Source organism: Cyprinus carpio, chromosome B10, assembly GCF_018340385.1.
Source record: "Cyprinus carpio isolate SPL01 chromosome B10, ASM1834038v1, whole genome shotgun sequence".
Lineage (NCBI taxonomy): Eukaryota > Metazoa > Chordata > Actinopteri > Cypriniformes > Cyprinidae > Cyprinus > Cyprinus carpio.
This window is the reverse complement of record NC_056606.1, coordinates 2,306,536-2,429,533: the sequence shown is the minus strand read 5'-3', so window position 1 is coordinate 2,429,533 and position 122,998 is coordinate 2,306,536. Positions and strand designations below refer to the sequence as shown.

At 36.7% G+C, this 122,998-nt stretch overlaps 6 protein-coding genes across 10 annotated transcripts; 4 read left to right on the top strand and 2 right to left on the bottom strand.

Moving 5' to 3' along the window:
• The first annotated feature begins 3,573 nt into the window (after positions 1-3,573).
• On the top strand, positions 3,574-8,747 carry LOC109094397. Its single transcript, XM_042731962.1, has 7 exons — positions 3,574-4,074; positions 4,926-5,073; positions 5,233-5,398; positions 5,706-5,940; positions 6,047-6,190; positions 6,281-6,443; positions 7,225-8,747. Exons 2-7 carry the CDS (start codon positions 4,950-4,952, stop codon positions 8,745-8,747), a joined length of 2,355 nt encoding a protein of 784 aa, XP_042587896.1. The 5' UTR covers positions 3,574-4,074; positions 4,926-4,949.
• Positions 8,748-9,541: 794 nt separating this feature from the next.
• Positions 9,542-17,203, top strand: LOC109064344. 2 transcript variants are annotated; one of them, XM_042732091.1, is made up of 3 exons: positions 9,542-12,287; positions 16,088-16,134; positions 16,257-17,203. In XM_042732091.1, exons 1-3 carry the CDS (start codon positions 11,448-11,450, stop codon positions 16,906-16,908), a joined length of 1,539 nt encoding a protein of 512 aa, XP_042588025.1. In that variant the 5' UTR covers positions 9,542-11,447; the 3' UTR covers positions 16,909-17,203. Both variants share the same exon structure in this region; 1 of them encodes a protein (XP_042588025.1).
• Positions 17,204-17,655: 452 nt separating this feature from the next.
• On the top strand, positions 17,656-36,105 carry ppp2cb (protein phosphatase 2, catalytic subunit, beta isozyme). Of its 4 annotated transcripts, none has more exons than XM_042732090.1 (8): positions 17,657-18,038; positions 28,746-28,955; positions 29,034-29,144; positions 29,863-29,925; positions 30,087-30,176; positions 32,623-32,784; positions 32,888-33,006; positions 35,342-36,105. In XM_042732090.1, exons 1-8 carry the CDS (start codon positions 17,937-17,939, stop codon positions 35,412-35,414), a joined length of 930 nt encoding a protein of 309 aa, XP_042588024.1. In that variant the 5' UTR covers positions 17,657-17,936; the 3' UTR covers positions 35,415-36,105. The 4 variants fall into 4 exon arrangements, with proteins under 4 accessions (XP_042588022.1, XP_042588024.1, XP_042588023.1 ...); XM_042732089.1 differs by lacking the exon at positions 17,657-18,038 and adding an exon at positions 18,589-18,732; XM_042732088.1 differs by lacking the exon at positions 29,034-29,144 and having other exon boundaries at positions 17,656-18,038; positions 29,752-29,925.
• A 4,800-nt stretch (positions 36,106-40,905) lies between these two features.
• Positions 40,906-44,445, bottom strand: ubxn8 (UBX domain protein 8). Its single transcript, XM_019071895.2, has 8 exons — positions 44,286-44,445; positions 43,824-43,949; positions 43,657-43,730; positions 43,420-43,542; positions 42,763-42,894; positions 41,638-41,679; positions 41,404-41,478; positions 40,906-41,326 (listed from the first exon to the last, which is right to left on the bottom strand). The coding sequence occupies exons 1-8, from the start codon at positions 44,359-44,361 to the stop codon at positions 41,156-41,158; spliced, it is 819 nt and encodes a 272-aa protein (XP_018927440.1). The 5' UTR covers positions 44,362-44,445; the 3' UTR covers positions 40,906-41,155.
• Positions 44,446-44,785: 340 nt separating this feature from the next.
• Positions 44,786-46,873, top strand: hint1 (histidine triad nucleotide binding protein 1). The gene is made up of 3 exons (XM_042732086.1): positions 44,786-44,911; positions 45,355-45,477; positions 46,572-46,873. The coding sequence occupies exons 1-3, from the start codon at positions 44,801-44,803 to the stop codon at positions 46,734-46,736; spliced, it is 399 nt and encodes a 132-aa protein (XP_042588020.1). The 5' UTR covers positions 44,786-44,800; the 3' UTR covers positions 46,737-46,873.
• Positions 46,874-62,680: 15,807 nt separating this feature from the next.
• On the bottom strand, positions 62,681-110,703 carry LOC109069485 (chondroitin sulfate synthase 3-like). The gene is made up of 3 exons (XM_042732085.1): positions 109,407-110,703; positions 108,257-108,540; positions 62,681-64,967 (listed from the first exon to the last, which is right to left on the bottom strand). Exons 1-3 carry the CDS (start codon positions 110,002-110,004, stop codon positions 63,396-63,398), a joined length of 2,454 nt encoding a protein of 817 aa, XP_042588019.1. The 5' UTR covers positions 110,005-110,703; the 3' UTR covers positions 62,681-63,395.
• Between the last annotated feature and the right edge of the window lie 12,295 nt (positions 110,704-122,998).

The following is a 122,998-nucleotide window of genomic DNA, read 5'->3' as shown; positions in this document are numbered from 1 at the left end:
TGCATACTGGATTTCATTCAAATAAAATATAAGCAGTAGTGTACTACTATGAAAACACAACATTTGTTAACTAGCTGCCTTCACTAAAACTTTTTTCCTGGGGTTGTAGCATTTAGAGGCATGGACATACATGAATCTAGGTAGTTGTTTTCTCATTAAAGCACAACTAATGAGTATTTTCATTGGTTTTAGGTCTGGCTCGAGTTGGTTTCCTCTAATCTGCACCTTTATAATTGTAATGCAAACATTAAAAACATTTACATTAAAAACAACTCATTTCTCCACCTCTCTTAAACCCCTGTGTGTGTGTGAGATAGAGTATTTATATTTTAGAAGACTATAACTGAATTATGGGTAAATTCTGTGGGTTAGTGTTAAGATGCTGATCTATAACAGACACCTCCTACAGGAAGCACTTTATTCAAACAACACTTTGAGCATCTCCGTCCAATTTAACACTATAAACAATACTCCATACATTTCAATCACATTCCAAATGAACACCTCAGCCTTTCAGAAATGCATTCATCTGTTTGCTCTGTGTGCTTCTTGGTTCTTTTCGATCACATTTGGTTGCAGTGTGTCATTTCAAGGGTCTGATCAGCATATCACTGACACTGAGTATTCAGTCTGTGATTGTATTGTATTGTCTGCACACAGATTTCTTACAATAAGGGCTGCTAGAGGAGGACACAGTATATACTAACATGGGTCATAATACCTAGTATTCAGATTTCCTGTATTTAGATGGTAGGAAGGTTGAGACAGTTATTTTCGCCTCAAATTTCGAAATTTTTTTCTACTAAGGGCATCAAAATATTTAGAAAGTTACCTTTGAATGGCAGCATCTGGTTGTCCTCTTTTACCTATAAAGCAGTAAGCGTGTATAGCTGGCGCAAAATTAATGAACCATGTGCACTTTAAAAATCTGAGTACAGGTTTGTTCCCAACAAAGAAATGAGTAGAAGTATGCTTGTTATATGTGTATGTGCAATGCATGACCAGAAGAGAGCAGTGTTCGTATGATGTTTTTCTCGCTTTATGTATAGTCGGTATACAAATATTACTAGTGTACACAATTTACCGCCCTGATGAAACAACATATTTAATTCTAAAGGAATTATTTGGGAAGATTGATGTCTATTTCCTGTAGTGTTAGAGGAAACAGCTATGTCAATTCATAAGGCCATCTCAAAATGCAATTATATTGCAGCTATATCTGAGTTATTCTAAACACTTGAATTAATGAAATTGGACTGTTATGCATAACATGTACTGAAGTAACAGTTTTCAACCCATAGGCCTTAAAATCATTACACTGTGGTTGTAATGATTGACTTTAGGGTTACGAATCAATGTACCAATGTACCTTCACCTCAAAAATAAAACATAACATACTCAACACATTATAAAACAAAACAAAAGAAAAAAGAAAAAAGTGTTTCGAATGCGGCAAATAATAAAACTAACAATAACACAACGCAAAATAGAAAAATATTTCAGTTCGGGGAATATCAAAATATAACAGCAGAGATGCATACACTTCTGTATATGTTCTTGATAGTGGTGTTGGTAATGTGACGTTCTCAAAAAAGAAAAAAAGAAAGGTTGTTCACAAACTTTCTTGAGTTGTCCCTTTTTATCTTTGTGTTGATCATCTGCGGTTGGAATTAAGACGTGTCAGTGTTTGGTAAATGGTTTTAAAAGATGGCAAAATTTAACAAATGTTTTGGTGTATCTTTAGATAATGTAATGTAGTGTGTCCTCCTGTAGAGCCTTCAAATATTATACGATTCAAAAACAAGAAAGAAATGGTTCTGTCTAGTAGCACTTTCTCATTATGTGAGTACTGTATTAGTTTCTGTTTAACATGTATGGTACAGTATAAATATTCCTGATTTGCCTTGTAATGTTTTAAAAGGTTGAAATATGTAGGATACATATCTGACAAAATATGAAGTTTTAAATCTGACGTTCGTGCATGCCAACAGTAGGGTCCTGACAAACTTCAAATATATATGAAAAAAATGCTAAAATATAACAAAACATAAAGCTTCTAAAATGAAAACTAAAACAATACATGCAAAACCAAAACTTAAAAAGTAGAGAAAACACGACAAAATTCACTCTCGAGATTTATGACGACAAGATGCCCTTTGCCCACGAGCAGTTTTGTGTAACTGTAAATCATGCATACTTCCAGATGCTCGTCTATGTCTGTGCAGTCGTGAGCCTGCATTCCAGTCGCGTGTGGAGGCTTCCTGCACACAAGTCTGGCTTTATTCTCCAATTAAGGTTGTTTTGAGCAGGATGACAAAAAAGGTGCATTTGCTAAGGTTGAAGCTACACAAATATAAGTCAGACATGCAACCAGGGAGCAGCCCATCCGACATGGCTGATACTCAGTCTTTACGGTGAATAACACAGCACATTCTAAAACTGGTGGGTGAGAGCTTGAATCGGTAGACGTCTCATGAAGGAAATCAAGAGTACATGCTGAAATGTGTGATGCTTATTTACAGTTACCCAATATTTGTGTGTAAAAGCTCCACAGACAATCTAATAAAATACAACTTTTTATGTTTAGAAATGTGTCTTTTGATCAACTCTTCAGATACCATTGACTAATACTATATTATTGACACTTTTTATCTTTTTCCACATTTAAGTGAGTTCATAACTTATTGGAAGTCATTTGTACTGTATTTTGGTATGACGTGGTATGCAAATTTTCAATAGTTTTTTACATTTGTGCTTCAGTCAATGCAATAACCACGCTCTCCCAGGTTATTTAGGCTTCAAGACCTTAGCATCTATTGCTTTTTGAGACATTATATGCTTTTGTTTGGCTAAATATGTGCATACTGAATCTCCACATGTGTCAGGAAGAAATATCTCTCTGACTCATGGTCATTTGAGCTCAAGCGCTGAGCCATGATTTCTGATAGCCACCCGATCTTAACCTCTCTGGTCTTTTCTTTCAAAAATACTGGTTATTTCTGAAGGATTTAATCACACACACTCTTAAAAGTAAAGGTGCTTCACGATGCCATAGAAGAACTTTTTTGTCTAAATGGTTCCATTAAGAACCTTTAACATCCGAAGAACCTTTCTGTTTCACAAAAAGTTTTTTTGTGGCAAAATAAGTTTATTCAGATTATAAAAAGGTAAGAAAGATGGTTCTTTAAAGAAACTTTTACTAAGTGGTTCTATATGTGTGGAACCAAAAATGGTTATTCTATGGCTGTGAAGAACCTTTTAAGCACCTTTATTTTTAAGAGTGTAGTTGCAGCAAGTAATCATTTTCAGCTGTTTTACAGTAAAAACCAAAAATATAATCATCTCTTTCAAAAAGCTTTTGTCAGACATCAGAATCATTAGAAAAAAAAAAAAAAAAAAGCATCATATTCATATGCTGTTATGAAGGAAGGGAAATAAACACTGAAAATAGAAGCTTCTCTTTCTGAGAATGACAGTCAGTTCACCCACCCAATTCAAAAAAAAAATCATAAAATAAACCAAAGACCATCAAAATAAAACACAGTCTGAAACAATACAATACACATGTTATTAATTGGAAATAATGAAATTAAATAGTTTTAAAAAAAATTTAATTAACAACCATTTTATTCAGATTTAAGTGTAATCTAGAATGTTTATACATTGTAAAGAAATGTATTGGCTACGCTTTTAATTAAGCAGTGTTTTCTCCTATAAAGCCCTATGGCAAACCCTTAACCCATATATCAAGTAGAAATTCTCAAATAGTATAATACTAACATTTAAAGATATATACATTTTAAAACAAAAAGATCCAAATGTTCTCATCTCTTTTCTATGTGGGTGGTATTTTTCAAGGCTCATTGGTGGTTGGAGTAAAGAAGAACCCGTGGTGTTAGTAACAGTACTAGGTAATTTCCTGTGCCTTTGCTGTTCAGCGTTTGAGGTCAAGCGATTTCCTTTTTGGTATGTCTCACTTGATGTTCCTCAAACTGAAGTGACAAACTTTGCACAGTTCCCTGCTAAGACATCTTAGATCATGTCATACATGCTCAACTGCCATTTTACATGATGGTAAGTACCCAAAAATTTGATCTTACAAGTTGAAATGATTATTTCTTTTAGTGTGTTGATGCTTGTTTGTTTGCTCAGTTGTGCTGTAGACGTGATTTAACTTGTATATAAACATTTCACATGTATACATACACACTTTCACACTGTCATGCTAAAAATAAAAACATAACCAGCATGTATTTTAATACTACTAATAATACAGCTTTAGCCAAATCTTTCAATAGAAGTCATGTGATTTTCAATGTTGAATTATAGCAACATTCCCTAAACCATAAGTTTAGTAACACTGAACTGACCACTTCGGAAGGATATTTTTTTATAAGCACGTGAAAGCCTAAATACCTGTTTCGACGTTTGCTTTGACAATGTGATTATTTTCCAAGATGCATTTCTCTTTTTTTTTCTCAGTAAAGATTTCTATAGCAGCCCTTGTACCAAATAGCATCTTATTAGTTTGTTTAAAAAGCTGCTGAAAAAAAATTCAGTGATGTTGTATGGTCATACAGTCACATGGTAAATTGTACAAACATAGAGCTGACCAGGTTTAACAATATTTCAGCATAAGATAATAATTGTGAGCACTACAGCAGAAATATATACACAAAAACAAAAAAAACCACACTTACTTAACAAAAGATAAAAATTAGTTTTACCATATATTCATCATAAAGGCCATATATTCATCAAAGTTTTTTGTTTTTTGTTTTTTTTACGGTTTCTGTGTTTTACCTGTTTGCCTGGCACTGGTAAAGCGTGTGGCAGTTTATAATAGTTTTGGGAATATCTGATGAGCAGAAATGTACACATTCTTTAACATGTAAGATTAATGTATGTTTTTTTTCTTTTTTCAGAGTGAATATCAGTTGTAAACGAGTATGGAGAAAAGACAGCGTGAGGAGACATTAGAGGGCTCCAGATCACACCAGTCAACATTATTAACAGGAACCCTGACACTGAAGAACTTCACCATACCCAGGAAGAAACGGACCTCTGGAGAAGGTTTTACTAGATTTTCTCAAAATCCAAATCAACAAAATAATGTTTATGATGGCATACTAAACCTCCAAACTGTTTTATGATAGTGCTGTCGTAATCCAGGGCTACTGCTAAATTCATCAGCTGTTTTTAAAAAGTGCTTTTTGACTTCTTTTTGGTCAGTCCTTTTTGAGCGTTGTTCAGAGGAAAGCCGCGACTACAATCTCATTCAGACAAAATTGAGAGATGCCAAGCTGGACACTAGAGAGGACCGAGCAAATGCATGGGTCTGGAAAGATGTTTGTTTAGTGCACAATGAGGAGCTCCTTAAAAAGTTCTCAGAAAAAAGGTAACATGCTGGCCTGTTGTTACATTTTCCAGTGCAGTTGCAGGCTTTGCTTTTGTGGCACCTCAGAAATTCAGAAATTAAATTAAATTTTCCACAATAAATGAATGTTGCTTTTCAATGCATACAGCATTTTATTACACATAACTTAATTTCTGAACTTATTTGTTTTGTTTGTATGGGTTACTTGGGTTGTTACCAACCTCTGGTGAAAATTTCAACAGCACCTTTAGAAATATATTTACTGAGAAAAAGGGTGACGTGTTCAATACTTATTTTACCCGCTGTATCTGTTACCGCTCATCTTCAGGGCAGAGATGCGAGCCAAAGGAAGACATGGGAGAGAGATGGAAGAAAGATTCTGTTTTTTAGCTGCATCGGATCAAATGGCAGCCCAGATTTATCAGCATGGTCTACGGGTTGGCAGCACAGTCCAGTATGCCTTGGGAAAGCCATCACATGGAGTATATCTCTTTAGACATGTCGATGTGGCTCTGAAATCTAATACCAGCGCATTAAGTTTGACAAAAGTTGTAATTTTCAAGGTTTGTTGAATGTTTCCTGTGTCCTATACAGTTTAAGCATTCTGGAATGACATTTATTAATGGAATGACAGTAAGTAGTGAACATTGTTGTGTTTTGGGGTTTCAGGTTCTTTATGGAAAGGTGAAAAAATCCACTCCAAGCTTGGACTGGAACAAAACGCAGGATCCCACTGTGGGCTTTGACTGTCACATGTGTAAAGATGCAGTGTCCCATCGAGACACTCTTCACCAGCAAGTTCTGGGCTCCTCTGTGAGTTGATTTAATCTCAGAATAGCAAATTATCCAATCAAATAGACTGGATAATCAACAGGAGTCTTCTTAAAAACTTTGTCCTTCTAGGTTTTTCTGTTTGACTTTAACGAGAAGCAGGAACTCACTGAAAGACCCAGGCAGTGTTTGCCGTACGCTGTAGTTTCATTTGTTCCTTCCAGCAATGCCATTCTGACTGTACCTACAAACCTACCACCCTCAGCTTCAGCGCTACCTATTGGCCAAGTGCATGGTGAGATAAAACACAAACCTTTTTATTAAGACTCAAGCATGCCCATCATTATCAAATCAAGTTTATTTTGTATAGCACTTTTCACAATTCATATGCAGAAATGTATGTCTCAGTGTTTATAATGCGTCAAGTCTTTTAACTTTCCCCGCCAGTGATTTTGATGATTTTCACAAAAATTTGATGGCCTCCAGTATATTTTGCAATACACCAAAATAAAGATCAGAGCCTCTACTTAAAAAAAAAAAAAAAAAAAAAACCCTTTTGTTCTAGCTTAAAGCATTCTTTTTTTATCAACACCTGAATATAGATAGGTTTCATAAAAATGTATAGTTTTGAGCAAAAAGATGACAATATCTGGATAATGTTCAGTATGATTATCAAAGCATAAATCCAGCAAATTGCTTCCATCAACACCTCCAAAGCTTGCACAGACATATACCACTTCCTTGATCATCATTTTACTCCATAAAATTATGCAGTTTTCATTTATATGCTGTCTATTGCTGATGATTGCATTATTTTTAATATGCATCTGTTTACGTAAGAGATCGCTCATTTCTCCGTCCTGTTTATGTGTGTTTTTGTTCGGGAGGTTTTGTACTCATTCAGAAGATGTGTAATAGCACCCCCGAGTGTATAACTGTGAAAACACGAAAAGCCGTAAAAACTCATCTTTGGCGGGGAAGCGTTGTCTTCTAAAAGACGAGATAACTCATCAATGGCAGGGAAAGAGTTTTAATCAATAATGTGTTTGTTTATTTTATCCCTAAATGTACAACAGACCATTTTAAGGCATGTACTGTGGCAGAGAGAAAAGGAAAAGGAGGCACTGCCACCGTTACATTCAAACATTTTGGCACGCCGGGCTGCTTTGAGATGGATTATACACCTCAGAAACCAGAAGTAAAAGCTCCACCTCAAAAGACCGATATGCAAAACACTCAGTCATTCAACCCAAAACAGCACTGGATTGCTGCCAGTGAGGACGCAGATTCCAGCAGTTCAGGGCTTGCTATGGATCACACTGCTCTCTGCCAAAGCTTGCTAGGAAAGAAAGCATGCCTGAGTAATTACAAAAAAAATACTGGAAGCACACATGGAAGAAATGACAATACATGGGACACAGTACCTCAAAGTCCACTGGACAAAATATCTACCATAGTGTATTCTTCACGCTTGGTTAGGGATCCTCGTCTATCTAGACAAGAAACAAATCAACAGACCAGCTGCTCAGAGCCCAGGGTAACATACACTGGATCTGGGTGTGATAGAAAATGCCAACCACCCGATAAAAACCAAGAAGACAATTATGGATTTGCTGGAAATACTTTTAACTCAAAAGAGCCATCATACACGGACAAGAAAGACACTCAAAGAGAATCCTCAAGGACTGATCAATGTGCGCATACAACAACATTGCCCTCAATGAAGTTATTCAAAATGAAATTCCAAAAATACGCTGCCTACTTTAGAATGAGTCAGGAAGAAAGGCATCATAAAATTTGGTCACAAGAAAACATGTCACCAGAGCAAAAGCAAGAATTAGCTGACCGTATACATTTTTATGAAGTTTATTATCAGAAGTATAAAAAGGGATTGATCTTTCAAAATGTTAATGAGACAAAGAAGTCCAGCCTTTCTCAAAGAGAGCCCAAAGAAAATCACATGTTACAGACAAAAGACAATACATACAAGCACAATCAGTCCAATGTGTGCCAACAAAAAAGTCATAATGCTGCAAGTTTGTCAGATAACAATGATATTGTTAACAGGGATAAATGTAGCACAACACACATTCATAAAACCAGTCATCCATATCATACAGAATCTAGTGCAGTAATGTTGACAGAAAAGGGACAGGGTCAAGCACCAGAGACTCACCAAGACCATCCCGATAGATGTCTAATTCAGTCTCCAGATAAACTTTCAGTGGAATCCTTGGTGCTGAGATCATTGAACCTCAACCTCACATATGAGAAAACTGATACACAAAATGTACATCTTGAACTCAAACACCCAAGCCCTTTAACTTGTCCCTCTAATGAAGCTAAGCTTAATCACAGCTTAGAATGTGAAAGTGAGCTTGCAGTACAGGACTTGCAAGAGAATGAATCTACTCCAGGTATTAACTTGTTTGAAAAGCCCAGCACTGAATCATGCCTTACGTATACAAACAATATCATGGATAACATGGATAACACAGTCATGGAAATCGCAAGCTGTGTTGAAGTCTCTAGTTGTGGGACATCAGACAACTGTGATCTCAGTAAAACCATCACAGAAAATCAAAACCAGATTATTTAGATGGATAAACAAAAGAATTCTACTATACAAACTTTTCTGAAAGATCTCCAGAGCTCGATATGGAAAGAGTAAAGCAGGACAACAGTACACACTGGGAATTGTACAAAAGAATTCAACTTGATCAACTTTTGCCATGCATGTTTCAAAAGCATGTTTTCTCCTCAAGTACAAACAGAGATATGGGCAGACCTTCAGACAACATTTCCAAGCTAAAAAATGAAAGCAAAGATCACAGCAAAGCTGAAACGAACCTAAACATGGGATTCTGGGAAGATATCCATCTCAAAGTTACTCTAAAAGCCAGCAAAACATCTGCTCATACTACAGAATCACACTACATAACTGATCTATCTCCAAAAACCAAATTCAAAAACAAAAAATCTACAAAAAAAAACAACAAAAGAAACAATGAAATGATTCAAAGTCCAATGATCCAAATGTGCAGTAGCAAAGGATACAAAGAAACTGCAACTAGTAATGCTGAACTAATACAACTACTAGCTCAGAGGTACAGTAAATCTAAAATGTATGTGAAACGGAAGAGCTTGAGGAGACCAGGCAGCAAGAAGGCATGTCTCAAAAAACTGCACACCGTTCTATCACTAGGTCACTCTCTAAAGAGGAGCAAATATGTCAAGAAGACACACTTCTGGAAAGCAAAGAGGAATTTCAGCAGAGCAACTGTGTCAGCTGATGAAACAGTAAACAGCAAAGCAACACCAGACTCTTCAAACACACACACTCAAAAATACCCTACACAAAATGAAGAACAACAACAACAATACACAAATTTAAGAATAATGTCTCACACATCTGATGACGGACAATCATTACATGTTCAGGGTTCTCAGGAGGCTACTGCCACTCTTCCTGAGACCAAACCGAAAGAGGAGCCAGTAAAACCTACAGAACCACTTTCAGAAGATATCTGTAAAAGTGATTCAGTCTGCATTGAGAAGGCAACAACAGATTTGACTTCAAATCTAATCCCAGTAATGGTGGATAAAGGAAAACAAGTGAAAACAACTGAAAACATCTCCAATCAAAGCCAAACATCCTTGATCACATGCACTAGCAAAGAACATGGGAGTAACACAGAGTGCAAAGAGGAGAACATGTTGCTGAATTTGACATCAGAGACTGGACTGAATCCATTAAGCAAGGAGCATTTCACAATGAAAAGCACAGTAGATGACGATGTAGATGGTTTGAGTATACATGATTGTGAGGCATCAGAAACACACAGTGATGTGCTTGCAAGAAACACAACCAACAGTCATAAAACTGAGCTCAGGTCAAATGTGACTCCAGAAGCCAAGTTGATGGATACTATCAATGATACAGCTGAGACAGACACTAAAAAATGTAGTGAGCAAAATGCAATTATGAAAAATACTCTAAATGTGCAGTGTTTTGAAGGAACAGAATATATGTCAGTAAATATCCCACACATGAACCAATCATGTCTCAAAATGTTTACCAGCACATCTAATGTCAGCAGTGTTTGGAGTACTGATTCTGAGGCATTTGAAAACACAACATCAGCTTCAAAGCCATGTGGTCCAAAGGCTTTGAAATATACATCAAATAATGTTGTAGATCTTACTGTTGATGATCCAGCTTTGAGTGTCCAGTGTGAGATTTCCTCAAAACGCACAAAAAAGAGCCGCAACACTGGTTTGCTCGGCTCTACCAAATCACAGAGTACTCTGACAATCAGAGAAAACTGTAATTTATCAAGGCCAGACCAAAATAAAACCGATGAGGCAAACACACCAGAAACCCAGCTCATTTCTAAACTAAGAAATTATTTGACCAAATTTGAGTCCACTGTCAAGAAACAAGAAGCAGAAAATGAAGATCTTAAAGAAAGACCAGTGATGTGGATAACGCTTGACAGCACAGCACATAAACAGCAGTTGTTTGAAAAAAGCCAGTACTGTATGGTAAATGTTCCCTGCCTGATGCCTCACGGGGGTGAAGCTGTTAAAAAAGACAATTCAGGTGAATACACCGAAGCCCCTGTTCAAGCTAGGAAGGCTCTTCAAAGTAAACATGCTCAAAATGGAACCGATGTTTGCCTACTAGTGCCTGTTGAATCTAAGAGAGGCCGACGATCTTCTCAAACCAAACGAACCAGTAATCAAAAATCAAGAAGGAGCTCAGTCACTAGTGTCAGTCCTGACAGTACCAGTGCTATAGACACCATCAAAGGTAACAGTCCTCACCCTTTGCCCCAGGTGAACGACCAGAATGCTGTTTTTCCAGAAATCTCCATCAATAATACCCTTAATAACCAGTTGCAGATGCAAAGAAAAAACACAACAGGCCAACAAAATCCCTCAATGACTTTGAATAGTTTATGTAAGCAAAAGAATCAAAAGAAACAATCTTTGCATACCATAAAAATCATTGATGATGGCAATGTGAGCAGTACATTCGCTGACAATAAATACAGCATCTGTGACATTTCAAACACTCTTAAGATAGCTGACCAAACAGTCTCATTAACCGAACTTGGATCTTTGCAGTCTAAATGCAAAAACATGTTGCAGCATTTTATATTTTGAACAAGATCAGAAAGAGCCATTCAACCGATATTTAGTTTCAAGGTGTATCATTCTAGAGCAATATTTGGACCATCCACCTGCACAAGCAGACTTGAAGTATGAAGCGGTGAATTCTTACTTGGAGTTGCAGATGATGATGGAGGCTTGGCAGTTTGTTGAAAACAAAATCAACTTTCTGAGTGGTAAACCCACGTTTAGGAGTTTGCTATGGTATGACCCTTCTCTTTATGGAGAACTCTACAAAGGGGAGGTTGGCTTTCAGCAGCAGTCGTCGTTGTTTGCTTCTTTTCAAAAGACCTTGGCACAAGAGGGCTACAGTAAACTGCAGGAATACTACAGTGCAGTATCCTCCTTGCACCAACAGCTCCATGCGGCCACTGATGCATCTTACTACATGTATCTGAAGAGTAAGCGTGAGCTCCTTGAGGCTGAGGCTGCACTCAGAAATCCCCACAACATTAAAAGCTTCTTTTTATCTGTACCAATGTCTGCAATGATTAATTTTGGAGACAGATTGGAAAGATTAGAAAAGATACACAAAGTGATAATGACTTTTGTGGAAACACCTTCGGATCAGTTGCCAGGGACATTTGATGTGGGCAAAGCAGAGCATCTGTCCATCACATGCAGATATCTCCAAGAAAAAGCTCTTTTCATAAAGTCATGTAAAGAAATAATTAGCAAAGTATCATGGTTTGGAATCGAGCACCTTCTTTATGATGCCTCTAAGGTTCTTGTATGGCAAGACATGAGTCACGGTGCACCAAATGAAGTTCTCAAGACATATAAGAATTCAAACCCACAGATTATTTTTGGGGTGACAGAGTCAGGTGTTACTCTCGTAAACAAAGTGGAACAGCCCCCTCCGTCCATGGATGGAGCAGAGACCCCAACAAAACAAAAGAGTGATGCTGCTCAGAAACGCAAAAGCTTTCAGTTATGGACATCCTCTCAACCCAGTGTTGCACAGGTAAGATTTTGGTATGTATATACATACCTGTCAACCCTCCTGTTTTTCCCGGTATTCTCCCTTATTTTATCATTTTTATCCAACTATCATTCCCTTTAAATATTTGATAGCACGAGCAAGAGTTTTCCCTGAACAAACAGACATTCTAGTAAGAAACTTTGCAACTACATGTCAACTAGCAGTCATTAGAGTATTAGTAGATTGTCTGCTTAATATCTTCAACACTTTATTTTGATGGGTCCACAACATACAACATACTGACTACGAGAAACTTTGCAAGTATATGTCAACTTATTCTACTAACCCTACACCCAACCTAACAGTCTATTCTGAGAGTTAGTAGACATATAGTTACATTTACATTTAGTCATTTAGCGGACACTTTTATCCAAAGCGACTTACAAATGGATAATGGAAGTAATAAAAAAAAAAAAAAAAAAAAAAGATATGGAGGTGTTATAACAAGTCTCAGTTATCTTAACGCAGTACACGTAGCAAGGTTTTTATTATATAATATATAAAAAGAAAAAGAATAGAGCAAGCTAGTGTTAGAGGCCTTTTTAGCTTTTGTTAATTGTATAATAAATAAAGAATACAAATAGATAGAAGACAAAAAGATTGGAAAAGCTAGTGTTTGTCACGATACGGTGTGTGGGAAGAGGCAGGATGATGAAGATGAATAAGTTCAAACACACTTTAATAATTCCACAACAGGTAATCTCCAGAGATAGAACACGTGCCAATGCACAAACACGAGGTAACATTCACAATACCAGATTAAGACAGAATGAACAGACTTGACTATAAGTAGGGGTGCTAATGAGGGACAGACAGGTGAGGATGATCAACTAATAATGACACAACAAGAACAAGAACGACCAAATATGAGCCTATGAGGGGGAAACACCACAAACAGTTCATAACTGTGACAGTGATAGTTTTTTTTTTTTTTTTTTTTTTTTTTTTTTTACGAAAACATGCAGTAAATTAATAGAGTGCAAGTCTTAAAGGAACAAGTATTTTTTTAAAGAATAGAATTAGAGTAGAGAGTGCTAGAGTTAGAGGGTCAAACAAAGATTGAAGAGATTGTTTTTAAGAGATTGGAGGATGGAAGAGAGTCTTTTTAGCTGATTCTTGTAGATGGCTTAGGACTCAGCTGCTCGGATTGAGTTGAGCAGGTTGTTCCACCAGGAAGGAACATTTAATTTAAAAGCCTCTTTGGGATGGCACAATAAAGCAATGTTCACTTGCAGAACGCAAGATTTTAGAGGGCATATAAGTCTGAAGTAATGAATTTTAGTAAAGGGGTGCAGAGCCAGTGGTGGATTTTTAGGCAAACATTAATGCCTTGAATTTTATGTGAGCAGCTATTGGTAGCCAGTGCAAACTGATAAACAGAGGTGTGATGTGCATTCTTTTTGGCTTATTTAAAATTAATCTTGCTGCCCCGTTCTGGATTAATTGTAAAGGTTTAATAGAACTGGCTGGAAGACCTGCCAGGAGAGCACTGCAATAGTCCAGTCTGGACAGAACAAGAGCTTGAACAAGTAGTTGTGAAGCATGTTCTGAAAGAAAGGGCCTGATCTTCTTAATGTTGAATAAAGCAAATCTGCAGGACCGGGCAGCTTTAGCAATGTGGTCTGAGAAAGTTAGCTGATCATCAATCATATCTCCAAGGTTTCTGGCTGTTTTGGAAGGAGATATGGTTGATGGGCCTAACTGGATGGTGAAATTGTGATGAAATGATGGGTTTGATGGAACCACGAGCAGTTCTGTCTTGGCAAGGTTGAGTTGAAGGTGATGGTCCTTGTGAAAGTGAATTGGTGGGTTTTTGTTAAATGTGAGCCAAAATTATCACAATTAAAAAAACCAAAGACTTAAACTACTTCAGTCTGTGTGCATTGAATTTATTTAATACACGAGTTTCACAATTTCAGTTGAATTACTGAAATAAATTAATTTTTACACGACATTCTAATTTATTGAGATACACCTGTATATCCATTTAGCAGTGGAGACATAAGCAGAGAAGGAAGAGAGGAGTGATTGATACATATTAAGGTCAGTAGGATATTTTTATTTGCACCACACCCTTTCAGCAGCCCTGAGCTTAGAGCAATGTTTGTGGAGAACATCAGACAGCCAAGGTGCAGAAGGGTTTGTACGGCCTGGCCTGGAAGACAAGGGGCAGACAGTGTCTAAACAAGATGAAAGAGTGGAGCAGAATGTATCAGCAGCACTGTTAGAATCAAGAGATGATAACTGTTTAGGGAGAGGAAGCGAAGATGAAACCATAGCAGATAGTCGGGAGGGTGAGAGTGAGCATTGTTTACATCGAATGATGAAATGTGGAGGGTATGTGTTGTGTCAGGAACCATGCTGAGGTGAAGACTGAGGAGGAAGTGATCAGAGGTGTGCAGTGGAGTAACCAGCACATGATCAGTGGAGCAGTGTTGTGTGTAAATAAGGTCCACTTGGTTGCCTGATTTGTGAGTAGCAGTAGTTAACACTCTCTTGAGATCAAAAGAGGCAAGCAGAGTGTGAAAGAATTAATGAGAAAAATGTCAAAATTACTGATAATTAGTTGACATATAGTTGCATAGTTACTTATAGTTAGTAGAATGTCTAAAGTGGACTATCAAAATAAAGTGTAACTCAAACTCCTCTTTTCTGCTTATTAATAGTTAGTAAGTTAGTAAGTTGTTAAGTTTAGATATAGGGTGGGATTACGGGATCTAAAATATGGTCATGCAGATCAAGGCAATATTATGTGCTTTACATGTACTAATAAAAATGGAATATGCTAGTAATATGCATGCTAATAAGCAACTAGTTAATAGTTAGAATTGGTCCTTATTTAAAGTGTTACCAAATATATACCCGTATTTCTCCCATATTTTTAATCTTTTTATAAAAAAAATCCCACTGGGTGTATTTTATTATCATACTCGAAGCTGGAGGGCGTGCTTGTGCAGAAAGTCAAAAACAAACTCATAGATGTAATAACTTATGACGTGCCAGGAAATCACTATATGGACAAAGGCGTCCAGCGATCGCTATAGCTAAGCTTAATAAAATATGTGAAGGCAATACATGCACGATTGCAACAATATATGGAATATGTGTGTTATTCAAGTCATCACCATAATAAATCAAGTATCTGGATAATGCAGTGCTAACTGTCAAAGCGGTTATTAAAGTAGCCTATAGAAACTATAAAACATGTTTTCTGCCTTATTCTGTGATAAATATGTTTAATAAAATTTGTAGTATATTAACAAATCATAAAATTGTCATTAGGGAAATATAGGAAAAAATAGTACAGAATACGAATTGTTGTCATTTGATTTCTTAGCCAATTAAAAGTAAGAGAAAAGAAAAATATCCCAGTTCAGTCTCCCGGATTTTGTTACCCAAATGTTGACAGGTATTTGTATTTCATGTGAAGATTGAAAGTCAACATGAAATCATGAAAATGTTAACTTTAGTGCTAACTTTTAAATAAAACTTGCTCTGAAATCACTTTTTTTCTTTTCTTTATGCATTATTAAAGCAAACTCTCATTTGGTCTGGCTACTAACATTAACTATAACACTCACTTTTTATAATCCAATAATCAGTTACTAATAAATAAAGTACAGTTTTCCTCACTGGAAATTCTCTTTCACATGAAAAGTCACATTTCACATCTGACTTTAATAGTGTTAGAACTGGATGAGAGAGATGTTTAATTCCATTTGGTTGCAAAGAAAAACATTGTGTATATTTCTAAATGTATGTTTGTTTGTTTTATAATCTAGAGTGTAAAGGCTGACAAGGATGTGGCTTATAAAATGGCTAAAAGGAGGTAGGAGACACTTTTACAATTTAATTTAAGAATAAAAGCATCAGCCTCTAATGCATTAGTTTTGAGTGCATTTTTAGTAATCCTGAAATTTGTGGGTAATAAACGTTTTCCAACATCTTCAGGCCATCTCTTTCACCCCTAACGCAATGTAATGGTGTGAACCCCCTTTTCCAATCAACTTCTGCAACCCATGATGAGAACCCGACCCCTTACGCTCTTCCTCACAGAGTGGATCCAGGGCATTGGGGAATGGTTGGAAGCACTGCTGCAGACTGGAACGCCTCGAACTTCCCACCCAACCTCCCACCTTCACCTTCCACATCTCATGCAAATTCTCTTCATTTGTCTAATAGACGGGCGACTTCATCACATTCTGATGAGAGGAGATCTATAGCAGACATACAAAGACCTCAACAGCCTTCAGTCTCAGCTCCCCAAGCAACTTTACGAGGAGATTCTTGTGTTACACATCTAGCATTTGACAATGTTAAATATCAACAAACTAACACTGCACCACATTGTCCTGTGCTGTCACAAGAACAAGTAAACCAGTTCAGTTTAGCAATGACACAACCTTATAGTTTACCAAATTGCCATTTGGATGAAAATTTGATGCCTCCGCCTTTCTCAGTTCAGGCTTTGACACATGTCCCTATGCCCAGCACGATTACAGCAATTCATTACCCCTACTTCCTTCTGAATGGACAAACATACACCACAGGCTCCACTGCAACCATTCACCCTGATACTAGATATTACTCTAACACCATTTAGGGCTAATGTACTATGAGCTATGAAATCGAATCACATGTGAGTCAGTTTTATTTAGTGAAGTGATGTGTGGCCAAGTATGGTGACCCATACTCGGAATCTGTGCTCTGCATTTAACCCAACCCAAGTGCACACAGACATTATAAACACACACACACACACTGTGACCACACACCCAGAGCAGTGGGCAGCTAATACAGCTGAATTATAACATTTATAACTAGTTTAACATCATAAAACTGATTCACAAATTGTTGGTGCTTTTAAGTAAATGTACTTTATATATATAAAAAAAAACATATATAAAAACATACAAATAAATGTACATAACAATGTTTTATACAAAAAGATAAAACACACATTTTCTTCCATGTACTGTAAATAACAATGTTTTATACAAAGAGTTGATGTTCAGTTACTTTATTGTAGTATTTATTGCAATTAAACATTTGTTTTCTACAAGTTAACATCAATAAAGAAATGATCTGGCGTAAAACGTGCCAAATCAGTTGTGCGCATGTAATGTCTTGTGTTTCTGACTGACTGGTTGTACACTGCATGCACAGAATAACTGATTTAAGTGTACAGCTTATAGAATGATCTTCATTTATTAACAATGAAAAGATACGAGCCATTTGAACACGTCTACTGAAATCATTGGCGAGTTGTTAGTGGTCTACCTGGCCGCAGGGGGCAGCACCTCGCGCAGAGCGCTCAGGAGCGTGCCGTTCCGATGACGTCACGGGCGGCGAGCGCAGCGGCCATTACACAGCGCGTTTATGAGGAAGGTCGGAAGCGCGACGAGTCAACGGAAATTTCATCAACGAAAGACTGCGGATACCGTCAAAGGACATCTATCAGTCTCCGCCAAGTGTAGATGAAAAACACACTTGACACGGCGTTTCGTGTTTAATGAGCTGATATCCCGGTTTAACGGAGGTGTTTAGTGGCTGTGTGTTCGCGTCGGCCCTGCGCAGCGCTCGTTTAATTACCGAAGAATCGGCGAGAATTACCGCAGGATCGCGCCGGTGATGGATGATAAAGCGTTCACCAAAGAATTAGACCAGTGGGTCGAACAGCTGAATGAGTGCAAACAGCTGACCGAGAACCAAGTGAGAACGCTCTGCGAGAAGGTAAAGAAACTGTCAGGTTTATAAGACATCATTATGTCACTTTTTATCAACTCATAAACATAAACGGTAACGTTACTGTCGTTACACTTGACGTCATTGCAATTTCGTGAACGCGTTGAGAGAAAATATGTATAAATCATTAGGATGTTTAAAATCCATGACGGTTTCTCTGGACAAGATACGAGCCATTTGAACACGTCTACTGAAATCATTGGCGAGTTGTTAGTGGTCTACCTGGCCCGCAGGGGGCAGCACCCACTCGCGCAGAGCGCTCAGGAGCGTGCCGTTCCGATGACGTCACGGGCGGCGAGCGCAGCGGCCATTACACAGCAACGCGTTTATGAGGAAGGTCGGAAGCGCGACGAGCCAACGGAAAATTCACCACCGACAGACCGCGGATACCCTCAAAAGACATCTATCAGTCTCCGCCAAGTGTAGATGAAAAACACACTTGACACGGCGTTTCGTGTTTAATGAGCTGATATCCCGGTTTAACGGAGGCTCGTTTAATCAACGCATAATCTTCGACCAATAACATCACTCGTTTAATTACCGAAGAATCGGCGAGAATTACCGCGGGATCGCGCCGGCGATGGATGAAAAAGCGTTCACGAAAGAATTAGACCAATGGATCGAACAGCTGAATGAGTGCAAACAGCTGACCGAGAACCAAGTGAGAACACTCTGCGAGAAGGTAAAGAAACTGTCAGGTTTATAAGACATCATTAGGTCACTTTTATCAACTCATAAACATAAACGGTAACGTTACTGTCGTTACACTTGACGTCATTGCAAGTGAACGCGTTGAGAGAAAATATGTATAAATCATTAGGATGTTTAAAATCCATGACGGTTCTCTGGACAACATGAATGAGATGTGCATAAAAACGTACACCGATATAAAAAAACGAGTAATAATAATATATATATATATATAGTTTTTAGAAATGTGTTGTATTATTCTATATTGTGGCTAAATATAAGTGCAAACTGTTTTATTATTATATTTAAGCAAAGCAGAAAATTACCAATGTCTGTCCATTTCCATGCGTTATAGTAATTATAGCATAATTTGACTGAATTAACACCACAGCCAACACACGCCAGAGTGCTAGTGTTCACTGTTTGTTGTCAATCTATATAGTATCTATATACTTCATCAGTATCTGTAATTTGTTGCATAGATTTGTTATTTACAGTCTGGAGACTTGACATCGACTGGCTGTGTGGTTAGATAGTAACCTCCAGCAACTTCTCTGTTTACTTTAAAACAGTCACTAGCTGTTTACAAATGACACTGGCCTTACCTCACTAGATGACATCACAGCTGTCTGATGTCATCGTGACTCCGTAGATATAGACTCGGATATCAAACAGAGCTCTTGGGAAGATCCAAAAATAAATTTACAAGAAAGTACAATCTTTCAGTCAACAAAGATTAGTGTTGTCACGGTACCATAATTTAAGTATTCGGTACCAATACCAGTGAAAATCAGTGGTTCTCGGCACCAATTTTGGTAAGGATACATTCCTGTAGCTCAGACAGCAGAGCGTGTCAGGTAAAATGCATGCAATCAATATAGCATAGTCCTTTGTGGATGAAATTAAATGTTTGAAGGCTTTATCAGAGGTGTTTCATTGTCTCTAAAGTGAAGATGTTTTTTGTTTAAGCATTGAGAAAGACATGAGAGGCAGAACTGCTGTGAATTAGCAGGGCACAGCAAGTAACTGCAGTCTATTTGTGGTATCGAAAGCCTTTTATTAAAAGTTATTTGTATATTAAAATCTGAGGTCACGGTCATTAAAATGCAAATTCATCATGTCCCATTATTCTGCTAGATCTAATCCTGGCATAACAGAATGTTACCATTTAACAAAAAGAAAAAAAATGTGTAGGGATGCAACAATACAGTTAGCCCACGGTTCAATACATGCCTCATCTTTTTAACCACAGGTTCCAGTTCGGTTCTGATGGCTTGACAACAGAGTGTTTTTGCAGCAAATTAACAACAAAAAACTACTGTAACCTCTGTCCACTGAAAAAAGCTTGAATTATTATGTGTCTACTTAAAAATTCTTTTGAGAGAGGTATTATTTTTCAGATTTTTCCCCCACCCCAAATAGGAAGTATTGGCTATTATTAAATGCTATAAACACCTGTAATGTGTGTTTCATTCATGCAGAGAATCCACATATGCATCACATAAGTAATGGAACTGATTAGGGCGAATATTCGTCAAATTTAAAATAAAAAAACAAAAATCAACATTAAAATGCCAAATTAACAAACCAACCAACACACTGCTAAATTAAACATAAAAAGAGAACATCAATGCGGAGAAGATGTTGTTTATGGCAAAGCTGAAACCAAGCCATTCACACACAATGCATATTTTGCACCTTTTCTAGACGCGTTTCGCACGAGAGGCGCATTAGGGCTGGGCGATATATCAAAGGATATAATCATGAGCATCTAGTCAGTAAAGCTCGATAATGAATGCGATATAAATCGCCATCACCTGTTTTCAAATGGAGCGGCATTTAATAGACAGAGCCGTAGATCACTGACAAGCTATGCAATATCGGGTTCATTATCGCAGATGTATCGCCTTCGATAATGAATGCGATATTGCGTAGCTTGTCAGTGATCTACGGCTCTGTCTATTAAATGCCGCTCCATTTGAAAGCAGGTGATGGCGATTTAGCGCTAATCAGGGGAACCGGCTTTACTGACTAGATACTCATGATTATATCCTTTGATATATCTGTTTTTAAATGTTACACTCGCGTTTCGCACGAGAGGCGCATGTTTAGAAAGCCATGTGAAATTAATGCAAGTTCAACTTTTTAAAAAACATATCTCGAGACTTTATGGCGGTTTTTCTGCATCCCGCTGCATCTCATGTTTTTAAATGGAAAAAAGTACTCTGTGATTGGTTTTCGGTCCTTTGTTTTAAACTATACATATATACATGATGTGTTTTATTTCTAATTGTTTAAGCAACATAATTATATATGGTTTATAAACATTATTTTAAACATTATGGACTTTTTTTCAAAGATAGTCATGTTATTTTATTGCTCTGTATAAACGTGCATTAGTAATATTTTGCTTGATGCGCCCTCTTGTTTCCTCAGGAGATAAGACAAAATCTCTTTTCCCACCAAACTGAAATTATGCCTTTTTAAATTTGAATATAATTTGAAAATTGATATTTTAAAAATAAATACCAATAAACAATTATAACCATTACTTACAACCAAATCCCTAACATGCTAACATATAACGTTAAACATTTTGAAATTTGAACGATGAGACGTTAGGACAATAAACACTTGCCTGCAACAGTATATGGTTTATTTGTGTTCAAGCAAATATAAAAAAAGCCTCATTAAGTAAAATATAAATCCAATCCAAATCTGAAACAACATATACTACATTACATCAATACAACAAAACAAAATACCGCCTCATTCTGTGATAAGAAGTCACATCAGATCACAAAAGGAAGTTATTTCAAACACTCGACTGATAAGTGAAAACAAGTTATTTTCTCTTTTGTAGGACAAAAGGTTTAAAAACACTTCTCATAGCAAATCAACAAAATAAGAAAGGATCCACACACACAGCAGGGAGGCACACACACAGTCAATTCTGAGAGAAATAAAACACAGGCAATTATTTAAATGCAAAACCACAATTCACAAGCATGTATTGAACCGTGGATGTCGTACCGAACGGTTCAATATTATACTGAGAATTGTGACATCCCTAATTTGTTGTATGATGAACCAAAACTGCTTACAGCTCATCACTCTGCATTGTGTGACTTACTCAACATTGTGTGATATTGCTTAATCTAAAGGTGTTTCTCATAACTGTCACAACTTGCCATGCTGACGTTTGAAACTCTACCCATATAGCACTTCAGAAAGAGCAGAGAGACATGTTTTTTCTTTGAGTCGGCCAGTAAGACTTTTGTTTTGAGTTTGCTGTTTTTTTGTTGTTGTTGTTTTTATTTTGTTTGTACTTGTTATTCAGTGGTCTTTTTTTTGACAAGTATAAACATGGAGCAAAAATTTAAAAATAGCCCCCCACCCCTAAATATTAAGTACTTGAGTAGACCGCGTGAACGCAATGCCCATCCCTAATATGTACTTGATCTGTTCTGGCCTAAATCTGTGTATTCCTGCACACAACCAAAAAGGGGTAAAAGTTAAGCAGTTTACTACTGTGCTAAATAGAAATGGAATCAGATGTCTCCATGGAAACACACTCATACTGTCTCCATACTGGTGTGGGTTGTTCTCTCAGCAGATATTGATTTGATTTCACAGTGATACAGAGTGCACAGACATGCATGTCTGGTTTCTTTTAATATTTCGTTTAAAGACTGTTCTGTTATCGTGAGCTTTTTTAGTGTGTTCTAGTTTTAGTGGCACATATTATTCAGCCTTTTCTGATGTTAGTTTGAGTGGTGCTTGCCTGGTTTCTTAGTAAAGCACACCTCTCTTCACACTAGGGCTGTGCAAAAAATCGATTGCGATTTTCATGCGCATCTCATCAGTAAAGACGCTCCTGTAATTAGTAGTATATCTCCAGCACGTGCGTTTGGATCAGGGTTGCCAGGTTTTCACAACAAATCCTGCCCAGTTGCTTCACAAAACTAGTCCAAAACTAGGCCAATCGCGTTTCCAGGAGGTTCCCCGATAAAAATTGCATCCCGGTGTTAAAATGTCACCGACAGTCTACACAAAATCGATTTTAAAATCGCAGGCGATTCTTTCTCGATTTTGAAAGTGATTTTGTGTTGTCGCTTGTCGGTGGGACTACGGCTCTGTGTAGTAAATGCCGCTCCACCTGAACCAGTGTTGCCAAGTCTGCGGTTGTTTTTCATGTCCGCGGGGTTGAAGCGACCCCAATACCAATAACGTGATATTTAGCCCCCAAAATGCGAATTTTACCAAGGGAACCCTGCCAAAAAACGTATATTTTAACCCCAGGATGCAATTTTTTATCGGGGAACCTCCTGCAAACGCGATTGGGCTAGTTTTGGACTAGTTTTGAGAAGCAACTGGGCAGGATTTGTTGTGAAAACCTGGCAACCCTGATCTGAACGCACGTGCTGGAGATACTACACAAAACACAAGAGCCTCTACACATAAGATACGCACAAAAAAAGTATTATACTATTTTTCTGCACAGCCCTACTTCACACAAAAAAGCACACAAGAACCATAAGTTGAGGAATAGTTGTTCAGACATTGGGTGTACTTGCCTGATCAGACGTTACTAATAAAGTGTGAAAATAGTCTAAAGCAAACTTGGTGCTTTAGTTGTGTGGATCAAGGCTGGATGTGTAAGCGCATTTTTACAAAAAAAACTTGGGTGTACAATGCATTGCTGTAGAAACTAACTAGTTAGTTTTCTGAACATGGTCGTACCTTTGTTGTTTGAACCACATTGGTTCAGCAATATAGGACTGTTGTTATTTTATTATACTTAATATCCAGCGATATCGTTGACTTTATTGCACAGATACTGTTTAAACTGAACTGAGCTGGATGATGACATCACTGAATTTAATGATGAACTGCCTTTAACTGAAAGTTGAGTTTACTATTGTCCTTTTTCATTATTGAAACACTATTTTTCTGTTTAATACTGTAAAGCTGCTTTGACACAATCTGTATTGTTAAAAGCGCTATATAAATAAAGGTGACTTTATGGCGTTATTTTACTGACATATGTCGAGAGCGCATTATTGTAGCGCGAAAGCACATTCATAAAATGCACGATTTTCCTTTGCTCTCACACAAAACCGTACGCGCTTGCTCAGATACACGCTGCTGTCACCCGGAGAGAGTGCGCACACTTAAAACTCTGTCTCTCCTCTCACTCAAACTTTGTCATGTGCACTTTCAAATCTCTCTGTGCTCATGTGCTAAAGATATCAATTCTTTTCACACCTGAATAAAACGTTATCAACCAATCATATTTCAAAGATGGATCTGTAATTTATTTACAATTTAATACTACTTAGTCATAATATTAGAAATGAATCGGGTGTTTGGATGATTTGTAAATAACCTAGTTTAACATTTTGGTCAAACCCTTCTGAACGATTTATCTAAACAAACAAAAAAGCATATAATTCTTAAAATTCATTTGGTCATATAGGCCTATATTAACCTGGGTGCCAGCCCGAACCTCGCCCACAACATTTTTTGGACGGGAAGTTCGGTCTGGACTCGATCCATTGAGGAGTAATTATGCTCGGCTCCCAGAAGGCCGAGCCAATCAAATTGCCAGGGCGGGCTTTAATCGATGATGGACAGGCTATCTGCGGTTACGTAAGATAGGGCGTCTTGGAAGGTAGGCTCACGATCTCTTTTCTCTGAAGCCTCAGATGAACACGCTTCTTCAGCCTTGTCTCTTTCGTCGTCTTTCCATTTTTTAAAGTTAGTCAAGTCGCGTTGCAACCGTGTAATAAAGTTGAGACAGGGCCGACAAATGCGATAAGATTTATTTTCATTATTGTCGAGATCTAATCCTAAACAGAGAACTTGTTCGTATATACATGCACCTTTTGTGTTTCTCTCAAAAATGTTATTCGTGCTTGTAAGTACTCCGCGAATTCTTAAATTCTTTTTACAACAGCCGCAAAGATCATTTACACTCATTACTTTCCTACTTCTTCCAGTTCCAGCGTGGGTGCGTGCAGTTGAACTCTGTTGACAACTTACTGCGTTGTTCTGATTGGTTGTAGGTCTATCCAATTGAGTGCAGAGTTTTTTTTTTTTTACTGGTTCGGTTAAGACACGCCCCATAATTCAAGTGCAATGGAGCAGTATCAGACTCACATTCTGCCTAGAATATGAGTATGACGAAGTCAGGCTAGGCCTATATATATTGTGTACTTGGATTAGATAGATAGATAGATAGATAGATAGATAGATAGATATCTTCTGATTTAAGACAGAACTATTTAAATATGGGTCAGATGCACTATTCCCTAAACCTATATTTAAGATTTGGAAACCAAATATAAGACTATAATGAATTTTTCATATTTGGCATAACATTACTACATTATATTCTATGGGTTTAATGCATTTGCAGACAATGAAATTAAATGTAACTGTCATATAATTGTATATTCACTGTTTTAGAGAAGAGTGCCATTGAATGTGTAGCTAATATTGAGTGGATTTTCATGAAAAAAATAAATAAAAAATCAGACCTGAAACCAACCACTGGATTTAACACTGGACCTATTTTTGCATGATGTTGATTTGAGGAGTTGTTACTTATTATTGTCATCATACCAACTGAGAATTTATTGCAATAATTTTAAATTCAGTTGAGGTATCTGTCTGACATATTAGGACATAACATTGATGTCATAATATGTCAGACAGAACATTGAACCAGTTGGACAGAGGTTATGTACAATTCATCCTCGCACCCAATTCCTTGCTTATTTATATAGGCTACATTTCATTAACATTGTTAAATATTATTATTATACTGGAAAGAAATTAGAGATCCATCTTTTATTGTCAAAAGAGTTCCAGGTTCAGTTCACTCAGCCAATTATATTTCACGTAGTATTTTCATTGGTCAATTGTATAGGTCTGGTTGGTTAAAGCTTTCTTTATATAGTACCTTTTAAAACAGTAAAAAAAAAACATAAAAGAGATATAGTAAAAGAAAGTAGCTACAATAATGAGTTTGGCGAAAAATATATCTATAGCGCGTGAGCACAGAGAGATTTGAGAATGCACAGGACACAGTTTGAGTGAGAGGAGAGATACGTTTTAAGTGCGCGCACTCTCTCTGGGCGAGAGCAGCGTGTATCTGAGCGCGCGCATCCGTTTTTGTGCGAGAGCGAAGGTAATCCGCGCACGAGCGGAGAGATTTGCGTTTGTGCATTGTATGCATGTGCTTTCACGCTACAATAATGCGCTTGCGACCTTTGTCAGTAAAATAATGCCATAGACTTGACTTATTGAAGTCACATGCCAGTTGTGGAGTAAAAATGCTAGCGTGCGGCAAAAATGATGCAAATATTGAGGAAATTATAACAGAAGGAAGATTTGGTTTTCAAGTTAAAGTAAAACACTGTTTCTTAAACCAGAAAAGTTTTCATTTTGAAAAGCTTGTTATCTTTGCTGTTTACCTCAGGTCACGCTATGGAGGCTTGCTTTCTTTATTTTTTTTTAAATTTGATTCCTCCGTGTTTGCTAAACATTCTGTCATTTCCTATTAGTCTGTATATAATTAGTGGTTGAGGGATATTGGTTTTTTCACAGCCGATATCTTGGAAAGCAGGGTGGCCGGTAGTCGATGTAAAGCTGATATAATTTTTTTTTTTTTATTATTAATATTTATGAAATTTTAAATCATTTGACAATGGATTAAAAAATAAATGTGTAAAATAAACATACTTTACATGACAAAGTATTTTTCACAAATAGATAAATATTTAATAAAAAAATTATTAAAAAGGAAGTAAACAATGTAACCAACAGGGCACTCAGTATTCTTGGAAGTTTGTGTGGATAGGGAATCATATTTTTCAAATAAAGCCAGGGTAACACTCATTTTACATACAGCACACAGAGAAAATGACATGAATATGACAGTGGACAAATGCATAAAGCGCAGCATAATTTGAAATCATGAGTTTAAAGTTTTAACAAATGAGAAAGTATTATAATGTTTACCTTTCTATTACTATAAGAGCAATAGTTATTAGGGATGCGCCAATCCGATATTTATATCGGGTATCGGCTCCGATACTGCCATTTTTCTCAGATTGGGTATCGGTCAGAGAGGGCCGATCCAAATCTGATATTTTATTTTTATTTTTTTTTCGGTTGTGCTAATTATTCTGTGTTACTTCTGAAGCCATATGATAGCTTAATGCAGCAGTTCTCAATTCCAGTCCTCACATTTTTCTCTTAATGCTTCAGACGTTTGTTCTTTTCGAACGTAAGAGCCCTGCGAAGTGGATATCACAGGATATACCACCATGATTCCAGATCAAAGCGAACGTATATGTTCCGTGCAAAGTGCATTGAAGTGTGCGAGACTTGAATTTAAATTGTATTTATTTACTGAGGTATGTGATGTCACACTTGTTGTGTGTGAAGACGTTGTGCAGCGCAAATCCATGCATAAAAGTTCCGAAGTGAGGTAAACAAAATGTTGTTTTTTCACTAAATGTTTCTAAAATTATTGTGCACTGATTTTTCTAGAATAACTTTTGCTGCCAAATTATCCACTAACCTAGTTTGATAAATTTGTCATAGATTATTAATATGCATAGGCCTATATTTTTTCATATTTATTATGAATATCTTATTCATTTTTGTTTATAAACGTCATGTAAGTTTGTTATTGTAGCCTACTGTTTTATTGTTGTTGTGCTTTTTAATTAAGAATAACAATGAATCCATCTTTTGTTTTAGTCTTAAAAAGTGAAAGATTTATCGATATAAGCAAAACAGACAATTATCTTTTCTTGTAAAAAGTGACGCCAAGATCGCAAATTCGAAAGTGAAAGTGCATGAACGCTTATAACACAACAGAAGAAGAATTCCCATTCACAAAATTTGAATAACAAATAATATTGATGAAAAAGAAAGTTGAACACTTTGGTTACCGTGTAACTATGAACTATGATAAAAGTTTGTCAGCATGCATTGATTAATCCCATGTTGTAGCAAAAAATAAATAATAACGGTGACCTAATTATGTGTTTGTGCGACCAACTGAGAAAGTCACAAAAGAGCGACAAGTGGGAAGAATGAGTCTAGAGCCCTGTTTGTGCATTTATACTAAATGTATTAGACATTAAACTATTTTTATACAAATATCTAGAAACCATATAGTTATATATTAGCATGCTATTGAGGTGCTATATGTGTGATTTAACTGTGGTTATAATCTAAATGCATGCTATTATGGAAGATCAATAATATTAATAAAAACACAGAATAATGAAATTTCACCATATAAAAATGAGGATGCCACAGTTTTTTACAGATGTTACCGATTTTGATAATGAACATAAGTTTACATCTGCATCCTAACTAAAGCTACTACTACTATCAAATGTGCAGACAAAAAAAAGTTATGTCATTATTATTATCAGGCAACACAAACCTGTTTCTTGATGTGAAACAATATCACTCATTAGAACATGCAGAAACCAATATATTTAAAGATATTTATTTTAAATGGAAAGTTAATGGTTTCTAGAACTTTTACTTTGGAGCAAAAATCTGCCTTTAAACTTGAAAAAAAAAAAAAAAAAAAATTTTTTGACATTGATTGTGAAAATATCGACATCAACTGCTATTGATAAATGGTCATTTTTTTGCCCATATCACCCAGCCCTGTCTTTAGGCTATGTATGCAGTTTATGCAGACAGTTTGCAGCTCTGTGTTATACTAACAAGAAACTTTGCATCTAATCTCAGGTCAAAGATGTGATGCTGTTTGCTGGATCTATGGTTGAGGGAAATGCAAAGTTATTGAACTATGTTGGTAGTAACAGATCTTACAACCATGATTGGCTAATGATGCTTTTAGGAAACCCATTCCTGACTGGCCTTTTGAAACGTTCCTGTCAGATATTTTTCTGCTTTCAGACATTCACCTCTGCCTGATACACTATCCTGTTCTTACACCCGCAGGCTAAAGAAATTCTCACTAAAGAGTCCAATGTGCAGGAGGTGCGCTGCCCCGTCACAGTGTGTGGAGATGTGCACGGCCAGTTTCATGACCTAATGGAGCTCTTCAGAATTGGAGGGAAGTCACCTGACACTAACTACCTGTTTATGGGCGACTATGTAGACAGAGGATATTACTCTGTGGAAACAGTCTCACTTCTTGTTGCACTAAAGGTATGCTTGCTAAATTTGCTACAGTGGTCTTGCAAACATTTGACATTTTGAGACTTCATTTGTCTACTTCATTTGTAGGTTCGCTATCCAGAACGCATCACGATATTGCGGGGAAACCACGAGAGCAGACAGATCACACAGGTGTACGGTTTCTATGACGAATGCTTGAGGAAATACGGCAACGCAAACGTCTGGCCACCTCCACCTCAGATAGTTATAAGAATAATAACAGAACAGTTTAACTTCTCTCACAAACATCAGGTTATCTTCCGTAGGGCCAGCCTTAGAATCCTCTGACTGCTGCTGATGGCTGTTAATAACCCATACAAATACACCCTTGACAAAGCCAGCCTTAGAATCCTCTGACTGCTGCTGATGGCTGTTAATAACTCCTATAACTCTCTCTTTGTCAGATCTTCTGTCTGCACGGTGGCCTCTCTCCATCCATAGACACGCTGGATCACACAAAATATTAGTATTCTAATATTACTGTTAAATAAATCCACAGTACAGCTACAGATCGCATCCACGTCCAATGTGCAGGAGGTGCGCTGCCCGGTCACAGTGTGTGGAGATGTGCACGGCCAGTTTCATGACCTAATGGAGCTCTTCAGAATTGGAGGGAAGTCACCTGACACTAACTACCTGTTTAGTGTGACTATGTAGACACAGTATACTACCAAACATATAAAATCTCAATACTTCATTCACCAAATTCATTCTTACTAAATTTAACACAGCGGTCTTGCAAGCTTTTCAGACATTTTAACTGTTGACTTGTCTGCTTCATTTGTAGGTTCGCTATCCAGAACGCATCACGATATTGCGGGGAAACCACGAGAGCAGACAGATCACACAGGTTTATGGCTTCTATGACGAGTGCTTGAGGAAATATGGCAACGCAAATGTCTGGAAATATTTCACAGACCTCTTTGACTACCTACCCCTCACAGCTCTAGTGGATGGGCAGGTGAGGAATATACCTTCTCTTCTGGGAAATGCATAAGAATAATACCAGAGGAGTTTTAACTTCTCTCACAAATGTCAGGTTATCATCAATAGAGCCAGCCTTAGAATCCTCTGACAGCTGCTGATGGCTTTTAATAACTCCTATTACTCTCTGGGTGTCAGATCTTCTGTCTGCACGGTGGCCTCTCTCCATCCATAGACACGCTGGATCACATTCGTGCACTGGATCGTCTGCAGGAGGTGCCACATGAGGTCAGTACAGCTACAGATCGCATCCACACTACTAGCAGTGTCTAGTGGCTTAAAGAAAAATGAAATGCGTGTAAAAAATTTGTATTCTAATATTACTGTTGTGTTAAATCCAAGTCTAGTTTTGAGTGTTTTAGAAAAAAATTTATCTTAAATATTTACGTTTACATTGTCATTTAGCAGACACTTTTATCCAAAGCGATTTGAGGATAATAGAAGCAATCAAAACCAACAAAAGAGCAATAATATGTAATTGCTGTGAAAAGTCTCAGTAAGCCTAACGCAGTACACGTAGCACAGTTGTTTTTATAATAAATAAAAAGAAACTAGAAAGAATAAAAAAAAAATAGAGAAGCTTGTATTAAAGTGTATACTTTATTAAAATACAAATAGAATTAGAATTAACAGCTTTAGTTTTAAATTTGAGTAACTAAACCTGGCTCTCCCCATGAACGTAGCCATAGAATCCGACATGGTGTTAAAAAAGGAAAGAAAAAAAAATAGTTGTAAAAATTATTTATTTGACAGTATTTATTTATTTGAATGTTACAGTATTTTTTGTAATTTTTATTATAGTATTTATTAGTGGTCAACCGATAATGTTTATTTTTGACAGCCGATGCCGATATCTTGGAAAGCAGGGTGGCCAATGTAATTTTATATTTTTTAATTAATATTTAAGAAATTTGGAATAATTTGAAAATGGATTAAATAAATGTGTAAAATAAACATACTTATACTTTAGATGAAAAAGTATTTTTCATAAATATTTAATTTAAATATATAATTAAAAAGTAAACACTGTAACCAACAGGGCACTCAGTATTCTGTGAAATTTGTGTGCATTGGGAATTTAATTTTTTCAAATAAAGCCATTGAATTTTCATGGCTGTTTCTGATATTATTTTACAAGCAAATGGGCTGATTCTGATACACCTTTATTTATTTATATAGTGCTTTTAACAATTCAGTGATGTCATCATGCAGCTCATTTCAGTTTAAATAGTATCTTTGCAATCATTTGCAATCAAGTCAACGATATCGCTGTAAATGAAGTGTCCCCAACTAAGCAAGCCAGAGGCGACAGCGGCAAGGAACCAAAACTCCATCGGTGACAGAATGGAGAAAAAACCTTGGGAGAAACCAGGCTCTGTCGGGGGGCCAGGTCTCCTCTGACCAGACGAAACCAGCAAAACACATTGCTGTATTTTTTTTTTTTTTTTTAAAGCAAGAGACAAAACTGAATGAAAATACATGAACAAGATGTTTGTTAGCTCTATTATAGGCTGAACCTGTAGCCTTTTAAAAAAATTTAGCCAACCACTGTATTTTAATCACAATCCAAACAAAGATGCTACAGCATGAGCAGTTTTTTATTTAAATTGGATTGTGTAATTACAAAAAAAAGCAAAAACAGAGTGGCTGAATTATAACAAAACAATAAACCTAATGCAACCAAATCATCAGATGGGCTAAAAGAGGCGCAAATTCACTCTCTGACAGCAGGTGGCGATTGTGGAACAGAGACAAGATAGCGCCTAAACTTTACAGTCAGTTCCCCCATCACCAATTCAATATTAAGGATTTTCTTCCATTTTCTTGCACGCATTGTGAACAATGAGCTTGTTCTGCTGCTACAGTATATTCTCTTCTTTGTGTCCGTCTTCAGTGTTTCTCGAATTTGTTAACGGCTGTTTGCACACTTGTAATATTTCCACAAAATGGCATTTTGGAAAATGAGTGCAATGTTGTTTGTGTTCAAGCCTGTAACGGAGATCAGCTGAAATTCAAAAAAACAAAAAAAACAAAGACTGGTTGCCACTTGGGTATTTGGAGAAAAAGACATCCGGATCTGATTTATGACCAGTTGACTGGTGCAACATTGACAGCACTAATTAAAGAAAGGTTATCTAATTGTTCTGCTTGTCTCTATAAATGTACACCAGCCTCGATTTCGAGACCTGATAACTGCTTCGCTGAAATAATCCAGTCGAATGTCCAATCAAATCATACCATTTTGCAAATCCATTTGGCTGATTTACTGGATAAAATATATGTGAAATGCTCTAAATTAATTAACCAATGGCATTGCAAGTTCTGATTTTAACCAGCTTTCAGAAATATGGGACATGTTATATTTACTGAAGTTCTGAAGTGCTTATGGCATGCAGAGCGATTGCTGAGGATGTGTGTTCTCATGCTCGTTCACCATGACCTGCAGTACATTTTGGGCTTTCGTTTCTGCTTATCAAGATCAGATTCATGGGTTTTAAGCCAAAAAAATTATCTTCAACTTTTATTAGCTCCTTAGATGAAATAACCAAGATAACAGCTATGCAAATAAATTTTAAGAAATTAAACATCTTTAAAAAACATGTAAAAATTATACTGGTTTATGGAGAATGGCCTCACATATTTATAACGATGTGCATCTGTGTTTGTGTTTCAGGGACCCATGTGTGATCTGCTGTGGTCAGACCCTGATGATCGCGGTGGCTGGGGAATCTCTCCACGTGGAGCTGGTTACACGTTTGGACAGGACATTTCTGAGACCTTCAACCATGCTAATGGCCTGACGCTGGTGTCTCGCGCTCATCAGCTAGTCATGGAGGTGAGATCCACAGTCCAGCTCTTCACAGCCCTTCAGTGGGATAATTCTCATAATTAGATCAAATAAAACTACTTTTTTTTTTTTCCTTTTTTCTTTTTTCCAGGGATACAACTGGTGTCATGATAGGAACGTTGTCACTATCTTCAGTGCGCCAAACTACTGCTATCGCTGTGGAAACCAGGCAGCCATTATGGAACTGGACGATACTCTTAAATATTCATTGTAAGTTGCACATCTTATGATAATCTTTTAAATATGTACTGTCATATAAAATGTGATTTCAAATACATGTCTGAATTATATATCAGTTGGCTCACTTCCAGAATACAAATGAAGCCTATTTCTTAAACTACAGACGGTTTCATCGGGCGCACACGCCTGGCCCTAAGTTAACTTCCAGTCTGTGTTTGTTTATCAGTCTGGCTATGGTGTCGTCTACAAACGCAGTTAAAGTTAAGGTGATGAGTAGACTGAAGTTGGGCTCAGGTGGTTGTGGTGTGGGATGTGTGTCCCATACATTTATTTATTTGAGGCGCTCACAATATCAAAACTGACCATTTTCCAAAAGGCTTCGTTGAATAAACATGAGAACGTACTGCACATTTAAAAATCAAAACGAGGCTCGGGTGTTTTTATATCACTGTATTTCTTAAGGAAGACTATCTTTAATTTAAATTTTCAATGTCATTTTCATTTCATCTTGCGTTTTATATACGTGATAAAGCAGTGTTTGTGAGCTCAGCGCTGCTTTGTGTTCAGCAGTTACTGGGGAAACCTCTGTTTCTCCCGCTTTAAAGCACCTCCTGCTGGCAGAGAATGAATTTGCATTTTCAGTAAGTCTGATTTATACAGCAGACATATTTTGCTTATCAAAAATAATCTACTCTAGAGGGACTACTTAGCTGTTGTTATTGATACTATTTGGAAGTCTACCAGAAGTTAAGTTAGGGCCACAAAAGCGCACGTGCAGTAACGTTGCCGTTGAAATGGTCTATAGACTTTTTTTTTAATTATCTTTTTGGCATTACTAACCCCAAAATATTTTATTGCTGCAATGCAAACAGTCTTTAATTTTAAAGTGAAGTGTGTAATTGCCCACAGAATGCCACTTGAAAGATGCACATGAGTGTTCACAATGTAATGTTTTCAAAGCACTTGCGCCGGACATTTCAGTAGGGCTCTATGACATCTATATTATTTTTTTCCAAATTCCATTTTTTTCCATTTACGTTTTTCAAGACTCTGTTTGAATGGTTAAATTAAATTGTATTCATCAAAAGGCGTGTCTAATTAATTGAAATCATGAAACTTACAATATTAAACAGCAGTTTATTAAACGTTGAACAAAAATTTAATTTTAAAGGCCCTATGAATTTTTTTTTCTCAAATTCAGTTTTATTTGTACCAAATCCATTAATTTTCTGGATTCTATTTTAATTAAATATTTTTTCAGAAAAGTAATGTTTCATTAAATATTAATAATCAAAAGCATGATAAAGCAAAAAAAGTTAATTATTATTATTGTTATTTATTTCGTGTATTTACATTTTTCCGCTAAATAAATTCTGGTAAATAATTTTTCTGGTAAATATTCCTTTAAAAATAATGTTTTAATCATTTTATTAGTAGTAGTAGTACAACCATTACATTAATATTTCTGTTATGGTTTCTTTAAATTAAACCGCACTTTTATTTTGATGGGTTCCTGTGAAGATGAAACTGCATATCTGTGCCATTCATTCACACAGAGACACACAAAACATGCAGGATTCAGATTTAAATGGTATACACAGACACTAGTCCATATCACATTTTGATCTGTGTACTGACCTAATTTAAGTGAATGAGTGAGTTACGTGACATACAGCCAAGTATGGTGACCCATACTCAGAATTCGTGCTCTGCATTTAACCCATCCAAAGTGCACACACACAACAGTGAACACACACACACACCCGTGAACACACACACCCGGAGCAGTGGGCAGCCATTTATGCTGCGGCGCCCGGGGAGCAGTTGGGGGTTCGATGCCTTGCTCAAGGGCACATCAGTCGTGGTATTACCGGCCCAAGACTCGAACCCACAACCTTAGGGTTAGGAGTCAAACTCTCTAACCATTACCACAACACCCCCCAAAATTTATAAAACAACCAAAAAAAATTCAAAAAATTGTGACTTTTCTGCATTATAAACAGTAAATTCAATTTTTATGATTGGATTCCACAATTCCTTCCACGTTCTCCACATTGCGGAAATCAATTGCCTTACTTCAGGAAAATCAACCCATAAATGTCTCCCTGCATATTAAACCTGTATAAGAGACAGACTAAATGACTCTTACAGTAATAAAACTAATGACAGTCACCATTAAAACAGTGGAAACAAAGACTGCTATGAGAACTATGGGGTAAAGTGCAAAGCAAAAATTCTGAATAGTCCTAAAATGATGCTTCATTGTCATGCCTTCTGCAAAATATTCTTTCTTATTGAGGTTTTTGAGTGAAAGTTAATTGAACAGTGAGCTGTGCATTTAAGCAGCTTTTCTTCTTTTCTCCAGCCTTCAGTTTGATCCAGCTCCTCGACGCGGAGAACCTCACGTCACCCGCCGCACCCCCGACTACTTCCTATAAGTGAGCACTGGCCTGCCACGAAAGAGCTCTGAAGCAAGCAGAAAATGACAAATCCAAACGTCTATACATCTGTTCACCCAATGTGTATATAAAATGGGGGAAATATTCTGACACAACAACACTAACACGGACCAAAATGTGCCATACAAGCATTAAATGCCCAAATCTGATCGCTCTGTCTCAGTACTGCTACAAAGTGTCTCGTTTTAGCCTATAGTGCAAATTGCCTGCTGTATACAATGAATAGAGATGTTCCCTTTGTTCTTCGATTGTAAATTACTCTGAGTAAAAAAAAAAAAAAAAAAAAAAAAAAAAAAGCGACTAGCTTTCTCTCTCACAGAATCACTGAATATTAAAAAATCCTTTAAGTTGGCAATGCCAGGCATGTGAAAAATGGTAACATTTTATACAAGTGCACAAGCTGACATCCTTTCCTGTATCTTCACCAGAAAAAAAAAAAAAAAAAACTATTGGGAAAGAATGTTGAAACCGAAGGACGTGCCTCTTCCATTCTGGGAGTGTACACACACGTGTATATGGACTTTATCTGACTGTCCCTCTTTATCTAATATTACCATTTTATTTTCTTTTGTGTTAACTGTCTTCTGTGTATTTGTCAATAAGTGATAGCCTCTTCTTTGGTGTATTTGACCTAATAAACTACTTTTAATCGCAAGCTACTCCAAAACTACACACTAGTTGTGCTTTTATTTGAAATTGATAATGTTATCCATAATGAAACAATACTGACAATGTGAATAATGTAGAGTTGTTTAATTTTTCTATTTTCCATTAAGAGTTGACTGTAGATCATTTTTCAAGGTTTGACTGGTTAGTAGTTGTAACTACACTCTCTGGCTGCAAAGAGCTTCTTCATTCACAGACGGTCCTAAATATCTGTATTTTGAAAAAAAAGAAAACCAATTCATTACTTTGCGTTTTACCGGTGACTGATTTCTTGGTTTAGGGGGCTGTTTTGGGGCTTTGTTCCAGATGAGTAACCGCCATTGATGCTAACGTTAAGTAGCGCTTTATTTAATAAGATTGTGTCGAAGTAGATTTTAAGTGTTAAACGAAAATAAAAAGAGGACCATACTAACCAGTCAGATATTCAGTTCATTGTTGATTCAGTTCAGTTTAATAATTGTGTGAAGCTTATCAGTTATGCAATGAGTTTAATTTATCTACTATAAAGCACCTATGTAGAACAGTGATGTCATCGTTTAGCTCAGTTCAGTTCAGTTCTCATCATTAGTGTCTGTGCAATCAGGTTGATAATATTGCCAAGTGTCCCCAACTAAGCCAAAAGGCAACTGGCAAGGAACCAAACTCCATCGGTGACCAGGTTCAGTCGGGGCCAGTTCTGCTCTGGCCAGATGAAACCAGCATGGTGTGGTTTGATTTCAGACTGCAGCACACACCAGACTGGACTGCACAGAGGCAAACTCCTCACCTTTCAGTGCCAATTCACTTTTTAGAGATCAAAATAGGACACCTATGAGATCTAATCAGCTAATATTGTCTTAGCCAGCATGGAACTTCATCTTTTAAAAAAATTTATGTATAAATAAATTAATGTAAAAACATAAAAATTATTTTTTATTAATTTATTTTGTGAAGAAATTACAGTTTTGGGCATATAAGGTAATTATATGAATATGAATAAATAACTAAAAAATATAAAAAAATTAAAATATCTCAACCTTTTCACATTTTTCCCAACTACCCCACAACTGAACAACATTACCAAAGAATAACCAAAACAGACATTAACTGACAAAGAGTTAACACAAGCAATAACACATCACCTAAAAAACCAGCCATTAGTTGTTTTAGAGGTGGGGCAAGTTATTACATTCATTCAAAATAAATTCATGAGATTATTAAGAATTAAATATAATATAAATAAATAAGATTATTAAAAAAAAAAAAAAACATTTTTTAAACAGTATTGGGCATCAAAATAATAGCAGTACAATGTGACTATAATCCAGGTTTTTAGTATATTATTGCTACGTGGCAAACAAGTTACCAGTTGGTGCAGTAGATTCTCAGAAAACAACAAGACCCAGCATTCATGATATGCACGCTCTTAAGGCTGTGCAATTGGGCAATTAGTTGAAAGGGGTGTGTGTTCAAAAAAATAGCAGTGTATGCCGTTGACTGTACAAACTAAAACTATTTTGTACAAACATAGGATTTAGCAATCCTGTGATCACTAAACTATATTTAGTTGATATGACCACAGTTTTTAAAACCTTCACATCTGTGTGGCATGGAGTCAAATTTGTGGCACCTCTCAGCTGTTATTCCACTCCATGATTCAACAACATTAGAAACAGCATTTTGATATATCTCCCCACAAGTTCTCGATTGGATAAGATCCGGGAATTGGGCTGGCAATAACATTAATTCCATGTGGATGTGCCCCTGACATATGAAAACTGATCCAAGGTCCCTGGTATGCGATAAATAGGCCCAACACCATAGTAGGAGAAACATGCAACATTCATTCACCACTTTTGCCCAACTTTTTGAATTACTGACAAGGTGTGAACAACTGGCAAGACTTTTTACAGCCACCTACCAACAGCACCTCTTCTGCACATGCGTTTCTTTTTAACAGAGGGACTTTGCGGGGGATTCTTGATAGATTAGACGTGTTTTACAGGTATTATTTAGTAACAATTTTATTTAATCATGATAAAAAACATAAACATACCAAAAAAATCAAAAACCTAACAACCAGGGCACACACTAAAACCATAAAATATAATTATTTAATCTAAAACAGAATAATATTTTTTTTTTTGATTGAGATTTCAACTATATATATATGAATGCTCTCTCTACTGCACCTATAACTTGTTTGCCATAGCAATAAAAAAATATACTATGGATATACATATGCTATTATTAAGAAACCATACATAAATATAAATATACATTCATGAATTAAATTATAAAATAATAGGTGTTTATAAAAAATATAAATATCATTTTTTAAGGATCCAGGCATCAATTTAATGCTCCCTTGATGAATGAAAGTATCAAATTAAAAAGTCAGACTGGCCCCAAAGTTTTTAGTGTATAAACATTGTGATAGACAGCTAAATAATCTCAAATAAAATTAATCTTTTATACAGCATGTTAGCATTTTTTGTATTCAGTGTTGGGAAGGTTACTTTGCAAATGCGAACGGTTACAGGTTACAAGTTTCCCTAAAATGCAGTGTGACTATTTAAATTACTTTATTAAAGTATCAGTTTGTATTACTATTATTATTAATTTTTGATAACTAAATTTCTAACAAATGCTTTCAACTGTTAATCATTTTCCAACATTTAAAGCAGGCAGGGTTATCTTTACAGTACTACTCAACACTGATTACTGTCAGACTTTCAAAATTCTCCATCACTTGAAATAAGATGATAATTTATTTTTAAAGCACAGCCACCACAAACTCTTTTTTACTTTGATATCTGAGAGCATAAATACAGATTTAAAACATAAGATACACAAGCCCAATTCCAGAGAAGTTGGGACATTTTGTAAAATGCAATAAAATCAAGAATCTGTGATTTGTTAATTCTCTTTAACTTTAATCTAAGTACAAAGGAAAATTTTCACTGACCAACGTAAATGTATTTTGTAAATATGAACAAATTTTGTTTTTGACGGCTACAACACATTCCAAAAAATTTGGGACAGAGGCCAAATAAATGAAAAAAGGTTATAGAATATCCACATTAAACCGTTTTGAAACCGTTCACAGTAAGCGTGGTAAAAGGACAAGGTATCATGTTTGGGTATAAAAGCACCATCTCAGTCTTTTCAAGAAAAGCTGGATCATGGCTCATCACTTTGTGCCAAATTTCACGAGAGAAGCGTCAAAAATTACATTTCGCAATACAAAATTGCAAAGAATTTAGGTGTTTCACCAAGTACCATACATAATATTGTGAAAAGATTCAGGGAATCCAGAGAAATCACAGTACAAGTAGGGCAAGGCAGGAAACCTCAGTTGAATATGCTTAACCTTTGAGCCCTCAGATGGCATTGCATAAGAAACTGTCATGCTGCAGTGTTAAATATAGCCACAAGGGCTCAGGAGTACTTCAGAAAACTACTTACTGCTGCTGCATCAAGAAATGCAACTTGAATACCAGTTTCTCTAGCAGAAACCTATACATCAATTCTATGCAGCGATGCTGGCGGGTTCTGAGCCAGAGCTCATCTCAATGTGTTTCTGAGAAAAATGGATTTTGAATTCTCAGTCCCAAACACCAAACGGACCATCCAGACTTTCATTAGCGACAGAAGCAAAAGCAAACGTCTGTCATGGTTTGGGGGGTGCAACAGAGCACAATGGGTGACTGGCTTATGTGTGAAGGTACTATTGACATGGAGGCATATATTGGGATTGTACAGAGATATATACTGCCATCAAGATGATGTCTTTCATGGGAAGTCTATGGTTACTAGATCAAGACAATGGCAGCTTTCATTCTGCATGTGCTACAACAGCATAGCTTGAGTGAATGTGTTAGACTGGCCTACCTGCAGTCCAGATCTGACTCCTATTGAAAATGTATGAACAGTCATGAAAAGGAGAATCAGACAACGATGATCACAGACTGCTGAGCTTCTGAAGTCTTGAATCAAGTGAGACTGGACAAAAATTTGGGTTGCAAAACTTTAACAATTAGTATCCTCATTTCCCAAACAATGAAACATTGTAATTAAAAGGAAGATTGATGTGACACAGTGTTAAACACGCCTCTGTACAAACTTTTTTGAAGTGTGGTGCAGCCATCAAAATCAAAATTTGCTCATATTTACAAAATACATTTACGTTGGTCAGTGAATTCTTTGGAAATCTTCCCTTTGCAATCGTTATCTATCAAAATCGCTAATTTTCATAAGTAACATTTACTACACGTATTTTCTCAGTAAGGGGTCATATGATGCGATTTAAAATTTCAAATCTTTTTAAAATCTTTGGAGTGTTACAAGATCTTGGTGAATAAAGAAGATCTGTAAAGCTGCAAAGACTAAAGTCTCAAATCCAAAGAGATATTCTTTATAAAAGTTGAGACTTTTCTACACCCCCCTGAAACGGCTCGTTCTAACACGCCCCCACATATGTGGGAAGATTTACATAACGCCGCCCAGATGTTCACACAAAGAAAGAAGGCGTACCTTTTATTCTTGTTGTAATATTGTTGTTGCCGCCACTGCCATGTTTATTTTAAGATGTCCTTGTTAAACGTTACATGTAATTACTATAGTATTACCATAAAATTATGCATAATTACATGCAATAGCCTAACCCTAAACCAACCCCTAATCCTAATCCTAAACCTATAGTAAATATGTGTTGTTAATTAATATTACTCAGTACTTAAATGTATAATTACACTGTAACAAGGAAACCTTAAAATAAAGTGTAACCTTATTTGGTAATTAAATTCAAAAATTCCATTACATGTAACTCATTACTCCCAACACTGGTTGGACTAGCTTTTATTTTTATGCTGACTTAACAAAATAATTGAAAAGGTTGATTAGAAAATCTAAGATCAGCAAACGAAAAGCAGTTGCACTGAAATGTATCCCAATTATGCCACACGTAAAGAATAAAGTCCTGTTAATTGGTGCATGATATTACAGCACTGACATTGATATCCATAACCAGCTCCATTCAGTCCAATAAAAGCTTTTCAGAAACAGAAGTGCTCTTAGGTAATGGAAGGTTCTTTCTCCTCCACATTAAGCACAGTGTTAGTGAGAATGCCAGCCTCCTCCAGGCTCACGTCTGCAGCGGCGATCAGCACTGTCCTGGGGTAGGATGTACACAGCGTGTAGAGAGCAGGATGGTATCCTGCCTTCATCATCCAGTCAAGAAGCAGCTAATGATAATAAGACATGAACGTAACCTTTTCATCTTCTCTACTCAAAACAGATCACAGTAATCAGGGAGACTCACCAGAGAACTCCAGGTTTTGAGGAATCTCCTGCAGATTGTTCTTCCACTTGGACATCTTAGAGCTATTTTTACAACCTGTCAGTGAATTACAGAGCAGAGACGTAACTATAAATACATGCTTTCACAGAAGAAAGAACCAGTTATTATTGGGTCATGATCTGCTTCTTGTTTTTATTTCTGTGGAAATATTTTTTTTTTCTTGTTCTATATTTTCTGTGGTGTATATTCACGTACCCCCTCAGTATCCGCTGATGGCTCATCAGGCAAAACTATGACCTTTAACAGGAGAAAAAAACATTTCTTTCACACAGGACCATAACACAGGGGGAAGTTTCTAAAGTGCTACATAAATTGTAGGTCAGAATTATTGCCCCTCCCTTGGTAAATATGAGCAAAGAATGCTCTGGAAAAAAGGTCTGCATTGTTTATACTTTTGATCTTTCATTCCAAATATTCTTCCCGCGGTTGAAATGAAATACCATCTGATGTTCGTTCATGTTTGTTTTCGATGATCGGTTCATGTGTGCCACTTGAACTGAGGTGCTACAGTGATCTGTCACTGCACTTTTTGCTTTTTTTTATATGCAAGTGCAAGTTTTTTATATGCAATATACAAGTTGAATAGTGTGTTTTAGGTGAGAGCAGAAGATTGTTTTTTTTTTTTTTTTTCAAATCCTCCCAAACAGCTTGTAAGGTATGTCTGATATATATTTTTAAGGTTTTCTGACCCCAAGACTCAACTAATTTCTGCAGTTCTCCAGCTGTGATACTTGGAGAGTCTTTGGGCACTCAAACTATCCTCCTCACCATGCAACAAGATAATACACAAGTCTTCTTCCAGGCAGATTTGTAGCAATTGTCTATCCTTTAGCTCTTTACTTACAGACACTTTCTAATTTGTGAAGTTTAGCAATCTTGTTCTGCGCATCATACTGTTTGCGGTGGATGATGAAATGATTTTGGACTTTGTGTTCCCTATCTATATTTATAGTCCTGTGAAACAGAAAAGTCATGGCTTTTTATTCACCCTGGTGTGCTAAAACGTATATATGAATAGGAATTTACTTCAGAGATATTTTATTAATTATAATTTCTAGGCGTGCTAATAATTGCTGGTCAACATGTACTGGAGAAAACATTAATTTCATAATCTGATCTTCCCTCCCGTTTTTTAACTGTTTTACTTCAATGAAAGGAAATTGTTTTCAGTGAAAGATCGAAAGGGTAAACAAACAATGCAGAATCCCCAGCCCTCGTTGCTCATATTTACCAATAGGGCCAATAATTCTGGTCACAACTGTATGTTTATGATCAGGGAGTCCTTTAGAGCTCCTTTCCAAGAAAACCCCTTTTATTCACCTTCTTCTGCTTGGGCACTTCCTGTTGGACAGGATCTTGGGTAACAGTCTGAAGAAGCTTGCGTCTCCTTCTGGCTCCCTGATTAGGATTCTCGTCTACACCAGCATCACCACACACCTGGTCCTCTTCCCCCTGAACCATATCACAGGTGCAGTCAGTAATCTAAACTGATTATCTATGTTTTTAATAGTTCCTATAGTGTCATTTCATACTATTTTTTTTTTAAGATGCTCGCATAAAATTCAAGCCATTAATGTTTGCCTACAAAACCACCACTGGCTCTGCATCCCTTTATCTAAATTCATTCCTTCAGACTTATGTGACTCTAGAAGCTTGCGTTATGCAAGTGTGTCACCCAAAGTGAAAATCACTTGAGAATCGGCTAAAAACACACACCCAAAGAGGCACAAAATCACTTTCACAGACTTTTACAAATAACCTTCCCAACCCAATCCAAATGAACCTCACAACTCAACCCAATCAAATAATCCCCCAAAAACACACAACAACCATCTTCATTAAACACAACAAAAAAACTAAAAAAATAACAACACGTATTGTTAATTCTTATTTTTAATTGTTAATAATAAAAGAAGTAAGAACAGAAGAACACGTAATGTTCTGGTTTGTGTGGTAGGTGATAATGCGTTTGCTCACCCCGACAGGAAAACCCTGGCTCAGTTTCCAAGTCTCTCCCGTCATCCGATGGTATCGTTCCATTCTCTGCTGGAGTAACACATTCTGCCTCGGCTTTATCACACTTTCAGCATAGTCAGATGTCTTCATATTCGGAGAAACAACACAAGTATCGTTAGAATATTTTATCTTTATATCATACTCATCTTCAGCGGAACATTTATTATTGATTCACTTTTAAAGAGTCTTGTGTTAAACCTTGTCATTGTGTTGATGTTGTTGAACTCGTCTAACTTGCTCTTGTTTCTGTCTGTTGGATTCAAGCAGGGGGCCTGCGAGATGACAAACGTCAGCTTTATTAAAATAAGCTTTTACAGAAAATACACAACTACACAAACATCAGATTGTCAGCTGAATGTACACACTGTCTGGGAGCTCTTGACACACTGGAAAGAAGAAATATTTCAGCCTCGGGAACATGTAAATCAGCCATGTGCAGATGCCCAGGAATATGAACCCGCGTCCAGCCAACTTCAGAGCATCTTTAACACCTTTAACACACATGATCACACACGTAAAACACCTGCCATCTCCAGCTGCCCTGGCTCACTTGCAATTGCAGTAGCATTAGCCCAAGCTGATTTTCAAGATTTATAGCAATGATCTCAAAATAAGAACAATATTCAATTCCAATAAAGAAATTTGGATAAAAAAGTTATCATAATTTCATAAACAATAAGATGATTACAACTTGATTACAAGTTAATATTAGGAATTTCAATATTTTTTTCTTCCTCTCTTAAAAGTGAGCTTAGCTTAGCATGATGAAATTCTGGATTTTCTTTCATTTTTCTGCCAGAATAATGATTATCATGATAATGTGTTACCAATCAACGAGTGTTTCCATGAAATGAAGCAAAATCCTGCGAGTAAAACACAGAACACGACACATTTGTTAGACATGTCAGCAGTGATACAAATAACAACAAGGAAGTGACACGTTCCAGAATAAAAGCCAACGGACGGAGAAAAAAAAAAAAAGTCTGCACAACAGTAACCTGTGGGCGAGGCCAAAAACGGAGGGGCGTTTCCGAATGCGTTACCGAACTTCCTGACGTCACAGCGACAGTTGCCCCACAAAAAAGAATAAATTTAATTCAATTTGATCATAAATTTCTACTTCCTAATAAAAAACAAAAAATGAAATTTAAAAAATTCTATTAAACATTTATTTATCAAATAGTAATATTTAAACTTCCAAATCTTCTCTTAAGGCTTTTATTATGAAAAAGAGTTATTTTAACTGTCCAATCATGTGCCCGATCGTCACTGGGAATTATCCAACGCAAGCTCAGAGCGCGCAACCAGTAAGATTCACAAAAATAAGCAGAACTGTGTGATCATGGCGGATGAGGTGGCGCAAGCTCAGAGCGCGCAACCGGGAGGAGACACGATCTTCGGCAAAATCATCCGCAAAGAGATTCCTGCCAACATTATCTATGAAGATGATCAGGTGCGATCTGTTTGTACAGCTGCACTGCTTCGACGCTGACACGCTAATGCATTTGATTCTGCTGCTGCAACATTACAATGCTCTTCAGTGAGAATCATTTAGCAGACGCTTTTATCCAAAGAATCACAAACTGTCTGATCTTGTTAACGTAATCGATGCATCTGCAGTCCAGTTGCAAATTCAACTCGATCTCTGCAGTTCAGCTGGAATCGAGGAGATCTGGAAATGTGCCATATTTTTGCGCTAGTTTCGTGTTCTGCACTGTGAACTGTAGCTTTTCTCCACAACTTTGTGTTGTTCATTGCGACTGCGCATATGTTAACGAATGGTTTTAGTTGGACAGCAGCTGTACTATTTTTATGCTTCTTTTTAAATATATATTTCATAAACCTAGCTGAATGTATAATACACGTTGTTAAACATTATCTTTGTTTATTTATTAGTGTATTGCCTTCCATGATGTGGCCCCTCAGGCTCCCACTCACTTCTTGGTGGTCCCCAGAAAGCCCATCACTCAAACCACAAAACCACAAAATAATCAAAAACACATCAGTATTATTGATACTGTAACAAAATGTGTTTGAAGTTACTAAGTTACTTCATTAGCTACAGACCTCCAAATGAATCTTGTGCCCATGAATCTTTTGATTGCCATAGTATTTAAGTATTTGTGGCTTTGTTTCTTAAAGGGTTACTCCATCCCAAAATGAAAATTTTGTCATTAATCACTTACCCCTGTGTCATTCCAAACCCGTAAAAGCTCTGTTTGTCCTCGGAACACAATTTAAGATATTTTGGATGAAAACCTGGAGGCCTGTGACTGTCCATAGACTGCCAAATAAATAACAGTTATAACAGTGTCATCGTCAGAATCCAGGAAAGTATGAAACACTTTTTGTCGTCAGAAAACAAAAAATAAACAACTTACTCCATCTGCCAACAGACGTGCAATCTGGGTTATATGAAGTGACGGGAACACTTTTTGTAAGCGAAGGAAAAACAAAAAATAACAACTTTATTCAATAATTCCTTTGTGGCAGCGGTCTCCCCGTCCATTAAAAAAATAAATGTGATAACGAGAGACACAGAGGAGACTGTTGACATAGGAATTGTCCAGCACTCTTAAAAATATCTTATTTTGTGTTTAACAGAAGACAGAAACAATTTGTGCCACCCGTCCATTAAAATATGTAATCGTCTCGTAATGATGTGTCTGTATCAAATCAATATGGGACGCGATTTGTCCCGGATTTTACAAAGGCCAACAAGCTGAATCAACAAATAAGTATTTGCGTGAATGGGTGTCCCTTATTTTGGCTCGCTGAAGGTGGCAGTTACAGTACATACACATCAACCTGTTGTTGGGGACTCCCAAAACCAAAATATGAACCTTTCAGGGGCACTTTAAAAATGACCCGTTTCAATGATTCAGAGTCAACTCTTTTTGTTGAGAGACCATAACTTTATACACAGTGCACTTTCAGATTTAAAACTTTGCAGGATGTTTTCATTCACTTAGAGCTGTGTTACACACTGCATAAAAGATAATTTGCAAAAATCCATAATAGGGGCACTTTAAAACTCTATGCCACTAGACCTATTGGTTAATGTGTTAATGTCTGTTTTGAAGTATTATGATTGTTTGTTTATTTTGGCACAGCTGCTTGGACACCTGATGATCGTTGCTAAGAAGTGTGCCGAGGAGGTGGGATTGCCCCGAGGATATCGACTGGTGCTCAATGAGGGTCCTGACGGGGGTCAGTCCGTTTACCACGTTCACATCCATGTGCTGGGGGGTCGTCAGCTGGGATGGCCTCCTGGCTAACTGTTTTTCTCAGGATATCACTGTATCTCTCCAGTCGTGCCATCGTTTGCCATAAGTGAGGTTAATCTTTACATTTCAAGTAGGAGTCCATCAGAAATACAACTGTCTGAGGACATCAATAAAAAACATTAAATGCTGTTGTTTGGAATCATTATTTCAGTCTTGCCACACATATTCCAGAAGTTTTTGGTTGTTTCCTGGGCTGACTTCTGAATGCCATCTTATGTGTTATGAGATACTGCACTGTTAACCTTCAGAAGTAAACATTCAAATAAAGGTTGTGTTGAGCATTTCCCCCAAATGATTAAAGGGATGGTTCACTCAAAAATGAAAATTGTCATCATTTACTCACCCTCAAGTTGTTTTAAACCTGAGTTTCTTTCTTCTGTTGAACACAAAAGAAAATGTTGAACAATGACAGCAACCAAACAGTTGAAAATAAAATAAAATACCATGGAAGTCAATGTCTACCATTAACTGTTTTGTTACCAGCACTCTTAAAAATATCTTCTTTTGTGTTTAACAGAAGAAAGAAACAATTTGTGGGGTAAGTAAATTATGACAAAATGTTCATTTTTGGGAGAACAACAGAGTTAACATAAGTATCAAACTTCAAAAAAAAAATACATATTAAAATAATGAAAATTTTTTAAACAATGTCAGCTTTATAGTGTGTGTATTCAAGTTCCATTTGCCAGTAACTTGTGTAATAAACACTGATCGCACATAGGGGAAGTCATGGCCTAGTGGTTAGAGAGTTTGACTCCTAACCCTAAGGTTGTGGGTTCGAGTCTCGGGCTGACAATAACACGACTGAGGTGCCCTTGAGCAACTGCTCCCCAGGCGCTGCAGCATAAATGGCTGCGGCGTGTGTGTTCACTAAACACTGGCATTTGCATCTCACTGCATTTGTACAATTCAAACAGCGACCCTCATTTTTGGTTCATAACCTATACATTGAAATGAAATACTCTACAGCGCCCTCATTTGGTTAATGTGGGTACTCTTAGAATTTTCCAGGAAAAATGTAAAAAAAATCATGCGCCCCCTGCAGGTACAGTGTTTGCTAAACCCCTAAAACTGTTGCCCTAGCACTAATGTATTAACATTTACTTTGTAGTGTTTACTGCTTTTTGTCCAAAGCAACTTACAAATGAGGAATACAACAAGGGATTAATCATTATTTTAAGGAAGCAATAAATATGAGAAGTGCTAATAAAAGCTAGGGAGGTATTAGGGATTGGTTTACAGAAGAGATGCATTTTCAGATAAATCTTTCAGGGATTTGGCTGGATTAGGAAATAATTCCACCAGCAAAGAGCAGTGAATGAAAATGTTCTGGAAGTGATTTTGTGCCTGTTGGTCATTATTTATTTATTCTGTCTTTATTCTTTTTAGAGCAAGCTTCATTCATGACATTACAGGGATTCACGCAGATTCACTTTTACTCAAAAATGTTATCTTTGTTGGGAAAGTTACTTTGGAAATGTAATAGGCTGCAGATTACAAGTTACCCTATTTAAAATGTAGTAAGTAGTATAATTTCAATCATTTTATTAAACTGACTACATTTGATTACTTTTCTAAATTTCAAAATTTCTAAATGGGGGGGGGGGGCAGTAAATCTTACAAATAAAGCATATACATAAACCTAAATAGGACTTAAAACAGTTAGAATAAGCATGTGTCCTAGTCTGTGTTTTAAGCTCCTGAGATGTTGGTGTCTCATATTTTAAAGCAGTCAATGCAATTTGGGAAAGAAATCGATCATATCTGTATGTGTGTGAAAATATTTAGATGTAACTTTGTAATCGTTAACATTTTCATAAGTAACTAGTTTAATTACACATTTTTTCTCAGTAATTGTAACAGATTACAGTTACATTTATTTTGTGATTAAGTTACATAATTCCCTTACATGGACTTAGTTACGCTCCAGCTGTTTGTTATATTCTAAATCTGTAATGATCTGCTCTGGCAAAGTCTGCATTTCATGCACACTGAGCATGCTTTAATCAGTTTCATCATTTTAGCAGTAGCACATTATGAGGTCTGATGACGTGTCAATCCATTTGTTTTTACCTTCATTCAGATGATAATGTAGCAGTCAGTCATTTATCACTTCTACTAGCAAAATATTATATCCTCTTCTCATTAAAAAAGCAAAGACATCCAATTACTATTACAGTTTTCCCAGTTGTTTACATACTAAAATTCAAACTTGAAAAACTATAAGCAAAACCTGAAACTCATGTACCAAATCCCAGACCAAATCTATTAAATGACAAGCAGTTCCTGCTTCACACTCATGTTTTAACAGGTTGCATAAATGTACTGATGGGATATTCATATAGTAGTATAATATAACATTGTTATTTAATAATGAATTAGCCTTATAGTCAGGTGCCCCAACAAGTCATAACATGATATCTTAAAATAAATAAGTAAATAATAAATTTGCTAATTATTTTAAAAGTCTAAATGCAAAAAGACAAAAACAAAATGTAACAAAAAAGACAATAAGCTGCATCCTGTCTTCTATTTTGGCCTGGTCACTACATCTCATCTTTATCACAAGTAATATTCTCCCTGGCTAAAGAGCAGAGAAAGAATTGTGGAGTGACAGATCCAGCTGCTGAAAGCCCACACATAAACTTCATCACAAGCTTCCTCCAGCTTCTGGAAAAGAGCCATATGGTGATGGGTCATACATTTTGGCAGATGCTTTTATCCAAAGTGACTTACAAATGAGGAGCACAACAAATGATTCATCCTAAAGAGGTAAATAACACATATTCATAATACATACTTTCAGACATTGCTTAGAATAGTAGGTGACAAGATAGAAAAGGGAAGGATTAAGGGAAATTGAAAGCATTGAGGGATTTGGCATTCCAGGTGAGGGTGGGAAGATCATTCCACCAGCAAGGAACAGTGAACAAAAATATTCTAGAAAGTGATATTGAGCCTTTCTGCGATGGTAACATTAGGCATTGCTTACTTGCAGATCTTAAGCTTCTGGAGGGGATGTATATTCATAAGAGTGAGTGGAAAAAGCTGAGTGAGTGGAAACAGGAGAGTGCGGAGCCTGTGGCTGTTCTGCATGCAAGCATCAATGTCTTGAACTTCATGCGTTCGGCAACCCGTAGCAAGTGCAGAGAGACAAGACAGAAAGAATACAGAAGAGCATTGCAGAAGCCCTCCTAGAAATGACATGATGTTGTGCAGTGCAAACCTGCATGATAAAGCCAGTGATGATGTGATGGCCAGTGATGAGAGGGTGGACAGAAGAATTTGAAGATTCATGGTAACAAAGATGGCAGATAGATCCAGCAGAATGAAAACTGATCATTTGGAATCAGCTTTTGCCATCTGCCGGGCTTCGGTTGAAAACAACTCATTCAAGTGTTTTCACTATACATATATATAGTAAGCCGTTTGAGATCAAATGGGGCTAAAAGAGAGTGGATGTCTACAGCGTAAGGATTATCTGGATGAATGTTGAAGTCACAGGTAGGATTGCATTGCCTTCTGCTTCAGTGAATACAACTGTGTATTCACTCAAACAGAAGGCAACACAATTTACAATTACAGTACACACCAATAGCCTATAGGATGAAAAAGACTGAAAAAAAAAACTTTTAACTGGGTTTAGGAATGGGGAATATGGTCGGGAGGGGAGTTTACACCTACAGTATGAGTAGTGGTTGCTAACAGTTGGTATGAAGAGCTTGGCACTGAGATTGGTGTTGCTTTGTAAAAGGACTAAAGAGATTTTAATTTTGAATGTTGTATTTTGCAAAAAGTGTACTATATTACAGAAAACAGAGGGTAAAGCAGGAACAGTGCTTGCAATTTTGCAGACTTGGCTCAGGGATTTGGTATATGAGCTTCAAGTTTTATTAATTATGTTTCAAGTTCCAATTTTAGCTTAAACAACTGGGAAAAACTAGAAGAACTGATAAAAGAAGAATACATACAACTTCTACTACAAATTCCCAGTACGCAGACAGTCATACAAACAACACTGACAACCTAGTATAAGGAGAGTAAGTTTTTTCTGTTCTAAAATAAAAGCCCACTCTATAAATATGTAACCAAGCAGAAGGGCAACAGCAAACTTGTCTCTGGTCATCTCATAAAATGAAGGTAAAACTTTTATTATATCACTGATTCTTGAGAAGTGGGACAAAGCAGGGTGCAAAACTGAAAAATAAAACCTTGTACTCAGACAAATGAAACTACATTTATGTAACTTATATGTACCAAGCTACTGAGCTATGCTTTAATGCAACCTCCCAGCTTTTCACTTTTTTATTATTATTTTTTAATCAAAATGTGATTTTTTACCTTGGACTGTGTAATATAATTTTAAATTTACTTTTAGCAGCAATCAAGATGTTTTTAACATTTCAAAACCCATTATCATGTTAGCAGACAGATTCCACTTTCACATGTGACCAACAATTCCACAACAAATATAAAATATCATAACAAAATATTATCAAAATATTCATCTGACGGAGGTGACAAACCTGACAGAGTTGACACATTTGATGGTGTGACGAAAACCTGAATTTGTAGTGATTTTATCTCAAATACATTGAATCAATTACTTTATTAAAGCAAACACAACAAACAGTGAGTGTTATTGTTTATAAAGCTTTTATTAAAGATTCACACTGAAGTATTTTTATATATCATTGGAACACAAATTATCTGTTTTCTCTTTTCTCAGAAAAGTATGTCTGCTGTTCATCTGCTATGGTAACATGGTAACTTTTAACAAGCATAAGTCACTGAAAAACAACAACAGCGTTTATATGAGATATTATTAAGTGTTATTTTTGAAAAAACAAGCTCTTTTTCATCATTTAAAAAAAAAATTCTAAGAAATTTATCAACAGAATGTATTTAACACAATTATCCCCTTCAGTTTAATTTGATCATTATTATATCAAATCAATGACACTTATTGTCTTCTCACTACATCTAAAAGTGTGTCCACAGAGAATGGTTCAATCATTCATATGATATGAAATGCTATGAAAATTTTGGGTTTTTTTAATGATGAAAAAGAGCTTGTTTTTTCAAAAGCAACACAATAATATCTCATATCACAGCTGTTGTTGTTTTTTAAGTGACATATGCGTGTTTCATAAGGTTTCAAAGTTGTGTCCCCACTTTTTGTCAACACCGTCAGACATTCATTAAAATGTAATAAAATCAGGGGGAGCTGTCACTCTAAGGGACCCTTATGCCACATTCACCTCTGCAGAGTGCATCACTGTCAGACAGGCTCAGGTAAGTTTTATGGTTTTGGAATATTTTAAAATCCTAATGTTAATATTTTCTGTGTCACAACCATGATATGTCAATACCATCTTCCAATTTCTGAGGAAATTATTTGAAATATTTAGATAATTTTATTCAGGGAACATAAGGCTGAGGAAACATAACACAATAATGTTATGTTATGATATGGATAAAACATATCTATACATATTACAGTGTGTTTGTATTCTGATCATATGTGTTCTGATAATTTTTGGATAATTTGTTAAAATATGAATATTTAAATCCTGGTGAATGTAAATGAATTGTTTTATTTGTTCATTTAACTGTTTTTAAAAGATACCATGTTACCATAGCAGATGATCAGCAATATGAAGGAATGCAAAGATGAATACTGTTCTGATATAAGAGAAAACAGATCATCTGTGTTCCAATGATATATAATATGTTGTCAGTGTTATTTGTATGACCGTCTGCTTACTGGGTATTTATACGTTTATAATATTTATAATTTATAAGTTGTATGTATTCTTCTTTTATCAGTTCTTCTAGTTTTTCTCCGTTGTTTAAGCTAAAATTGGAACTTGAATCATAATTAATAAAACTTGAAGCTCATGTACCAAATCCCTGAGCCAAGTCTGCAATATTGCAAGCACAGTTCCTGCTTTACCCTCTGTTTTCTGTAATATAGTACACTTTTTGCAAAATACAGCATTCAAAATTAAAATCTCTTTAGTCCTTTTATAAAGGAACACCAATCTCAGTGCCAAGCTCTTCATACCAACTGTTAGCAACCACTACTCATAGATGTAAACTCCCCTCCCCACCATATTCCCCATTCCTAAACCCAGTTAAAAGTTTTTTTTAAGCCTTTTTCATGCTTTAGGCTATTGTTGTGTAATTGTAATTTGCGTTGCCTTCTGTTTGAGTGAATACACAGCTGTATTCACTCAAGCAGAAGGCAATGCAATCCTACTAGCCTGTGACTCAATTGTAATTCATCTAGAGAATCCTTACACTGTAGACATCCACTCACTTCTAGCCCCATTTGATTTCAAATGGCTTACTATATATATTTATAGTGAAAGCACATTGACCACATTGTTTTCAAATGAAGCCCTGCGGATTGCAAAAGCTGATTCCAAATGATCATTTTTCATTCTGCTGGATCTGTCTGCCACCTTTGATACCATGAATCATCAAATTCTTCTGTCCACCCTCTCATCACTGGGGAGAGGAGGCATCAAAAGAGCAACAACTGGTCACTGGGGTTCCTCAGGGATCAGTTCTTGGACCCCTCCTCTTCTCCATATACACTCCATCACTGGGACCCATCATACAGGCACATGGGTTCTTACCATTCTCATCACTGGGTGAGAGGAGGTGCCATCAAAAGAGCAACAACTGGTGCACTGGGGTTCCTCAGGGATCAGTTCTTGGACCCCATCCTCTTCCTGCCTTAACCATAATACACTTACCTTTCCATCACTGGGTCCATATTCATCTATTCACCCAATGGTATTTGCATGAGTCTCAGGCTGCCTGGCAGACATCTTGGCATAGATGAAACACACAGCTCTGTCTTTTATTTCAACCCGATGACCCAATGGTATTTGCATGAGTCTCAGGCTGCCTGGCAGACATCTTGGCATAGATGAAAAATCAACTTTTTGATGATATTCTAATAATATGACCAGCACCTGTATACTTCAAATACAGTTAGGTCCATATATAGTTGGACACTGACACAATTTTAATAATTTTGGCTCTGTATGCCACCAGAATAGAATTAAAATGAAACAATCAAGATGAAATTGAAGTGCAGACTTCAAACTTTAATTCAAGAGGAAGAACAAAAATATAACAAAATGCTTAGAAATTAAAACCATTTTTATACACAGTCACCCATTTTCAGGGGTCACATGTAATTGGACAAATAAATATAATCATAAATAAAATGTTCATTTTTTATATTTTGTTGAGAATCCTTTACAGGCAAAGACTCCCTTAAGTCTGGAACTCATGGACATCAGCAGGGACTGGGTTTCCTCGTTTGTGATGCTTTGCCAGGCCTTTACAGCTGACTTCAGTTGTTGTTTGTTTGTGGGTCTTTTTGCCTTTAGTTTTGTCTTTAAGAGGTGAAATGCAGCTCAATCAGGTTGAGATCAGGAGATTGACTCGGCCATTGCAAAATATTCCACTTTTTGACCTTCAAAAACTCCTGGGTTGCTTTTGCTTATGTTTTGGGTCGTTGCCCACTTGTACTATGAAGCCCCGTCTAATCAACTTTGCTGCATTTGACTGAATCTGGGCAGAGAGTATATCCCTGTACACTTCAGAATTAATCCGTCTGCTTCTGTCTTCTGTCACGTCTTTATCGTTATCACCAGTAACCCAGTGCCACTGGAAGCCATGCACACTCATGCATCACACTGCTCCATGTTTCACAGATGATGTTGTATGCTTTGGATCATGAGCTGTTCCAAGCCTTCTCCATACTTTTTTCTTCCTGTCATTCTTGTACAAGTTGATCTTAATTTCAACCATCCAAAGAATGCTTTTCCAGAAGGTTTATTTTTTTTTTTTTTTTGGCAAAGTCTAATCTGGCCTTGTTTGCTCCTTGTTGTGTATTTGCTCTGATGAAGTCTTCTTTTAATTGTAGACTTAGACAGTGACACGTCTACCTCCTGGAGAGTATTCTTCTTTTGGCTGGATGTTGTGAAAGGTTTTCTTCTGTACCATGGAGATGATCCTCCGTGGACATCCAGGCCTTTTTATGTTGCTGAGCTCACCAGTGCAGTCTTTTATTTTCTCAGAATGTACCAAACTGTTGATTTGGTCACTCTTAATGTCCCTGCTATCTCTCAGATGGATTTTTTATTTATTTATTTTGAACACTAACAATTGTCTGTTTCACTTGTATGGAGAGCTCCTTTTACTGCATAATGTGAGTTCACAGCAACAGCTTCCAAATGCAAATGCCACACTTAGAACCAACTGGAGACCTTTTACCTGCTTAACTGATGTAAAAATAACGAAGGAATAGCCCACATCTGTCCATGAAATGGCTTTTGAGTCAACTGTCCAATTACTTATGATCCCTTAGAAAAAGGGAAGTGGTACATATTAATGAGCTGTAATTCCTTAACCTTTACTCCAATTTTGATGAGAATACCCTCAAATTAAAGCTCAGAGTGTGCACTTTATGTATATAAAAATGTGCCTGTGTCCAAATATATTATGGACCTGACTATATGTTTAAAGTATAACCGCACAGGTTGACATGATAGAAATTTTAAATAATTACTATCACGACTATATTAATGAAAAAAAAAAAAAAAAAAAAAAAAAAAAAAAAAAACATGATTAGCTATAGTGTTTTCCATAACATAAATAGTTGATAGTAACAGTTATGACTATTCTTGGGAGATCTGATGGCTGGTCTGTTTTCTTTAAATGTCACATCAGTAAAGATTAGTATGTTTTATTATGGCAGTCCTTCAAAATGCATCATAGCTTATATTGGCCAGCTACAGTGGTTTAAACAGACAGCAGTTTCATCAAGACATAATAAGCAACTTGTTGAAGTCACTCCCACATTCACAGTTGGTGGAACTGTTGAAACCGCTAGATAAACAGTGCTGGCTACAAGTTTACATGGACTCAGTGTAATTTACAAGCACACTCTGTAGGGACATTTCTCAGAGTAACAGCAGGAGAGTTGTGGATAATTTCTGTGACTGGAAGCTTCAGATGAATGGCTTCAGTCATTGATTACATGCTCCTGTAAAGGCATTTAAGGGCATTTTAAATAACACAGTTTTTCACAACAGTTACACGTTTGCTGAATCTTTGGCTCATTGTCCCAAAATCCAAAACTTTAAACACAGAACCACAAACACAAAACTGCAAATCTCCAGCAAATGCAAATACTTAATCAAAAGTCTCTGTTTTCTTTTTTTCCTTCTTTTTTGTGACTTGAGTAAATTGTAACTTTATGCAAATGAAAAGCAACTTTTGGGAGTCACAACCAATATGAATGAAGCTGGAAAAATGTATCCTTTCTGTTAGCAATTAAAGCAAACAAATCTATATGCTGTAAATTATTATTATTATTTTACATTCATCAGCTGTGGTAAATAAAAGTTAACAATAATATTGATTGTACAGAAAAATTCTGTTAGACCTCCCACAATAAAATAAATAAATCAATAAACAGTGGATGTTGCGAACATTTATTTATCTATTCTCTATTGTAAAAATTACACTGAATTTCTTATTTATCTCTTTTAGGTTTGATATATGGACATATCATTAAAATTCATAACCTTATCAATTGTGTACATCATTTTTCTAATAGGCTGAGATGCTTTATTTTAAAAGAAATGAGACTGATTCAGAAATTCAGGTATGATTGTGTAATATTTTGAATACTGTGAAGAGTTTGTACCACACTGGAGTTGACTAATAGGTTAAGTTTTATTATACACTATTCTTTCATCTGTTTTTTTAGTATTTTTTTAATGGGCAGCATATCATTGTAAAATGATCTGAGAAATAACAGACTGAAGCATTGCTCTTTTAATTCGATTTTATATTAGTCTCTTTTAAAAAGACTGATTTTGTTAAAAAAAAAAACTTTCTGATTTTCCATCTTGTAGTATGATACAATTCATAGACACACTGGAAATATTTATATATAAATGGTTGCCCAACAAATTATTCATTGTATCAGGCTGTATTAAAAAAAGATTCAGTGTCAAAATGGTTTGATACGGTATAGATAAAGATTATCTGTAGCTGCAGTCAGAATGGTCGCTCTGCTCATGTTATTATTGACAAACAACAGTAGAAATGCATATAGCATCTTGACCACTGATAAGCAGCCCACAGCAGCAAAGTCACTGTGTGGACGGGGCTTGAGAGTTGGGTCACTATAATACAGTACTACTGCACTATGAAAACTATTTATTAGTAATTTTCATAGCGCAGTAGTATTTAGCAGAAACAAATATAAGCCCCCCACAGTACACTGGATTGTTTACCAGCTCTTGTTTCATTAATTATTTTTAAGTCGTGGCTGACGAATCCAGACATTAACCTTGAGAGCAGGATGGCCACAACGATTCTTTACACCTGTCATGATGATAAGTAATTTCACCCACTACTCTACTACTAAATGAAAATTTCTCAAAGGTCAAGAGGCTTATATATATATATATATATATATATATATATATATATATATATATATAATATATATATATATAAAATGCTATACAAATAAGTTCTGACAACGCATTAGCGTACCGACATTGACAGCTGTTAATACACAATTACCATTTTAGATCGACAAACTGTACTATATAAGATTTCTACGGAGCCCTGCACATGACATGCAAGAAAAAAATTGTGCTCGTGCGCACGATTACTACAATTGTTCCCCTCGATGTACTAAAACGTGCACCCGATTAACTATTTCGTTCCCTCAATTGCTAAATTGTGCGCACAATTTCAAATTCGTTCTCCTCGATTTATAAGTCGGAGTGTGCACGCGTTTAGCAAATCGAGGGGAAGCCTACTATTTTTTCCGGCCACACGATTTAGCCTACTAAATCATAAATCTAGGCTATGCGATGCTGTATACAAAACACAATGCAAACTGAAAGCATAAATCTAGGCTATGCGATGCTGTTTTCAAAACACAATGCAAAACTGTGACGTTCATTCACTGAAGCTCTTTAATCAGCAGCAGCTAAAACCGGAAGCGCGTATACTCACTTGCCGGCAACCCGCCAAAATAAAAGCATGGTGATTTTAAGGTTGAAAAATTATGAAAACGCTTTTCTTTATTTTTAGACGCTTTTATCCAAAGCGACTTACAGTTGGGGAACACATAAAGCGATTCTTCTACAAGAGGCAAACAAAGAAAGTAGTAGTAAATATTAGCATTTTATTTTATTTGTATTTAATACTAGGCCTACCTTTTATTTTTAATAATATTATCACACATTATTATTTAGTTTATTATTTTATAAAAAACTAAATAAATAAAGTGCAATAATATTATACCTATTATTACTTAATGTTTTATAGTTATGTTTAATGGATCACACTATATGCAGTGTGAGGACCAAACCAAATCTCCAGGTTCTCTTATCAGAACCAGGCTGAAGAAATTACGTGCACCCCTGTATGTATGTATGTGTATGTGTATATATATATATATACCCAGTCAACACGTGAGATCAAGCTATGATCACAGTGACATCACACCATTCCCATACTGTGATACACTGTGAGTAATATGTGAGCTCATTGTGAACTCAAAATGTTAAGCAGGTTGAGAGGAGGCAGTTCTGAGAAGGCTTTCTATATCCGTTTCTCAACACTATCACAATGATATCACAGTGTTCTCACATGGTGAGCTCATGAGTGCACACTCATGATGCAGTCTTTGAAAGGCATTATTAACCTAAAGTTTCTAATTATAATATCTCTTTTGAATATACAGTATAGGATCAAACAGCAAAATAATTTATGAAGGCTTTAAAAGCAGAATGAGTCACAAGCATTTTAAAATGCTGTGTCATTTAAAAACAAACAGAAACATCAAGAATCAGTGTATGAATCTCAACAATGGTGACAATAAAACGCTTCACCCTGCAATGCATGCTGGGTAACTAGTCTCTGTGCAGTGAGTGCACTTTGACCTCACGTTGGTATGAGCACACATTGAGGGCACTGTGAGGTTACACTTTTAGCTCACTGTGACCTCACATTGTGACCTCATCACGAGTATCATGGGAGTTCATGGTGACATGACTGTGAGAGCAAATTGTTGACTGGGTATATTAATGTATTAGAATAAATATGTATTTTAATGTATTAGAATTAAGGTAAACTGGAAGGAGCATTTATCTGAAAGATTGCTGGCATATCTAACTTGTAGAGCCTCTTACTGTATAAAGAAGACACATTTATAACATTTAATAAACAAGACTAATCAACAATTACTAAATGAATACCATGCATTTAAAGGAGTAAAGTACATAAGATGTATAAAATTATTAAGCTGTATATTATCTTAAGATAAACTGTTGCTTCTTTAAAATTAATAAGGTTAAGAAACTTATCATCAACAAACAAAGAAAAACTAATTTTAATTAACTTAAAACAAAAATATAAAATGCTAATATACAACAATGCCAATGTTGGACAGTTTGTTTGTTTGTGTTAGTCCACCAAGTTCCAATTAAAATGTTGTGGACAGTTTGTTCCAATTAAAAAGTCCAAAAAGCTTTCAATAATAAATGTTGTCAGAGAGGAGCCCTGCAATTCCCTCAAGAGAGGAGCCCTGCAATAAAACTGGGCCCTGGAATGTGCTGTCCACCGCAGATCCTTCAATTTGAGATGTCCTTTGATTAGGGTGGCCAAACGTGCCATTTTCGCAGCAAAAAAAAAAAAAACCACTTCCTTAAACAACCTGGGCCAGGATTTTTTATAGTGCCCTAAATTTTATATTGCACGTCTTATCTAGTTGTTTTGCACTGCGACGCACACCAATTGTTGTATAAAGTACCGTGAGAACTCTAGAGAGCAGAGACTGCTTCCTTGTGCTTTTGACATCGTTCTCACGGTCCTTTGATGTCATACAACGATCGGTATGCTCAGTGCTTGCTTCCAGTCCAACACTAATATGTACACGTATTTGCATCGCTTTGACCGTTCTCTGTAGATCCCACCTTCTCACGCACCACGATTGGTCGATTACATACAATGTCTGCATGTTATTGGTCAAACGATCATTACCGTCATTAAGTATGAAAACAGGAAACATAAACAAAAACCTGGATATTTTAGGCAATATAGAAATCCTGGTCAGGACGTGTCCTGCGAAAATGGCACGTTTGGCCACCCTACCTTTAATGGAGCTTGATGATGTGGCAGCCTAGATATGCAGTTTCACTAGGATGTGTCCTTCCATTTGAGAAGCCCTCAATGTGAACCAGGCCTACAGGGTGCCTGAGGGTGTTAAACAACCTCAAACGAAAGCAAGAGCACCCTCAGTTAAAGCTGAAATAGCATAATGACGAAACAGAAATGGCAAATGATTCAGTGTGTGTTTGTGCTCTGGAGAGCATAAAAGGTTTGTGTTTACAACAATACTACAACATTATTTTAATACTACAACATTATGTAGCCAATCACAGACGTATCTGTTGATTTTTCGAACGCAATAGCCAATCCATCTTGACTTCAAAGTGATCTTGCGATAAACTAAGATTAGTGGCAGCTTTTTAGTGATTATAAAGGGTGTGCTCTTTGTGCCATAGCAATGGACTGGGTAAAAATATGTCACAACAGATGTAAATTAAGGCACTCTTCACTATTTTCAGAGCACCTTCAAGTGATTTGATTCTGAGACCTGGGGCCTGTACCATGAAGCCGGATTAGTTTTTAATTTTAGGATTTAGCTTTAGCCAAGGCTCGTGAATGGCTGTTCGCCAGTGATATCAAACATTCTTGTGCACGTGCTCTACACACTCAGGATCAAAGTGTGAGTTGACAAAGAAAGTTGATGATCAGCATCATAGTACCAACAAAGCCGGATTGAAGTGGTTTGGTTTTGTCAACTCCAAACTAAACCTGTAACTCTTAATTTGTTCATATACCATCATGGTATAGGCCCCAGGGCTGGTCTGAATACTAAGCAAACCAGGACTAAATATATTAAATGCTTTCACATCAACAATAAACAACCAAATCATAAAGAGAACATAACAACAACATCAAAAACAAAACCAATCAAAAAAAAAAACAATATTATTATTTACAGTCTGATCGATCATAAGAGGTGATAAATTCAAGGTTAAAGAAGGGAGGAGTAGACAATTTCATTATTTACAGTCTGAGTATCTTTCGTGGCACATTTGATTTTCTAATTGAAAAAGACAGAGAACTGTGAAAAACACACCCCTGTCATCCCTTCTGTACTGCACCGATATGGGGCAACCGCATGTTCAACAGGAGAGAAGCGGCAGGGGAGACGAGTTCATTAATTGTTGACACAGAATTGTTGACATTTTTGCAGATTTATTAAAAAAGAATGGTCCTAGGTATTAAGACTCTTTGGTGTGACACTGAATTCTTAGGACCATGTGATATTTCAGTTTTTCCTTTTTAATAAATGTGCAAAAATGTCAACAATTCTGTGTTTTTCTGTCAATATGGGGTGCTGTGTGTACATTAATGAGGAAAAAAAAAATGAACTGAAAACATGATTTTAGCAAATGGCCGGCAATATAACAAGGAGGTTGAAAAATTTAAGGGGGTCACCTGAATACTTTTCCGTACCCACTGTGTATATATACTATATATATATTCACAGCTGCTGCAATGCTATTGTGACAAAACAGAAATTACTTCTATTCATAACCAATAAAACGGCATTTGAATTTTACTTTAGCCTATGTGATCTACAACGACATGGAATAAAATATACTACAATTTTTTAGCCTACTAATTTTATTCTAGGCCTATTAGAAAAACACGTAACATGTTTTCATTACCAACAACAGCAGAATTAATTTATTTATTTATTTAACAATTATATTGTTATTTGTATTATATTGTTATTTTGAAAATGAACTGAGCACACGGTTGCCCCATATCGGTCAAACAGCAGAACCATATCGAAACAGTACATAAAGCGACGAAAACACATTCAAAACCAAACACAAAAACACAAAACAAATATTAAAGCATAATCTAATTTTTTACCCATGAACAAATGTATGAAAAATCCAGCTACATTTTCGTTTTCCATTTCTTAAACAAAACGAAAAAACTAAAATCAAACCGTTTCTCATTTCTCTTTATTTCTTTTAAAGTAGAAAATCAAACAGTTGCTTATGCATTATCCATATAGAACAAAAATAATACTAATATCAAATGTTAGTCTAAACATAAATTAAAGATAGTGTTAGTTTTGGCATCCATGTAGAATTTATCAAATGTTCTTCTCAATCTTTCTTAATACTGATGTAAATTTAAGGTGCACTGTAAAGAAGCAGATCTCCAGCAAAGCTCTAGTTCATTTTTTCTTTAGTCCTTCTTCTCCTTTTGCATAATGAGCCTTGTGGACAAAGATGTGATGCTGCTTATCTCAGCAGAAGTAGCACAGAGGAACCATGGGAGAAGAATTGGCTTAGAAACATGAGCACAAACCGGTTGTGCTGTACAATTTGGGTTTTAAATCATTTACCACCTAACACCAGAATCAGTACAGTAAGAACAGTCTGACATATACAATATCTGCTTTAAGAAAAGTTCCTACATTTTTTATATGCATATAATTTTATACTATATTTTTAAATGATGATATGCTGATATGTTTCGTGCATACCTAATCTTAGCGCTTAGAAACGTACATTTATTAATTTATTGTAACATTTGGATTCATTTCATGATGGACTTTTAATATGATGGATAATTGCATCTTTCCTGGTATCAGATGGATGTCTAAAATCTATATTGTCTATGATTTCTCACATTAAAATAAAAAAATAATGTGAAAACAACAACAACAATTTAAACCATAGACAAATGCATATCATGTTTTTATTATAAATAATTGTAATGCCACTGAATTTTTCCCACCAACAAATGAAAAAAAACCCCCCAAAAAAATCACTGTAAGCCACAAAGCAAAAACAATTGTAAGTTGTTCACTGGAGCACACAAGAAAAAAGAACAAAGACATAGCCACATGGTAACCAGTACCGTTATATTATGGAACACATTTAGGTAAAAAATAAAATCATTGAACAGTTAATTAAAAAATACTGCAATAAGGTACAATATTTCTCTTTGTATAAATCAGATAACTTGATTTGTCTCGTCACTTTCCTCAGTGAGGAAATTTAAAGCACATTTGTGGCACTTTCTGTACAGTATTATTGTCATTTTTATTATTATTATAACCACTGCAGTGTGAACTAGCTTTTTTCTATCAAATGACACACAGAGAACACCAGTTTTCTTATTCCATGTTGTGTTCCTGAGTGTATGAGAAGATTGCAAAATGGAAAACAAATTAAGCTCAGAATAAGCTCATTGCATACGTTCCAAAGTGACTTCTATTCAGACCTGTTCAATAAATATCCTTCTGAAGATTCTGCAACATACTGAGATAGCAAGAAAAACTTTTGAATGTTGCACTAGAGGATTTTGAGTGTACTTATTTGATAGGACGTATATTCATCCAGAAAATACAAATATCACACATACAGTGAATTAATTGCTTTGCACTTTTGCAGATCTGAGGTAAACTCCAGGGATTGCTGGGGATTGTTAGCAACATCAGGAGGAAGTCCTGTTATAACTGACGCCTAAATGTTTGGACAACCACAATTCTGCCAGCTGCATTGTGGATGCATATGTGCTTGCTTTAGAACCGACACACATTTTGTATTGCTTAGGGTCTAAATGTGTGTCACACAGAACAGGATGATAAATATGCACAATACCTGCTTCTTGAGAGCGAAACACTTTCAAGCCAGAATTAATAACTTTTGTGAACAAATCGACATCCTCTAATCCCCAGCCTTGTATTGAGGTGTCAAAACCCCCAGCTTTAAGGAAGTCACTTTTGAATATGCAGGTGATACCAAATCCATAATGTCGCCAGAATCCACTCTTCTTGGTGAAAACAAAGGCGCTGTCTTCAGGAGGGCCCCCAGCATAGACAATTTTGGGATCATACTGACTAAAGACGATAGGGAAATATACCTGCCCTCCTTCAATGGTGTTTTCTCGACACCTTTGGAGAGCGTCAGCGTTGAAGACCAGGTCCACATCACAGAAAAACAGAAGCGAGTTGTTAGCCAGCTGAGAAGAGCCCATCTCAAGGGCCAGGCCTCGAGAAAAGCCTCCCGTCATGGGTATGATAGACAGGTCTGCTTTAGGATATCTGTTATGATATTCCTTTATCAGCTCCAGGTGTCTCTCCTTATCCTGGTTTGTATCACTGTCAACCAGGATTATGATCAGTTTCACGTTCTGGTTCAGGATCAGGCAGATTCTCTCAAAGTTTTTCATGAAACGTACAAAGACTTCATAGCGACCCGTGAGCGGTACAAGGAAGTGGATTTTTATTTGACTTTGCTCTTGTGCCTCTTTTGTGTATTCTGAGATCTGGAAGGAAGAGAAGATCTTGAGCGAGCTGGAGAGGAAAGACAGCGAATGAGAGTCACCATTGATGGCGTCTACTAGGTCGCCAACATCCAGTTCCTCTGCCTCGCTGAAGAATGGCTGACTGAAGGACTGCTGAAGGTAAGCGTGTCTCCGCACTGGCACTGTCACTTTCCTACCCTTGTGCTTCTTGTAAAGCAGCAGAAGGTCCAAGATGTATTCGGCACCATGAAGCGGATCCACCCTTCTATAGCCATACTGGATCTCCTTGAAGTCTATGATGCGGCCTCGAGTTTTGGAGTTCTCATTGATCATTTCCATCACTTGAAGCACTGTATCTTCAAGTGCTGAGTGGACCAGGTTTCCAAGGCCTTGACGGGGCATCTGCCTCTCGCTGGTGGAGTACAGGTGCCTGCTGGTCAGAAAATCCCACTCTATGACACCTCCCCTCTCTGTGGGGCGATAGCGTGTGTAGGACGGTGGTGCCCCCATTAGCTGGTCCTCCCACTGCACTGCAGCATTGCTGAGTCGGCTCATGGTGACACCTTCACGGTGCAGCAGAATCGTGCGATACCGGAGCTGAGAGATCTTGCGGCTGAGCAGGTAGCTGTGCAGCCTATACTGATAAGCTGGACGTTTGTTGGGGTGCAGCGTGATGGCACTGTGGATCTTGCTACTGTGAAGGTCCTGGATGAAACCTTTCTTGTTGTGCTCATAGTTCTCATAAAACAACTGCTGCATCTGTAGAGAGAAAGATGAAAACAACAGGCAATTTGAGTAATAGTGACATGTTTCAACTAGTGGTGTAAAGGCACAAGTATTCGTACCGAAACATTTTGGGGAAAAAGGAAATTCCGACAATAAATGCTGTTTTGAAGTTTTTAAAAAGTTTTGACATTCTTTGATGTGGAGTGAAAAGCTTGCTGTATAAACACCTCAGTTCTGACAGCAGTGTGAGTGAGCACGATCATCCATATCTTTACTACTAGTTTTAATGTGAAATAAACATGAATTAACATCTCAAGCCTCATGTAATCGCTAAATCAGTGTCTCATTCACAGAAAGACAAGTTTAAAATATCACGTAGCATTTCATTTACCTTAGGCAAGTCATCAGTGTCTACAGCTCATTATTTGCTAGAGAAATTAAGTCTAGAGAAGAGCATTTCACTTAATATTAGACTATACACTCATTGTATTTTACTTTACCTGTTAGTGATGTCTTCATTATTTAATGTAGGCTATATTTAAATAAATCTTTTATGAAACAAGTTATGACAGCTATTGTGAAAATGATTATATTTCAAAAACAAACTGTATAATTTAGATGCTAATTTAAAACTGTATTGAGTGCAATTTACATGTTTGCATAAATGTTTTAAATTTGACTGTTGATTCTTATAGTTAAAAATGAATAGTAATTAAATTTTAGTTTGGGCTCTTTTGTTAATTGTAACCTAATAGTAGGCCTAATGTAAAAGGGCTCCCTATAGTTAAGAGCAGAGGTAGATTTTTATAGATTTTTTTTATTATTATTATTTTTTGAGGTAGATTTAAAGAAAATTTTTATATATATTATATTATATAATATATTATATAATATTATATATATATTATATAATATTATATTATATATTATATTATATTATATTATATTATATTATATTATATTATATTATATTATATATTTTTTTTTATATATTCTTTTTTAGTATTTATTCCTCCTGCTGTACCGAAACCATACCGAACTGTGAATTCAAAACCGAGGTGTTTGTGTACCGTTACACCCCTAGTTTCAAAACATCCAGTCAACATGGACTTGAAATATCTGGTTGAAAAGAGCATGGAAACCAATACACAACAACACAAAAATCATTAATCAACATAACAAAAATAATAAGCATCAAAACTTTAACACGCGATTGGTGAAGATCTTCAACACCAGACACTGTAAACTACAAAAACCCTTACAAAACTGTAAGAATACAGTTTTTGCATTATATGCTAGAAATCCAGGTTTTAAACACTACTAAACTCCTTTAATCAGTGCAAGGAAAACTGTGTTAGTATTTAAATGAGGTTTCAGAATGTTACTTTCTGCAAAAAACCCTGCAATAGACTGATTTCTTGAAGAGGAGTCAAAAATAGTTCAACAAGGCATCATTTTGAGAGTAGCATGTCTGTCAACATAGAAGATGGGCCTTGTTAATAAACATCATGTAAACACTTATTATAGGTTACTGACAACAACAAAGTGTACTTTTAAATTTAGCTTAAGTGCAATTTTTTCAAACACCAACCAACTTATCAATCACTTTTTTTTTTAAATCACAAAATAATAAAATAATAGAAATCAAGAAATCAAGAAGGAGCTGACTGTACCATATATAAATAAATATATGGGACAAGAAATACTGTTGAGTTTGTTTTACTATATTATTGTTATCACTATATGTGACCCTGGACCACAAAAACCAGAGAAAACAATAAAATTTTAAAATGTAAAAATACAGTCTTGAAATCTGAGGGTGCAAAAAAATTTATTCTTTCAAACAAAGAAATACTGAGAAAAATCGCCACGAACTTTAAAGTAAAGTTTTTCAAATGAAAAAATCAGTTCTTTGAGCAATCATATTACTAAACAAAAAATAAGTTTCGCTAATATAAATTTACACCCTGGCAGGAAAAATTTACAAAATATCTTCATGGAACCTGATCTTTACTTAATATCCTAATGATTTTTGGTTTATTAAAAGTAAAATTTTTTTCTTTTCTCAATAATTTTCTTCGACCCATACAATGTATTTTTTCTCAAGGCCATTGCTACAAATATACCCGAGTGAAACTTAATACACTGGAGGATTTTATGTCCACCAAGACTTGTCTACAAAAATCAAATAAAAATTTACACATAAAACAAAAAACAATGAGAACTCAAACAAAAAACCAATCAAAAATTTCACAAAGAATTCAAAACACGTGCTGAATTACAAGACAAATCACAACAGAAACTGTTTTAATATATTTACAGAGATCAAATATATCTTCATGAGCATACTAATGTCTGGCAAAAAAGTTTTTTGAGGACAATGCTATTTTTGCGCTATTGCGTGAGGAATGTAAGAATGGTTTGCTATGCTTATTTTTATTAAGGCTACTTATAAAAGCACAGACAATGAGCCTTATACAGTAAACAGAACTTGTCTTTGCCAATACAAATCAATGTTTGCAGAGATCTGAGCAAGCCTGTCTGAAAGAGAATAGATAGATCTGAACAACTGATGAAGCCAAAATCCCTCAAGATGTATCGCACAACAGAGAATAGATAGATCTGAACAACTGATGAAGCCAAAATCCCTCAAGATGTATCGCATCTTGTGCATTTATATGAAATTATTCTTATTCCCTTTGGATTATTAGTTTTAACCCATGTGTTAGACTCGATGACTCATATTCAGAGGTGGGTAGAGTACCCAAAAACTGCACTCAAGTAAAAGTAAAAGTACTTATAGAAATATTTACTCAAGTAAAAGTAATAGTCTGAATAGTTACTTGAGTAAGAGTAAAAAAGTATATGATAAAAAAAACTACTCAAGTAGTTAGTTACTAGTTACTTTGGATCATATACTGTATATCTATAGTCTATTTTTATTTAGATATATAGATACAATTTATGTAAGGTACCTGTGATATATATATCACAGGTTCCAAAAAATATTAAGCATCAAAACTGTTTCCAGCGCTGGTAATAAATCAATATATTAGAATGATCTCTGAAGGATCAAATGACTCTGAAAACTGGAGTAACAGCTGATGAAAATTCTGATTTGCATCACTGAATTAAATTATATTTTAAAGTATATTAATTATGTATTATATATGTGTAAATAACCTCTGACATGGAGAAGAGTGAAAACTACTCACATGACGGCTAAATTACCAAACATCTGAATATAATGAACCAAATGCACATTGACGGATCGTCTTCCATCTGTTCTGCAAAATGTAAACAAATGTATATTTCTGCAAACGTAAATATTGTGGAAATATCAGTATTAATTGTGTCTAGGTGAAGGCATTCCTCCTGGAACAGAGCTAATGTGGGTTTGGAGGGTATTCATTTCATACGCTGTGACAGCTTATTTAATGTAAAAAATTATACATTGTATTTAATGTATAAGTTACACGTACAACAAACTGGTGATGTCATAGTGGTATCATGTACTGTAATCGAATGTAGCCTAAGTTATAACTGTTGAACCGTAGACAGCTCACGCTGTGTTCATCTAATAAAGATCTTCATCGCTAAAACAATAGCCTTTGAAGATTTGCTTTCAAATGACTGTAGATCCAAAGCCACGTCTTCAACGCTCTTGATGTTCTTAAACTTTCTGTTACAACTCTGAGTAAACTGCTTCTTCAGACGGATTAGCATGTGCGGCAGGAAACTGAACGAATCATTCAAACTGATTCACGAACCAATTCACTGGTTTGCCAACTGGTTTGATCAAGCTTTTGAACAGAACTGACTCAAAAGAATGAATCATTCTCGAATGGGCATCGCTCATTGCCAAGAGGAAAGTAGATGGTGCGTTTGGAATAAACTGAAGTATTTATAACTTGTATTGCATTAAGATAAAGTAACGAGAGGAGTAAAAGTAAAAGTACAGTTTTTTCACTAAAAATTTACTTAAGTAAGAGTAAAAGTACCCATCTTTAAATATACTCCAAGAGTATTAGTTACCCCAAAAGTTTACTCAGGTAAATGTAAAGAAGTAAATGTAACTCGTTACTACCCACCTCTGCTCATATTGTATGACACCTTGAACAGCAGCAGCACTGCAAGTGTGCTGCTTTGATGTTGTGCTTTGATGTGCTTCTGGACATTCAAGACAAACAATAACACCTTTATTCTGACCTGCACTGTACTCATCAAACTCATGTGCATTCATTTGCTCTGAAAGTCTCTGCCGACACGTCACTATTGATGTGCTTTTGTTGTTTGAGTGTCTGATGTAACACTGGACACATTTCTTGGCTGTGGAGTTTTTCCACAGTTTTCACACCAGAACTCCAGACGTGACCAATCACAATCCTTGTCATTCCTCCAATGAGATGAGGCAAGTTCTCTGCAGTCATTAGAACTGTTCAGACACATCTACTTAAGCTCTTATGGTTTTTTTTTTGTCACAAGTGAATGACAAAAACAACAACAACAACAAAAACTTGCAACAAAGCTCCAATTGTGATTTTAATAAAGAAGTAAAGCTGAACATTCTCAAGGTAAATCTCTTATGACTCATTTCTAGTTATTAACAGCAGCAGATAAATGCTGATGTCTGCAACTTAACCCTGATCATTTGTCTACTGACAGGATGTGAATGGAAAGTTGGCGCTTGGCTCTAGCACTCAGTTTATAAATGCTGCAGTCATGCAGTCGTCAGCGTTCAGGATGTTTTGCATTAAGCATAAAGCAGCTAATGTCTCCAGAGGAAAACTGTGATTCATACTCCGCTATAAAAAACACGACTTTGTATTTGGTGTAAATGTAAAAATGTGAACACAAAACAAGCAAACTTGGCCCTATTTCAGATATGCTGTAAGGAGTGAAATTATTTCCTCATGAATCCAAAATGTCAGGAATTCACACAAAACAGATGCCATGCAACAAAACTAATCTGGAGAAGAGATCTCCAAAAAGAGCAAACACCACCATCCACCTTCTTCATTTACGACCCCCTTCTCCCATTTTTTTCTACATCTACCTCTCACACTTTTCCCCCAAAAGATTTGTACCACATATCATGTATCTTGTGAACCTGTTGTTTTTGCCCTTCATGTTTGGTATTGTTCTAAAGGTCTCTGTGCGATTGGTAAAATGGTCACAATTTCACAGTACTCACATATTATGAGAAAGACAATCTCTATTTTAAATAATATATCTAAAATATACAAAAAACAACAAAACCTTATTTCACATCTGGTTATATAAGGGAAATGACAAAACACCACTTGGGGATTCTGTAGGCAGAAAACCCCCACAGCGTATGTGAATCTGGAGCTCTGCACCAGAGCTCACATACTGCTGCATGTCTCTCTGCTGTCAGGTATGCATTTCATTTTTTTATTCATAAATGTTATTGTGTTAAACACATTGTGCTCATAGAACACACTTTATAGTTGTTTGTGCTAGTACATGTGCACATAGGCTGGTAAAGTTTATTCTTTAAAACACGATTGCTTTGCTATAAGTGTTCTTTGAAATGTAAAAAGTTGTAGATGCTATGCATTCTAGACCATGTGTCTTGGGTTAAATTAGGATAACTATTACATGTGTGACTATGTTAAATTTGTTTGTCTCATACGTGAAGCACCTGGCTATTCCCCTTATAGCTACAGTGTCTATGTATAGGAGCAGGGTTGCCATGTGGCTACAATATGATTCACAATTGCATTATCCTTTCTAAATTGATTTCTAATTGTTTCATTATGTAATTGGCATGATACAAACCCGATTCCAAAATGTTGGGACACTGTACAAATTGTGAATAAAAAGAGGAATGGAATAATTTACAAATCTCATATTTTATTCACAATAGAATATAGATTTTGAAATGTCATGCCAAATATTGGCTCATTTTGGATTTCATGAGAATTACACATTCCAAAAAAGTTGGGACAGGTAGCAATAAGAGAAGAAAAGTTAAAAGGCCAGAAAAGTTAAATGTACATATAAGGAACAGCTGGAGGACCAATTTGCAACGTATTAGGTCAATTGGCAACATGATTGGGTATAAAAAGAGCCTCTCAGAGTGGCACTGGCTCTCAGAAGTCAAGATGGGCAGAGGATCACCAATTCCCCCAATGCTGCGGCGAAAAATAGTGGAGCAATATCAGAAAGGAGTTTCTCAGAGAAAAATTGCAAAGAGTTTGAAGTTATCGTCATCTACAGTGCATAACATCATCCAAAGATTCAGTGAATCTGGAACAATCTCTGTGCGTAAGGGTCAAGGCTGGAAAACCCATACTGGTCAAACTGATCTTCGGGCCCTTAGACGGCACTGCATCACATACAGGAATGCTACTGTAATGGAAATCACAACTTGGGCTCAGGAATACTTCCAGAAAACATTGTCAGTGAACACAATCCACCGTGCCATTCGCCGCAAACTTTCAAACTATACTGCATTTGATAATCACCTTCGTCCAGTCTGCGCTATTTCTCGCCAGATGTCATGACCGATAACGCTGTCTTTATACTTGATTAAACTAGAGTTGTGGATATCTCATAACTCACTCACACAAGTGATTGTCAACGCTGCTGTCTACTGATGTTGCGGTCTCCAGTAGATTGTTGTTTTTGCGTCTCTTCCTTTTCTTTTTCCGGCTGGCCCAGGCCAGTGTTGCCACCTTGTGGACAAACTAATTAGTATAAACACAATTCAAGGCATATGTGCGATCTGCACGTACTCTTCTTGCAGGCCAAATAAAGATGATCGGCGGGCCGCACTCGACCCGCAGGCCGCCAATTGAATAGCCCTGATATAGAGCTTTAAACAATACAGACAGTTACTAAGCAACATTACAGTAATAAACAGTAGACTATGCATCAGTGTTTTTAAAAAATCCTTCAATTTGAGGAATTAGTAATTTTGGATTATATTACAAACCACCAGAGCTCACACATACTGCTGCATGTCTCTCTGCTGTCAGGTATGCATTTCATTTTTTTATTCATAAATGTTATTGTGTTAAACACATTGTGCTCATAGAACACACTTTATAGTTGTTTGTGTTAGTACATGTGCACATAGGCTGGTAAAGTTTATTACCATGTGTCTTGGGTTAAATTAGGATAACTATTACATGTGTGACTATGTTAAATTTGTTTGTCTCATACGTGAAGCACCTGGCTATTCCCCTTATAGCTACAGTGTCTATGTATAGCAGCAGGGTTGCCATGTGGCTACAATATGATTCACAATTGCATTATCCTTTCTAAATTGGTTTCTAATTGTTTCATTATGTAATTGGCATGATACAAACCCGATTCCAAAAATGTTGGGACACTGTACAAATTGTGAATAAAAGAGGAATGGAATAATTTACAAATCTCATATTTTATTCACAATAGAATATAGATTTTGAAATGTCATGCCAAATATTGGCTCATTTTGGATTTCATGAGAATTACACATTCCAAAAAAGTTGGGACAGGTAGCAATAAGAGAAGAAAAGTTAAAAAGGCCGAAAAAGTTAAAGGTACATATAAGGAAACAGCTGGAGGACCAATTTGCAACTTATTAGGTCAATTGGCAACAATGATTGGGTATAAAAAAGAGCCTCTCAGAGTGGCACTGGCTCTCAGAAGTCAAGATGGGCAGAGGATCACCAATTCCCCCAATGCTGCGGCGAAAAATAGTGGAGCAATATCAGAAAGGAGTCTCTCAGAGAAAAATTGCAAAGAGTTTGAAGTTATCGTCATCTACAGTGCATAATATCATCCAAAGATTCAGTGAATCTGGAACAATCTCTGTGCGTAAGGGTCAAGGCTGGAAAACCATACTGGATGCCCGGGATCTTCGGGCCCTTAGACAGCACTGCATCACATACAGGAATGCTACTGTAATGGAAATCACAACTTGGGCTCAGGAATACTTCCAGAAAACATTGTCAGTGAACACAATCCACCGTGCCATTCGCCGCAAACTTTCAAACTATACTCTGCATTTTGATAATCACCTTCGTCCAGACTGCGCTATTTCTCGCCAGATGTCATGACCGATAACGCTGTCTTTATACTCGTTTAAACTAGAGTTGTGGATATCTCATAACTCCCTCTCACAAGCGCTTGTTAAGGCTGCTGTCTATTGATGTTGCGGTCTCCAGTAGATTGTTGTCGCGTCTCTTCCTTTTCTTTTTCCGGCTGGCCCGGGCCAGTGTTGCCACCTTGTGGACAAACTAATTAGTATAAACACAATTCAAGGCATATGTGCGATCTGCACGTACTCTTCTTGCAGGCCAAATAAAGATGATCGGTGGGCCGCACTCGACCCGCAGGCCGCCAATTGAATAGCCCTGATATACAGGTCCTTCTCAAAAAATTAGCATATTGTGAAAAAGTTCATTATTTTCCATAATGTAATGATAAAAAAATTAAACTTTCATATATTTTAGATTCATTCCACACCAACTGAAATATTTCAGGTCTTTTATTGTTTTAATACTGATGATTTTTGGCATACAGCTCATGAAAAACCCAAAATTCCTATCTCAAAAAATTAGCATTTAATTTCATCCGACCAATAAAAGAAAAGTGTTTTTAATACAAAAAAAAAGTCAACCTTCAAATAATTATGTTCAGTTATGCACTCAATACTTGGTCGGGAATCCTTTTGCAGAAATGACTGCTTCAGTGCGGCGTGGCATGGAGGCAATCAGCCTGTGGCACTGCTGAGGTGTTATGGAGGCCCAGGATGCTTCGATAGCGGCCTTAAGCTCAATCCAGAGTGTTGGGTCTTGCGTCTCTCAACTTTCTCTTCACAATATCCCACAGATTCTCTATGGGGTTCAGGTCAGGAGAGTTGGCAGGCCAATTGAGCACAGTAATACCATGGTCAGTAAACCATTTTACCAGTGGTTTTGGCACTGTGAGCAGGTGCCAGGTCGTGCTGAAAAAAAGGAAATCTTCATCTCCATAAAGCTTTTCAGCAGATGGAAGCATGAAGTGCTCCAAAATCTCCTGATAGCTAACTGCATTGACCCTGCCCTTGATAAAAACACAGTGGACCAACACCAGCAGCTGACATGGCACCCCAGACCATCACTGACTGTGGGTACTTGACACTGGACTTCAGGCATTTTGGCATTTCCTTCTCCCCAGTCTTCCTCCAGACTCTGGCACCTTGATTTCCGAATGACATGCAAAATTTGCTTTCATCCGAAAAAAAAACTTACTTTGGACCACTGAGCAACAGTCCAGTGCTGCTTCTCTGTAGCCCAGGTCAGGCGCTTCTGCCGCTGTTTCTGGTTCAAAAGCACATGCCTGTGCACGGTGGCTCTGGATGTTTCTACTCCAGACTCAGTCCACTGCTTCCGCAGGTCCCCCAAGGTCTGGAATCGGTCCTTCTCCACAATCTTCCTCAGGGTCTGATCACCTCTTCTCGTTGTGCAGCGTTTTTTTTTTGCCACACTTTTTCCTTCCCACAGACTTCCCCACTGAGGTGCCTTGATACAGCACTCTGGGAACAGCCTATTCGTTCAGAAATTTTCTTTCTGTGTGTCTTACCCTCTCGCTTGAGGGTGTCAATGATGGCCTTCTGGACAGCAGTCAGGTCGGCAGTCTTACCCATGATTGCGGTTTTGAGTAATGAACCAGGCTGGGAGTTTTTAAAAGCCTCAGGAATCTGTTGCAGGTGTTTAGAGTTAATTAGTTGATTCAGATGATTAGGTTAATAGCTCGTTTAGAGAACCTTTTCATGATATGCTAATTTTTTGAGATAGGAATTTTTGGGTTTTCATGAGCTGCATGCCAAAATCATCAGTTTTAAAAACAAATAAAAGACCTGAAATATTTCAGTTGGTGTGCAATGAATCTAAAATATATGAAAGTTTAATTTTTATCATTACATTATGGAAAATAATGAACTTTTTCACAATATGCTAATTTTTTGAGAAGGACCTGTAGAGCTTTAAACAATACAGACAGTTACTAAGCAACATTACAGTAATAAACAGTAGACTATGCATCAGTGTTTTTAAAAAATCCTTCAATTTGAGGAATTAGTAATTTTGGATTATATTACAAACCATCCAGCAGACCTACATACAGTATATAGTGTTATTACAGATAGTTTTTCTCTGCCGATTTGACACTTTTCTCTAAAGAAATGTAATTGTTCTCTAAACAATTAACACAACTATCTAAACACAAACTTATCATAACCAAACAGTTAAATTTTTAGTCAAAGCAATTATGATAAATGTGTAAACAAATAGGAAAACGTACCCGGTTACTAATGTTACCTTGTTTCCCTGAGATATGGGAACGAGTACTGCGTCTGCTAAGATGCTATGGGAAAAAGACTGAAGCCTTTTCAATAACGCAGTGTAACTGCATGGCCATTGGTTCATGCAGTGAATTAGAAATGAACTAATGGCGACGAAGCCTGCCAGAGCCCACCAGAATGGGCAGGGCCATCTGGCTATATGAGCAGGCATTTCGCCATAGGATCCTCAGGTTACTTCAACAGACAACCAAAATGGGTACTACCGCCTACTGTAGCATGGCCAGCAATGCAGTACTCTTTCTCGTATCTCAGAGAACCGTGGTTACGTTAGTAACCGAGTACGTACACTAACGATACTTCATTAGTACTGCGTGTGCTAAGATGCTATGGGGAACCAGTACAATCCCGCCGAGCTATGCTAGAGGAACGACTATTACTTGAACTTGCCCTAAGCACCAAAGGGGGCCCAGAGGGACCAAGTATTTTGCAGGGAAGCCCCATGGGAGGCAATAGGCCCAAGCTCACAGATGTTGGCCCAGCCTTAAGTAATCATCCCAAGAAAATTATGTACAGCCTCGGAACTCAGTGAGGGCTAAGAGCTTACAAGGAGGAGGCAAATGCAAAACACTGGTTTGTCATATGACAAGAGTGCCCATTTATTCAGAAAGGAGCCGAGCCTGTAAGGCCAGGATGTTCAGATTATAAAATCTGGTAAATGTGGATGGCGAGGCCCGGCCGGCCGCTGCACAAATCTCTGCAATGGACACACTGCTAGACCAAGCCCAGGTAGAGGTGACACCTCTAGTTAAGTGGGCTCTTACTCCATGGGGCATTGTAGGCCTAAAGAAGAGTATGCTAATGCAATAGCGTCAGTTATCCATTTGGAAAGTCAGCAAAGCCTACGAAGAGCTGTTCCGACTGCCTGAAAGGGACCGAAGGCTCAATATAAACATTCAATGCCCTGACGAGGCAGAGTAAATTCAACTTTTGGTCTTGCTCCAAAGGAAGAAGCGCTGATAGAGTTATTAGCTGCGCTCTAAAGGGAGTCGAGAGCACTTAAGGTATGTAACCATGCCTTGGCTTCAGGATGACTTTAGAGTCATTGGGCCTGAATTCGAGGCGGGGGGCTCACAGAAAGCACCTATGGATATCCCATGCACTTTACCGATGCTAACACTACTAGCAGAGTAGTTTTTAGCATCAGAAAATGAAGGTCAATGGACTGTAGGAGGGCTCTTCAGAGCACTCAACACTGTGGGCAGATCCCATGTAAGGATGGTGATGGGGTGAAGCAGTTGAGCCTCCTATATCCCTAGGATCTAGCCTGAGAGATTGTATTGTTTTAGTACACTCTTGAGGAGGTCTGCAGGGTCCCATCGAGAGGCCAAAGGTGCAGAGCCAACAGCTTGGGCTGGGGTGTCATAATGTTCTGTTTGCCTGAGAGAGGAGGTCCCATCTCAGGCGAATAGTCCTGCTCTGCGAACCAGTGTTGGTTCCTCCAGAGTGGGGCCACTAGCAGAACCTTGTGTTTCTGTTCCCTGATTTGCCTAATTGCCTGCAGGATCAGGGCGATTGGGGGAAAAGTGTAAAGGAGGAGATTGGGCCAGTTATGGGTCAACGCATCCCTATCCTTCAAAAAACAAATTGGGCAATGAGAGTTGTCTTCTGAGGTGAAGTGGTCAACCTCTGTCCTGCCGAAGATCTCCCAGATTCTCTGAACCGTTTGTGGGTGGAGCCTCGACTCTCCTGAGGGGACGTTGCTCCGAGATAGCACGTCTGCTCCTTGGTTCAACCTGTCTGGCACATGCACTGCCCTAAGCGAATGCAAGTTGAGCTGAGCCCATTCCAGGAGGCACTCTACCAGAATAAAGAGGCACTTCAAGGAGAGACCGCCCTGGCGATTTATATAGGACACCACCGTCATGCTGTCTGAGCGGACTAAAACTTGGTGTCCCCTTAGGTTCAGCAGAAAGGTGTGAAGGCTAGTGGTCGACCGATATTGTTATTGTTTTTTTGACAGCTGATGCAGATGCCGATATCTTGAAAAGCATGGGGGCTGATAGCCAATATAAAGCAGATATATATATATTTTTTTGATTTTAATTAATATTTAAGAAATTTGAAATCATTTGACAATGGATTAAAAAGAAATGTGAAAATAAACTTACTTTAGATGACAAAGTATTTTTCATAAATATTTAATAAAAATATAATTAAAAAGGAATTAAACACAGTAACCAACAGGGCACTCAGTATTCTGGGAAGTTTGTGTGCATTGGAAATTATATTTTTCAAATAAAGCCAGGGTACCACTCATTTTACATACAGCACAAAGAGAAAATGACATGAATATGACAGTGGGCAAATGCTTAAAGTGCACCATAATCTGAAATCATGAGTTTAAAGTTTAAAGCATTCAATTAACATGGAGTGTTCATCATGCAGAGAACATGCGATCATGCAGGAAACACATGCACACTTCACAAGATCTCACAGCTGGATTCGACTAAGTTTGCAAGGTTTGTGAAATTAAATGTTCATTAGTCATTCAAAGTTTTTTTTAAATGATATAAATGCATATTTGCTTAATGCTGATGGCAAACGAGAAAGTATTATAATGTTTGCCTTTCTATTACTAATAATATGAAAGCTTTAATATAAAATACTTTTGTATACATTAATTCCTTTGTTTAACCGTTCTATTGGATTATTAGATAGGCTTCAAGCGAACAAGAGGGAGAATGTGAGCACTGTGTGCTCAGCCGCTGCCACTCTCAGGGCCGTCAAAATAAATGTCCCACCTCAAATACATCGGGCAAGCAAAAAAACTTATCGGCCCATGCCGATATCTGAAAAATGGCAAATATCAGCTGATATATCGGTCGACCACTACTGAAGGCCCAGACATACTGCCAGCATTTCTAGGCAGTTGATGTGAAGCTGACCTTCCTCTTTCGACCAGTGGCCGAAAGGGGCTGACTGCCGAGAAGGGCCCTGGGTGACAACTGGGTTGAGGACTGTAAAGGAGGCAGCACTAGAGACCAGACCACAGCACCAGGAACCAAGGGCACTTGGCTATGGAGGTGAAGCCACACACGTCCGACCTCCAGGCAGGAAGACCAGGGGCCAGGGAGAAAGCAGGAGGCAGGACAGGAACAGACAGAGAACTTACAAAAACACCAGACAAGACTCAAGACAACAACGACAAAAAGAGAACAAAAGAAATATAATAATAATAATAATGATAATAATAATAATAATAATAAATTAATTAATTAAAAACAAGAGCAAAAAGGCAGACAGGAATACTATGATCTAGAAACAAAATAAGGAAAAGGGGAGCTAGGAAGATAACCAAAGCTGACAAACCAAAGTAAACTATAAAGTAAAGAAACAAATAAAAGTAAAGAAAATAAGTTGTAGAAATAACTGGAAAGACTAATCAAGGAAATAACTCAAAATGAAAGAAATACTTGAAAGAAACTCAAACTCAAGAGAAACCAAAAATGAGATCCAAACAAAAAGAAAAACTGAAACTAGACTAGAGTAAAAACAATGACAAAATAAACTTTAACTAATAAATACCAGACCTTAACAGACAAACTCTATTTAGCAAAGATAAACTACAGTGAAAAGCAAACCCTAACTCACACACAAAACATACCAGCAAACACATGAGGAAAATGAGCACAATAAATATGGAGGAAAGCACACAAACGCAAGGTGAGAACAAACAAGTAACTAGAACCAAACAAGGACTAAACGAGGGGGCGTGGTAATGTGAGACGAGGGGGCAGGATGAAAGGAGCACATGGCCAGCATAAACAAAGAAAAAGCCGTGTGGTCATACACAGTACAAAGAAAGAAACACTAAGCAAGGACAAAACAGACACAGTTGTGTTTAGATTTCTGCAAAAAGTTTGTTTTACAACATCAAACTGAGTTTAAATCATGTAATGTGCTTGTAAATTTTGCAGACTTGGTCTAAAGATTAGGCATGAGTGAATGGTTTCACTAAGTGGGCCTCAAGTATAATTTTTAGTGTCTAAGTAATTAAAAAAACTCAGGCTTAAAATGAACAAATGAGAATTGTGCACAACTAGTACTACAAATAAAAGTTTAATTATACTTTTTATATCAGTAAGTCTTTAGCGATATATATTTGATATTTATTTGAGCAATAGATTTGAACTATACTTAGTATGAAATAATGTATTTTTAGTAGCAACATACACAAATTACAAAAATACTAGGCACATCATTAAAAACTAACAGCCCTTGTGTTTAATTTGGGCAACACTTTTAAATGCCATGCTTATTTACTGATAACCAACCTATGGGGGTTATCAGTAAATAACTCTTATTATTTTTATCTTATTATTTTTTGTAAATATATACTGAATATGGATAAAAGTCAAGTCCCCTTTATTTTTAAAATGCTTTATACAGATTGTTTCAAAGCAGCAGTAACATTAAAATTCTGCTGTAAAGCAGGTCTAAACAATCCATTAGTGCCATTATACAGCTCAAGTCAGTTCAGTGTTGATTCAGCCCAGTTTAATAACTGTAAAGTTCACCGAATGTGCATACACACTGTATATACAGTGTATTTTTGCACATACATGTACGCGTGCTATGACAAACTCCTTCACTGCACACTGAAAGCCTAAATTATATCTCTTCATAATATAAAGCGACTATGTCTCTTCAGAAGACTCGGATTCGATTTCTTGATACATGTCTTTATAAACTTTTTGAAGCCTGAAATGTTTGGATGAATAAAATCATGATAGAATATAATAAATATCTTTGTATTCTGAAGATGAATGGAAGACTGATGGGACATAAGGGAGAGTAAAAGATGACAGCATATTCATTTTGAACTGTCCCTTTAAAAGGATATAACAGCACAACATCATTCATTACTCAAGTGGTGTTGGTCTGCTGTTGTGAAGATATTATCTTACAGTTTTTTTTTAATTGATTTGGTACTATTTTCATAAGTAAGGTGCACATTTTCAAAACTCTTAGTACAAAACTTTAAACTGATCACACTTGTAACACCACTAGTCATTCTTTCAAAACCTGATCTCATGATTTCATTGTAGTTGCGCATATTTTACAGGTGCGCAATGGAAGGTCAAACAAACTTTTTGACAGTGCTGTGCGTGTTGTGTTGAAGGTGCAGGAAATTGTGGTCGTACCTCTTAACAGTTTTTGAATGAAATATTTGTTTATTAATTAAGAAACTACGTTACGTTTAAAGTTATATTTTTTCCTTTATTTCATTTTTGTTATTTGCAATGCCAAATGGACAATAAATGGATTGGCATATCCGACTTTATTATGGACAATGACTTGATTTATTCAAGGTAAAGCACGCGTCAGAAACAGACTACTAAATTCCATCTGCGTCCCTACATGTTTAAGTCAAAAAGTTTGACCGGAGGACCCTGGGTGAGCTTTCGCACCGACATCGACGACTGAAGCCGATCAAATTGGACTACTACAGGAAAAGTCAGCTGATCTCAAGTCGGATGATGCTCATTCATGACCGTTTCGTTTGATGGATTTACTGTGGATTATTGCTTTGATTGATTGCGGATTTCAAATGACTACAAACCCGCACATGTAAACAAAGAGGATACAGCGCACATGAACGCCAAAGTTTTCAGCCTTCAGCATTTCTGGAACTGGGGTATGAAAAGCGCTTGCACTTGAACTTAACTTAAATGGCCATAAAAACAAACAAACAAAATCCAGTGCATTGGTGGGTTAAAAAAGGGTGTTTGTGAAACTATGAACTGTTTTTATCTTTTGAAATGATTATTTACCCATGTTTATGATGTCTGAGGTGATGTTTATGTAAATATGCAGTGAGTATTTAAAGCTTTAAAAAATGGCAGATGAAAAGGAGTTTTATGGTTCTGAAATCGAGCATGATGAGGCTCAAACTCAGAATGCAGCGGGTGAAAATGTTGACTCATCCGTACGAAAACGAGAGGTTAAGCTTACTTCAAAGGGGTTAATGACAAAACTCAATATTTTACAGAAACAAAGAAAGTCAAAATTTGACAAAGCATCCCAACTGAAAAAGACTATACAAGGGTTTATGGGTAACAGAGAAAATGAAAATGAGGTCAAAAGTATGTTTGAAAGGTTTACAACGCAATGCAAAGAAGCAAAAGAAGCACACGAGTCTCTGATTGTTTTATTGCCTGATGAAGAGAAAGACAGCCATTAAAACTTGGTTCAAAGCAAAAATGTTATGGGTTGCAGAATTCAGCACTGCGGTAAATAAATGGTTGGATAAGCTACAGTAGGAATGTGATCATGCTGCCAGTGAAATTGAACCCAATGATAGCGTTTCAAATGTAGAAACAAGGGTCAGCAGTCGCACTTCAAGCCACAAAAGTAGCCACCACAGTTCACACTCCAGCAAATCCAATGCCTCTGTGCAACTTGCACGCATTCAGCTTGAAGCGGAAAAAGCCGCTCTTGTCACTCAAGCAAAGTCTTTTAAAGCGAAGCATGATATTGAGCAACAGTTGGAAATGTTACAGAAACGTAAGGAACAAATGGATATCGATGCAAAAATCGCAGCCTCCAATGCAAAGCTATCTGTGCTTAGGACTTTTGAGCAGACAGCATCGCAGTGGATGGAATGGAATCCTATGTCAGCAGACAAGCAAGATCAGCAACTGCATCTCTTCATCCAGAAGTTGAGACAAAGCCAAGGACTACAATGCAAAGCAGCACAGATGTTACCTCACAACCTGCTTCATCTCATCATGTACAGCAACACGCATCTTCAAGACCTAGATCAACTGCTTCAGTAGATGGTGAAAGGTTTAGTTTCACACAGAATATGCTTCAAAAACATCAAGAAATAACAGAACTGCTAATACAGCAACAAAGGTCTCAACACTTGCCACCATGTGAGATTCCAGTGTTTGAAGGGGATCCATTGCAATTCAGTTTGTTTACCAAAGCTTTTAAACATTGTGTGGAGGAAAAAAACGAATAACAAGGGTGATTGCTTGTATTTTCTTGAAAGGTATACAAGAGGGTGCCCAAGAGAAATAGTTTGAAGCTGTATGAATATGGCACCTGAAAGAGGTTATGATACAGCTAAAGCTATGCTTAAACAGCAGTTTGGAGAGGATTATTTTGTTTCTGCTGCATATATGGAAAAGGTGCTTGGATGGCCTATGATCAGGTACGAAGATATCACAGCTCTTCAAGATTATTCACTCTTTTTACGTGGTTGTTGCAATGCAATGGCAGATCTACAGTACATGCAAGAACTAGACATGCCAACAAACATGAGAGCAGTAATTTTAAAGCTTCCATTTAAATGAGAAAAATGGAGAACAACTGCTTGTGATATCATGGAAAGACAGAAACGAAGAGCCAAATTTAGTGATGTTGTCAACTTCATTGAATACCAAGTTAAAATCATTTCAGATCCAATATTTGGGTCCATTCAAAATGTAGAGATGGGAACAATTGTTAAACCCAAAGATGTCTACAAATGGAAATCACAATCCCAGTCAAAGCCTAAGTTGAAAGGGGACAGTTTTGCTACCAGTGTCACCAATGTTGACAAAACCCTTTTTGGTGAAATCCAAAAGGCAAATGCTGAACAGTCAATCAGCCGGTTCAAGTGTATCTCCACCACCTGTTTGTTTTGTTCACAAAATCATTCTTTGGAGTAAAAAAAAAAAGAAACATAGGAAAAAGGTCAACTTTATAAAGGAAAAGGCTGTCTCTTTTGGTTGCTTACATGTTGGACACCGGAGCAAAGAGTGTAAAAGGCGCTTGACTTGCAAAGTGTGCAACCAAAAACACCCCAGTGTTCTTCACATTTATTGCAAAGAGTTCAAAGTTGATTAAGCTGTCAACACAACCAATGAGCAGTATGCAGGATCATCTATCAACAACACGCTTGTATCTGCCCAAACATGTGCTCATTTAGGGGCCGGGGGTAGCAGTGGTATATTACCTATCCTTCCAGTCCAAGTAAAGTCTGCAATGGGCAACAAAATTGTTCAGACCTATGCATTTTTGGACACAGGCAGTACCTCTACTTTCTGTTCTGAAAGTTTGATGGAGAAGCTTCACCTGAATGGACAAAAGACAAAAATTTGTTTGCTTACAATGAGTCCCAAAACAACGGTCTCAAGCTATGTGGTAAACAACTTGGAGATTTCAAGTCTTTCTGGTAAAGATTTTTATGGGTTACCAGAAGTTTACACACAGAAGCAAATGCCTGTAAACCGAGCTAACATGGTCAATCAGGAAGACCTAGCTAAATGGCCATATTTTGATGGTATTCACATTCCACAGATTCAAGCTGAAGTAGAGTTGTTGATAGGTACCAATGCCTCCAAATTACTTGAGCCGTGGGAAGTAGTAAATAGTCAAGGAGAAGGTCCCTATGCCATACGAACCCTATTGGGGTGGGTCGTTAATGGTTCTCTAGGCAGTTATCAAAATGAACAACATACTGCTAGAGTAAATAGGATCTCTGTTGAAACCTTGGAGTTGCTATTGGAAAAGCAATACCAGCATGATTTCAATGAGAAGATGTCAGAGGACAAAGAGGAAATGTCCAGAGAGGATGCAAAGTTCATGGAAATCATGCAGAAATCTGTGAGCTTTAAAGATGGACATTACAGTGTGAAACTGCCTTTCAAAAACAAAGATATTGTTGTGTCCAACAATCTTAACATTGCCAAACAGCGTCTTGTTGGGATAAAGAGAAAGTTTGAAAGGAATGTAAAGTTTCAACAAGAATATGCAGACTTTCTCAACGATATCATTATCCAAGGCTATGCTGAGAAAGTGCCAGAACATCAATTGGATCGAAGTGACGGTAAGGTTTGGTACATTTCACATTATGGTGTGTACCACCCTCATAAAGGCAAATTACGAGTGGTATTTGATTGTGGAGCAGAATACCAAGGCACATCATTAAGCAGTCAACTTCTACGAGGCCCAAACCTCACAAGCTCTTTAATTGGCGTTCTTCTGAGGTTCAGACAAGAACATGTTGCTTTCATGACTGACATCAGAGCAATGTTTTACCAGGTCAGATTGGCAGAGGAAGACAAAGACTTTCTTCGTTTCCTATGGTGGCCAGGCGGAGATGTAACACAAGATGTTCTTGTCTTCAGAATGACTGTTCATTTATTTGGAGCAGTTTCATCCCCGAGTTGTGCATGTTTCGCTCTGAGGAGAACTGCAAAAGACAATCAGCACTGCTTTAATGAAGAGGCAATTGACACTGTGCATACAAACTTCTACATGGACGATTGCCTAAAAGCTTACCTACAGAGTATGAGGCAATTCAGATGGTCAAAGACCTGAAAACTTTCTGTCACAAAGGAGGCTTCCATCTAACTAACATTTCCTTTAACATCTGCAAAGCCAGAAAGAAACAGATAAAACCACCTACTGTGACCTACTTGAGGCTATAGAATTGTAACAATGTTGTTAACATTTCCTTTCTGCTTGGCAAAGCCAGAGTGGCACCTCTAAAACCAGTTACCATTCCTCGTTTAGAGTTGACTGCTGCAGTCCTTGCAATTCGCATTGACAAAATGCTTAGAGAACAACTTCAGCTTCAACTGGAAAATTATTGTTTTTGGACTGATAGCACCTCTGTCCTGAAGTATATAAGGAATGAAAACAAGAGATTCCGTACCTTCGTGGCGAATAGGATTTCTGCGATCAGAGAAGCTTCAGATGTGACACAGTGGAGGTATATTCATAGTTCACAAAACCCTGCAGATGATGCATCCAGGGGAATGACTGTACAGCAGCTCATAACCAACAAAAGATGGTTAAATGGACCAGAGTTTCTAAGAGAACCAGTTTTGAAGTGGTCAAATGAAAACATTGAATCAAACATCGTTGATGATGATCCAGAACTCAAGAAAGAGCTCTCAACAAACGTTCTAAGTGTTCAGGACACCGACAATGCAACCCATAAGCTGATCAATTACTTTTCTGATTGGAAAAGACTCAAGACAGCAGTTGCATGGATCTTGAAAGTAAAGAAAGTTCTACTTGAAGTAAGTTGCCAAAGAAAACAAGTGATCTCTTTAAATGATTCCAGTGACTTGGAACAAAGGTTGCAACAAACCAAAACTTTGTTTGTTGGACAGTGCTTGTCTTCAGATGACCTTTCCGAGGTGGAAATGCTATTATTTAGTTCTGTCAATGGGAAAAGTTTAGCATGGAAATTTCATCACTGAAATCTGGAAGATCTGAAATCAGAAAAGACAGTTCTATTCACAAGTTAAGTCCCATTCTACAAGATGGATTACTGAGAATCGGTGGGAGGTTATGCAAAACTGCTATGCCTGAAGAAAGGAAACATCCTGTTATTTTATCCAAAGATCAGCATATTTCCAACCTAATTCTTAGGCATATCCATGTGCAAAGTGGCCATAGTGGAAGAAACCACATGTTCTCTAAATTAAGAGAGAAATATTGGATTACCCATGCCAATGCAACAGCCAGAAAAATTATTTTAATTAATGTACTGATGTATAATGAACTGTTGATTGATGGCTCCTTGTGTAAATATATGGATTGAATTATTTATGCCCTACTTCATTAACAATTAGGGGCCGGTATGTTGGAGCCATTTCATTGTAATTTGTGTTTGTGACACTAGAGGGCACATGAGTATTTTGAATACATTTGAATACATTGAATACATGGAAGGTCAAACAAACATTTTGACCGTGCTGTGCATGCTTTGTTGAAGGTGCAGGAAATTGTGCTCATACCTCTTAACAGTTTTTGAATGAAATATGTTTATTAATTAAGAAACGAAGTTATGTTTAAAGTTATATTTTTTCCTTTATTTCATTTTTGTTATTTGCAATGCCAAATGGACAATAAATGGATTGGCATATCCGACTTTATTATGGACAATGACTTGATTTATTCAAGGTAAAGCACGCGTCAGAAACAGACTACTAAATTCCATCTGCGTCCCTACAGTCGTCCTGAAGCCAAGGCACAGGTATGTCCCAAAGGTTCTCTCCACTCCGTACAAAGACCAGATTGTTGTTCTCTACGCACTTCCTCCTTCTCAGGATGATCAGGAGTTGAACTTAATCTGCCCTCTCAGGGCTTTAAGAGCCTACATTGACAGTTCCACCTCTTTTCGACAGTCGGAACAGCTCTTTGTGGGCTTTGTTCCGCACCACGGGTCATTCGGTCTGGAAGCCAAGGCTATCCAGATGGTTACTGGACGCGATAGCTCTCGCTTACTCATTCTCCGGGCTCCAATGTCTGATAGGAGTTACAGCACTCCACAAGGGGCATGGACTCCTCATGGGTATGGTCTAGTGGCGTGTCTATCACAGAAATCTGTGCGGTGGCCGGCTGGGCTGCGTCTGGGTCCCTGGGGTTAGCTTTGTCCCCTACACGTTCTCAGACCCCTTGGCAGCTGAACTGTAAGAGGTCAACAAGATGACTGGTGTGATTACATCCCCGACTGGTACTGGGATATTTTATGTATTCATTACAAGCCCTTCTTAGTGCTCTGGGCGAATACCCGGTCATCCTTCCTGATAGCACGGCGTGATTATATTGTCCCCATAGCATCTTAGATGCAGTATGAGTGTAGTATCGAACATACTCGGTTACTAACAAAACCTCAGTTCCCTTCATGTTGTGGCTTCAGTCGAATTAAATCAGTTTGCCTAGGTAAGACGGCCGATTATATAGCACGATGCCCCACCCCTTTTGGAGCACCACAAAAGGGGCGGAGCATCTGCTGCGCCGCCATTGGTTCATTTTTATCGAACTCCAGGAACCAATGGTCATGCAGTTTCATTGCGTGATTGAAAAAGGCTTCAGAAATCAGAGAAAAGGACTTTTCCCCTAAACGGCTTACGACGCAGTACTCGTTCCGTATCTAAGGGAACCGAGGTTTCGTTAGTAACTAAGTATGTTTTAGGCCCATCCACAGTTTATCACATTGTATTTACCACCCTACTCCCCTTTCTTTACTGTAACCCGACTGAAGATTTTTTCTCCAAATGGAGGTGGACGGTGCACAATAGGCCCCCTTACAAACAAGTCACTATTCTCCAGGCCATAGATGATGCCTGCAATGATATCACAGGAGGAGACCAATGTCAGGTCTGTATTTGCCATGCCAGAATATTTTTTCCAAGATATTTAGCTAATGAAAACATCCATTATGATGTGGATGAGAACCTGTGGCCAAATCCACAAGACAGGGTTGATAAAAACATAGAAGTGCAGTGAGGAACACTCCAGTTGACATTTTACTGTAGACCTATTGTAGTTTTTTTCTTATCCATTTTTTTCTTATCTCATTTTTTCTAATTTAAAGAAGAAAAAAAAAAGAAAAAAAAAAAAAACTGTTGTGAGTTGATTATTTCATCAATAATTTTAAACTTTTTGTTAATGATTCCAGTATCTGTAGTTTTCTCTCTATTCTATTACAATGATTAATGTGTAGAAACATAATGAAAGCTGCATCATGTGTTTTGAACAACAATATTTAATAACTGTACTAAAAACTACACAGCGGAACTATGGGTGTCTTGTGTATGGGAGATTGGAGAGTAATGTTCCTATCATATTTCATAATAAATTAGTTTTTGAACCAATGCTTCTGCAAATGCAATGCTTCTTTAAAGATACGAACGCAATATGCAAAGTTTGAACACTGGACAGCCTGTGTTACAAATAATTACTGTTTCGAGTTTTGTGTCTAGTATTTAAAAAAATGACATGAAGGTTCTGTTATTAGTGAAAAAAATGATTGTAAAAAACTGTAAAGTGAATGAGAAGTCATCCTAATGAAAAGTTTGATAGTAATACCTTTGTGAAAGGCAGTTACTATGAATGAAACATTTATATAGATGAAAAACTTTTTAATATTTTGTGATTGTGTGTATTCTACTAACACAATTGAAAATATCATGAAATGTTTGAAAAAAGTGAACTTTTGATGATCTGTTGTGATATTAGTACTAAGAGTTTTGAAAATGTACCAATTGCTTGTGAAAATTGCGCCAAATCAATAAAAAAAAATAAAAAAATAAAAACAGTAAAGGATGATCTTGTTGTATTATAGTGCATTTGAAAAAAATGTACAGAGACAATGACTGAATGACAGTGAGATAGTCAGATATGAACGTTCATTTGTGTCTTTATGATAAAGTCTTTAGTGTTTAGTAATGTTGAGTGCATTGATCGTTGCAATTTGAGCAATGTGAATGTAAGAGCATCAAATGTGGTTCATAAGTCCACAAAAGTGGCTGTGTGTGTGAATAGACTGAACATAGCTAATAGCACAGACTGAAAACAGCTATGCGACTGATACAGAGATGAAAAGGACTGCAGTGTGTAGTCAACACTCCATCTGTGAGTGGGCGTCACTCCTCAGAGAATGCTGTGGAAAGATCTCCTGCAGATATGCTGCCGTGTGTGCTGTTAAATCCATTTATACACTTATGACATGATTTCATGCATCTTCAAATTCCTGTTTCAGAAATACTCAATAACATGTTATCCTCTTTCATTTATTGATAAGCAATAAACATTTTTCATAAGACTGAAGATGTACTGATGTCTTTAGGATACAACAACAAATCACTCTATAATTTCATTTATACCAACACAAAATACACAGATCTAATGGTCCAAACAACACATGGCCTGGACTTTGCAGCTCATTTGTCAGATTTACAGGTATTAAAATTAACTTCATCAAACAATGTAAATCTTTTAAAACTACAGTGGATTATGCATTTATCAAAGGTTTAATCACTTCTTAAATTCAGAGGTGGCACTCTAAATATTTGCTGGCAGACAATAGCTGGAAGAAAGATAAAGATAAAAAGACGATAATTCAAAGAGAGACACACAGAGCAGTGGTAGACAGAGGGAGTGTTCAGAAAGCCTGTTTGAAAATCATTATTTTTGCAGTTTGTCTGGTGATTCCAGTGAAGCTGGAATGACAGATGTCAGCTTTCATGTTTTGATCAACAAATGCTTTTATCTTCATCATGTTTTGTCCTCTTCTCGTTCTCTTCTAACCTTTATCACGAAAGATGGTGTATGCCATAGTTCAGATCACATCCTCACATATAGAGGTGTCATTCAACACAGCAGGGTTGCCACCCATCCCTTAAAACTGGGAATCGTCCTGTATTTAAATGGAAAATGATGCGTCCTGTATCAAATCAATACAGGACGCGATTTGTCCTGTATTTTACAAAGACCAACACATATTTGAATAAACAAATACATATTTTGCACTGTTTATAATACTAATAGCAATTATAATGAAATCAATATCATAAGAAGTATTAGAGAAGCTTATTTGTGCGTGATTGCATTTTGGCTTCTTTGTTTCCATAGCGACAGGGTCTCCATGGGCCGGTTGCATAAACTGTTTAGACTAGTCTTAAAAAGTTAGTCATCTAATTTTTTTTTTTCAAGACTGGTCATAACTTTTTAAATTCAGTTATGAAAAGGTAGATTGGTTTTATTTGTATTGGAAAAGTAAGATTGATTTCCCCTTGGCAACTGCTAGTTGGTCAAACTAGTTCTTAAGACACAGTCTTAACTTGGTGGCTAAGGTTATGCGCGCCATTAAAGCAGCATGCAGTAAACCTGCGCAGTTTAAAACATCTGGAGCTCACATCTGCCCTTTGAACACAAGGCTCTCCAGAAGTAGATCTTAACGGGAAAGTTATCATGAATCATGAGTCATTCATCATGAGTCGTGAATGGGTGTCCCTTATTTTACCTTGCAGAAGTTGGCAACCTGGTGGAACTTAAACATGAGGACATGGAGAACAGAGACCTGGATGACATAATCAGCAGCTCAAAAACTTAAGAACCGCTTGACCAATTCACTCCATGAGAGTTGATGGCAATGACAATGGTGCTTTAGAGTGGGGATACTTAAGATACTTGGTGAGGACGTCACCCATGCATATTCAGTTCACCAACAATACACATACAGCCATTGTGACATGTTTGAGCACTTGGTATAATTGACACTGCTTTATTTAAGCAACCCCCCCAAGAATTGATCTTGATTATTTATATCAGTGGCATGAACTTGGTAGAAGTCCAATCAAGCCCTGTAGGTTTGTGAATTCTTAGTTTTTTTCTCAAAACTGTAGATTTTTTACAAGCTTCACTCAGAACAGCATTTGTAAGGAAATATAAATAAGGATTTCCACTAGTATATAGCATTATTACGATGAAATATTAATGGTGTCATTTCCTATACCTTCCTGCCTAATGAGGCAAGTGGAATTAGTCCTGACACTGACCTTTGACCTTCTGTCTAGGAGGACTGACAGTGTAACATGGTGCTGTCTGCACACTGTTTCATGTTGTCTCTGGATCTGACTCGGGCAACGCCACCTTTCCTGAAGGAGGCAGCACAGCCGATCTCCAGAGCCTAGCTCATCCCCCAATGCAGTGATCGACATTCTGTCATCTGCCGAAGGTCCGAATGAGATGCTAGACCCCACCCTGTCCGAGTCTTCAGCCACCTCATCACGGAACACCAGAGGGTGCGATGTGCTGGAAGAGTGAGGGGCCTGCGGAGACGCACTCGACAGGGAAGCCCTCACTGTAATCCTCAGATCACCCTGGCCACAAGCCAAAGTAGTCCTGCGCTGGTGGGAGGAACTAGAATGGGGCATGGGGAGGAGGACTCCTCATTGTTTGATGAAGAGAAGCCTCAACCGCAACATCGCGATGGTCATGTCCCTGCAATGAGAGCATGAGTCATCCACGAGCGCTGCCTCAGTGTGCTCAAGGCCCAGGCAGGAGATGCAGCAATAGTGACCATCAGATGGAGCCAGGAAGCGACCACATCCAGAAATGACGAGTGGAAGGTGATCTTTAAAAAGACTTTCATTTTCACTCGTAGAGCTCTTTTAGTATTGCTCTTTTGTGAAAACAAAAAGTGTTGAAGCACCCAGGAGAGGTCGCAGTGCGACCGCAGAATGACGAGCTGCAGCACACTGTCCAAACACCAAAAGGCAGTAGCACTGGACCAGCAACCCCTCCTGATGGGCCGTAACACCAACACTGAAGATGCTGTCATGTAGACACTCTTGCTTGGGTAACCCGACCAGCTGAAAGGCTCGCCTCTGAAGCGAAAAGCTGAATGTGCGACTGCACGCACCCTCCTTTTATATCTGGATGGTGGGGCGGGGTGTGCGATGCAAAGATCGCACGCCAACACTTATTGGCTTGTTTTGTTAACACTCAAAGGTGACTGAAAAGTGATTTGTCTCTTTAGCGAGATCCCAATTCATCAGTCACTGGAACTGATTGTGTTTCAGAAACAAAAAACAGGAAAAACAAAAACACTAAAACAAATGGAGAGCCAAGCACCGTGGCTGTCATGTGTGGCACCATCTTTGTTCTTTAAAAATCACCATATAAATAATGTGCTGTTAGGAAATCATTTGCATGGGTGGAACACATTAGTCAAATACAGACAGCATGATAAGAGTGATCTCAGTGTTTACCAATAAATAAAAGAGGCCCTTCACTTTCAAATTTGTGACAGGTGAATGTGTGGGAAGTGTATCAAGTGCAGTGTTTGAATGGCTCACATCCTGAATATCTGCTGTAGTGTCTGGTGAAAAGAAGGAGGAGGAGGATGGAACAGTAGACATGAAAGATAAAATAACTCATACAGGCTTTAATTGAAAAGTGCTTAAAGACAAACTCATGCCTCTTACACTGTCACAATTTCATCTCTGGCATTCCAAACACAAACTCACAATTTAGAATGCTGTGACACTGAATGCATCTCAAAAGTTCCCATACAATGTATCACTGATGATGCTTTGATATTGTACATCTTTTTCTCTCACTGCTTTCTTGCCAGTAAACCATTTCAAAATGAATAATTCTTATCTTTTTAGGTGAGAACACTAATTAAAATAATACCCAAATGATGAGAGCTGCTCAGTATTGAACACTGAATGAAAGCCTCTGAGCTCTCATTTAATCATGTCTGCAGGGAAACATACAGTACACAGTCTTAAAGGGATACTCCACCCAAAATGAAAATTTTGTCATTAATCACTTATCCCCATGTCGTTCCAAGCCCGTAAAAGCTCAGTTCGTCTTTAAGATATTTTGGATGAAAATCGGGAGGCCTCCATACAAGCTCCATTTCACTGTATGCTGCGTATGCTCTTCTGTATCATCCGTGCCACAAGGATGTGCTGTTTCTAAGTGTATTTAGCTTTGATTTGAAAGAAAACAGAGCATCCTTGTGGCGCAGATGATACAGAAGAGCATATGCAGCCTACTGTGATATGGAGAGACACAGAAGAGACGACGACTTCCATACCTTTTATGGACCTTGACACAGTTATTTACTATATGGGACAGTCACAGGCCTCCCGGTTTTCATCCAAAATATCTTAAATTGTGTTCCGAAGATGAATGGAGCTTTTACAGGTTTGGAACCACATGGGGGTAAGTGATTAATGACATAATGCATTTTGGTATCCCATTATACATTTAACACTTAAGAAATTACAATAAAAAGAAAAAAAAAAAAAAAAAAATAGGGAAGGTGACAGAGAGCATCATGAAGAGTACACTATTTGTTTCAGTAGCATGTGACACTCATTCTCAACACACAACTCTCATAATAAACTGTGTGGATTCTATTCTAGGGTTCAGTATTGGGCAGTAACTAGTAACAATATTACTGTGTGCAGTAACTAGTAGTGTAACTAATTACTAGATTAAGATTTCAGTAAAAATATTATGGTTACATCCATAAAAGAGCTTGTTACTTGAGCCTCAACCACTACTGATCTAAAATCCAACAATCCAATAACTCCTAGATTTATTTTCAAAACTTTCACAACTCATAAACATATGAAGTCACCAGAGCAGCAGGCAAGCTTGGAATATGGAAAAGCTTACATTCAACAGATGTAATATTACCATTACACTGATTTTTTTCAGAAGAAAATATTATCTGAACACCGATGTGAAAGTTGTGGCATTAGATTGGCTTACTCATCCACATCCCTATGATCCCAAATTGAATATTTTTCACACACATACAAATTAAATTGATATATTTCATTAACTGCATTGACTGCTCTAAAATATGAGACACAGATGTTTCAGGAGTTAAGGACACATGCTTATTCGAGGTGATGTATGCTTATTTGGGTGATGTATATTTATTTTTTAAGTTTAACTGTTTTACCAACCCGTTGTTAGATGCCAGGGTTTCCCCTTCATAGCTATGCAAAAACTTGATTTAAAAAACAGTATCATAGCTATTAAACTTTACTATTAAAACTCTTGTTGTGGTTTTAAATATGTATTTAATCTCAAAACAATCTCCAAGCAAATCTCCAAGCAAATCTGATTTTGTGGTGGTTGTGCTTTAAAATGAAATTATTAAAATCCTAATTTAAGTGATGAAGGATTTTGAAAGTCTGACAGTCATTAGTTGTTGAGTCCTACTGTAATGTTAACCCTGGCTGGTTTACATGTTTCAAAAGATTAACAGTTGAAACATTACATATTTAGAAAAGTAATAAAACATGTAATCAAATGTAATCAGTAACATGACTTTTTTAAAGAAATTGAAATAGTTACACTTCTTATTAGATTTTAAATAGGGTAACTTATAAACTATAACCTATTACAATTCCATAGTAACCTTCCCAAAACTGTGCATAAAATAATTCCATCAGGGTCTCAGCTACAGCTAAATTTTAAAGCAAAACTTAAGGATGTTGTTGGCAGTTTGTGGGTTGTCTGTGAAAGCTGTGTGGGTGCATGAGAGTGTTTGAAAGAAAAATGTTTTAGCTTAAAAGATGTGATTTTACTACAAACTATAAGAATTCTAACTAAGAAACGTAACACTATGTTTTTATTTTTATTTTTTAATTTCCAACAAAACCGGTTGTTCACATTTAAAAAGTCATAAGAATGTTTATTGTGTTTTAAAAAGAAAGTAAGATATGGTATATAAATTAAGTCTTTTTTTATAGATTAACATGGTAGAACCACAATGAATATATAAGGTTATTTATTTATTCTGCTTCATGTACTCACACTGAATACATATTCAAGAGAAATGCATAAACTAAATTGTTTTAAACAATCTAGAGTAGTCTTTTAGTCTGTCATTAAAAATATCTTAAAGAGAAAAGTCTTTCGCACATCTATTTTCATTTGTCTCAGGACTCTTACTAAAAACACTTGAGTGTGGACATGAATCCTACATGAAAGCTAAAAAAGATTACTTTTTAAACTATTTTTACAGATACTTGACATCTTAACATATCTGTATCAGTAAGATATTTATGTAATCACAAACCATTAGACACATCAGGTGGGGGTTGATAAATTGGACTTATCGATTATTTGGGTTATTTCTTCTATCGATTATTTGATCAAATCTTAGTAAAATAAATCTATAAAGACCCAACTGTTTTTATTTTAATAAAACATTATAGTGTGAAAAATAAATATGTTGCATTTTTACAGCATGGTTAACAACACCATTTGTAAAGTGATAAAGAAAGTCTAATCTGTCGTAAAAGTTCTGTGAGACATTTGTAGCAACCTGTATAAGAAACACTTTTTGTTGCAAAGAACCTTATGACAACTCCTTTTCAATCTAATATAGGTCTTTTTGTGTTTGTTTGTATGTTTGTGTTTGTTGTTTATGTTTGTATGTTTGTTTTTACAGTATGTTTGTGTTTTTGTGTATGTTTGTGTGTGTTTGTGTAAGTGTTTGTTTTTGCGTGTATGTTTGTGACCTAGTTTTTGTTTTTTTTTGTATGTTTTTGTACTTGTTTGAGTTTGGGGTGTATATTTGTGTTTGTTTGTAATTTTTAGTTTGTATGTTTGCATTAGTATGTTTGTGTTTGTTGTTTACGTTTGTATGTTTGTTTGTACAGTATGTTTATGTTTGTATTTTTGTGTTTGTGCCCAAGTTTGTTTGTTTTGTATGTGTGTTTGTACAGTATGTTTGCATTTGTATGCTTGTGTTTGTTGTTTATGTTTGAATGTTTGTTTGTACAGTATGTTTGCATTTGTATGTTTGTGTTTGTTTGCGTGTATTTTTATGCTTTCTGTATATTTACGCTTGTGTGAGTGTGTGTGTGTGTGTGTGTGTATGTTTGTGTTTGTGTACTTGTTTGCGTTTGCAGTGTATGTTTATGTTGAGGGTTGAAAATCTAGGTGTTAATAAAAATAATAAATGTAACTAAATTAACTAACTAAAATTAAACAAAATTTTCCTACACCATAGACTGCCTTGTTAAAAAACAATCACCATTGACCCTCCCACCCTCTTTCACTTTGTTGTTATTGTCTTTTCTCTATCTATCTAAGATCATCCTGAACCATTGTAAAACACAACCATCACATCTACATGATTAACATTTTCTTTTTTACCTAACAATATCCCAGATGTTTGTCGTTAAAAAGGTTCAATAGGTCTCACATCCTTTTGACCAGTCATTGAACTTTAGGCTAAACTTTGGCAAAGTGCCCCCCCCCAGCTGTACATAATAAAATAGTTTACATTAATACCCTTTGATCAGTGAACACGATCTGTTTTTGATCACCAAACTTTAGCTGCCACACAACACCAAAGTTTACAATGTCAGAACCCTCAAAACTCATTAGTTTGCAAACAAACCCCGAAAACCTTTAGATGTTTTACAGCCTTTTGAAATACAGTACACTGATATGGTAGCATCAGTAATCACACAACCCCAGACACCCTGCGCTGTTCTCATTTCGATGCACTACGTGAGACAAAATATTTACATTTCGTACCATGTTGTAAAACCTTAGGCTTTTAATTACATATGTCTGTTTTAATTGATAGATAACATGTCACAAACATTACAGACGGAAATCAAAGACTTCCCAAAACACTTCATTTCTGTTAGATATTTGTGTCCATATATATGCCCATAGGTATGTTTTAACTGATATAGCATGCCAGAAGTTAAGACTGACACAAATAAAAGACAGATTAAAGGAATTAGGCTACTAAATTAAGTGTGAAAAACTAAACCAAATCGGTAACACTTTATAATAACGTTCTGTTATAAGTCATTTATAAATTATTAGTTAATGATGAACTAATCATTTACAAAACATGACTATACATTCATAAATGATTAATAAGTAATAAGTTAACTTTTTAGTAATGTTTTATTAATTCAGTTATAAGTCACTTATAAGTTATTAGTTAATGATGAACGAATCAATTACAAAACATGACTATATGTTCATAAATGATTAATGAGTGGTATGCTAACGATTTACAAATGTGTTGTAAGTTATCTTAAAAAAAAAGTTCAAATCATGAAATAAATCAAACTGATCATTAGTAGATGGTTTATAAGTTATTAGTTGATACATTATTTATCACTTATAAATCATTGAAGTATTTATGTCAAAATTGTTTTGAATAATTATCTCAATAAACAATTGTTAATCATGAACAAATGATGAATAAACCATTAGTAAATGATCATTATATGACTTATTGGCAAATTTGTTAGCTGGTCCGTGTTCAAAAGCACAAACATGCAGGTATGCTAAAGCACTATTTTTAAGAAGAGTAATTCATTTGTTTTGAAGTGGATAAACATTTATAAATGCCTTAGTCAGGTGATTCCAGTGGCTTGTGTTAATCCTTTCACTCATCAGCACAGACTTGTGTTCTGTGTGGATCTAGTGATGAAGTGAACCCCTTCCACTGAAGCTCACATCAGGTGCACAGAGGTGTGTCAGAGAAGACAGCTGTCTATACCCTCACCAGTCAGTACTTAGTACACACTACAAAAGTGTTCAACACCTGTTATAGATGATGTGTAAACGCATGAATAAATCTTTTACAAAGCTTTCTTGCATCCCCTAACCCTAAAAGTGAAAACTATTCATCACTTGTAAATGTTTTACATATCATTTGTAGACCTTTCTTACCTGTTACCCAATTATTTGTATAGGTGTACACAAGTCATTTACAAAGCTTTCTGCATCCCTAATCTAAAGTGGTAAACTATCCATCACTTGTAAATGTGTTACATATCATCTTGCAGATCTTCCTGTTACATGATCAATCTCATTCCATCACTTTACCCAAGCTTGAAACTTAATTTTTTTTTTCAAAATAAAATAAAGTTACTCACTCTGCCACCAATTTAACAGCACTTAATTGTTATTTTTGATTATTTGTGTTTCCCATGGGACCAGCTGCTCACCATAACATGAAAACGCACCAATACGTAGTCCATTATTTGTGCATTTTATTCCAAGTCTTCAGAAGTTGTACGATACCACTGTGTGAGAAAAAGATTGTTTTTCCCGTAATAAGCATTATACATTAATAACAGTACATAGCTGCCATCTTCATCCGTTAAAACTTTCAATTGCCATTTGCCTGCTTCTACACAACGACACTGGTTTGCAGCATTGATGTCAACCTCGCTCCTTATTGGCTGTCACTTGTGATTTTGCACCACCATAGTTGTTTTCGCGACATGCCAAATTATGTTTGAGTGAGATGCCAGCACGATGCTTTTGAAGGATGGAAAATGCAGATCAGGAAAATGTTCGCAGCGATTTTAACACACTTAGATTTCATTCTGTAACTCACACAAAAATTGTTTATGCTGTCAAGATCACCTGGTATGTTGTAGCACAACGTAGTTTTTGTATCTTGTTCTTTATACTGCTTTTGTAATGTGTTTTAAAATAAATGATTGTGACTAACGTACATCTATCTGCGTGTTTACACTTGTATATTGTCAAAAATGGTTATTGTTTTAGAGTATAGGGTGGAAGGGAGCTTAAAATGATTCTTTTTTTACAACAATAATATTCATTCACTGTCAATATAGCTATGTTAAATATTGTGTGTATTACGCCCATCGGTAAGGTTTTTCTTGATAATACGGTGGTAAGTTAACTTGTGACAATAACTTCAGATTAAAAGGATTTTACTAAATTAAGTGTGAAAAACTAAACCAAATCGGTAACACTTTATAATAACGTTCTGTTATAAGTCATTTATAAATTATTAGTTAATGATGAACTAATCATTTACAAAACATGACTATACATTCATAATGATTAATAAGTAATAAGTTACTTTTTTAGTAATGTTTTATTAATTCAGTGATAAGTCACTTATAAGTTATTAGTTAATGATGAACGAATTAATTACAAAACATGACTATATGTTCATAAATGATTAATGAGTGTTATGCTAACGATTTTACAAATGTGTTGTAAGTTATCTTAAAAAAAAAAAAGTTCAAATCATGAAATAATCAAACTGATCATTAGTAGATGGTTTATAAGTTATTAGTTGATACATTATTTATCACTTATAAATCATTGAAGTATTTATGCTCAAAATTGTTTTGATAATTATCTCAATAAACAATTGTTAATCATGAACAAATTATGAATAAACCATTAGTAAATGATCAGTATATGACTTATTGGCAAATTTGTTAGCTGGTCCGTGTTCAAAAGCACAAACATGCAGGTATGCTAAAGCACTATTTTTAGAAGAGTAATTCATTTGTTTTTGAAGTGGATAAACATTTATAAATGCCTTAGTCAGGTGATTCCAGTGGCTTGTGTTAATCCTTTCTCTCATCAGCACAGACTTGTGTTCTGTGTGTGGATCTAGTGATGAAGTGAACCCCTTCCACTGAAGCTCACATCAGGTGCACAGAGTTAAAGACTCCGTGTGTTAACATGTGTGTCAGAGAAGACAGCTGTCTATACCCTCACCAGTCAGTACTTAGTACACACTACAAAGTGTTCAACACCTGTTATAGATGATGTGTAAACGCATGAATAAATCGTTTACAAAGCTTTCTGCATCCCCTAATCTAAAGTGAAAACTATTCATCACTTGTAAATGTGTTACATATCATTTGTAGACCTTTCTTACCTGTTACAAATTATTTGTATATGTACACAAGTCATTTACAAAGCTTTCTGCATCCCCTAATCTAAAGTGTAAACTATCCATCACTTGTAAATGTGTTACATATCATTTGCAGATCTTTCTGTTACATGATCCATCTCATTCCATCACTTTACCCAAGCTTGAGCTTAATTTTTTTTTAAATAAATAAATTAACACTCTGCCACCATTTAATCAGCACTTAATTGTTTATTTTTTATTTTGTTTCACATGGGACAGCTGCTCACCATAACATGAAAACACACCATACGTACGAGTCCATTATTTTTTTGTGCATTTTTATTCCAAGTCTTCAGAAGTCGTACGATACCACTGTGTGAGAAAAAAGATTTGTTTTCCGTAATATAATCATTATACATTAATAACAGTACATAGCTGCCATCTCATCCGTTAAAACTTTCAAAATTGCCGCTTCTACACAACGACACTGGTTTGCGGCATTGATGTCAAACCTCGCTCGCTTATTGGCTGTCACTGTTGATTTGCGACCACCATAGATTGTTTGCGACATGCCAAATTATGTTGAGTGAGATGCAGCACGATGCTTTGAAGGATGGAAATGCAGATCAGGAAAATGTTCGCAGCGATTAAACACTTTAATTTCATTCTGTAACTCACACAAAATTGTTTTGCTGTCAGAACACTGGTAATGTAGCACACCTTTTATCTGTTCTTTATACTGCTTTTTGTAATGTTTTAAATAAATTATTGTGACTAACGTACATCTATCTGCCTGTTACACTTTGTAGATTGTCAAAATGGTTATGTTTTAAGAGTATAGGGTGGAGTAGGGAGCTTAAAATGATCTTTTTTATATACAATAGTATATTAACTAAGATAATAGTCACTGTCAATATATCTATATTGCGTTTTTATTTTTGTTAAGTGGCTAAAACGTGTATAAGGATTGAGTTAGGGGCTCAAATATATCTATATAATAGTAAAATATATTTGCATAAAAAAAAATTATAATTTAAATATCATATAAGGGATTTGTATAGATTTGTATATCCTGTAACTAAAAGGTATACCACAACCTTTGCATATGGCAAAGACATGGTAAATTTAATCTGCAAATGATATGTAACACATTTACAAGTGATGAATAGTTTTCACTTTAGATCAGGGGATGCAGAAAGCTTTGTAAAGACTTGTGTACATATACAAATAATTTGTAACAGGTAAGAAAGGTCTACAAATGATATGTAACACATTTACAAGTGATGAATAGTTTTCACTTTAGATTAGGGGATGCAAAAAGCTTTGTAAATGATTTATTCATGCGTTTACACATCATCTATAACTGGTGTTGAACACTTTGTAGTGTGTACTAAGTACTGACTGGTGAGGGTATAGACAGCTGTCTTCACTTCATCACTAGATCCCACATCCACACAGAACACAAGTCTGTGCTGATGAGAGAAAGGATTAACACAAGCCACTGGAATCACCTGACTAAGGCATTTATAAATGTTTATCCACTTCAAAACAAATGAATTACTCTTCTTTAAAATAGTGTTTTAGCATACCTGCATGTTTGTGCTTTCGAAGAGCTTAAAACTTCATCAATAAATCATATATTGATAATTTACTTATGGTTTATTCATCATTTGTTCATGATTAACAATTGTTTATTGAGATAGTTTACAAAACAATTTTGACATAAATACTTCAATGATTTATAAGTGATAAATAATGTATCAACTAATAACTTATAAACCATCTACTAATGATCAGTTTGATTTGTTTCATGATTTGAACTTTTTTAAGATAACGTACAACACATTTGTAAATCATTAGCATACCACTCATTAATCATTTATGAATGTATAGTCATGTTTTGTAAATGATTAGTTCATCATTAACTAATAATTTGTAAATGACTTATAACAGAACGTTATTATAAAGTTTTACCACTAAATCTAACCAAACAACATTTTTCCTGTGGCTTAGAGGTGATTGTTTAGAAGAAAACTTGTGTAACCTAATTTTAAAGTAAAAAAAATGCTGTTCTAATGTTAAAAACAGGTAGAATGTTTTCACCAATTAAGAAATGATGTCGATTTATTAAAAACATTACTTTGTTTAATTCTTTTAACATACATTTAAATCTATCTTTGTGGCCTCCGGTGTTAGGGATGTGTTAGGGGCAGTTAGTGGGTGTGGTTTGAGTGGGACCTGACGTAAGCATTCTGAGTTTTGACAGATGTTTTAACTAATATAGCATGTTAGAAGTTAAGATTGACAAAAATAAAAGACAGATTAAAGGAATAAGGCTACTAAATTAAGTGTGAGTAACTAAATAAAAGAAAATAAAACAAAACAAACAAAATTTTTTCTGTGGCTTAGAGGTAATTGTTTAGAAGAAAACTTGTATAGGCTATCCTAATTTTAAAGTTAAAAATGCTGGTCTAATGTTAAAAACAGGTAGAATGTTTTCATCAATTAAGAAATGATGTCGATTTATTAAAAACATTTTTTAATTCTTTTAACATACATTTAAATCTACGTTTGCAGCCTCCGTTGTTAGGGGACACAGAGTAAGTTTGTCATGACTTTTACCGTATTTAAACATTCTAAAAAACTACAGCATCATAAAAATATGTATCAGCGTAAGTTGGTCAGGACTTTTTCAGTTGTTTAACTTGTGACAAAACTCTAGCTTTTTAAAATTGTAGCTAATGGTAGAGTTCAACATAGATTTTGACAAGTAGCCTATCTTATGCTGGTGTTTTAACGACAGCGTCTGATGCATTTTCTTTTAGATCACCATAAATACGTGGTTCTTTTTCTTTTGTTTAACTTTTTACTGTTGTGACGAAACATTAATTAAACAACAACAACAACAAAAAAAACAGTCATTACATTGTTTCTGTTTCATGTATGATTTAATCTTTTTCTTGAAATGCGTTGTGTATGTAAAAACTTTAATAAAAACTTCCCTTATCCCATTTAATAATCATACCACGTTTTACATTTTAAAGTTTAAAGCACATAGTTTTTGAACAGTTTTCAATGGCCCACACAAAATAACACTTTCCCAAACAATCATAAATTCCTTCAGATCATTGGGATGGATAAACAGATGGTCACTTAGACAGGTGGGAGCTGTACAGAAACAGGTCTCCAAACAGGTGTCCAGTAGGGTGGGGGGTGAAATTTTTATGACCCTCATCAATCAAAATTTTTGACATAAAGGACACTGTACTCTCTCTGAGGACCAACTCACCACTTCACAAATATCCTGTAACATGATTCCTTTAAATAGAGTCCACAAAGTTGACATTCCCCTTGTTGTGTGTGCACATAAACCCGGATGCGACAAAAGGCCCTTACCAACGCTGTTTAGTAATTGGCTTCCCCGTCCTTCTGAACACTATTTATCAACCAACATACCCAAAACCAGATCACACCCAATAAACGAAAATCTGATCACTCTCCCTGAACCCTCTGGTTCCTTCTGTATAAATTTGTAAAGCACGCACTGGGCACAAGGCATTTAACTTTTGCTGTTCTGATTAAGCAAAAGGTGGTGGATAGAAGGCTCTTAACTCAAGAGGAATGATAGTATTAACTATTTTGGGCATGAATGCAGGATTAGGTTTCAAAACTACCCCTGCATCCCCAGACAAGAATTGCAAACACGCTGGAGGCACTGAAAAGGCAGGAATCTTACTTACGCACTTTGCCATAGCCAAAGCTAACAGCAGTGGCATCTTAAATTACAATATTTTGAAATCAACCTTGTCCAGCAGCTCAAATAGAAAGAGCATCAAGCACCAATCCCAAATCCCATGAGGGGGAAAGCTGTTTTGAAACTTGTAAAGCATGGCACACGCCTTTCATAAACCTGCATACCAAAGGATGCTGCCCCACAGTTTTGTTATCAAAACCAATGTGACGAACATTCATATAAAACTTTAATAATAAAATAAACACAAAATAGTGCGACAGCCCCTCGCGGACAAATGCCGCGCATAAAAAGAAACAAACCACAAAATAAATTCCAGGCCTGGTCGTCTCTCATCCAACACTGTTGATACTCCTCCTTTCACATTAACACAACCACCCCATCTCACTCCACACCGCTCACTGCCCCACCCCTCACGCAGTCTCATTAACTCCACCAGCCTCGCTCCGTTCCCATGGCTCTCGGCCCCGCCCCTCTCATCACATACCCCCCCTCTTCCCCCTCTGGGGAGCTGATCACGGACAGACAGACGAGGTGAGAGAAATGGAGACGGAAGGTTAAGGAGAGACAGAGATGAGAGAGGGGAGAGTGAGAAAAAAAACAGTCCGCTTGCATTTGCGCACTTGTACCCAAAGCACATGGTGGCTGCAAATCCGACATTGCCATCCAAAGCGGACTGTTTCCAGTCAAGCATGACAGAACGCGCTTTTAAGCAGTTGCTCTCTCTGTCAGGGCTCTGAACGCAATCTCTATGCTGACCGTGTACCAAGTAATGGCTCCATGGGGGGCATTCGGAGAAGTCCTACCTTCTCCATTCCCTCCACATCGAGAGCGGATCCCCCCTGCATGGGCATCTTGCTGGTGAATGGTTTGTCCTTCTAGGTCACTGCAACCTCCTCCAGGAGCTCTGTAAACACAGGAACGAGCTGCCGTGCTGCCCGTTTCGCTCTCAGCAGCCTCTAGCCCCCGTAGCGAGACTTTACAGTCTCTGCTACCACGGTTGGCCATGGAATGTTTAGTTTCTCTGCAGCGCGTTTGCACACATCTTGCAGCTCAACACTGAGAAGAGGGGATGGTGCCTTGTCCGCATCTTCCGTGGATCCCATGGTGGACAGCTCTACAGGGATGGCTACCTGCAGAGTGGCAGCTGGAACGGGGCTAGGTGACATGAGGGGATCATGGCCTGACAGGCTAGCTTGGCGTGCTAGCCTTCGACGAATTTCACAGGAACCGGGCTCTCGTGATCGCCAATTGGGCATGTTTCAGCCCAATAGCAGAGGTATTTACAGAGGTAAATGATGTCACACTTGTCCAAGTGTGAAGACGTTGCGCAGTGCAAATCCGTGAATGAATGTTCCGAAGTGAAGTAAACTTAAACAGATTTCCCCTGCTCAGGGAGTAGGGAGCAGTGAACACTGTGTAGGGACCATGTCAATGGTAACACAGTTCATGCACAGAGCTCACTTCTAATGAGCTGATTATCTGAATCAGGTGTGTTAAAGAGAGAAATGCAAAATATGAAGAGCTGGGGGGCGCGAGGACTGGAATTGAGAACGGATGAGCTAGTGGGTGTAGCAGTTTCATGCAATAACTTGATAACTTGTGGATTTTTGGCCAGATTTTTTGACATAACTGCCATACTAAACCTACGACCTGACAGTAGCAACTCTAACTTAAAGTGCTTCTGACCTAGAATTATTTTCTCAGCTTTCCTAAGGGTTCTGGTTTTGTAAATTTGTTCTAAGCTACCCTAATGAAAAATAAATATACTTCAGTGTATCTGAAATTAGAGGTCGACCGATAGTGGATTTTGCCGATACCGATAGCTAGGTTGGACCACATTGGCCGATACCGATTAATTAACCGATAGTTTTTAAAAATGGATACTGAACAAAAACTAAAATAGTGCTTTATTTAAAAAATAAAAAAACACTGTACTGAATCATACTAGTAGTAGTAATAATAATAAAAGCAATAATAATAGTAATAGTAAATGTTGAAATTACCACAAAACCCGTTTTATTTTTTCCAAAATTCAGTTTTATTTTTTTCCAAATTCCGTTATTTCCATTTGAATTTTTCTGGATTCTGTTTTATTAGTTAAAGTTTATTAATTAAAAAGCAAGTCTAATTAATTAAAACCATGAAACTTATACATTTTCATATCAATTTAATAAAAGTTTTACAAAAATTAAATGTTTAGGGCCCTATGAAATGTTTTATTTTTCTCACCATATTTTTTATTGTTACCAAATTCTGTGTTTTAGCATGTCTAATTATTTGAATACATAAAACAACTTAATTTATTCATATTTTTTTCTTAAAGAAGCCTTATGATATGTGATATGAGGCTAGTTTTACTCAAAAAACTCAGTTTTACTGAAAGCTCTCTCAGAGCAGGTCTGGAGATGTTGTTCATGTGTTTACATCCTCATTTAGAGAGACGACAGAAACTGAAATCACTGCAAGCATCACACGCGCTTCAGTATAAATGAAACCTCACATCTGCGCCATTCATTAGAGTCACGCAGAACATGCAGGATTCATATTTAAATTGACTTTTGCGGCTTAATAGTAACAGATACTAGTCCATATCACGATTTGATTTAAGTGTAATGACCTACTTTTGATTAATTCATTCAAAATTTGACCAATGCCGTAACATTCCACGTTAAACTGTGAATTCTGTTTTTATGACTGGATTCCGTACGTGTTTTCCACATCACGGAAATCATAGGGCCCTACAATTATACCAGCACAATGTATGCTCTCACACTTTAACTGCTTCTATTCTTGAACACTTAATGATTATCTAATCAAAATAAAAGAGCAGCGATGAGTCTAGGAGAACTCACCTATATCACACACTCCGGACGCGTCGCGTTCAACAGCGGTCTAAAACAGTTTATTTATTCACCAAACGGACACAAGTTTACTTCAAAAGTGAATAAAAAAACAAAGAAAAGATAAGAAGGAAGTTCAGTGTTTAAAAATAAATGGAGCAAACGGAAAGAGCGATCTATATTATAGCTCTATAAATGAAGCATACAGACTTTATAAGAGCCACAGAAAGACAAACGTTTCGATGAAAATCCTCAATTATGTACATTAACAACGATTCGGGGCGAATATAACGTAATTTAACGGAAAACTATGTGAATGGCGCTTTGTGGCACGGCAGGATTTTCTGTCAGCTGCATTTAACTCCGGGTCTGAAGTTTCAGCATGCAGCGTCACGTGTCTAAACAAATAGCACGTGCTGTCAGTTATTTCAACCACTAGAGGCCACTCTCGCACTGTATAATGAAAACAGAGCCTTCTCAGCCGCTCCAGCAACAGACGCAACCCGGAAAACTATCGGCATGGATTTTTGCCGATAACCGATTGTTCTAGCAATCAACTATTGGTGCAGATTAATCGGCAAAACCGATACATCGGTCGACCTCTATCTGAAATACATTTATTTCATAAAAAGTATACTACAAATGCATTTTTATACGTATGTACTTAATATAATGTCCTGCAATTGTACTTTTAGTCTACTAAACTGGTGCTAAAAATGCTGAAGTACAATTAAAGATATACTTAGTATATTTTATTGTGCTTAAGTGGAACTATTGCAAGTATACTTCAGGAACACTTTAAATATTTTGCATTTAAAGTCTGATATTATTCAGAGATTATACAATCCTCATAAAAATGTGACATTAAAACACATTTTAGTTTAATATTAAGAAAAGTGCATTATGGACAAGTAATATGCCAAGTAAATATGGTTGGGCCAAATAGATGACGCCATCAGCTGATGACTGATGCCAATGCACAAAAGTATAGTGGAATGGATTTTTGAATAACATCTTTTTATCATAAAAAAATAAAAAAATAAACCTGCCTATAGCCCTATTCGGACAGGACTAGTTTTACAGGGGGTCGTTAGAGAAATCTGTGTTTCACAGACGTACTTGGTGATTTTAATCCCGTCCGAATCTGCCACGTCTGTGATTTTCTCACACAACCTCTGTAATAATTCCAGAGCAAATTACCTACTGTTTTTCAGCAAACTCAGTGATCCTCTAATAAAACTAATCCACTCCGATATTTTATTTCACAACGCGTTTCCTTGTCTGTTTTGTCTGTTTACCTCAAAAAAAAAAAAAAAAAAAAAAAAAGTTAAACTAAAGAAACCACACATTAACATGGTTTTTATTGTGTAATAATACTAATGGTAATCAATCCGAATGACTAACGTTATATGCAATGCACGCATACAGAGCGCATGATCTCTGTGATGCCCAGATGCACAAAACAGACCCTCCCACCTCTGTAATAAACACGGAGATGTTAGTCCCATCCGAATTGATACATCAAAATCGCAGACGTCAGGTGGTAAGAATCGAAACTCAAACGTAGTTTAGAAAACTAGTCCCGTACGAATAGGGCTTATGACACCTATAAATACAATGCCACAAAATAGGGGTAAAGAAATTATGTTTTAAATTTGAGGATGATTTAACAACAACAACAACAACAAAAAAGTGAATCCAGATTACAAATCTGTCACAATGCTTTGCTCTCAGCTAGTCATGTGATAGCTTCAAAGCCATGGTTGTGCAGCCAGAGTGACATCACTTGATCAGACATGCCGGCTGATTTGCTGGCTTCCATAGATGCAATACGCTGTGTTTTCCACCAACTGGCAACCCGGTGGGCCAAACTAGTATTGAGTAAATTGGCAGTGGGCCAAATAACAGACCAAAACAAACGAAAGGCACATTGCAAAGTAGAATGGCAGCTATGGCATTGTTTTTCAGAGAAACAAATATGTGAATTTAGCATGTTTCCTAAATATCTACAAGCATGTTATGTTTTTTATGCTTTTGTACAGTCAAAAGAAATCACACATAGCATGTGAAAAAGTCTTTGTCCAATGGCAAACCACCAATATTACAGAAAGGCACAACTATTCCATCAGCACAGCTCTATGTTTATATGCTATGTTGGCTAAAACTACAGATGGAAGACAATAATCTGACAACTGATTAAGAAAAGACATCAAGTCACATTGAAATGGTGCATGTAACAGCAAACATGATCCTGTTCAGCACATATTTCTGCCTTAACTGTAATGGTGCAAGAAATTTAATGTAATAATGTTCTTTTCATTTGAAGCAAAACAGCAAATATAATAAGAGGTTAAGACAAATCTGAACACTACAGACTCTGAGAGTGTGCACTTTAACCCGTTCAACCCAAATGCCACAGGAGGACGTTACCTCGTATGACCAGACGCACTGGGTCCCTCCAAAACGCCTGACACAGCGTCCTATCTCCACATCTTCATGAGTAGTGTACATCTCTCTAAGACAGGACCCAATGTGTGGCACCATCCTGCGGAGAACTTCTCGGCTGAAGATCATCCCTGGACCACCCATACAGAAGTTCTCTCCAGGCTCCAGGGCCAATTTACCCAGCTCCTCTGTGGTACCAAGACCTGTCTGACCCAGATACAGTGGTTTACTGCTGTTGAGTGAGCGAAGAAACAATTCCAACTTCTCACCTACAGGGAGCAGAGTGATTAGAGAAAATTAAATTAAGAGAAACAGAACATCAAACAATTCTTTGCCATTTATATTGGTTCTGCATGGTGAGTAATTGATGACTAATGTGTTTACACATACTAATATTGACATTTAATAATGTCCTTTTTTAATGTAACATTTTTCATAAAATAAAGTATACAGTATAGGTAGTACATTAGTTTACCTCACCTGCTCCATAAAAATAATTTGCTACTGAAAGTGATTTATCATGTATTTTTTGCATGAAATGTATTCTTTAAAAGGAACCAAATTTTTTGACTGACCAATGTATTTGTGTTGACAGACAAGTTATTATTATTTACCCTCCAATTCTGCCCTAGTAAAAAAAATACTAAAATATATTTGAAATACCATTTTTTGTGCTAACTATACTACAAATACATTTACACATTTATGTGCTTAATTTAATTTGTGCTTAATGCACTTTAATAATGCTAAAATAGTACTAAAGTCCAACTATATAACTATATTTGATTGAAAGTGGAACTATTGCAAGTAGTAAACAAAGTTTACTGTTACTGAATCAGATGAGAATCACCAAAAAACTATTTTTAAATGTCTGGATGCATTACACTATAGTATTTTGTGGAAGCTCATCTTTCAAGAAAATAACATGCACAATGCAAATGCTAATTCACAAAGCATTGATGGCCCTACGACAAGCTTCCAAAACTTTGTACTTTCTCTAAATTTCCAAGAAAAGGCAGTTTAACTTATTGCCAATATTTCAAAAGCTGTTGGTCGTATAAATATTTTTCAAGCTCTACTATTCATCAAAATGTTTCAACAAGGTCCCCTTTTCAATCATACCCTTATTATTCACCTCTAATGTAGACATCGTCATCAGCCCTCATAAACCACTCGTATTTATCCAAATAATGGTCATGCATGTACTTCAGCATCATGAAAGATTTCTTCTGCGGAGGGTATGAATCATCCACTCCTGTCAGTGGGATGACAGGCATTGGAATCGGCAGGGGCACCTTCTCAGAGCCCTCACTGGAGAAGAACTCCACCCGCCCAGGGATGTTGGGGGTCCATGTCCTGTAGGCAGCCACAGCCCTGGTGGCGAGATACTTCTGAGCTGTCATGACCCCCACATACAAGAAGCTAGCTGGAGGTACAGGACCACTACTGTTCCCTGTCCTATAAAGCTCCTCTTCACCTTCATCACTGCCTTCCTGGCTGGAGAAGAGTGGCTGCAGATGCTTGTGTCTGCCAATGGTAGATGAGGTACTGTGGGCAGTGTCTAAAACTTTAGCTTGAGCCCTGCCGCTACTGTAGTATGTACACACTGAAGACCTTCTGTTCTTCACACTGATCTCCACAACTCTGGGCACAACCAGCCACGATGCGGCTGTGAAGCCAAGAAAAACCCCCACGATGACGCTCACTAATGGTCTTCTGGACCTGAGGGCCATCGCGCAGTCAGTACAGCAAATCACTCATACACAACAATCCCTCAAACAGATATGTGTATGCTGGAGTCAAATGGAGTCTATATCTATATATTTATATATCTATATCAAGATGACTGTGATTATCTAACATCTGCAAAGTGCGTTCGCGTACACGTTGCGCGACCCGAAGGTGAGTGTTGTCCCGTTATACATGAGGTAAACATATTTTAGATGTATCGATCAGAATATGCATCGGTTAAAAACATCCAAATGATGATATTGAAGCTCGCTGGTCACTTCTGTCTTGCTCGATGAAGACAGCTTTTTCGGTAGCTGCCAAGGGCGCGTACAATCCACATTACTGAAGTGAAAACGCGTCACGCTGAAACGTCTATAAAGTTGACGCTTCCTTTCCATGCAATGAAGGCTCGCGTTGTGCCATACTCCACTGAAGACAATGTTTCCTCACCTCACTACAAAGATAAACTCCATTCACATAACCCCTCTCCTTACTCAGTCGCTTTAGTCTCCACAGACTCGCCATTTTCCTCACAATTTGACGGGAGAAAACGGAACTTTTCCCCTTGGTCTTTCAAGCATTCTAGTTTCTCTAGGTTTAAGCCTCTGAGCGCACTGATGTAACGGGACAAACGCTCTTTGCTTCGCCCCAGTCACGGGGCGGAGCGAAGCAGCTGCGCTTTCTCTTTTCAAAATGACGTTTGCAGGGAAATCCAAACAAGGCAGGAATTCATCGGTGCATTGACTCTGGATATTTAACATAAACATCCTATAACCACCTGGCCAAGAGGTCAGGAAATCATTGACGAAAAAGCATTGTAAGTGATGTTTTAAAAAAGGGGACCCCATCTGCTGTTTGACAGATATCACCAAAACACACTTGCCTCACAGCATTGCACCGCATGACTCGGTTAGAACATTTGGGCAATGACAATTCCCAGTCATCCTGAAAAGAGAAACACTGAAAAATTAAAATCATTATATATATATATTTCCATTAGGATTTATTGGTTTTAACAAGCCGCAAATAGAAGGCAACCAGTTATCAGGAGAAGCCCACAGGGACCATTATATTTTCCATTAAAACCAATACAAGTCCCATTATAACCATTAAAACCATTACGAATTCTGTGATGGTTTCTATAGCTTTTTTTTCAGAAGGGAGGGAGGGGTGCGAGTCAAAAACGATGAAAACATTATATATACAGTGTTTCCCCTAGGTTTTTTTTCTGGACTCCTTTTTAATGGTTAAATTAAATTTTATTAATCAAAAAGCATATCTAATTGATTAATATCATGAAACTTAAACAATTTAACATCAATTTATTAAAAGTTTAACAAAAAATAAATGTTAAGGGCCCTATGAAATGTTGCATTTTTTCCAACTTTATGTTTTATTGTAACCAAATTCTGTTTTAGCATCTAATTATTCTAAATATTTGAAAGCATAAAGTTTAAATTATTCTTACAATAGCCCTACAAAATTCCCTATCCCACCACAGGATCTTTCCCCAGGAAATGTGCCCTCAGATAGTCCCTGCTTGCGAGGTAGTACTTTTCCAAAGGTCCAGAACTTTCGGGGGTGGGACTTGGGCGCTGAACCTGCTGATTGGTTGAGGTCACAAAGCATTGAATTTCAACCACCATATGTTCACATAATTTTTTAAATATTAGTGTTATTGTTTCATTAAATGTATTTTTAAAAGTATTTCAGGCAAGAACGTAGTTGTTTAAAACTAAAATCTGCTCAAATCAGTTTATTTATAAAGGCAGCGCCTATTTGAAAATGTGCTTCGCCGATTTCGGAGATATGAGCTCCACGCGATCAGCAGACGCTTAGTACTCATGTATTCCAACAAGAGCAGCCTCAACTCCGCTAGTACTTCTGACATTTGCCGCTGGCTCTGATGTCTCTGTAGTGGTTAAACATAATATATAATTTGTTTTGGGTAAATCTAACAGGTAATCTTTGGTCTTTAGTGAGACGGCAGACATTAATTGCAAGCGTCACGCTCGCTTCAGTCACTGTACGCTGTGTATGCACTTCTGTATCATCCGCGCCACAAGGATGCGCTGTTTTATTTCAAATCAAAGCTAAATACATGTATAAACTGCGCATCCTTGTGGTGTGGATGATACAGAAGAGCATACGCAGCATACGGTGATATGAAGAGACACAGAGGAGACGGTTGACAAGGGAATTGTTGAATAAAGTTGTTATTTTTGTTTTCTTCGCTTACAAAAAGTGTACCTGTCGTTTCATATAACCCAGATTGCATGTCTGATGGTAGATGGAGTATTCTGATGACGACTTTCATACCTTTTATGGACCTTGACATTGTTATTTACTTGGCAGTCTATGGGACAGTCACAGGCCTCCCGGTTTTTATCTGAAATATCTTAAATTGTGTTCCAAAGACGAACAGAGCTTTTACGGGTTTGGAAGGACATGGGGGTAAGTGATTAATGACAAAATTTTCATTTTGGGGTGAAGTATCCCTTTAATAAGCTCTCCACCTTCAATACCATGACTTAGGTGCCCTTGAGCAAGGCATCGAACCCCCAACCGCTCCCCGGGCGCCGCAGCATAAAAATGGCTGCCCACTGCTCCGGGTGTGTGTTCACAGTGTGTGTGTGTTCACTGCTCTGTGTGTGTGCACTTCGGATGGGTTAAATGCAGAGCACGAATTCTGAGTATGGGTCACCATACTTGGCTGAATGTCACGTCACTTTAATATGAAGGAATTTTACGTATTGATTTTTCACAAATGATTTTATTTATTTTTTTCTGCATTTTAAATTACGCATTTTATTTTGTGTTTTCAGGGTTACAATGGATAATGGATATGACCTGGAAAATAACTAGTACCTTTTCCATTTTTCTAGATATTTTTAGATACTAGATACTATAAAAATACTTTACTTTGGTGTTTTGAAATGTTTTGGCTTGACAGTATGCATTTTGTATATGGATTTTGTATTTTGTAACCACTCACGTTCTCCAATCATTCTAATCATTACATGGCAAACAAGTTTTTCAATCAATCACAATCATGTATTCAATCTAATTACAACTACCCATTCCTTTATTTATTTATTTATTTTAAACCTTATAGTTACAGTATTTACAATATTTAATTAATTTTACAATATTCATTAATATGTGCTTCACCTAGGGCTGATATAACCTAGGAAGATTTAAAGTTTTTTTCACATTCAGTACCATGTTAGTTTCAGAATGAAAATTACACTGAAACACTAGAGTGCTGATGGCATCAGTAGAGAAGTTTTAAAATGAGATCATGCTTTTTCAAGCTGTACATCCACAAAAGCAGCTAGAGCTCAAGCTGGTAGTTATTAGAGATGTCAAAAATAGCAGAGCAGTGGTTTGCTCAGGGAAAACATTCACAGTACTCTACAGTTAACCTGACAGCTCAGCCATTCATAGTGTTGCTGCTTTACAGGGTGGAGTTAAAACTTAACAAGAAGCAATTCACAGAACTCACACAGACAGATATGTTACACACAATAAAATGAATACAAGCTGGTGAAGATAAAAAAAATAAATAAAAAAAGCTTGAAGGGATACAAAAGTAAGGCTAATATTTAAACCAGTGTTTCTAATGATTTTTCAAAACAGTTTTTATTACACTTAGCTCAGGGGTGCCCAAGGGATACAAAAGTTTCAAGCATGGCTAGTAAGGCTATTATATTTAAACCAGTGGCCCTCCAGTTTCTAATGATTTTTGACAAAAAATACAGTTTTTTATTACACTAGCTCAGGGGTTTTGCCCAAAACTGGGTCCTGGAGGGCAAAAAATAAATAAATAATACATGTAAAACTGCAGAGGTTTAGCTCCAACTTTGCCTCAACACTAAAGTCTACCTGCCGGGAAAATTTCAAGCATGGTACTAGTAAGAGCTTGATTAGCTGGTTTTAGAAAATTGGTGTGTTTTTTTTTTTCTAAATGATTAGGGTTGGAGCTAAACTTTGCCAGGGCAATAAACACAATAGAAAATTGGTTCCCCGAAAATACAGAAATGTTCATCATGACACCGGCCCTCCAGGACCAACTAAGTGCACACCATCACTATCATAAAAATAAAAAAAATAAATAAAACTACAACAATATTTATTTAAACTGTTTTTTTTGCATATTACTCCAGTGTTTATTTTTTATTATTATTTTATGATTATTATTATTATTTTTATTTATTATTATTTATTATTATTAATTTATGAGAATTTTTTTATTTATTTTGTATTATGACACCAGTTAAAATTTAAATGCTAAATAATCAAAAAATAAAAAAACACAAAATAAAAAAACACTATCCTAAAACAAAAAAACAAAAAATAAAACCTTTAAAAAAATAAAAACACAAAAAAAATCTCAAATCCTAAACATCACATAAATACAAACATTAAAATAATAAAAACCTTTTTGTCTTCTGTTGTGTGTGGGCGTATCAAAAGCCGCGCGCTTAAATGCTCTCAAAAGCGCGCTCGGCGCGGGGGCGTATTTAATAACAGGTCACATTACACCATTCATTTATCCTACAATATCGCCCATTGTTAGGTAATAAAACATAAAACAATAAAAAAAAACCGCCCATTGTTAGGTAATTATACCTAATAAAAAAAAAAAAATTAAAGAAAATGTAATTAATATAAATTAATGAAAATTATGAAAATAAATTATATAAATAAATAAGAAATAAAAAAAGAAATGTCCCATTTTCAGATAATGTAATTTAAAGATAATTTTGTAAATAGTGCAGGTCTGATCACTGAGAATGACTTGACAGCCTACAGAGAGAAGGTGCGCACTCTGACACACTGGTGTGAGGAGAACTACCTCTCGCTTATTAGTCAACATGGGACTGCACGTCATCCTGCAACATCTGGACAAAACAGGGACTTATGTGAGGATCCTGTTTGTGGACTTTAGCTCTGCTTTCAATACCATCATCCCAACACCAAAATAACCCAGCTCTCTGTCCCTAGCTTTCTCTGTACACCAGACGGTGTATGAGGAGAGCCTGGAGGATCATCAGTGACTCCAGCCACCCGTGCCACAAACTGCTGTTTCTGATGCCTTCAGGCAGACAATTCCACAGCAAACAGTCCCGCATGAGCCTACCGAGGAAAGGTGCTGAACACCCAGAACTGATATGCCCCACTATATCCTCAACACTAATACACTCAATACACTCAAAAAAAGATACTTTAAAGTAAATTAACTTAATTCAGTTATGGACAGTGGTTCCATATAACATACACATGTTATCTCTACTCAAATATACTTTAAACTACTTTACTTCCAAGATTGATACTATAAGAGATAAAATTGTAACCATGCAGCCGTCAGCTACAGTATTGCATCAGATAGTGTGCTATAGATCCCCTGAGGAACAATTGTACTCATTCTCTACTATAGGAGAGGAAGAATTGTATAAACTTGTTAAATCATCTAAACCAACAACATGTAACAATATGTATGTTAGATCCTATTCCATCTAAGCTCCTAAAAGAGCTTCCAGAAGTCATAGATCCTCTTCTGGCTATTATTAATTCATCATTGTCCTCAGGATATGTCCCCAAAACCTTCAAATTGGCTGTTTTAAGCCTCTCCTCAAAAAACCACAACTTGACCCCAAAGAACTAGTTAATTACAGACCGATCACGAATCTCCCTTTTCTGTCAAAGAAAACTGCATTTGACAATATCAACCACAACATTCTTTTGAATAGACTAGAAAACTTTGTTGGCATTAGTGGAAGTGCATTGGCATGGTTCAAATCATACACTTTTAAAAATAAACTGTTGAGAAAACATAAAAAAAAAAAAAAAACAAGGCACCTTGATGCAGTAAGACTTTTGAGTTGTCCCAACAATTATTTATAGTTTTTCTAAGTTTTTCTACTGCGTTTAGCCCACCTAAATTTATTTGTTCATGCAATGAACATTGTCTTATTTTGCTATTAAATATATTCTTGTCACAGCAATTGAAACAACAATTACTGTTGCTGAGTCAATTAATTATTTTCTGTTTTCTGTAAAAAGTCACTGAATTATATTTTTTTACGTCTATTTACAAATGAAAAACATGGACTTATTTCTTTATCAGTTTATCTCAGTACAATTATCTAATATTGTTCAGATGGTATCAAAAACAAAATGAGAAATGTTATAAAAACCATAATGGTCAAAATTGTAAAGCATTCTACAAGACTAAGATATCCAAAATGTAGATTTAAGTGGTTAAACATACTCTAGGCCTCAATACTTGACACACAAACCTCAAGAACAGTGGCAATCAACAAATTAAAAAAAAGATGAGCTCTAGATCCCTGCTCAGCAAACAACTAACAAAAATGACAAAACAACAATGAAAAAGTTTAAATGAAGCCAGCAAACAGCAAAACAATAACACTATAACATTATCTGCATAATTTATTCATGCTCCAATGCATGCTGGGAGCTCCTAAAGCCTTAACATTTCAGCAATATGAAAATCTTTGTTCAAACAAGTGTGTTTGACTAGTTGGGACAACTTTTGGGGTCTGACAAAGTTTTTTAAGTTCAATTCTGTTGGTCTGACAAGGGTTTTTATGTAGTTTCAAGAAAACTGCATTTCTTAGTATTTGAGACTCAAATAGCTGGAAAATACGCAGTTGCATTTTTTACAGTGTATGTTTTATACGACGAGACATACCAATTTGAGAAACTAACAGAATACATAGTCAATACAAAAGACTGGATGACGAGTAATTTCTTACAGCTAAATTCTGAAAAAAAAACAGAGGTGTTAATTATTGGACATAAATCCTCCACATATAATAACATAGAACACTGTCTAACACTTGATGGCTGTTCTGTCAATTCTTCGTCATCAGTTAGGTACCTAGGTGTGCTATTTGATAGCAATCTTTCCTTTTAAAGCCACATTTCTAGCATTTGTAAAACTGCATTTTTCCATTTTAAAAAATATATCTAAATTGTGACCTATGCTCTCAATGTCAAATGCAGAAACGTTAATTCATGCATTCATGACCTTAAGTTTAGATTATTGTAATGCTTTATTGGGTGGTTGTTGTGCATGCTTAATAAGCAAACTCCAGCCGGTCAAAAATGCAGCAGCTAGAGTTCTTACTAGAAAAAGGTAGTATGACCATGTCAGCCCAGTTCTGTCAACACTGCACTGGCTCCCTATTAAACATTGTATAGATTTTAAAATCTTGCTAATTACTTATAAAGTCCTGAATGGTTTAGCACCTCAGTACTTGAGTGAGTTCTTATCACATTATAGTCCTCTACGTCCGCTGTGATCTCAAAACTCTGGCATTTTGATAATACCTAGAATTTCAAAATCAACTGCAGGCAGAAGATCCTTTTCCTATTAAGCTTATTATTCCAAACTCTGGAATAATCTACCTAACATTGTTCGGGAGGCAGACAAACTCTGTCAGTTTAAATCTAGATTAAAGACGATTGTTAAGACCCATCTCTGCGTCGGACCTACGCCTAGGTTTACACATAGCCAACGCACCTGACGTTGCACCTCTCCAACACTAACAGCGCGTTTCTAATATTGGTCTGCTAGCACCAAATCCTCTGTAAACTTGGATGTGTTAGGTGCACTTTATTAATTACATCAGCTGGAAAATAAAACAAAGCAAAGAACACTTCCTACATAGCATAACACCTGATGTACAATGGATCTGCCGTGGTACAACTTGACAAGCCCCAAATGGCATCTACGCTTACATTAGTCTGTTTCTTTCTTATTCCGAGGTCACCAGATCCAGTCTGTATCAAGATCAGATTGTGGATCAGCACCTGAATGTCAGTGGAGATCAGGACAACTTGACAAGCCCCAGAGATAGATCCCCAATGAAGACCTCGTCACCTAGACGGCCATTGGGACAAAACCACAGGAACCAGATGAGTCCTCTGCACAATCTAACTTTGCAGCAGACCAGAATTAAAAATACTTTTTGTTCCTCGCCACTGTCACCTCTGGCTTACTTAGTAGGGGGCACTTAATTTCCAGTGATATCGGCAACTTGATTGGACAGATACTATTTAAACTTGACTGAGCTGGACGATGACATCACTGAATTCAATGATTAACTGCCTTTAACTGAAAATTGATAATTGCCAAATAGTCTGGACGATGACATCACTGAATTCAATGATTAACTGCCTTTAACTGAAAATTGATAATTGCCAAATAGTGTTTACTGTACTATTGCCTTTTGCATTATTGACATACTATTTTCCTATTTGATACTGTAAAGCTGCTTTGACATAATCTGCTTTGTTAAAAGCGCTATATAAATAAATTGACGTGACTTGACTTGACTTGACATGTTCTTTCAAACTGAAAACTTTTAGTTGAACCAAAGCATAACTGTTTCAAGTCAGTTTACCACAATGCAACTATGTTTGAAAAAGAAAACAAATACAATGGTGTTAAATAAAAATTAATTGTTTAGATGAAGTGAACAGTATCGTAAAATACATTTTTGAATGTATGCTATGCATAGCACTTTAACCCCCTCATCAGTTTCAACCAGCTGCACTCTAATTTAGCATGCACTGCTCTTAACACAATTATCAACTCTGCCATTACCTACTTAACCCACTGTGCATCTGTAACTGTATTATATGTGTATAATGTGTATTAACAGGGGTGCATATAAGTGGTCCACAGGTCTGCATGCGCGACCAAAATAAAAAATTCACTATATAAGTAAGTTCTGACAGCACATTTGTGTACCGACATGGTTGGCGGCTGTTAATACACAATTACTATTTTAGATCGACAAACTGTACTATATAAGATTTCTTTTCAAACTGAAAGCATAAATCTAGGCTATCCGATGCCGCTTTCAAAGCACAATGCATAACTGTGATGTTCATTCACTGATGCTCTTTAATCAGCAGCAGCGCTAAAGCACTTTGGAGTCCACACACTTGGGAGGTCCAAGATGGTGCCTTGTTAAGACGAATTTTTCAGAGCTCCTGACCAAACTTTACATATTAAGAAAGTATAGCTGTATAAACGTATTTTTCATTACATTTGCTGGATCATATATTACAACATTCTATAAAGAGCATATATATGCCATTTGAAAAACGCAAAGAGATCAGACACTGTCAACATCATGGATGTCCACGATTATGCTTCGTCTGCTGTAAATGAGCCAGATTTCTACACTCTCCTCGTTGATCAATACTCGGTCTGACGCACTCGAAGGAATGATTAGCACCAATGCTCTGAAGATAGAAGGGCTGAAGAAAACGGTAGACTTTGTGTGTGCCGAAGTACAAGATCTAAAAAAGAATGTGAAAGATGTAGATTCCAGGCTTAAAGATCAAGAACGTCTTACGAGCACCTGGGAAACATGCATTTCTGATCTAAAGAGATACTCTCGCAGGTGGAATTTGAGATTGTTTGGAGTGCCTGAGATTTTCAAAGAAGATATCCCTTACGAAAAAGAAGTTTATTCAAGTGTGCTATTAGTATACTTCTTTTAAACTAAAAATAGGAAAGTATGCTTTTAGTTTACTTTTTATGTACTTCTCAGAAATGGGCTTTATGTACTCCTCAGAAATATACTTAAAATGACATTTAAGTATACTTGACTTATACTTACAAAAAGTCTAAATATACTTGAACTTTACTTAAGTATACTTAATAAAATAAACTTGAAGTATACTACTTTTTGGTAAGGGATCAGATCCAAGGTCATTCGAATCTGCAGCGAGACCTATCTCGAGGCCAAGAACAAGTACCCGGATGTTGTTGACACTGTGCATCAGTTAAGGAGGAGAGGTGAAAACACAAAACCTTGTGCCGTTATCATGCAGTTCACCTTACAGGTTATCCACGATGCCTTAGGGAAAGCTGCCAAGAAGGTTTCCCCCTAGAGCTGCATCTATAAGTCCAATTATGAATCATTTCATGTTGCATTTTTGTGTTGTTGATATATGGAGAGAAATATACCCACAGCCGAGACTCTATACATGGAGCAGCAAGGACCGTTCTAAGCAATCCTGAATAGATTACTGGCTCATTTCCCAAAGCCTAGAAAATAGTTGTAAATTGGTCAGCATTCATGCTACACCTCTTACAGATTACAGTGCCGTCTCTCTTAGGATTTGTCTTTCGGCATCCCTTGATCCCTGCTCATCATCTTCTTACTGAAGGGGAATTCGTGGCCTAGTGGTTAGAGAGTTTGACTTCTAACCCTAAGGTTGTGGGTTCAAGTCTCGGGCCGGCAATACCACGACTGAGGTGCCCTTGAGCAAGGCACCGAACCCCCAACTGCTCCCCAGGCACCGCATTGTAATTGGTTGCCCTCTGTGTGTGTGTGTGTGTGTGTGTGTGTGTGTGTGTGTGTGTGTGTGTGTGTGTGTGTGTGCCTGTGTGTGGTGTGTGTGTGTGTGTGTGGTGTGTGTGTGGGGGGGATGGGTTAAATGCAGAGCCTTCACTATACTTGGCTGTATGTCATGTCAGTTTTTTCACTCACTTATTGGAAATTGACCAATTCTCTTCTCCTTTTTGAAGATGTTAAGAAGAATATTACATTATTGATTGAGCAGTATTGGAGAAGAGCTTTAGTGTTAGATTCATATTGTAGACCGTGGGAGCTGTTGAAGTTTGAAATGAGCAAATATTTTAGAAAATTCGGTAGTAATTTAGCTAAACTTAAGAGAGCAGAGGAAAATAAGGTGGTGTCTAACATTGCAACACTTTCTTCTAAACCCCCAGGTTGTTTTCTGAATCTGATAAGCTTGAGTATGGTGACCTGCAGTCTAAATTAGATTAGATGTACACTTATAGGGCACAGGATGCTTATATTAGATCTAGACAAAAACGGCTGGAGGAGGGAGAATGTAAGACAGCATATTTTTTTCAGATTAGAAAAGAGTCGCCTAAGTACTTCACTAATTGAAACTCTTAATATTGAGGGGACAGTCACTAATAATCCTCAAGCAACTGCACATTTCTGTGCTAAATTTTACAGTGATCTATATGAAAAAAAAAAAAAAAAGTTCTGAAGAGGCAGCCTGTACTTTCCTGGAGACTGTTAAAGATTGTAAGACTATCTCAAGAGATAACAGAACTCTTTGTGATAGTGAAATTACTTTATCTGAAGTTAGTAACTCAATTTTAGAACTAAAAAATAATAAATCTCCCAGAACGGATGGGCTTACCGCAGAGTTCTATAAACAGTTCTCTAAAGAATTGTCTCCTTTTTTACTTAAGGTTTTTGAAGAAAGCATTCTTTAACAAAAGACACATTACCCCCCTCCCCCCCCGACTCTCACTCAAGGCTTAATTTACTTAAAATCTGAAACCTAAAGATTTCCTCTTAATTGATAATTGGCATCCCATTTCTCTGCTTAACAATGATTATAAAATTGTAGCTATTATGTTTGCTAAAATACTAAACTCTGTATTGGGTTCTGTTATAGATCAGACACAATCTGTTTTTCTTTAACAAAAGACACATTGTCAACAATACAAGGTTGATTTTTTGATTTATTAGATTATTCAGACTTGATTCAGGAGGACAGCTTCATTCTTTTCTTAGATTTCTATAAGGCTTTAGATTCTTTAGAGCACCAATTTATAATTAATTCATTAGATAAATTTGGTTTTGGGGATATGCTTTGCAGAGTAATTAAAACTCTTTACAATAATGGAAGTGCTTCGATTAAATTAAAGAATGGCACTTCGCCAAGGATTAGTTTATCTAGAGGAGTGAGACAAGGTTGTCCCCTTTCTCCCTATTTATTTCTTCTTTGTTTACAGCTTCTTTCAACATTTGTATGTGGAAGTGGTATTCAGGTTATCTGTTTAGCGGATCGAGAAATATTTATTAGTCAATTAGCAGGTGACACCACCTTATTTTTAAGAGATGCTTCCCAAATCCCTATAACAATTAATTATAAAATGAAGCTTTGGGTCTTAATCTAAACATAAGCAAGTGTGAATTAATGTCTATTAAAGACTGTACAGCACCCATCATTTATAACATTCCAGTAAAATCTGAAATTACATATTTAGGTATTGTGATAACTAAAAATCAAGATAAAAGATGTACCTTGAATTTTGACCCGAGTATAATAAAAGCCCAAAGAAGAGTCAATGCATGGTTGCAGAGAGACTTGAGCTTGAGAGGCAGAGTACTGCTTGCTAAGGCGGAGGGCATCTCCAGGGTTACATACTCTGCAATCTCTCTATATGTGGAAATTTGTAAATCAGTTGATAAAATCATTTTTAATTTTGTTTGGAAAAACAAAAACCATTATGTTAAGAAGTCTGTATTAATGAACATGTATGAGTATGGTGGGTTGAATTACCTTGATTTCTCTTCTTTGAACAACATTTTCAAAATTAATTGGATTAGACAATTTTTGTGTAATCCAAACTCTCTCAATCTGGAATTTTATCCTCAACTACTTTTTTTTACCAAATTAGGTGGTCTCCCTTTCCTATTGATCTGTAATTATAATATTGCTAGAATCCCTTACAATTTATCTAAATTTCATAAACAGGCATTACTTGCATGGTCATTAATCTTTAAGCACAATTTCTCCCCTCACCGGTACTTTATTTGGAACAATCAAGACATTGTATATAAACGAAAGTCTTCTTGTTCCTCTTCAGGAACTCGAGCTGCGTCGGAGACGCTTTGGGGAACGCCCTCAGCGTGAACCACTCTGAATCACGTGTGTAATCGGTCCAATGGATGGGCGAGACGTCATAGGCGGGTGACGTGAGAGACCAGGAAGCTTAAAAGCAAGTGCGGCGAAGCCGGCATTAGCCTTCTGTCTTCAGCAAGCGCTCTGTGTGTGTCAGTTGCTATCTGTTTGTGAGTCTTATTTAGTGTTGTTTGTCCACTGATAAGCTGCATTTGTCAAAGCTTCAATCAAGAGAATCCTGTGTGCACTAGATCTAGAGCTCGTTCTCGAGGC

Bases quoted from the DNA above. Each gene is read 5' to 3' on its own strand.
- LOC109069485 (XM_042732085.1), bottom strand. From the start codon at position 110,004: ATGGCCCTCAGGTCCAGAAGACCATTAGTGAGCGTCATCGTGGGGGTT. The intron at 108,541-109,406 runs GTGAATAATAAG...TGCTCCCTGTAG, and splicing joins TGACGATGTCTACATTAGAG to GTGAGAAGTTGGAATTGTTT. The intron at 64,968-108,256 runs GTAACGTCCTCC...TTCTCTCTACAG, and splicing joins AGTGCGTCTGGTCATACGAG to ATGCAGCAGTTGTTTTATGA.
- LOC109094397 (XM_042731962.1), top strand. From the start codon at position 4,950: ATGGAGAAAAGACAGCGTGAGGAGACATTAGAGGGCTCCAGATCACAC. The intron at 5,399-5,705 runs GTAACATGCTGG...GCTCATCTTCAG, and splicing joins AAAAAGTTCTCAGAAAAAAG to GGCAGAGATGCGAGCCAAAG. The intron at 6,444-7,224 runs GTGAGATAAAAC...AATGTACAACAG, and splicing joins ACCTATTGGCCAAGTGCATG to ACCATTTTAAGGCATGTACT.
- ubxn8 (XM_019071895.2), bottom strand. From the start codon at position 44,361: ATGTCTAACAAATGTGTCGTGTTCTGTGTTTTACTCGCAGGATTTTGC. The intron at 43,731-43,823 runs GTGTGTACATTC...GTCATCTCGCAG, and splicing joins GTGTCAAGAGCTCCCAGACA to GCCCCCTGCTTGAATCCAAC. The intron at 41,680-42,762 runs GTGAATAAAAGG...CTCCTGTTAAAG, and splicing joins AAGTGCCCAAGCAGAAGAAG to GTCATAGTTTTGCCTGATGA.
- ppp2cb (XM_042732088.1), top strand. From the start codon at position 17,937: ATGGATGATAAAGCGTTCACCAAAGAATTAGACCAGTGGGTCGAACAG. The intron at 28,956-29,751 runs GTATGCTTGCTA...CTTCATTTGTAG, and splicing joins CACTTCTTGTTGCACTAAAG to GTTCGCTATCCAGAACGCAT. The intron at 29,926-30,086 runs GTGAGGAATATA...TCTGGGTGTCAG, and splicing joins CAGCTCTAGTGGATGGGCAG to ATCTTCTGTCTGCACGGTGG.
- hint1 (XM_042732086.1), top strand. From the start codon at position 44,801: ATGGCGGATGAGGTGGCGCAAGCTCAGAGCGCGCAACCGGGAGGAGAC. The intron at 44,912-45,354 runs GTGCGATCTGTT...TTTATTTATTAG, and splicing joins TTATCTATGAAGATGATCAG to TGTATTGCCTTCCATGATGT. The intron at 45,478-46,571 runs GTAACAAAATGT...ATTTTGGCACAG, and splicing joins ACATCAGTATTATTGATACT to CTGCTTGGACACCTGATGAT.
- LOC109064344 (XM_042732091.1), top strand. From the start codon at position 11,448: ATGATGATGGAGGCTTGGCAGTTTGTTGAAAACAAAATCAACTTTCTG. The intron at 12,288-16,087 runs GTAAGATTTTGG...TTTATAATCTAG, and splicing joins CTCAACCCAGTGTTGCACAG to AGTGTAAAGGCTGACAAGGA. The intron at 16,135-16,256 runs GTAGGAGACACT...CAACATCTTCAG, and splicing joins TATAAAATGGCTAAAAGGAG to GCCATCTCTTTCACCCCTAA.